The sequence below is a fragment of the Centroberyx gerrardi genome, chromosome 1 (genome assembly GCF_048128805.1).
Source record: "Centroberyx gerrardi isolate f3 chromosome 1, fCenGer3.hap1.cur.20231027, whole genome shotgun sequence".
Classification (NCBI taxonomy): Eukaryota; Metazoa; Chordata; class Actinopteri; order Beryciformes; family Berycidae; genus Centroberyx; species Centroberyx gerrardi.
In genome coordinates this window covers 33,915,681-34,059,859 of record NC_135997.1, presented here as the reverse complement: position 1 = coordinate 34,059,859, position 144,179 = coordinate 33,915,681, and the positions used below count along the sequence as shown (strand labels likewise).

The 144,179-nt window shown below is 43.4% G+C and overlaps 1 protein-coding gene across 2 annotated transcripts; it reads right to left on the bottom strand.

Moving 5' to 3' along the window:
* Positions 1 to 47,984: 47,984 nt before the first annotated feature.
* Positions 47,985 to 136,711, bottom strand: cdh8 (cadherin 8). Of its 2 annotated transcripts, XM_071896227.2 has the most exons (11): positions 136,454 to 136,711; positions 103,966 to 104,260; positions 76,341 to 76,460; positions 72,022 to 72,189; positions 71,218 to 71,405; positions 63,941 to 64,188; positions 55,947 to 56,083; positions 53,277 to 53,398; positions 52,413 to 52,530; positions 48,738 to 48,989; positions 47,985 to 48,536 (listed from the first exon to the last, which is right to left on the bottom strand). In XM_071896227.2, exons 1-11 carry the CDS (start codon positions 136,709 to 136,711, stop codon positions 48,043 to 48,045), a joined length of 2,400 nt encoding a protein of 799 aa, XP_071752328.1. In that variant the 3' UTR covers positions 47,985 to 48,042. The 2 variants fall into 2 exon arrangements, with proteins under 2 accessions (XP_071752328.1, XP_078145015.1); XM_078288889.1 differs by lacking the exons at positions 76,341 to 76,460; positions 136,454 to 136,711 and having other exon boundaries at positions 103,966 to 104,254.
* Positions 136,712 to 144,179: the final 7,468 nt, after the last annotated feature.

The window sequence follows — 144,179 nt, the reverse complement described above, 5'->3', positions numbered from 1 at the left end:
CGGCCTGTAATTGGCATAAATAATAAAGTTCCATTTTCACAATAGAGAGGAGTAAGCTAGCTAATTAGAGCAGAGATCCAACAGAAACGTCTTAGTGAAGAGGTAATATATCACCATGCTAAATATTAGAATAATAATACTGGTTTGTCATTTGCTTTTTTGGCTGGAAAATGAAGGTCGCTCACTCGTAGCACCATCCTCCACCGCTGAGCAGCTGAAAATGCGGTTTTGTTCCAAAAACAGAGTTGGATCGGAAAATGACTTTTGAAAGCCAGATATCTCAGCACCTGGCCAAGTGCAATTTACAATGTAGGCATTTAGCAGACGCTGTTATCCAGAGCGACTTGTAATTAGAAGTAATCGTTGAATCATTGGTATTGATCAACAACCCTATCAACCCCCTGCAGATATGCTATGGTCCTTTTGAGCTATGGGACAGTCAAAATCTTAATTATTGTTCCTTTAACATCAAACTTATCTGTGTAAAGAGAATTTCAGAAAACAGTTAACAAAACTACAGCAACATCTACAACAAAACATCAGTAAGGCACTGTAAAGCCTTAATTGCATGCATCTCATTTGCATGCATGATCAGCCACAGTTCAACATTTTATTTTTATTTTTCCAGCTGAGGAGACTCATGGTGAGAATCAAACACATAGAGAGAGAAGGCTGCGATTTAACATGTAGTAAGCTTTGGGCAATATCTCCCTGTTTTCATTTGATTTTAATCAGCCTGGGATTTTCTTCTGTTTGAGTCTTGGCAGGGAACAACAGAGTTAAATGTTCTGTTCCTCGTTGCATTTTAAATGGGTTAGCGTATTCATTTAGATCTGAAGTAGGCTACACCTAGAAGCATCCACCTCACTGATTAGTATGTCATCAACTAGCGGTACGTGCGCAACTCTCTTGACAATTTACATGCCGGAACTATGATATAGAGGAAAAAACGACAACATGCAGAGCCTTTCCTCTGGTGGTTTTGGCTAAAATAATCCGAGGAATTTTCACTTAATCTTTGGCAGTCCCTATCCCTTGCAAACATGAAAGGATTTTTTTCCCTTGTCCAAGATGTTAGAAAATAACAGAATTATGTTTGTGACTAATTAAAGGAAATTGAATTGAATGAAGTTATTTCTCCAAGGATGCAGCTTAAGTGTTTGTCTGATGACAAACACCAGAGAAATCCTCTGACACACTGGAGGATCACAGGAGGAGGAATTTATTCAGTGCTTTCGTCAAATCAAAGCGCTAAATAGCAGCGCGCTATTGTCATAAAAGCATTAAATGGAGTTTATTACATTCACATTTATTGTTCAGAATGTCCCGCTCTGTGAGAAATGCAAAAAAAGCAAATGGCAAAGCAAAAAAACACCAAAGTGCTTACAGGAGCGACACGAATAGAGTATATTGTTGCTGCTGAAAAACCTCTTATTTCCAAGATGTCGACTTTTCAGGAACTAAGAAAAACAGCCTTGCTTTTAACTAGATGTCAATACATTTTTGACATCATCAAATGGATTTTGAAAGGATTCCATAAACCCAAGAGGTCAAATAATTTTCTCAATCCATAGAGGAGCATGCAATCCAAATCCAAACATGAAAACGTTATTATGATCTTTTCACATGACACCAATGATTTGATGAATGCAATATATAGTCAATGTCAGCCATTTCATCTAGAATAAAATATTGTGCTCCCAAACAGAATTACACCTATAATTGAATATTCTGCCCCAGATTTTTATTCTTTTACTGTTTCAAAAGCCTTTAAATTAATGCTACTGAACCCAATAACCCCGTTTCCATTATTACCTAGTTTCTATAAAGTAGCCAAATGACACCGTTAGTCCCCAAAAGTCATATTTATGCCACCTTGACACTAGAGTCACTGTCCGGGGCCACAGAAGCCACGACAAGCTGGGTGTAAATTAAGATAAAGCGTCACGACCGGGCTTTGTGTTCCAGTTATAACTTCCCCGGAGGTCAGAGGTCACACCTGGACCATTCTTCCTCTGCTCTGGCCCCGTGTCGCTTCCCCCGCTGAAGTCAGTCCCACAAGGGCCCCCGTGTCAACACCGCGCCTCTCTCTGCCTCTAATAATCACCCTGACCGGGCAGTTGGGGTTTTTCTTCTCTCGCTTTTCTCAAAAATAGATCCAGTTCAGGTCTTATGCCGCGTCTGGAAAATCGTTCGGCTGGTGGAAATCACTGAAACATTTTGTAAAACATATCTGATCGACAGCGTTGACTAATATAAAAAAGTGGGATGTGACACTTTTTTGCGTTTGTTCATCAAATATAGTCCACCTGCTCAATATTCAGACGATGTTTCCTGGCTCTGCTTTTCCGACTGACACATACTAACTGACACACTTTTCAAGCTATCCAGGACTTGTCATTCTTCTCCCTATTCTTTTACAAAGGGGCCTTTGTGTCTGAAAGAAAATGGATGAAAGAATCAAAAAAACAAAAATGGTAGGCATAAAAATAGCTAAACAGAGTCTGAAGCGTGTGCGACAACAAGGCAGAGGCGCAGGGAAGAAGGTGGGGACATCCAGCCTGTGAGAATAGTTCTTTCTGCTGAGCCAAAATTGTGGAAAATGTATTTTTTTTTTTTTTTTTCATAATTAGCAACAAAACTATAATTTAGAGGAGGAAAAAACAAATTTTTATGTAAAACATCACTACTTTCATGACTCACAGAAGGGTGTGTGTGTGTGCATGCGTGCGTGTATGTGTGTGTGTGTGTGCAAAGTGAAAGTGAGGGAGGTGTGGGAGTTGAGGAAAGACAGAAGGGCCGATTACAGGAGACTCATATGGCATTGTGTGCCTTTGCACAGCAATAACCGCACCGGAGAGAAGCGGAGCGTCCCAAACAGATGATCAATCAAAAAAATAAAACGCTGTCCGGCGTTCCGGCGTGGGAATTGTCTCTGCATGTCGACACAATAAGGAATAAAGAGCTGTGAGGAGGAGGACCCGTCTGTGGCTGGAATTCCATAAAATATATTCAGGGGGTTTTTCACCGAAAAACCCCCCCGGACGGCGCGATCGGTCGGTGGGTGGCATTGTTGCTGCGAAGCCTATCCTCTCGTATTGTCATGCATATAGAGCATCGTTTCCTACAACGCGGGAAAAAAAAATCCATCTCTTTCTGTGTCTAGGTGTTATGTGTGCTCATAGCCGCATGGTGAGTCCACAAAGAAGCACGCGTTATCTCTAGAAGGGGATGAATGAGGTTTTCTCAAGTGAGTCACTGTTGAGGAGAAGAGCGAGCCGCGTTTGCTTCTCCGTCGATGGTCCTTACTGCAACCCCAAACACACACACACACACACACACACACACACGCGCTCTCTGCTCTGGCAAGCCCACCGAGAGGGGGCCATTGCATATGCATGGCAGTCAATATGTTCGAACCTGCCTCCGTGGTGGGTCATCCAGAGTCTAATCTGCAAAAGGATGTTACGGCAGGCAAGGGGAATCCAATTGTATATTACAAAGTCACAGACGATTGACCGGCTGCCAGCCAGACACTGAGGCCGGAGAAAAGAGGATCGCTCCTCTGAGTGGCTTCCATCATTCTGTCCACACTGGCCGCTGGAGCGTAAGATGTCTCCTCCGCTCGGCGCCCGTGTCGATGCCGTTCCACTTAAAGCAGGTGGGAGATATTCATTGCCTCTTCCTCAGACAAACACGGAGATTGCCATGCAGGGGCAGCGGAGGTCAACCGGTGAGAGACATTAAGCCAGTCTAGCAAAGTCAACTGTCGATAGTTTGCTTTCGGTCGCGGCTACCTCGGGTTAGAGATAGTCGCTGCGTCAAAATGCATCAGAGGCTGGGAGAGGAGGAAGAGACACAGAGACAAACAGAGCATGAAATAAATGCATCTTGCCCTATTGTGAAGGATTAACACTTATCCACTTGGTAATATTGTATCTGTCGCATTATAAAGTTATGAAATATGTCATTTACTAATGACTAAAATAATACATTCAGTGATATTGACTACAATTCTCTATAATGAGAATTTTGTCATACTGCAATCTAGATTTGTTACACCACTGATTCTCAACCTTTTTCATATCAAGGACCCCTAGTTTACTCCACATCAGAGCCACGGACCCCCATTTGATGAGATTTCTTCTCTAAGACCCAAATCTGAGAGTATTTTTATTGTTAGATATGATTTTGTCCAGAATTCCATGACTGTATTGTAGGTAGAGAGATAACAGTGAAATTATGATCAAAATAGTCATTCTTCTGACTATTTTGATGAAATAAAATAGTATAACAATTCATCAGTTTGCTGGGGACCCCCTGGAACCCCCTCAAGGACCCCTGGTGGTCCCCAGACTCCACGTTGAGAACCGCTGTGTTACACTATACAGTAAATAGTATCACCTCATGGAAAAACTTAATTGCAGTTAGTAAAACTCTAATCTGTACAAATTGTTGCATCAAAGTTCTCCTGTTTAATTAATGTTACATTATTTACTTTACCTGCACAATTAGAATCATATTTCAAAACATCTAGGGTTCTGCTTAACAGTCTGATAGTAATGCTAGAGGCCTATAAGCTTCAGGCTTGTACACACTTGCACCTTTATAGGGGTTTTGCAATGCTGACCAGGAGCAAAACCCATAGATCTCCAAGTTGCCGCAGGATGTAGTTATCATGTTTTATGCAATGTGCAGGAGGCAGGCATGAACTGAACGGAGAGTGATCAATATGTGTACGAAGAAACTGAACCGCTACTTAGAAAAGGAGCCTGGTCTCCTGAAATTTCGTGAAATAAGCATGATGTCTTAAAATGCAAACACACGCTCCATGCAGGAAAAGTGAGAGAAATAGGTTTACATAGAAATAGGATTACATGGAGGAGACACAACTAGGAACAGTTTGACATTGAACTGGAGCAGTGGACAGTAAGGGTGTGGAGGCTGGGGGACGGATGGACGGATACAGTTACCTTCAACTCTGATGACCCAGGTTCAATTCCCAACTCAAGATAAGACGTTTTCTACTGTGAGTGAAGTTTTCATTCTTAAAGCAAAAGTGTTTATTTAACCATGACCAAAACTTGCCCCAATCAAATTTGTTTGTAACCTCAACCATAACATATTGTCACATTCATATCCACAACACATAATCAGTGTTTCATTTCACTAAACCTCATGAGACTGTATCAGAAATCCACAACACTGCAGCCCCGCCTTTTCCCTTCAACCTCTCCGAATTCTCCTGTGTCAGCTCCCTCCACTGGCTAGCTATGGCCGCTCATATCAAATTTTGAAAGCTCGGTGCTGGCGTACAAGTCTGCCAAAACAGACCCCTCCCTCACACACACACACACACACACACACACACACTTACAGGCCACGGTCCAGCCCTCCACACCCCAGCCCATGCTTTGTTGCTCTGCCTCGCCTGTCCGCTGAGCTCCCCCCCCCACCCCCCCCCCCCCCCCACCCCCCCACCCCCCCCACCCCCACCCCCCCCACCCCACCCCTCTTCCCTGTGGCTACCTGGTCGTTGCTCCACTTTCAACTCTTCTCCCTCCCGGCTCCCCAGTGCTGCAGTGACCTTCCCGCTCCCGAGTCAGGACAGCTAGAGTTAACTCTTCGTCTTCTGGGGCCGTAGAGCTGAAAACTCCTCAAGAAAATACTTCACGTTCCATCCTCGTTCCCCCCCCCCCCCGCCTGAATCGCTTTGCCCTCCTCTCCCGTGTCTTTCCTCCTCTTCTTGCCTTCCTCCCTCCTCTTTATTTCTCTTGCGTATCTCTTTTCCTCGCACTTCTCTAATGTACATGATCGTTCTAGGGTGGGAGGAATAGTTTGTTATGTTTATCGTCAGGGTGCTATGACCCTGTGCTCTTTGCTATTTTTTGCTTTTAATGTTGTTGATGATATATTGACGATATCTCAGTACTGTCGCTCTAGATAGAATTTCAAGCCAAAAAGTAAAAAATGTAAATGAATCTTTCTACATTTATCGAGTTGAAGACTTTTCCGACATTTCCTAAAATGTAAAGCTGATTTAACAATATAGTTCAATAAGCAAAACTCGCTAGATTCTTCTCTCTAAAACCCTTTCACACCTTCAATGATGTTAAAACAGATCAAATCTTATCTGTTCAAAATAGTAAAAAAACACAATGTCTTAGGGACGGTTTTCAAAACATTTCAACACCAAAAACCTATGACCGGTTTCAAAATAAGATCGACTTTAGATCCTATTCGATTCTATTTCTATGCTATATGCACGGAATAGCAATATTCTCAGATGCGACAAACAATACGATGACCAGAAATATGAATGACAAGGTAATTTCCCCTCTAATATGACGTACAAATCCACGTTTTGACCTTTGGCACCTCTTAAGCCCCTTACCAAAGCTCACTTTTAATTGTTTCCCGATATCCCTTTGTTTTAGCATAAGGAATTTCCTAAGGAATTATTAGCCTCTTCTGCACAGAATATGGATAAACGTTTAGTCGCTGGAGTAAACTTTATACGGCTTAAATCCTGATATATTTGGTGTGATTTGATGTGTTTTGAAAGGTCCGCTTGCAATATTAAGAAGAATTTGTTGTGTCTGTCTGCTACGTTCAATAATTCCATATGATTTCATCTCGTCAGAGCAGACAATAATGCATCAGCGGCTTCTGACAAACCATTGATTCTCGACTCAGCATGCATTAAATTCACGGTAACCGTTTGACAGACGGCATAATTCAATTCTCTGTGCACGGAGAGCTCTTTAGTCATGACTATACAGCCTCAGAATGGCAGTGCACTGGGCTGCGTTATTATAGCTATCAAGCACACTAATGATCTACCTTAGGGGCACAGGTACACCTGAGTAATTTATCGGCACTGGCAGAAATACAGGTTAATGCCCTCCATCAAACGTCCACAGAGTAATATAGAATACAGCACTCTGGATCCAGATGTCATTCTGCTTTCTAAACAATCCCGTATTATGGTGTTTCTTTTGATCGCCCCTTCTGTTATTCTTTTTTAGTTTTTTTAATCGCACGCCACTTGAGGGCAAATGATATGTTGATGGTGGGGGGGGGGAGCGTTCCTGTCATGTCGTTGTGGGTTTCCGGGTGTGAAAGGGAAGATCCGCGTCGTCTGCGAGACGGCTTAGGTACGGCAGCTATCACAATAACCTTGTCTCTCTCTCTCTCTCTCTCTCTCTCCCTCCATCTCTCTTGTTAATTCTTCTCGCTGTAGTACGGTTGAATGGGCAAAATCCCTGGACAGATTGATACATCGCGCTCGGAGGAGTGACGTTGAAGAGCCCCCCCCCACCCTCTCCACCACCACGTCACCTCCTCGTCCCGAAACCCCCCCCCCCCCCCCCCCCCCCCTTCCCATCCCCACGAGCTGCCGAGGTGACAGGTCATAAATCCCTACAGACATGGGGGGTGGAAGGGGGTCTGTGGGATTGGGGGGTGGAGGGAAGGGGGAGGGGGGTGATGGGAGTGGGGGTGGTGGGGGGGGGGGCAGTGGTGGCGGTGGTTGTGGGCTGCAACACAAACCTGAAGGAGATTTCTCCTCATGCATAGAAAGCTGTTTCCCCCTCACCGACAATGTCTCCCTCGGGGATGCTACTGCCAACTCACTGCATGCAAAGTAGTCTCTCTCTTTCTCCCTCTCTCTCTCTCTCTCTCTCTCTCTCTCCCTCTCCCTCTCTGTGCAAATGGGGTGCGGGTCTGGGGGAACTTTGTGGCTCGGGATAAAAGGCGGGGAGCGACGTCTCGCGGAATTCGCCACCCTCCCTATCAACCAGATGATCCTGAATGCCAATTACCCTCCCCAGCTCTGCAGGGAGCGGCCTGTCACTCAGGATGCGGCTGGTGTGTGTCGGGCACAGAGTTTGCCAGTGGAGCACAGTGTGCACAGTCTAAAGCTACACTATAATACTGTACACTGCTGGCCAGCAGCGAGACGTTTCAGCCCATAATGCGCTACCTACACACACACACACACACAGGCATGCACATATGCAAACACACACACGCACACGTTTGCAGACTACATCAACAGGTCAGGGCAGAGTTTGGACTTAATGTGTTCTGAGTTGGTTGCATTAGTAATAAACAGAACTATTTTAGTACAGTGCATTACAATCAATAAGACTTGAGAAACAAGAAAACCTGAGGCATATTATGGTCGACTACACCAAAATTTTGGATTGGGATGAACATAAGTAAACAAATGTAAAGTAAAGCTGTCAAATAAACATTTATTCTGGAAAGAAAAAAGAAAATATCGTGATCACAAATATGTTCAGACCGGGCTCCCACAGGCTTGAAAGTTAAAAATTGGAGTAAAAGATTGGAGCTTTAGTTCTACAAACTTTTCTCAGAGACAGAGCTGCTCTGGCTTGAGTTAAAACTCACTGGGTGGGGCCAAAGAACCAAATGGCAAATTTGAATATCAAAAAAGGAACTCAAATATAAATGGCAATGATAAAAAAAAATTAATCGTTCATTACCATGGCATTCATGATGTTGGAAGGTCAGCAGGTTATTAGCTAACAGCTTAGCTAGCTAGCTAAAGGCTCGTATGGCTATTTGAACTTGGATGGTCAGCTAGCCTAACTAGCTAACCTAGACTGACTAGATAGTATTTTTTCAATTACTAGCAAGAGTGCTAGGCTTCATAATATTAGCTTACTTGCCTTTTTCACTGCTTCAGTCTAGCATTACTTAGCCAGAAAAAGTGGTTCTTTTCTGTGGTTCTGCCTTCACTGCAGCTCTGACTCCAAGAAATGTGTGTATAACTAACACTGGAGAGTGCTAAGACATTAAAAACACCTATATGTATCAGCCTATGCCTTCATCAGGCATCTAGAGTAGTATCTTTTCTCTTTCACATTTTAATCTGTTACAACAATTTAAAAACTAGATGAAGCCATATTGCAATGCTGTTTGTAACATCAAAAAGTAATAATGAGGGATGGCCATTAAAAAAGAATTCATTTGCAACCACTGTGTTGACATTTCCTCATCTGAGCCTATTTTTCGATGGCCTTTATTATCTCTCCCTCATCACTTTTCATCCCTTTTTTTGATGATTCAAACAGCATTGCGCTATCAGTCATTCTTGTGAGCAGATGCTGTCCAGATTTGTCTATGTATTGCCATCTTGTCTATATTGCCATCCAGCTTATCCGGCATTGATGGAATTGTTAAAAAGCAGATATGAGCAGAATCTAGGAGGACCTGCCTTTGTCAGAGCATGCATTCCCATCAGATGAGAGCACGGCGATAAGAATCAGAGCAACGCCTGCAGGTCGTGTCACTCTATGCATAACAATCTACGGCTCTGTGGCTGAGAGAAAAGCACTTTGAGACAGGAGAGAAGGGTGCTGAAAAGGGTTGTTTTGGTAATAAATATGTATAAGGTATGTCTTGACTCTCCCTTTTAGCAAACCTGAATGATCAATACTGCAGAGCACTCTATTTCAAACCATGAGACAAATCAAGGTCTTGTTTGTACTGTCTGGAGCTATTTACAGGTTGTTAAGGTATTCCTATGCGTGTGTATCCTGTTCTCTAGTTTAAAGGCGGTAAACATAGCTCATAACAGAATCTGTAAATGATGTGTAATGGCTTCTCATGAATTGTGATGACAGTACTCAGTGTCATTTAGAGAGAATGAAATGCATTTAAATGTATTTTTTATCATTTTAATTAATAGCATGAATGGATTTTGTTTTGAGGAGATGAGATGTAAACATGTTTGCACCATATATTAAGATGGTTCCATTAAAGCTTATAATTAATGCATGAATTGTTGCAGTCACAATATAGATTCATTAGGTTTCAGACAGCGCTGTCTACAATGGCTATAATTTGTCTGACAACTAACACCGAACTGAACAGGAAGAAACAATGTCTTTCTCATTGGTGTGGATTATAATTTAAACTGTCAGTTTGAACACATTGTCCATATGGGGAAAGCATTACATTCAGGAATGGAAGAAAGAAACTAATGTGAGCAAAACAAAGTCTCTATACCCAAATAGGGAAGCATCAAAAACAGGATAAGACAATATCAAACAGTATGCAATGCTGCAAGTTTTTACAGTTTTTTTTGGATCCCGCTCTACAAACCAATGCTCTCGAACATTTTGAAACGTCAGCAATGTGCCGCGACATTTTGACCTTTGGCTCGAGCCGCCTTGCCATCTTCCTGTACATGGCGGGCAGCGCTTCTTCTAGGAGGAGAATAAGAGCTGGCATGCCCAACACCCCTGACCGACACGGGGGTTTTTACGGTGCGACAGGACGCACACGCGTGATCAATAGAGACAGGCGCTTGTGAAGGTCAAGCAGGTAAACACAAGCGAAGGAAAACTTGCGATGAGTCTTGACTTCAGCTCTGGATCAGCCCCCTCCCCCCTAACTCAGACTGAGCTCAGACGGGTGCGTTGTGTCTGGGGGCGCTTTGGAGGTTTGGAGCATCGCCGGTTAGTCGTTGGCTCTTTGGTGCCGCTTGGTTGGAGCTTGACTGCCGGGCAAATGGAAGCAAAGCCAGGAAATAAAGAAAGGATTGATTAGTTTGACTTGGACACACCTCCAGGGGGAAGAGTGTGCTTCCCCCGTGGGGGGGGGGGAAGCACCAACACTGTCCGTCTGCTGCCAAATTAAATTGTGGAGTAGTTTGTGTTAGATGGGGCGGTGTGTGAACTTGCTCTTTTTGACTAACGACAGCTAAGTGTATACTGTAAATCTTGTATGTAGGTTTGCATATATACTAGGGATGGGACGGTACATCGAAATTCAATATATTGCAATTCAAAAATGTGACAATACGTATCCTGGGGCAGAAAAAAGAATCGTGATATTAGCTCAATTTTATTCTGCTGTAGTAATCACAAATGAGATGCTTGACCATCACAATTTCACAAGCTCTCCATCCAAATGATATTATTGTCACTTTGTAATGACATTTTTAAATTGTTGTTTACATTCTAGCGAGCCAATGGCATCGCTAGAAAGATTTGTGTCTCAGAAATAAACATAATTCTACACAGTCAGACTTTGTTGTCATTGAACTTTTATTTATTACATCGTATCATGGTTGTATCGAATCCTGAACCACATATCATATCGTCCCATCCCTATGCAATACATACATGCACATACACATACATGTACCATTAAACAACTTTTACAACTCCTCTTACTATTGGATATGGTTCTTCCTCCTAATATACACATATACACATAAATTCATGCAGAGTTGTTCTTACTATATGTCTAGAAATACCTGTTTAATAATGGCATTGTACTGCAGTGGAACATTGTTATCATAGCTTTGTATGATATTTTCAATAAAGCACTCAATGTACCACATTATAATGCAACAATTCAACTTGAACATTACTTTGTGATACTTCCAGAGTTTTACTTGCTAGTTTTAGAGCGCCGTTAAAGTTGCACTGAAAGAGGTTTTATTTTTGTTTTACGACGAGCTGCTTTCATCCCTATTTTTTTATTTGGGAGCCGATACAAAAAGGGGGCTCGTATTTTATTTGATTCTACATCCTCGGATTGGGTTTGCATCACAGATAGAGACTCCTAACCGCAAATGAGTCTGCATAACGAGAACAAGCATCATCAAGCTTATACATTGCAAAGACTGCAGCCCGACAAGCCTGCAGCAGCAGACAAGTGACTGGGACAGTAATAGCCAGCCTGTCCCTGTAAACACACGATGCATGTGGAAATGAGCATTTTGTCAAGCTGTTTATTCCTTCCCCTTCCTTGTCACAGCGCCGCGCGCCACGAGGTGGCTTGGCTGCAGGCGAGGTAGGCGTGCGGTAGCTGGTCCTGTGTGCTTTTCAACATGGCAGTGCCACACACAGGTTAATATGATAGTCCCCTGCCTTATCTAATGTGACTAGGGGCCTTTCTTGGCCGTGCCACAAAGCTGCTTTGAAGCATCTGTCAATGCCCTCCCCTGGATAAATGTCATGTGTGGAATATCTCAGGTGGCAGCTGCGCCATTGCAATGGCGACGGCAGGAAGCCAGAAAACAGCCCAAAGCCTCACACTCCTACACTCAGGACAAGGGAGGAGATTTATTTATTTTTCTTTTTGCTTTTTTTTTTTTTTTTTTACGATCTGCAAGGTCACACATCAGCAGAAAAAATCTAAAAGCGTCCGTGAGTCCTATTTCTCCTGGAAGCAGGAGCATGTAGGGGTTCTTCGCCTCCCTCGTCGCTTCCCATTTTTCCAGCCTTCTAGGTTTTATTATTGTCCGCGGAGGCTGTTTGTGTCTGCAAAACAAGGATCCTTCACCATGACCATCATTCTGTGAAAAAAAACAACCCAGCACCTGTGTTTCAAACATTCTCAGAGGCCATCCCATCCACTGGGCCGCTCTCGTAATATCTCTTTAGATGGAGAAAAAACGCTTTGTCCTCTCACGATGCCAGTGGCTGCCAAGCCTTTTCGTGGCATTGAAGCTCACTGAGCCCCCTTGCGCTGCTCATTGTTCTCTTTGTTACCTGCCAGTTGACTGAGGTGGAAAAAAGCGAAGAAAGCCTGTAGATTCTAATCTGATTGTCTTGCCGTTTCATCCCGAGGAAAGGTTCCTTCTGTAGCTTGGCAACATTCAATTAGAGAACTTTCAATTTTTGCTCCCTTCAGATGCTTAAATAGACGACATCATTCATATCCTCGGCACTGAATGATACAATTTTCCACCCCGAAGGAAAGGCAGTATTTCTTGTGTATAATGTTATTAATACAAATTCTAAAGCCCCGTGAATTTGGCCGTGGCTGAAATGAAGTCATCATGAATGGAATATTCAGCCTGCTATTGCAAGTAATGACTGTCCTCGTGTGAAAAGGTCCTCAGCTAGTCACTCTCAGCACTGCTCACTTCATTGTCCCCACAGTCAAAACCAACGGTCAGAATCAAGGCAGGGAATATGTCATTATTGTCCACAAATGTAAATATACATGTAGTTGAGAAGGTTACTTTTAAAATGTCTTCCATACAGCTACTTTATAGTATAGTATCTATATTTAGATTGTATATTGTATATGATGTATATTTTATATTGCCAGCATTGCTCAGGATATTCTGTTGACGTGTGTGTGTGTGTGTGTGTGTGTGTGTGTGTGTTTGTTAGTGCATGTACAGTGTACCTCTGTGTTTTAAACGAGGCGTGTATGACCGCATGAATTTCCCCTTGTGGGATAATAAAGTTTACCTTGACCTTGACCTTGACCTACTTACTACTTGCGTAAAGAGTAACTAAACCCCACCCAAATCTTCTATTGGCTGGTCTTTGTGCCAGGTGATGTCACCTTCTATAGAGTACAACAGGTGGTGACATCACCTGGCGCAAAGACCAGCCAATAGCAGATGGCCAGTGCAGTACGGTACTTTTCACCATTAGGTGTCAGGGTTCACCACAAATTTGGGTTTGGGGTTCAGTTACTCTTTAAAATTGTACCCAGTAATCCACAAGAATACTGAAAGTCAGTTGCTTTCGGGTTATATTGGGTCACTTTTGGTTTACAGTTTCCATAGAACATGAGCTAAATAGGTTTATTATCATCATGTACAGCCAGTTGTGTAAAAATACAGTATCTAGGTGTGTTTTCACTGTGTTTTTAATAATGACTGTAATGCATTTTAGTCGTTCGTAATCAGATCTCTGCAGTTCGCTGCTCTGCAGCCATGAGCAGGCTATACATGAGCGAGGAGAAGAAGCAGAATACACAGAAGTGCTTCCAGAGTCTAACAGTCCCACTGCCAAAACGAATCTGACAAGTGCCAACTGATCATTCCTGAGGCAAAGAGACACCATCTTCCACGGGTGAGGGAAGTAGATGGATTTGGACTTGCACTGTCCAAAACTATTTTTCGCACAGGAGAGCGTTTGAACCGGAGTTTTCCCGAGAAACAAACATTTCAGAAATCGGCGCTAACCAAGTGGGATTATAGACTGCAACGTTATGACAATAACGCATAATGTATCCAAATAATGCAGCCGTGTTGAGGCTGCCGCGATAGCAAAGCAGACAGTTTCAGTGGAGCAAGTAGAGAGCAGTCAAATGATTTCAGCTCAGTGTGTAAGTAGATTGGTGTTGTTCTACTTATCCAGCAGGGATGGAGAAGCCAATTCTTTCCACTCCAGTAAAGACTTGGATAATTGGAGTTTTGTATTAAGATTGACACCAGATGAAAGTTGGTTATTAACACGGGGTGAAGCGTGGCAGATTGTTTATTAGAATCCTGTCACTATTTACAACCCAAAACGGCAGTGCCTTGACATTGAGAGTTCAATTGAAAGTGAGGTATCAAATTGATATTCTACCAAAGGAGAATTTCAGCCGCGGACTTTGTTTCTCTGCTGCCTCTGAGTCGAGTTTTGAACCAAAAATATACAAGAAATAGATGTTTACACTGAGGAATTCCTCATTTTATATTCAAGGAGGTGGAACACTGCCACCGCCAACAACTGCCACTGCAAAAGAGAACAGTGATGATGTTAAGAATTAGAGCAGCGGTTCTCAACGTGGGGTTCGGGGACCACCACGGGTCCTTGAGGGGCTTCCAGACGGGCCCCAGCAAATTGATGATTTGTTAAACTTCAGCATTATTTCATTTACAAGAAGTTAACACAATTAGAGAATGTAGAAGAATGACTGTTTTGATCATAGTTTCTCTGTTATCTCTCTACCTACAATACAGATAGTCATGGAATTCTGGACAAAATCATATCTAACAATAAAAATACTCTCAGATTTTAGTTTGAGAGACAAAATCTTATCAAATAGGGGTCCGTGGCCCTAATGTGGACTAAATTAGGGGTCCTTGATATGAAGAACATTGAGAATCAATGAATTAGAGGATACAAAAACCTGCACTAGAACCAAACTAGGACCAATACAGTCAAACATGTATAAAAACATATATCACCTCTACCTTCATTCGCTAAAAGTGTAAGTGAAAAACCCTTTTGTTACCTGACAGCACCATAAATACGATGGAAGACCAAGGTGAGACCTTGATTGAATGTAGATTTGTAAGAAAAAAACAGTACTGTATGTTGTGTGGTTGAACCTGTCCATTTAAAGATTATCTTTAAGGTCAATGGAAACAGAAGGGAACATGATTTAACCCTTCTACCTTTTTTTCCCCTTCTTTCTCCATACCCTTTATTTATCTAATAGTTGCTGTGGTCTTGTGTAGTTTGCTGAATGTCAGACAGGCTGAGAAGGAGGGAGAGAAAGCTTTAAAGATGGGTGTGGAGATACACACTGATGGACTGCTGCTTGGTAGAGTACAGGTGTGAGTGTGTGTGTGTGTGTATCTCTGTACGTACAGTATATGTGCATGCATCCCTGGATTTGTGGATGCATGCATTGAATGTTCTATGTTTTTCATGATCTTAAAGTCATTTTGATCAAAAGGCTTAAGCTTAAATGCTTGAAATGTGTTTCTTAGACAAATATAAATAGTGAAGTTGATCCTATGTATGAATTTCTTTCCAAAGCCTTTGTCTTTCCATCAAGGCAGAGGGCGGCTACTTTAAAGAATCTAAAATATAAGATAGTTTTGATTTGGTTAACACTTTTTTGGTCACTGCATAATTCCATTTGTGTAATTTGTGTCCAGAGTTTTGATGTCTTTACTGTTATTCTAAAATGTGGAAAAAAGTAAAAATAAAGAAAAATGTGGTGTGTCCAAACTTTTGACTGCTAGTGTATACATGTGTGCATTTACGCAAAATGCATGTGTGCAGTGTGTGTGTGTGTGTGTGTGTGTGTGTGTCTGTATGTGCACATATGTGTGTGTATGGCTTCCTGTTGCAACCCTCTTTCCTCATCCATCTCTATCTCAGCCCTATCTCACCCAAGTCAGGATCCGGGGCACCAAACCCCCCCCCCCCCCCACCACCACCACCACCCCCCCCCCACCTCTCACCCCCCCCCCCCCCCCCCCCCCCCACACACACACACACACACACACACACACACACACACACACAAAGCTGTCCGGGGGGGTTGGCTGAGTCTGGCTGCTTTACCCTCCAGTAAGCCAATGTGCAGTGATCTGCTATAGGTAAGCCAAGTCTGACTCAATCTCTCTCACTCACATGGCCACTGACTCTCTTTCTCTCTTTCTCATTCTTAATCTCTTTCTCTCCCTCTCTGTCACACACACACGCACACACACAAAATTCTTCCACAACCTTATCTGAGGCACAGCAGCCTCCTAAAGACACCGCAACATGCCTAATGAATGCGTGTGGTTTTCAGCGATGCAAAATATGCTCCTATGAAAATCTCTTGACTCTTATTTTGTGTGTTTGCCCTGTTAAATCTCGCCGCTTCCGAACTTCAGTGCGGGAAGGCGTGGGTTTCCAGTAAGTGATGATGACATGAAGCTGGAGGCTTTGGCACAGTGAACGTACACCACCAAAATTGGCTTATCTATCCTGCTATACAATAAAGATGTACAGACAATGAATTATTCTGCAACCACACACACACACATACACACTCCCTCTGTCTCTCCTTCTCCCTGCTTTACATCGCACAGCCTGATTCCCTCCGACTGGCGGTGAATAGAAATGGGAGCAGCGCTAAATTATGCACAATGGGGATATCTACTTTCCTGTTTTCTCGCAAGATAACGGCTTGTTGTTCCATCCTTTGTTATGGACGGTGCGTGCCCATGGGATGATTAGTAGAACAAAGGATGGGAGAAAGCAAACCTGCTTGTAGTTCAAAACAAGTTCTCCAGCCCTTTGAAGATGCACATTCACTTCAGGCAAAAGTGGGCTTGGAAGGGGAGATATGCATGCACATTCGCATGCACACACACACACACACACACACACTGCACAGCAAGGTGATAATCAAGACCTATGACCGGTTTGATCCCCAGCCTGCATCCTGGCAACGCACACACACGCAATTAGGCGAGTGCTTGAAAGTGAACAGAAAGTGTGTGCCCTCGAGGTGAAGGTTATGAGAGCGCTGTTTAGCAAAGATATTTGATCCATTATACATTGTTTGTGTCTACAGCCGGTACGACGCGAACGATAAATATTGTATTAGCCCTGGGACCCGTGTCTCCGTCTCCCAGACAAGTTCATAACATTCTCGACAGGGGAGCGCGGGGGCCTCCCGCGGCTCCTCCGCGATCCTCTTCTGTTCCTTTTTCCCCTCCTCCCCTTACAGCCGAGATCAGTCGAAGGAAAAGACTTGTTCCACGTGCGCCTCGGCCGGGCAACCTTTGCATTTTTCATGCGGCCGAGGAGCAACAGGAACAGAGGCATCCACGCTTGTTAATAACGGTGATCACTTTGTCGCATATCAAGCGGCGGTTGCTCCTTCTGTCGCTCATATCCCCCGGAGGTTTCGTCGTTTGTTATTTATTCATGTCGGCGGCTGTGTTGCGGTGCGCCGAATGTATGTTGAGCGCGAGCCGTCGTTTACAAAACAACATAACAATTGGAAAGCAACAAAATTTGCTTGATGTGTTTTTTCTTTTTTATTGTGAGTTTGGAATTATACAGTGTTGTCTTAGTGCACCTTTGAGTTATTGAGCATCAAAGATTTTACATACCAGCTGGCACTAGCATAAAGTAACATTCAATGAATTCAATGAATATGTGGATAACTCAATTTTAATAAAAAAGTCAGATAGAACCTTATAATTCTGAGCTCACGATATTGATTTGCCATTTAAATGCTGAGTATGTCTATGTCAACAAACTATTGCAGGGCAATACAAGCTACTTAAGTTAATAGATGGAGAGCATAATCAATGTAAACACTTATTCTGTCCATTTCTTAACACTGTTTTTCCCATGCAATGTGTGACAGACCTAGATGCATTAAAAGTTTCAATAACTGCAAATGTGTGCCTTGTCATTTTCTTGTAATTTTATATGTCATAGGATCAATAAATGGTGATAGAAAATTATTGCATTTAACAGTAGGAACATGGATGTAACGGAAGGTAAACCAACCTAAACTCACCTTTTTATCTGTGGAAGAGAGTGTACTCACCTTTCTATAGGCTGACATACATTTTCATTACATAAATCCATGGTATACATCACAGTTAAGTAGTACCACACTGATGGAAGGTACATGAGGAAGGGCAAGGGGGAAAAAAGCATGCTTTCATGCAAATATAATTGATTTTTGTTTACATTGGTGGTTGTAATGCATTATGATGATCACTGTCTTTTTATTTACTGCATCAGAGAGTTAGAGCAATAATTACACACCATTAATGCAGTCGTTATTATGCATATGTTTTTTTCTGTAGACCTGCATCTGTTCTTTGACAGAATTCCTATTTTTATTCTATTTAGTTTATTCACTGTGCTTGTCAGCAGTGCAGTCTGGCTTGTTTATGTGGACTGCTATGCCATGGCAAAGGTGTTGACACTGCTATAGTGAGACCTCACCACTGTGTCCCTTCTCCTATAAATGCCTGACATCTTGGGGTAACATTGTCTTGGAACCAGCAGCCACACACTTTGGGCATTTTCTGGTCTGGTGGTATCAGGGTCAGGCCTCACAGACCTCCAAGTGGCTAGGCAGAGTGAAATTCTACTCCGGCCAATCAGCATCCCTTTAGAAACAACAGGCTGAGCAAACTCAGTGAAGCAGACCTTGTAATTGTTCAGCAGCTCGGGCTGGTTAAAGAAAGAACCCGTCACTTTTGAAATCAATTGTAAAATCCCCCGTTTTAGGCATCTTTGAGAGCTACTTCAAGGCTGGCAGTTTCAAACTTTAAAAAGAAGCACAGCAAGAACTAAAGCCATGATTGGTGGATTGCTAATGCTGAATTGATAATGGAAAAAAACCCAAAAAACAGCTTTCTGTTCAAGATGTTTTCTGAGACTCAATAGAAGCCAGTGAAGTTGCTCTGTGATGTTTGTTATGACTTGCTTACTCACTCTATCAAAATAATTATGACTATATGAACAAACAGTCAAAATGATGTGGTGTTTAATGTAGTCGCCAGCATGCTGTGTCTGTCTTTGTGAGCAGTGGACCTGCAAGAAGGGATAGGCGCCAGAGAATGTCTGGGGTCATGTTCATCTTTCAATATCCAAGGGAAAATCCGGGAATGTGGTATTTACCTGTGGTCCTCGACTACATAAGATAAGTAAAATGTAATTTCCCTGTGCAAATATGTGTGAAATTAAATACACAAAAAGGGACAGCTTTACAGGCCCCGGATTTATCCTGACCATATTTACTTAGTATTTTATTGCATGTTCAGTTTAAGAGAGAGAGAAATATCACAAATGAGTTTATGACATTTCATGTCTGGGTGGTTCCGCATTTCGGCGCGGAGGCAGCTAGGAAGGAGATACGGAGTAAGCGGCGCTCTATTGGCAGTGATATACCACTCTATCAACAGGCTGGAGGAGGGCTGTGATCGAAACAAGCCACAAATCCCCTTAAAGTGCATTTCTATATTGACGATAAGTTGTAGATGATAAACTGTTCGGATGCACTGCATTTTAATCTCATCAGAGGTCGTGCGCGGGGGGTTCCGGGGGAGTTTCCAGCCCCCCGAATGCATCACAAGTCAAGCCACTTACACGCCAACTTCTCCTCGTTTTCCAATCCGCTTTGAGAGAAAGTTCCATTTCTCAGACTGGAATTGGCCCGTTCTTGCCCTGAGACTTCGCCGACTATAATAAAAAACACCTTGAACTTTAACCAGCCCGTGTATTTTCTTAAGCTCCATCTTCCATACGAGGTGGTGAGCGTCACTTGAGCCTTTTGGGGGGGGGGAACGTTTGTGATTTTAACAATGCCTTTCAGCTTTCATGGGCCAATTCAACATGTCGAGTGTAGCTGGCGCCCAATTTTCAACCCTCGTCTTGTGTGTGGTTTTAACGTGAAGGGTTATGTAAATCATGGGCTCCAATAAATAGCGGTAGTTAAATGCTGTGTGAATGGCACATGGTGGCAGGCGAGCCTTCTGAGCCTCCAAAGTAAATCAAACAATTGCCCAGAGTGGTGGATAAAATCAATACGCTCTGAAGAATCTTCGACATTATGAGCCTCTCAGACCTTTTCCGCCTATAAAATGCTGTCCAAAGGTTGAGAGAGAGAGTCTTCTTGTTAGGACAAAACCTTAAAGGACAGGAATAGCCTCATAGAGAGAAAGAGAGACAGAGCCACACCTCTAACAGCAAGAGGGCTCAATAAGTATTTCATTGGCTGCTCTACTGAGAATATGTAAATATCGTCCTCCCCTCCGCAAAACTAAATACCAAAAATTGAAATAATACATCAGCACTTCCTAGATTAATGCAGTGCAATAAACAGTGATTATAGGCCCAATTTCTTCTGGGAGCATCATGTAGTGCAATGAATATACAATTCACTTGATTGATCAGTGTGAATACAAGGCAAAACTAATCAAACTGTGAATAATGCAGAGTAACTCCCCGATGCAACCATCCATTGAATCATTTTGTGTACTTTCAAACACGCTCGCTTTCATAGTGTATACTTCCTCAGACAGCTGCGAGCGAATGATATGATGCCCCAAACTTAATCAGCTACAATCCTGCTGTTACAAGACGTGATTGCTGTACAGCTTTTGAAAAATAAACATTTTTTTTAATGTGTGTGAGCGTGTTTGTGAGTGTGTGCACGGTCAAATATGTGTGTAAGAGTTAGGGTTCCACCCTTATGGAGTTTTGAAGGCCGATATGGATTCCAATATTTTTGGACCGAAGCTGCCGTTGCCGTTATTTGTGCTGATGTTCAACATCTTAGAATTTGAAAATGTGAGAAGTATTCAGTGCTTCTACCCAGAATTCTATTCTTATCAGGGTTTAAAAGCCTCTCAAACAGCATTTAGACCATCATGGGACACTAAAACTCTCCACTGAAAGTCATAGTAATGAAATTCTTTTAGGGTTAACAGCTCCTTAAAAGGCTAATCCTGACATTTTGAATGTTTATCCCATTGGTCACCTTACCCAATATCTGACTAGAGGATTGGTACCAAAATCATCTCTGTGTCTCTGGTAGATAGCTCTGTCTGGTGTGCATGCTAATGCTTTAGCATACAGTTTGATAAGTATTATGAAGATATATATAAGTTTAAAGATAGACCTTTTAGTAATCCAAAGTTGGTATTGGCTTTTATTCTATGGTCTGTAGATTCATGACTTCTGAAAAAAAAATCTCAACATGAGTGAAGTCCCTTCCATATCAACAGCGCAAAAAACTTAGACTAGCTGTCTGGCTAACTTCGCTCAATTCCTGTGTAACAAGTTAAGCTAGAAGTCTTGTGGGGAGATCTTCTACCACTGATAGTCATTGTTTTTGTCGAATGTTATGTCTATTTTACCAATTCCCTGAACAGAGACCCTAACCATCCAGCTTTAGAACTGCTACAAGTTCTCATTTTCTCACTTTTAGGATTATGCTAGTCACCAATGATTAGATATACCAAATTGTTAGCATATGTACAGGCTATCTACCGGAGACACAGAGATGATTTTGGTGTCAATCCTCTTGTCACATATTGGGTAAGGTGACCAATGTGCCAAACTCCCAAAAAGTAGTCCTTTAAGGCAGGGTGAGGCAGGTTTTACAGACTGTTGAGTAAAATCCTGCCACGCTAGAACGATTTCTCCAGTCAGCCATCTGACATCAAAATAATAACGATAAAAACACATTCACTACCTGTGATCATGGAGGATCCGCTATCATATCCATAAATAGCCAATACCAGATTTTTAATAAAGGGACAACCAATATATCGGTGCAACACTAGCATGAATTTAGACGTTTCGTGCGATTCAAGGTGATGTCGAACGGTGTATTTGTGTGTTTAAGGGAGAAAGAAAGGTAGAGAGACAGAGAGAGAGAATGAGAGAGGGGTAAGAGAGAGAGAGAGAGGGAGAGCAATTTGTACATCTCCGCCCACAGCGCTGCCAGGTCTGTGATGTGGGGGTCAGAGTGTGACTAACCTACTAGCTCTGGCTGGGCTGCCCTTTCTGTCTCGCTGCACCTGTTTCACCACATTAAACACTTCACATGTTCCTCGGGGTCCCAGCTCCACACTGTTCCATACACTCGTACCAGACAGTCTCGCAAAAACACACACACACACACACACATACATACCCCCGGATTATTATAAAATCGAGCGAGAACGAAGGTCGGGAATAATAAAGATGATGTATTGAGTAAAGGTTATCCTGTCTCTAAGATGCTAATTGTTCCGTCAACAGTATTCATTTGCCAAGACTCCCAAAGGGCATGCATCCATTTTGTTTGTTCCAAGCAGATGGGTTCTGTGTGTGTGTGTATGTGTGTGAGACTGTGTTTGTGCCATGTTGATATGTGCCTTTATTTAGGCGTATGCTTGTATGCTTGTGTGTGTTTGTCTGTATGGTGTGCACACATAAGCATGTGTCTCTGTGTACCAAAGAATGCAACTTTAAATAAAACGCCTCTACATCTACATGTACACTGCAAAAAATCTCCACCTTAACAAGTCATTTAGTCTATTTTTGAGTCCTAAAATTGTAATTTTGTTAAAATAAGTGAAGAAATCTGCCAGTGGGGTTCGATAATTTAACTCGTTTCCAGTGCAAATTAAAATTTTTCAAGAATTTTGTAGAATCAAGTGTCATTTTCTGGATAGTAGTGCAGTGATCTGCCTTACGGCCGAAATACATGGGACACGGACGCAACGCGTCACGTAGGCGGGGCGGAGCGGGGTTTTTTACCTGCTACACAGACTCCGTCTTTGTAGCGTGTGGTTGCGTGCCAGCTGTGGTTTGAGGAGATATCAAGTTGAGTTTTGCCAAGTGATAATGCAGTTGGTTATACAGGGTTTGGAAGTGTAGGCTATATTAACTGGTACTGAATTAATTAACTAGATCGTTTTAACTACAGGATCATGGATACACATTGATTTGATTGATTTATTTTAATGTGCAATGTAAAAGCACCCACAAGGTTGCTCTGCTGCGTCACATTGCCTCTGGTACAATGAGGTATTTATTTTAATCATTTTTAAACAGATTGTACTCGTTTTTTACACAGTTCTATGGAGTTTTTACCTGTTTGAGGGCTGCGTAGCCGCGTCGAGGGGAAAAAATAGACCAGACGCGCAAAACTAGAGATGAGCCGCACGATGCCCGCGCGGGTGCACGCGGCTTCCGTGGTCCGTGTAGCAGCTTCAGTTGATTATAATGGATGCGCTCTGCTGCGGGCATTCTGCGGCGGGACGTGTTGTGCCGCGTCCGTGTATTTCGGCCATTAGTCTGACTTGTTCCTCACTCATTTCTAGAAAATTCCTGAAACAAGTGGAGTTATCTCTCCTCACTGGCAGAATTTTTCTCCTGGTTTAACAAAAATAAGATTTGAATGCAAAATATGAGACTAAATGACTTGTTAAGATGGACATTTTTTGCAGTGTATTTGTATGTCTGGATGCATTTGCGCCATGCAAAAGAATGGGGATGCACTTGACTCTGAGGATCATTTTAACAGTGTTCATATTATGATGCACAAAATGTTTTCGGGAGCCCGGCCTTCATCAGTGTCAGCGGCTAAGACATCCACTTCTGCAGTAAATGTTTATGGGTCAAAGGTGAAGCCATTCAAGTGGTAATGCTTGAGTTTGTCTTTTTTCACTCCATCTTTGGTGTTAAGCGCTCATTGCTGTGGTGTTTCTGCACTGCTCTTCCCACAGATCACCTGTCAATCAAACAGTGTGGGCGGAGCTTGGATGTTCTGTTGATGCAGTTTGAGTTTCTCTTTTCTTTGTTCAGCCATGGTGGCTATCACTGCTCATGCTAACTACCCAGTTCTTCTTCTGTTTATTCAAAACAACCAGGAAATGTAAAACGCACCGGGTGTTTAGAACAGCACTATAAAAGCTTTCATGAACTGGATATAAGTTGAATCACTACTGTGTTATAGCAATTAGAGAGCAGCAAAATTGACATTTATTGAAATAAAAATGTCACAGATTATTACTTTAACGATAAAATTAGGAGATGAAATAATAGCAGACGATGTCGTCTGATCTCGAAACCTAATTGGAGGGAAGTGATGAGCCAAGCTGGGACACGACAACAAGCTCGCCGCGGCAATCCGCGACATCTGCCGCCATTTACAACCGTGAGCGCCGGTGATGCCGCTGTGGCAAAGGCTCAGCATCACAGTGAAGCAGCACAAGCCCACTGACAGTGATTCAACCTAACAGAGTACTGAATCGACCTCTCGCTCCATTCATATCAAGTGGGTCGCATCAATACATATTATTAATGTGCATAAGGGAAAGATTCTAGTCAAAATTCAAGTCAAGATCCCAAGGTTTCCAAAGATACCAAATATGTCATGCTGAATTACAGGGAAGTGTGTATAAAATGATGCACAAGACCTCTACATTTTTCCTGTTTGATATAATGGTGCAGCCATAAAAAAATGTCACCTTGGGTTTGAATATTTCACTCCGTATAAGCGTGATATAGCTTCAATAAAGCGTTGGAACAAGCAGATACAGAATATGTATGTGAAGTTGTCATACAGTATAGAAAAAAGTTCTGATTTTGAATTTAAGGGGAAAATTCTGAATTCAAGGGGTTAACGCAATTTTAGAGAATTGTAACTTTTAACTGTATTTTAAGGTTAGACAAACTCCCCTAATGGTCTAAAATATCCTCAGCATAACAGACAGATAACTAAAACACTTAAATTGTGATGGTAAATATTGCTGACAAGAGCGTTAGATTCATTTTAGAAGTGGAAGTGATTTTTTGCTCACTATGTGCAAATTCATGCATTTTGACATTATTTGGCATGGCTCATGGCACCTCTAGTATTGAAGATCTTTTTATGCATCCAAGTAATTTTACAGCCGGAACCCAATTCATCATTATTTATCCTCAAAAACAAATTAGGCCATATGTGAAATGCTCTGATAACTTGGCAGGTATTGTGATAATTTGACAGTTGACGTCTCCAAATAAAGCTTTTCACAGAAACACGACATATATCACTTTACTCTTAAACTTAAATTGATCAAATTAAATATCTTATAACATACCTCTGTATTATATTTGAATGCATTTTGGCAGTGTTGCATACAGTGTTGCTGCAGTCCAACATTAGGCTGCATCACCATATTAGTATATAATCCCATTTTTGCTCCAAGACTGATTGGATCATTCTATTACTGCTTTAATTTGTTATAATTTGTTGGAAGGTTTCAATAACACTGAACACTAACATCTGCATTCATGTGAATGAGGCCAAACTTACATGTAACAACATTCATGAACAGATTCAACAGCAGATCCTGCATTTCTATTCTTGGTTTACACAAAAATGTATTGTATTTAAAAATAAAAGTAGTTGGTGGTATTCCTCCGCTGGCGAGAAGAAAAATAGTCCGTCTATCGATAAAAATGCTATTCGGCGAAATTATGTTCTAAAACGTTGGACCCACAGTCAGTTGAAAATCACAGCAGCAGGATCTGCTCCTGAATCTGTTCACCAACGTGTTAAATGTCAGTTTTCAGTCTATTTTCGTGGCTTCATTCAAATGAATGGGAAGTAAAAATCTGAACGCTACAAACTCGTCCAGTTGCATCCGATCTTGGTGAGTAGTTTATATTCTGGTTTTCATGGTGGTCAAGTGCTGAATAACCCCCATGTTAAAACTAAGTGGAATATTGCTTTAAGAAAACACACACACACAGGTACATGCAGGATAATAAGACATATTGGCTTGAGTCTTCAATGTGCCAACCAAATTGTCAGAGGTCAGGTTGGAATAAATGGCTCTCAGTGGGATCAGTAGGCCAGTCCCTTTGCCACGGGCTTGCTTTCAGTTAAAGAGGCCGCTCTGTCAGAGTGTGGCCGGTAATGAGGGGCACACAGCGACACCGCTCACACTTCCACTCTACAGTCTTAAGGTTAAATTATATGACAGTCTCTAACTAAGTCTTTTTTGCCTTAAAGGTCAGCTGAATATTTTATTCCAGCCAGGCCTGGCAATGTATTGAAATGGTAATGTAAATACCACTACAGGACAGCTTCAGTGAGGGAGGTCCCCTGAAAGGTCAGCCAGTCTCCCCACTGCTCCCTCATATTCATACCCAGCATACATACACACACACACACACACACACACACACATACACACATACACACACTGGCACAGAAAAACACATACTCTCCCACACACGCACCCACACCCAAACTCATACACTCTTTCATGTGCATGCACATTATTACGCCCAAAAGCAAACACTCATTCAGATGCATATAAACACACACACACACACACACACTCGGAAGCCCCCATGCTTCTGTATCTGTGCACTCTCACATTAGAGTTCACCCCCCTTTTAGTTTCCATTACGATGTGTGTTGAACTTCAGTACACATTCATGATGCAGCGTCATTAGAGCGCAAGGCAATTTCCTGCTCATAGAGTCCAGTCATGGACATGAAATGGAAATTACTCTGATTGGCTGTTGTAAAACTGACTTGAGGGTTAGGGCAATATCTGAGGTTGTGACTGGCAAGACCATTTCCCCTTTAAACCAGAGGGAGGGGGTTTTAGCAGCAGCCAGACTGAACACACACCAATGCAAATATAAGTTCAAATTTGTGAATTAATCAACTTGGGTGTACATTTTAAAAGCAATCTATAATATATAGATTCGATTCTATTTGGACTGTTAAGGGCTTGTCCCTACTGTTGCATTACTTCTGATTGGTGGAGCTGACTACAGGCTTGTCCCTACTACTTCTGATTGGTGGAGCTGGCTACAGGCTTCTCCATACTGTTACATTACTTCTGATTGGTGGAGCTGACTACAGGCTTGTCCCTACTACTTCTGATTGGTGGAACTGACTACAGGCTTGTCCCTACTACTTCTGACTGGTGGAGCTGACTACAGGCTTGTCCCTACTACTTCTGATTGGTGGAGCTGACTACAGGCTTTTCCATACTGTTACATTACTTCTGATTGGTGGAACTGACTACAGGCGTGTCCATGCTGTTTCATCCTACTATAGAATGAGGAAGACTCTGTCTGTCCGTCCGTCCGTCCGTCTGTCCGCATCCATTTTGCTCCTCAACGGATTGGCCAATCAATCTCAAACTGCACATGGGCATTGAGCATTGTAATAGGCAGGGACTGACGGAGCTGATTTTTCCATTTTCCCAAATTTACGATGTTTATGCGCCTTTTGGGCAAGTCTGCGCAGAGCTGTGGCGCGCGCATCCCCGGGTATGGACTAGTTACTTCTGATTGGTGGAACTGTCTATAGGCTTGTCCCTGCTGTTACATTACTTCTGATTGGTGGAGCTGACTACAGGCTTGTCCATACTGATGGAGGAACGCTACAGTAAAATGGTTTTAAAAACACCGAACACCAAAGTACTGACAAAATTCACAAGGGTTAAAGAAAAATAAATTGCAGAAAATGAAAAAGTACAAGTTCTGCAAGGGTTAAAGAAAAAACAAAGAGCAGAAATACTTTATTGTAAACATGGCTAATGTTGCTATGGCATACTATTCAAGGCTGATGTTTTTCATGTTAGGTTTAATGGAGCAGCTTTTTGCCTGCACAGCTACTGCAAAAACACTAAGTGACTTGAAAAGATTCACAAGAATCATTATCTCCGTTCAGTTTACAGTAAAACTGGCTTATCATTTTTGAGTTAAATATCACAGCAGCGTTCTTCTGAACCTTGGTGTGAATTGCTTACTTTCTCTGTGTGTGTCATATTGGGTTACTTGTGTCTGAATGCAGAAGGTATAGTGGACTGGAGTACATGTGTCGTTATGAATTTATGAGTTATCATTATTCATGGTATCTCATAATAGGAAAAACAGCACTGCCCATTCTTCTGAGAAAACAAAGAGCTATTATAGAGAATGGAGACGTACACATCACTGATGAGTCAGCACTGTCGGTTTAACACAAAACCCTCAATATCCTGCATGATCCGTCATAATTCTATACTGTTCCTTCTGTGGATCAATTTTCCTTTCTCTCTTAAGGCTTGAATGACTAATATTCATTCATTCACTCATTCATTTGTGTCATATTTATAGACTGTTTTTGGATTTTGCAACCGACTGATTTTAAAGTGCCACATAGTGATATGGCTTAGGGTTAGGGTTATTTTCTCTTGAATTGTTCTCCTGCACAATATGCATCTCCGAGTGTGCATGTGTGTGTGTGTGTGCGTGTGTGTGTGTTTGTATGATATGCGGAAAGTGGATAGTAGTAGACAGTAACGTGGCCATTTTGTCAATAGACAGGGAGTCATTAAAGTTTTACGGCCGCGTTTTAATTCTCTGAAAATGCGAGCTCTGACCCCCCCTCCCCTCCCTCCCTCCCCAGTCTCCCCCCCTCTCCACCCCCCGCCTCTCTCTCTCTCTCGCTCTCCACTCTCCATCCCTCTCTTCATCCTTCACCTCCCTCCATTTGATTTTGTCTGGGGTCAGCAAAGCTTCCTTTGCTCTCTTCCTCATGGATGCATTCCAGGCTGAGTCTCCACATATGCTAGGTGGTGGGGAAAGTTGCTGACGCCGGTGTAAAAGCGTGGAGCCCTGTAGAGCACATCTGTGATTTCAGCTCTCACTGAGACCATGTAGCGCAGCAGAAATTAACCTACTCCCATATAGACACTGGAAGGCGAGAATAAGAAAGTTCATTTTTCACAAATACCACCACGGCTAAGTTGAAAATGGATGTTTTTGTTATTGATTCTTAAAGCTACACTCGGACTCATTGAGACGTCTTATTTGCCCAAATGAAATTCTGGGGTCGGATATGGCCGCTTCATCGCCCACAGGAATCAACAAATTGAAACTTAGGAGCAAAATACAAACAGCAAGCTGGACTCTCCAACATTAGACCTTTTTCCTCTCTTCTTCTTTGGTATAAAGCCTCACAGACCGGTAAACAAGAGCGTGCTGTGTGCAGTTTACTGGCGTTATCTTACAGGATTTCTAGGTATTGAAGTCAAAATTTTCAAAGTTACCTCTTACCGCCAATGTGAAAAGTAGCTTTAAATCCAGGATGTTATAACAGTATGGATGAATAAATGAAAAAAAAAGTATTTTTTTATCACTGGAATACACTATACCCAGCTTAGACACAATTACTTACGGCATAAATCAGCGTTGCTTTTGGACAAGAATATTCAAATTGAATTGAACTGCCTTACATCTGCCGCACCGCCAGATCCTCTTCTCGCCCGTTCCCTCCTAACAGCGGCTCTGTGGCCACACATATTCAGATCAATAAGACAAATAGGGATGGTCTGAAAACAAAGAGTGTGCCGCCCAAGAACTCCATGAGCCTATTTATAACCGAGGCTTTGTCCATCGGAATAATGATCCCGCAGCAAGGCTGAGACATCTCCCCAGGCCGGGATCCATATCCCTGTTAACGCTGCCACCGCTGCAGCCAAACACATGCCGGGAGCGGAGAAAATAACCCCTAGCAATGGCCTCTGTCATGGTTTACACATTAATCAGACATGCAGCGCGGGCTCCATCAATCTTCGGCGCGATGAAGAGGCTGTTTGTTTCTTTGAAACTCCCCAAACTCGACTTCATCAAAACCTGAATGATAATCCTTTTAACTTTGAGAAAGCGTTCAGGAGGGAGAGAATACGGCCCGGCAGAGACAGCTATTTGGTTATTGTGGAAATAAATTCCAAATATCTAATTCATGCGGGCTAAGTGAAGTAAAAAGGGAAAACATTTTAGAGGAATGGTTCAATGCAAATGTTTCATTTATGCGCAGAGTAATGTGGTTTTCAGAGAAGACCAAGCACTTAAATATTAGCAAATTCGATAGATGGCCTCATCCGCTGTGGTCTCGACGAGAAACCAAACGCAGAAAATTGAATTACATACTGTAGGTTTTTGTCTTTATTTCCATAATGTAGACCTTTAATGGAATTACTTCGCTAAGAGTACGATTTTCATTTATCATTTGAAATTCAGATGGGTGCATTGAGGGAAACTTGCTGACAAAATTGAAACACATAAAAGTGAAACACAAGGCTGTTTCACCCCATTTAATTAGAGCGAGCAGACAGACAGAGGAGGACAGAGAGGGAGAGAGAGAGAGAGAGAGAGAGAGAGAGAGAGAGCACAGAAGTCATTCAGAGTGTGCTTGGAGAGGAAAGAAAAATTATTAATCACTATAGTTTTTTTTCAATGCCGGAGAAAATTAAGACTAAATGCACCACTCTTATTCTCTTATGATGTTACTATTATCTATGTTGGAGCAAACCTGCCAGCTCGCACTCATGGACAAAGCTATTGGATTTATAATGCATCAAGCTAATACACTCGTATACACAGTCTAATCATTAAAGCCAAGGCTAAAGCTTTGACGTATTGATCATCCGAGTATAATCCGGGGTTAATGTGTCTCTTTATCCTCCAGCATCCTGAGCGTGATCTGTATCTGCATTCCTTCAAAGTACACTTTTATCAGATTCCGTTTCACTGAGAATGACACATTCTTTCTCGGTCCATCAAAATAATATCCTCATTCATTTTGGTGGAGGAAAAGAATCCGAATGTCTCTTAGACGCATTTATCTCCGGTCTCCGATTGGTCTTCGGTGTTAGGGAAAGTGGTAATGACTACAGCCGAGCCTAGCTAATCAGAACCATTTGCTCCGAATGATCCTTCTGCGGCAATTTTAATAACAACGCTTGACACAGAAATCTCACCTGACCTTTGAAAGCGCACATACACACCGAGGCCAAAAAAACAGGTACGCACATACGCGTCCGGCACAATGAAAAGTGATTCTGCTCCCAAAGTGGAGTGTTTAGAGCCCGGCGCATAGCAAGAGAGAGAGAAGCACTTTGCATACTTATCTAATCAGCGGACGCTCACTTCAGTTCTGCTCTGCCGCCTGACGCTCCAATTCACGGCACATTTTACAGTCATCTAAGTAATCAGTTAGTACTTGCACTCTCCGCACACTCCCAGAGCTGCGTTTTTTAAAAAAAGTGTGCCATTTAGGCCTCGAAGAATACAATTAAAATGAAAACGGTGAAGCTAAACTCTTTGTTTGTGGCTTTTTTTTTTTTTTCATGTCACTTACCCTTGTGCAGTGATCACCGTGATGAACACTTTAATTCAGGCTGATAATCTGTGGTTTTTTCCCCCTCTTTTCCAGTCCTTTGTCATGGGATTAGTCCGATTTCGTCTTCAAGCAATCAACCTGCAATTATCTCGGCTTCATATCATGTCATTGGTATCAGGAGAGCAAGTTACTAAATTGCTAAATCTGAACTGGGATCACTTCACTTTCATTTCAGCCAATTAAAGAGGTGGATTTTCTTTCAAAATCCAAAAACTCAAAAAAAACTTGTTTCCTAAAAGGTTCATACATCCTGTCTTGAATGAATTAATAATTTATCATTAGCCAGTCAATCACAGTTTCACTTTATATTTTAGACTAAATTGTATTGAAAAAAAATTATTGATCCCAACCATGTTTTAATATTAAGCTACCTTCATTAGTCATGAAAGGTTGTCAATATCACAAGCGTCTGTTGAAACTAGAAATCCATTTTCCAATTTTCCAATTCAATCCAATTTTGCTTTGCAATAATTGCTTGTTGTTTACCCAAAGTACAGGTAGCCTATATACATGTGCTGATGTCATTTTCTGACTGTAGTATTTTCATTAGGTCCTTGTTGAACTGCCATGTCATCACACGCTCTGTCTCTATTTCAACGACATTTCGCTGGTGTACACCCGCCCGAAGTGCTACAAACTTGAAAGTGCTAGCTACAAAAAGATCACTGAATGTATGCATTGATGAGTAAAGGTAGGCAATGCCTTGTGTATGCGGTTGCACTGACCCCAGGTCAGATAATTAGCTTAGATAATGTGACACTGAGCATTCAACAATGCTCAGGAGGAAAAAGGTGCAAAAATGTTTAACCCAAAAAACAAACAATGTGTAAAAACGGAACCAGTTTGGATAGTTAACTGTGTGATGTCATAGCCAATTGGCTCGCTTGTGGCGTGTCTGGAAGCGGTGTTATTGACCAGCTGATGGCCTCTAGTTTTCAGTGGCTAGTTTCATTGCTTGTGGAAAGGTTTAGCTAGCTAGTGGAAGCTTTATTTCAAGATCCCTGGCTTCCTGATAAGGTGAGTCCTGTCATTTTACAACAGAATGATTGATTTAGGTTTTGCATTTTGTTCGACTATGTCACTGTAAGAGGGCTTAACCCTTTGTGAGGATGTAATGTTAGCAGATCTGTGACCAAGTCGACTTTGCTCGAGTCCCAAGTCAGTCTCAAGTCTTGAGGCACAAGTCTCAAGTCAAGTCCCAAGTCTAAATGTAGATTACCAAGTCAAGTCCATGTCATTAATGTCAAGTCTCAAGTCTAAATGTAGAATAGCAAGTCAAATCAGAATAAATCAAGAGTCCAGTATCAATGTAATATCTTAAAGAAAACTAAATATCTAGGACTTTTCAATGCCGTATGGTTTTAATAGGATAAAAACTTGGTAAGAGCATCATGAGTTTGATTTCTATAATCAGTTTCAACTTCAATAAATTCAATCATTCCATACAAATTCAGAAAACAGAATTTAAATTCAGTCTGCTGGAACAAATCTCATCACTTTCAATCTAAGTCATTTACACAAACACAAGATTTCAAGTCAAGACTTTAGAAACCTTTTCAAGTCATCAAAGTACAAGTCAGAGTCAAGTCCCAAGTCACCAGAACCCAAGTCAAGTCAAGTCTCAAGCAATTAAAACTGTGACTTGAGTCTGACTCGAGTCCAAGTCACCTCTGAATGTTAGTGTAGCAGGCCTTGCTAAGTGTATGCTAGCAACGTTAGCTGTTAAGTTGCAGTGCTGAGACATTATTGGGGATGAATTTATTACATTATTTCCTAAGACGCTCACAGCTGGCAAGCTAGTGCTACACTATTTTTCCCTTGTGTAACCTACAGTAAAGAGCAATATCCACAATAAATGAGTGGGTCCAATATCAAAACAATATTTTGCTGACACTACACCATCTTTTTTCCAAATAAGTTGCGTCTTTGAAACTCCCAAAATTCGACTTCGTCAGACCCGAGACCCCGAGTCCTTTCAACTCTCAGAGACCATTCATGAGGTAGAAAATGTGTTGCGGATGGCCACTTAAACTGTAAAGGTGTGTCACCCCAAAGGCTTCATGTTCATCCTCAGTGATCGTCATCGCGCCGCTGTTACACATAAGAGTGCGCCAAATTGGCATCTGTTAAGCAGGACTGCCACTTCCAGAAGTGTAGAGGGCCTGCATTATCGCAGCCTTGAACTGTAAAGCAGAGACCATGTTTTATTCAGATTTCAGACTGAGGTGGAATCGGGTTCCCTTCACTTCCATCTGCAGCTGAGAGATAGCCAGGGATTGATGCACAATCAAGGGAGAAGGGTTTCAATGTAGTGGAAATCATTTCTCTCTCTCTCTCTCTCTCTCTTTTGTTCATGCAGCTTTTTCCTGCCTGTTGGCCATACTTCTTTCTCTCACATTCTTTCTTTCTCTCTCTCTTTCTCTATCTATCTCTCTATCTTTTTTTCTTTTTCTTCGTCTCCTTTGCTCCCAACAATCATCAATGTTCATGCAGCTTTTTCCTGCCTGGGCCTATCCATACTCTCTCTGTCTCTCTCTGTCCCCCCCCCCCCCCCCCCCCCCCCCCCCCCCCCCCCCCCCGCCCCCTCTTTCTCTCTCTCTCTCTCTCTCTCTCACACACACACACACACACACACACACTACTATAGGCGAGTCAAGCTTACTTGGGGGGGAAAAGGGTCGATGAGTGTCTGCTGCTCATGTTGAAAGGAAAGAGAATCCAGAGTGTCTATTACCTGAGAGAGAGGCAGAGAAAAAGAGGAGAAGGAAGTAGAGGAGGAGTAGAATGAACCAAAAAAAAAAAAAATGAGAGGACAGAGGAGGAGAAGAAAAAGCTGTGGGTTCTGAGCGAAGACGAGGAGAGAGAGTCCCAGCGTCCCCAGGGACATAATTAGGTCTGAGAAGGCTAATCATTGGACGTAAAATACAACCTTTCTTCCTGTATTAACACATAACCTCTTCCCTTCCCTGCCTGGGGGGGTGGGAGGGGTGGAGGGACCCAATAATCATTTATCCGGTGTCACGTCGCTTCCAAAGAGCCTGTGTGGCTGGCGTGCTGGAACAAGGCGCTCTGAGGCACACAAAAAAAATCGTCGGCATCAAACACTTTCCCAGAATCAAATACATTTCCATAGGAATGTGGCTCCTGAGTGAAGTGCACTTTCCATCCGAGCCGCTGCTATTAGAGATCATGGGATGGGAGAGGTACATAGAGAGGAGAAAGAGGAGGGGGGGGGAGGGAACTATACCTCCGGCTAATTAGCAAGCCTCACATGTTATGTCTTCCTGTGTTACGAACGAGATTGAGATCTGGCACGGTATTCCCTGCCCTCCCATCGAGTGCTAGGTATCCGCCATTTGCTGGCTCACCGGGGCGCCTTTAGATTCCTCTCCCAGTGGCCGTATGAGAAAATAAATGATCTGTGGTGCGAACATATTTCCTAATGATTAAAACATGCAGCGGTTATAAAAGATTCAACCCCACTTTTTGAACCTTAAATCCGTCCCATCAGTTCGCGTTGTTTGAGGGAGTTAATTGATTTTAATGATGCATGGATCGGAGATGAGTCAATAAAATGTTTGGGGGCGCCCTAAATATTGCGGGCGCGGTCCGGGTCGGCCTAGCCAGGAAAGTGTAAACTTGACTGAATTCAGTTCAACCGCCTCTGGATGGCAACATTTGACCTGCAGTAACCTTTACACCCTCCGACCGGCTTTCCCTCTCTCTCCCTCTCATTCTCTCCCTCTGACTGCTTCTGTTTCTCGCTATCCTGCCAAGCATCTCGCCCCACGCTGTCTCCGTGTCCCTTGGTCCCGTCGCGTCTTCTCTCTCTCTCTCCTCCTCGTAAAAATACAATATTTATCTCGGTCTGTTTGAGTTCGCTCACCCTTATCATTGGGTGCGCTCCCCCCGGCTCCGAGGTGGATTAGTCTAGGACTCATTGACATTACATTGGTCATGAAATATGCATACGGCGATCAAAGGTGATGGCGAGGGAGACGGCATCTCGACAAGACCCCGCAACCTGAAGTTGATGCACCTCATGAAATAGTAAAGCATGCACTCCAGTGGATCACATGGCAGAGAGCTGCAAGGGTATAAATGAATTGATTAAATACGACATCGTTTGAGTGAATGAATGCGTGCGTGACTGTGTGTGTGTGTGTGTGAGGATCAATTCATCCATTACCAATGCACAGATGACTATAGCTTAATGTATGGTAACTCACTCGACACCATGTGATTTGAATTTAATGGTATTGATTGCTTATCACTCAGTTGGAGGTCAGTCGGAGTCATCTTTTTACATGAGGATTTGGACAAAAACAAAAGGTTGCCAAGCATTTCATTTTCCTAGATCAAAAACATCCCACAGGGTTTGTTTGAAAATAATACATTTTGGAGAAAATAATAATAGGTGTGAACCCACAGAATTACAAGTCAGAGGAATACAATATTTTAAAAAAGCGTTCAAAATCCAAAGCCCTTGTGATTTGTCTTTGAAATTGAGTATACATGTTCAAAATAGAAAGACCTGACATGTGTACCAAGTTTTACTGTGATAGTCCATGCCCACTTTGAGATTATGAGCCATTAGTTCAGTGTGATAAGCCACATCCATGTAACCTGTCTGTAGATTTTGACAAAAGAAATTGTCTTTTAGCATGTATGCCAAATTTGCTAAAGGTTCATTCAATTTTTGTCATTTGTTGGAACCCCTGTTTGGTCAATTTTAAAATGTTTAGGCAAGCTATAAAAAGCAGAATAATAATAATAAATTGTTGCATGTCTCCATCTTGAACATTTGGGAAGACATGTTGGTGGATGGACACATGAAAAAACTGAGTCAATTAGGTGCAAATAGTAAGTTTTTGTTGTTGTTTTTTTGACTTACAAATACTGATTGACAATTACTGATTGACAATTACAAATTGTGATTGTCTAACCTTTCTGGCACTCAAAGTCTGATTTTTTGTCCCACACAGCAAACTTTGTCACCTAAGTAAGCTAAAACAAACCGTGAAAAGCATCTCCAAATACTATTCGGCCAAGATCAGTACACAAACAGACATTCCAAACACAATACATCTCTATGGAATCTAATAATATGGCCTTGACCAAACAAGATCCTGTCATCCCTGTTCTATAAGAGGCCAACCTCAGAAACACGCCCTGACAAAACACCTGAATGTTTGCTCATATGTTAGAAGAATAATGGTTGGAATATTGCATAGTTTCAACGATTACAAAGATACAAAATTGTTGAACTATTTGTTTCTATCATACAACTGTTGTAAAGCGCTGCAAAATAGCATCCAGTCGTTAGTATTCACCTTTTGACCTTTCGTGCATGTTCTTTTGCTCCAAGATTATATCAAAATTAACTTATTATGCAAAGTTATTGTGCAAATTCCACTTCTGAAGACAACAGTTTTGGTAATTGGACAAGAAAAGCTAATAGAAGTTTCACTCTTTGCATTTTTGCATACTAATTTCGATTTTCTTTGGAACCTTGGAGTCTAAACTCTGATGCCACCCATAAAGTGAGTCACTTACACAGCAAGAGTATTCTGATGGAAAGCCTACCCTGCATCTTAAAATCCCCATTAGGGCCCATTATGATTCATGATAAATATGATAAATGGATGACGGAAATAAAACAGTTTTGAAAGTAAAATATTGTTTGAGATTCTTGAAGGCAATCTGAAAATTAAGTCTGATTAACAGATGGGAAATATTAAACATTTGGTTGATAATTTATTCCAGTCAAAGGGGATGAACACACTAGACTTCTCTATCATATACACTGCGCTGTATACTCTTAAATTAGGTAAGATAAATCCCTGTATACTTTCAAATGTGCACTTTTAAATGAAGTAAGATAAAAGTCCATATTTATAAAGACCAAATAATGATAAAGTCTCAACTTCTCTAAGTGTTTTCTGTGATCAAAAACTGACAAGAAGCTTAAAGGTCCCATATTATGCTCTTTTTAGCTGTTTAAAACATTTCTCAGTGGTCTTTAAAACAAGGTTATGAATTCTGTTGCAAAAAAACACACAAATCCAGGCTCTGTGGCCTCTCCATCCTCTCTGTTTGTCCCCTCATTAACTATGCGCTGTTCTGAGTGGGCGGGGATGTTCTGATAATGAGGTGCTGCTCTGATTGGCCAACTGATCAGCTGGGTGAGGGGGGAGGGTGCAGACGCGGAAAAACCCCAAAACTAACATGGCAGCTCCTCGTAGAAGAAAACTCTGTGACACATGTAAAACCGTACATGTTTGAGGCGGAATCTGTCAACCGAACAAGAGGAGGCAACTGCCGAAGTTTTACAGACACGGTTACAGCAGGGTGTCTCTGAACGGTAGGTTGAAATTTCAGTGTGTTGTTCGTACTTTCTCACCGTGCGTGTGTATGTGGTTGCGTCGGCTATGTTGTCTTTCTGGATAGCCATAGCGGACAAATTTGTATCCCATAAAAACGATATCTAACGTTAGGGCTGGGTATCGTTTAAAAAATTACGATACCAGTACCAATACCAGTACCCTTAAAGTGATACCGATACCAATAGAGTACTTCATTCGATACCTTTTTTTTTTACGTTTTGGTGGCATCTCGGCACGCTGAACTGCCAACTCCGTCACATACACCGCGCTCGACTTCACTACAGACTGTATGGGTTGTAGCTGCTGCGGTAGTGGGCCAATCACACGTCACATTAAATCGAAGAACGCTTGTGGTGATTGGCTGCGAGCAAAACCATACAAATAGTCATTTTTTTCTAGATCTGTGTACAAAAAGTATCGAATGCAGGTATCGTTTGACTGGAGAAGTTTCGATACTACTTGGTACTGGGTTATTTCGGTCGATACCTTACAGGTATCGAGTACCGATACCCAGCCCTATCTAACGTTACCTGCCGGAGTGTCTCACACGGTAACTGTACCCTATGGTTTGTTTGATTCATTTTTAGCCTGACGTTCACCGGTTCCGGTGGTTTGAGGTTGTCTAGTAAACTCGTCAACACAGTAGGTGTCGGTAGCTTTTCGCTGGCTACTTGGATAGCTGCTGTAATGTTATTCCATGAAGTGTCTTACAATTGCCGTTTTACTGGCTAGCGATAGGAAACAAATCCACACCAGACATTATGTAGTTATTACGTTCAAATATATCAAATTGATGTGAAGACGCAAAAGAAGAACTCCTCTTCAGGGGATACAAATATAGTCACGACACCGGCAAACATATGGTTATGTCCCATGCTATCTACCATTTGGACATATGACTGTCGTAATTTATGCCAGTGTTATTCAGCTATAACGCTAGCTCAACAGTTTTAGAACTATAGCTGAAATATTCAAACATTGCATCTCATGGAGGCCTGCTGGTCATTCCCCCTGTACATAACATCTTACCTCTTTTAGAGTTGACACCTTTGTTTGTCCTGTACATTAGTTTGTACAGTACTCACATCTACTCTAAATTGTCTGTGCTAAATAATAAACATATAATATAGATAAACGTAATTGTCAGTGTAATGTTCCTATAAAGCTTGCAAAATTCAATAACAGTTACCCTTTCTCATTCCCTAGGTTATCAGAAGAATGAATCAGCTTCATGATCCACCTACATGCATGGTGGATCATCCTGGTCTGCAGCCTGTATGTTTGAATGTGTTCTCACTACAGAATGCAATAAACATTTATAAAGCAGACTATGGGCCCTTACAGCTTAGAGGTATAGAGCAGTAAGTTTCTTTTATGCATTCTGTGCATGAATTGATTTGAACTTTGGATAATACTTTACATGACGATACATTTGAGTAAAATAACTGTGTTGTTATACTTTAGTACACATCCATGTAGAAAAAACTTTAGCACACCTAAAAGTCTTTTAGTGACAGGGGCATAGGACAAAAGACTGAATAAGTAATATAATCCCACACACTGTCTACACTTCCATGGTGCTTTATTACATTTCAGTCATTGAAATGTAATAAAGCACCATATAAGTGTAGACACTGTGTGGGATTATATAAGTTTTTCCCTTTACACACCCATGTAAATTAAATGTGAAACCAATAAGTAACCACAACACTGACTGTTCATACAGAATACAATTATTTTATTTTAGAAAAGGCATAAAAAAGGCACATGTAAAAACATAACACTGCTTATGCAGGACCATAATGGGGTGCTGTTATGTTACAAAATCTACATCTGTGAGTGTACACAGGGGAGTGTTCCACTGTAGCAGTTACTGCAGTGTAGTAAAGTTGTGCAGTATCAATCACCAAAATGATTTATAATTTGATGTTTTTAGTTATCTGTTATGTATTCGTGGAAAACACCCAACTACAACCTGACCTCATGCCAGATAACCAAAACAACAAAAGAAGAGACTAAGTATTCAAATGAAATATATTGACAGTATGTGTACCTTCCTCTCAGTGTCTAGCCTACAGATCCTTTGTCAGCTAGTGCTGGGGCTTTCTAGGTCACAGGGTCAGAGTAGTGATACCAGTGTGTGTGATGCTGTGCATATGCTGTGAGCTCCCTGATGCTGCCAGCTGCGTCGGGTTCAGACTGCCTCTTGATTGAACCGAGACACGTGGCTGCAATGACGTCCTCCTTGGCTGGCCTGTCAGACTGGGCGCACAGGTCTTCTGGGATGGGGATCTTCAAAACCTGGCTCACATAAGGTGCAGGGTCCTGGAAGACGTGTTCAAAGATGAGGTCCATCAACTCATCGACGTAATCTGTGGAGTAACAGAAACACAGAAGTCATCAGTTGTTCCATTACAAAATAATATGCATTGGCAAGTAGCAAAATTTGCAATTCTGATTCATAAATTATTTTATACTATAGTTTATACTTTGTTATAACATTTGTATATTTATTTAATGACTGTCTGAGATGTGCTGGCCTCATAGCAATGTTTAATGCAACCAATTATCTCAAATATTTTTTAGGATATTGCATCATGAGTAATACCTATGCCTTACAATATACTGCAATCCAGTAACATTACCCCAAACTACAGCCTCAATAATTACGATGTAGTTGATTCTAAACACAGTCTCAAGAAAAATAGGACATTACAACCTTGAGAAAGGTAGCGTTTATTGTAGTCTCGTTGTTCAGGTTTTCTAGTTATTTTTTGCCACAACCCCAGCTGATTACAAGACTAGAGTTACCAGACTAGGTGCAAAGACAGAACATGAAATGTTACATCTCATCAGCCAGTAACTTCCTTCCATTCATTTGGCGTTAGAAGTGAAATGTTTGCGGTGACCAGAGTCCCCGATAAACAAAGTACTGTTCGAGTTTTGCCACGTTACAGGTGCGGCTGTCTAGTAAGGAGATGTGTCCGCAAAGTGAGCCAGAGGAGCTAACCTTAGCTAACGCTAACGCTAGATTAGCACGCCGCTAACGGCACTAGCCCCTAACCTCGATCATAGTAGGTTTGTCCTTTTGGGACCTGGTTAACTAGACGATTGCTAACTGTTGTCGTTGTGGCCAACAGGCTTCCTCGTATTCACAGGCCAGCATCAAACTCTGTCTCATCGGGACTGGAGCTAAATTGCTAACGTTACCCGATGCTAATCGGACTGAAATACCATAAACTACCGTATCCATTTCTCATTCTCAAGCTACATTAGCGGACACATCTCTCCAGACAAAGCAACTGATTTAGCAACAAAGCACCGTAGAGTGTATTAAAAAATAAACATGAAAACAATGTCGCAAATAAGCAAATGGAACATAACTTTACACACGTTAACAAAGCGGGACATATGTCAAGTCCAGCTGACTGTACCCAACTGTAAATATTATCACAAAGTGGCGACACTTACCGATTACACATTTGCTGTTGGGCCACATCCAGTTGGGATAAATTCATCTTTCAGGAGCAGTTTTGATGTAAATCCTGCTTTGTGTTGACACTGTTTTACGAAGCAGTCCGAGGTAAAGCAGTTAGCACAAACATGCAAAATTTACGTTATTGTAAAAACAATTTTTTTATCTTCCGATGCTGGGAGGCAATGCAGAGCTTTGTGTTCAGCCTTGAAGCCAATAACGGAACATTTAGCATGTTTTGCTCTTGCTTTTGATATCTTCTAAGCTGTAGTAGTGAAGTAAAACAATGGCGGCCGAAAGCGAAAGAGGAGCAGAGGGGAGTGGGAGTGTTATCCACCTTGGGACGTCACAAGGGGAGCCAAATCAAAACGGCTTGTAGAAGCACATGTTTTCCCAGGAAGGAGGCTGGGGTAACAATGCAGAGGCATTCACTTCTCACATTCTGTGGGTTGTTAGGTTGAAGGATGACTAAAGTGTGTGTGTATGGGCAAGGAAAAACGTGTTTTTCATACTATGGGACCTTTAAAATGAATGCTATGAATCCCAGCTGCGAAATAATTTTACAAACTATCATGACCTCCTTCGAAGTGTTAAAGGGAGAGAAACCCAAACCCAAACCTGTGCATCTGCTCCTGAGGCTCACCCTGCGGTCCAGCAGGGCCAGCCTCCCTCATCCCGCGGCTCCTCGCCGGGGCCGGGGCCAACGCCAGCCGCGAGGTGAAGCGGGGAGAGCCGGGAGCCCGTTTGGCTTCTGGCAGCACGTTGGCTGCGGCCGAGACAGCGGTGCAGTTAGAAACAGTGGGACGGTTATGGGGCAGTTGTGCTAGCTGTGCTATCCACCAGCAGAGGTGCTAATTAATGCTAATTGCGAGAGGGGGTCAATTATACACTCCGCAGTGCGTGATCAGCACCACTGTGTTAGGGACGAACCAATCAAAACAACAGCGGCCCGCTCCCCTCTCCTCCGCTCAAGTCCTGCAGTTAAAGCAGAGTGCGTAGAAACATGTTGCTGTTGAATTTAAGATGCAATATTTAAGATTTCTGCTGTCCCATAGCACATAATTCCCATAATACAGTATATCTGCAGGGGTTTGATCATTGGGTTCTTGATCAATACCAATGACTCAGTGATTACCTCTCCAGCTGCTGAGCTTTCTGGCTTTCAGAACTCACTTTCCAGTCCATACTTTGTTTTTGAACAAAGGAGATCAGCTCTATAAATGTTGCAGTTCCTTCTGGACACTGAGAAAGGTCATAGATTACTTAAGGAGGCTTCAGAAAACGCTCTGCTTTTATCATATAATGGGTTTTGCAGAATACTATTTTTATGTTTTTCTCATTTCTTGAGCAGCTCAGATAATTATTATATCTTATGGATTCACCCCACCCGCCGCCGCCACGTCCGCTGCAGATCCTTCGTGTGAACGCGATAACTTGAACTTCAAAGTTTTTATAAGAATCTTTTCAAATTCGGTATGGACATTGATGACCCCTAGTGGAAGAACTCTATTGATTTTGATGTGTTTATGATTATAATAACTATTATTAATTAACTGATTAAATTAATCTCCATGCTATTTGGACCCATATCTCACCAATGGTGCATTATATTGTATTGAAATTTGTCAAGAGAATTGTACTTCATTTCATGTCTGCATTTCATTAGAGATGGTTGGATTCGTATCACAAAGGCAACAATTTCCCAGTATATGTTGTGAATGCTGCGTCTGTATCATCTCCACAGCAACTTAATTTGCTCTGTTCTCATTCTCATGCGTTTAGTTCATGAAAAGTTATTGTCAAAGCACTGACTGGGTGTCAGAGTGTGCTGAATTAGTTTTGGCCTCGTAGTCATTCATGTCAACAAAACTTTGAAAACTGCCAGCAGAATGAATTAGACCAGCAGCAGTGACCATATGGTGTTTGTGTGGTTTTGCTGGTTCAGTGACCAATGGTGAAAACACAAGATTGGTTGGATCATTAGCGTGATTCTTTTCCAGCACCGAGCAGTTTAATGGGGCCCGGATTGTGTTTCGTCCACTGCGGCAACAAACTCCTGAGACGCTCTACCTTTAATCTTTGATGATGTGTTTTCATTATTCTTCCCTCAGACAAGTGCATTTATTCCCGTACATATGGCTGCACCTGTTTATTTTCTGTTTCTTTCATAGTGATATTGTGAAGCGTTTCTCTCAGAAGATCAAAGTGGGCTAAATTAGGCATGTAAACACTGTTTGATGGAACTTAATTAAAAAGTTACAGTTAAGGTTATCTTGCTTGAATAAGTTCAGTCATAATTGATGAATAATTATATATAACAAAGAGAAATGTGTTTATTTGTCAATGCTCGTGGGACTTTGTTATTGAGATAAAAGTTAAGGAACCTATTTGTCTGGGAGAAATTGCACTTAGCTTAAATTTTTCTGATGTAGTGAGATGCATGGGTTTGTAGAGGATAATGAACTAGATACAAAGCCTTTAATAATTGTGTTCTGAGTGGGATTGGGATGTACATATCTCAATATAGTCATATCATAATAGCAGAATGGCCCATGTTCTAATAGCTTGAGAAGGAAAAAACAACAGTACAGTTGTATATTTGGAATAAACGACATGAGGAGTAACATAGAAACCCATGATAGCCGTATCTCAAAAGCCAGACTGGAATTTCTACTTTACCATTCCAAGACATCTGGAAAAAAAACTGTATTTTTTAATTTGTATGCACCAAAGTTTGTTTGTAATTGAGGGCATATCCGCCGGGCAACAGTAATTACAGTTTCCACACCACGCGGTCCAGAGCCACAGGCCTGCCTTATGAAATCTGGCACATATCAGCGGGGAACAACAAGTGCAAGGTTGTCACCCGAGGGACACTTCCATTACGTGACAAAAGTGAGAAGATAATTTGATTTACTGTTTAGTTAGGCAACCTCTGTCAGACCTGGAGCCATACACAGCAGTGGGGGTGCATGAAGATTGACTACAAATGAGTCTGCTGACCTGGCGGGGTCGCGCATTCCGGAAAAACAATTTATGCTATCATTTAGCGGGAGATATCAGCCTGTAAAATGTATTCTGCGGCTGATTTTTGACTAATGGATCAGGTGCATAAAGATAGCAGCCTCCAGGTTTTTACATCAACCCTAACCCAGAGGGCAAAAGCATCAAAGCGCCTATCACTTGTGCAAGTCTGGAAAAGGTAGATGTATGTTGCAATGTGGGATCTGTGCATTTCTGATATTTGGTTAACTGTCTGTAGATCTTCTGCTAAACGCAATCAATGCGATCTGACACCAAATGTGACTTGTATCCATATTGTTTTCATTACAAGAACATTATGGAATAGATCAGTTTTCTTTGTCCTCAGTGTGTGTGCGTGTGTGTGTGTGTGTGTGCAAGCTCCGCACACAGGCGCGCATGCAAGTGAATTTGTGCGACTGTGCGCCTTTGAGTTCAGTTCGGCACAGTCAGTAATTGATAAGATCAAGAGCTTTTGTTATTTATGAGAAGCCTTAATATCAGATAAAACCGAACAAAAAGTCTAATCTTTCAACAAGATTAACAACGAGTAGCTGACGTTCAAAAAGAAATAAACAAAAAAGGGAAAATAAGATCTAAAAAAAAAGAAAGGAAAAAAAAGGAAATTGCATTACATCTAATCTCCTTTGTTTGGAAGAAAAACAATGAGGGGCAGATGAGTATTACAGTAATACAACACCATACCATATATCCCAGTTTAATTAATATAATCAAGGCCTTTCTCATGCAAAACTTTTATCTCCCTTGGTACATACTCTCTGAGCTGGGAATAACAAACTGGGATTAATCCACAGTGGGATTCAAGTGTTATTTTTTTTTTTCCCTTTGATGAGACACAGATATTGATAGGATGCAAATTATGTTGCATTAACTGAATAAAAATGCTATATGGTAAATTATAATAATGTTTAGAAGGATATACTGTCCAAACAGCTTATGTGGTTGAACACTGAACACACTGGCAACTCATTTATATACATTTCTGACCTGTTTTTTTCTGGTTGAACTCAATCCTGATCCTTTGGAATTCATATTTTGATGGATGGACATTCATCGTCTTAAAAAAACGCCAAGTTCCCTTCAGTTTGCTAGAGCTAGAGCATGTTCAATCATACAAGTTATTTGGACCGAACTGTATATCCCTCTAAAAGTTGAATTGTCCCAACTTCATAATGTCAAACTGATAAAACATGTCCTTAAGACAGTATATTTTCTGAAAAAGAAAACCGGCAACTTTTAGGGATAAAGTGTTGCCTTCAACCTCAGAGACATTTTCAAGTGAAGGCAAAGCTGCTGGAAGGGAAAGTGATAAGCGGTTGACATTTTTTCCTGTTGCTGCATTTCTCCTCTCTTTCAGACATTTATGGGGGTTTGGGTTCACAGTTTAATATCAAAATAATACAGTAAGTCAAGTAATTACGATTTGAGTCACAAGTCCGTTTTTGCTGTCTAGAGCATCAGAAAACAGAAGGAAACTATTATCAAGAAAATTTACAGCCATACAAAGAATGCATGTCAAGAACGTGCCAGGTGATTCGGTGATGAGCAGTCAAGGAAATATTTGAATACTATTTATCTACTACTTGTCATGCAGAAACCTGCCAGAAGCAGTTAGAGATTCAACACAGCTATGCTATTGTTTTGTGTATTTGTCCAGTTGTGCTTCCTTATAAAGGAAAATTCCCCCCTCAGATAATCTTCCTCTTATTTTGTGTTGAAATTTATTCTTTTGTTGTATCCACCTTTCCTCAACTCGCCTCATCTACTTCTACTTCAGTTGGTGATTTCCTAGATTTCCCAGAATTCTCTTTGACAAACCCCAGAGAACGGGCGTGAACTTGTTCCATTCAGCTGTTGGTTATTCATGTAGTTGGAGAGAATAGCGACAGTGATAGCAATAGCAATAGCGATAGTAAGAATGAAAGAGCGAGTGACAGTCGCGCCCTTTATGTAAAACACAACATGTCTTGTGGTTGCATTGCATTCTGGTCTATTGAGGCTGCTGTCAGTGGAGAATTGGCATCTCTTCCTCTTCTACGATGGATTTCTTCCTGTATGATTGTTGAACATCAGTGCAAAATGGCGGCTCTAGAAAGTCACGTTATCCTCAGGAATAATAAAAAATACATCACCAAACAGCAAACAAGTACCTAAAAATGTAAGATACAATTGCCAGTAGCTGTTTTTTTTTAACAATCTCTCATCTGCATAAGAAAACCACGCCCATTCAGCAATATTTATAAAAATATATTTCACAAAGTAGGAAACAATACAGGGTATCTTAGATTACAGTACAGGGAGTAAATAATTGAACATACACATTTATAAGCATTAAAGCACAGTAGAAAATATGATCTGCATGTAGGACTATTTCATATATATTGTTTAGTCTACCGAGAACTGCCATAATACTGTATCAGTACAAATTGAGTATGCACGCAGCTGTAGTGCCATTAAAGATTCTCATTATGTGCAAGAGCTAACGTGCAGAGACAAAACCTACCACCTCATTGAAAGCTAATGACGTTAGCAGTAACTCTATGTACAGTACATGTCTTTTTTGTCTATATCATACAGTGTAAGCACAATACGCACATGGTCTGTATTGGTATCTTCATTTTCTTGGGCTAATGCAATCTGCTTTTCCTAAATGAAATTTGATGTTTGGAAGGGGTCAGATATTCACATACTCAGGTATCATTTCCAGCAATTGTGCTCAGACGGTCACTGGCTGTAACTCAGAATATATAATGATACACATTTTACACACAATTAGCATGTGTCAAAAAATGTCCCATTCTTGCACTTCCATGTAATTAGATCATCTGTATTGTTACAGTAACTTAGAGCTCTTGTTTTCCTGCTTACATCTAGTCTATATCATCAACTGCAATAAATGCATCATATGGTTTGGCTGTTATGAAATAGTGTTCCAGTGGTTGAAAAACAGCTGAATGTGAAATAATCTAAACACACTCACTTCATAGCTTCAGCACAGAAAAAAAATGATATAAGAACAGATATACAAAAACTCATAGAACAATAATGAAGAATCAACACGTTTGTTGTCAAAAAACATTTGATTACAATTGTATTTAATGTTGCTTCTGTAAAAAGAAGGCCTCAGAGTTTCTACATTTCTCTTTTTTGTCTTCACTTCAGTCTTTTATAGGCTAGTAACACTTGCGACCCACACCTGTAGCGTGTAAATACAAAGAGTTGTATAAAGCAAGCCTTCTGGGCTTAGATAGTTTATAAATGTGGCCACCCGAGAACATATCAAACAATAACAAATTCACCTTAAAGCCAATACTTGTAGTGGTTTGTCTTTTTGCTTTTTTTTTTTTTTCAAATCATACATACATTCATCATTGTAATGTAGACCATATATTGCTTTTACATTTTCGTTTTGTTTCAGATCACCGATTAGCTGGGCGGCTTGTGGAGATGTGAAACAAGAGTCCCTCTGCTGCTTCCAGCTTGGTCCAGCTTGGAGTCCATGAAGCATGGAGTATGGTGTCCCATCAAGCTTCAGAGAACCCAACAACGTCCCTCTTTCCTTTCGTCAGGCAACTACCAGCAATCCCAGGATTTTTCTGCTTCTGGCAGTCACAGCAAATGACAAATACCCAAAATACTGCTAGACACTCCACGACGGAATCTAAGTTACACTCCACAAGAATCATAGATCTCCTAATAAAGACATTGTTTGGCTCAACAATTACAATGCGCTTGACGTAGTGGATGACGACTGCTATACCTCACTCTAAGAAGAATACAAAAAGGTGGCCCCCCTTGTTATTAACTTTTTTTTTCTTTTTAAACAGCTGTTTCTAAAAGCCAGCAAACCCCCTAGCGTTTTTAATACACAAGTATGTGGACAGAAAAAAATCAGAAAGGTCTTTTTTTCTACCGAACCGTAGGTCAAGTCTCTCGGTCGCTCTCGCCCACTGAGTAGAGCTCCCCAAGTCTTCTGAAGCGCGGACCCCACTCTCTGAGGTAGTCATAGTTCTGGTCCGAGTCCGACGACGCCGTCTCCAGTGAGCTGAGGGAGCCGGCGATGGATCCCCGGCCCTCGTATCCGTAGATCTGGATGGAGTCGTAGGGCGGCGCCGTGGGGTCGTTGTCCGCCTCGTGAAGCCGCACGTTGATGAACTCGTCCACGTCCACGCCGTTGGGGCCCGAGTGCTGGCCCGCCCGGGGCATGAACTGCAGGTCGGGCTTGATGTCCTTGCGCGGCAGGTAGCCGTTGATGCCGTCCGGGTTCTGCAGCGTGGCAATGTCGAAGGCCTCCGTGTCCTCCTCGCCGCCTCCCTCGTCGTCGTACCGGATGATGTTCTCCCTGACGTCCTCGTCATCCTTGATGATCAGAGGCTCATTCTTGTGTCTCCTCAGGGTCACAAACAGCACGACAATTACTGTCAAAAGGAAAGAAAGAAACAAAGAAAGAAAGAAAGAAAGACAGAGAATTCTAGGTCATGCTTTGACAAGCAGTGTGACAGATGAACTTTTGGACACTGTAAGAAGATTAGGTCCATTGTGATCAGATTGCGAAATTCTTCATCTAGGTTTGTAAACCTGTTTCATAGTAATAGTGATATGAAGTAGAAATACACTACCTAACAGTAGTATAATGCAGGCCAGAATGGCGATGAGAGCTCCCATACTAAGGCCGATAGGCAGGACATAGGCCTCCACGTTGCAGGACTGGACGATGCCCTCCTTGCTGCATCCACAGACTCGGATGGTCAAGGTGTTGGTGCTGCTCATTGGCGGATTCCCGTTGTCTGTCACAATGATTGGCAGGAAGTACATCTCCTGTTTCTGTCTTCGGAAGGTGTCATGCTTGGCTAGAACACTGATTGAATTGTCTGTTGGGGGAGAGGTAAAGCCAGAGATGAACTTTTGCGAGGATGAATGAAAAATCCATTACTATTCATGATAGCGACAGACTGAAGTTCTATTATTAAACTGTGTGAAGATCAGTGCAGCATGAGGGTAAACTAATTTCACATCAAGCGTCGCAAAGCTTTTTAGCGTTCTCACATTCCAATACTGTTGATGGATTTCAGCCACCTTCCTTTTCCACGACAGCCCAATTTGGGAATCCTGAAGGAAAGCGAGCCGAGTTTGTCATCCCCTTTGAAAGCCGAGGAAATGAAGGGGCCGCGGCAGGCGACACTGACTTAGAAGATGGCACATGTCGACCCAGAGAGGTGCCAGCTGCTCTTTGATGACACTTCTGTGAAGCTGCCTGCTCATTAGCTGGCTCTCCTTACCCCGCTCACATTATCAAACACTCGCATTCCCATAAGAATCTACTCCTGCTGATCTTATGGAAAACGTACAAGATTTCTGATAGTCTAACCTTTGCCTCTCTGCTTGAGGGTGCATTGAAGTGAGAGGGAAAATAGATCTGGTGATGTACACTATGGCGAGACAGGCCGTGTTGAGACATCCGTGTTGACAGACCAAACTTATCAAAAGGCAGAGTGCTTCACGATAGGATTGTTTGCTTTGCTCTATCTGTAACTGATGTGAACACAGGCTCAAAATCTTTCGTGCTAGTGCTGCCACAACACGGTACGCTCTGCTTTGTGAACATTGGCATGTCCTATTTCATTTGGATCATTCATTAGAAGAACCTACTATACTGTAGGAAAGCATCTGGGCTTGTCCTTATATAAACGGGTCATTTACATTTTCTCTGCAACTATTGAAGGTAAAAATAGAATTAAACAGACATTTCGCACCCCTGAGCCCATCCACATAAGGAGACCGCTGCTCAAAGAGTAGGACAGTCTTGTACTGTAGATCACCTTTAAATAGATTTAACTAGCACAAAAATACTGTTTTTTTTATTCAGATAAATTACCCGTGTTTCATTACGCACTGACTGATGGATTCTGATGGAGACATTCTATACATTGAAACATTAGTCAGTTTCATCTTACCAAAAGCAAAATATAATTTGAATTAAAGCTACACTACGTAACTTTGCATGCTGGTGGCATCAAATGGCAGTGAGAGGAAACTGTGTGAAAACATTTTGAACTTCAATACCCAGAAATCCTGTAAGGTGATGTCAGTACACAAACAGCACGTTCAATGTTGCCAATCCGGCTGGTCTGTGATGCTTTATACCAAAGGAAACCAAAGGGACAAGAGACGCAAAAGATCTAATGTTGGTCTGGACAGAGCCTCACTCACTGCTGTTTGGGAGACAGTTTGCATTTCACCCTTAAGTTTCCCAACAGTGTTCATACCTGACACCAGAATTTCATTTGGGCAAATAGGATGAATCTACTGCATCTGAGGGACCTGCAACAGAGAAGAGCGTCCCGCCGATGGGACACTCTTCTCTGTCCTACTTTGTCATTTAGGCTGATAACGCTTTGTATCTTTACACAACAATCTCGCCTAGTGTCGCTTTAAGTCTTTATGAAGCTATACCCAGAGACCACAAGCTATGTAAAATAATAGAGTTGTCAGAGTCCTCAGCATCTTGTGCACAGCTGGTCAGAACCTTAGCCCTTCTCCCTGGTGTGGGCAACCCCTAACCTCTTCACAGCACAATCCCTACAATTAGACTCATCATCGCAAACAAAAGCAGCACACAGAGGCTCACAGGGGCCTGACACTCTTCAGTGAAGTGTCTCCCACAGCTGCCGATTCAGATAGAAATAGTCACTGAAGTGCTGGGGGGATATTGTGCGGGGGGCCTCCTTCACTCGTGTTAAGCATTAGCAGTACCATACACAAGTGGTTGGCATGGGTATGTTATGGTATGGAGTAGAAACACACATAACGCAATTAATTCCGTTGCAGGCAGTGCACATTGTAAGGGAAAATACACCCTTATGTTGCTTGGTCTACCGGAAAGATGTGCTTATACTGGTGAAACATTTCTGGTGGGAGTTTTATCTGTAATATCATCTTAAGAAACTTATTAAATCTGCTCTTAACAAAAGGGCAGGGTTCATGTACCTGTATGCCCCTTATACTCTTACAGTTTGATCCATGGTAAGACGGCCTGGGTATTTTGGGCCGAGCTCATGTTCCACATTCTTTGTGGTGCTTAACTCGAGTCTGGAAATCTTAAACAGCACTTCACTATTGAATCAAATTCCATCCAAAAGTGGAGGGATTTTTTCTTTCAAGTTCCACAGTGCATTCAGCTATCCAGGCACCACCATTCTTCTTTTTTATGACTTATGAAAAGAGGGCCAAAAAAGGGATTTATTGGTTGCTAAGACACGCATCCCAGGGATCGTCCTACAGAGTTAATATTTGACCAAAGTCTAAAAAAGATCAAATACTCTGTGATTTTATTGTTAACCACAGACTCTTTGATCTTAGTATTTGATGTCTAATTGTTTAGATTTTGTTTTGAGATGCAAAGGGATATATTTTTTCAAAGGGGAATCTTTAAACATTTTGAAGAATGTATATACTATTTTTTTTCATATCTAAATAACTCTCTTCTAAGATAGACAAGAAGACAAGAAGAAATTTAGTCTGTTCTTTGGACAGGTTTTTGCTGGATGTGACGCATGAGATGTGAATAGTATTGGCTATTTCTTTACAAATCCCTTTCTTTCTTCCTCCCTAATGTGTTGTCCGTGGTTCTTACAATGATATCTTATTATGTTTGCTACCTAATGTACCTGTTTCCACAGTGTAAGGTTTTCATTCCTGATAAAAAGAGAGCCAGTCCATTTTGATGTCCTGATTTTTTACGGACTCCTTTCTCTGCCAAATGAGAGGTTGCAGCTCCTATGCTAGCTAGCCTGCAGCTTCTGCATCAAAACAGAAGGATAGTACCATATGAAGATTTTTTTGCCCCGAGCCGAAAGCATTACACAACATCAGGACGAACGCAGCCTCTTCAGAGCGAGTGACGGAGGGGAGGCGCGAGAAGAAGAATGAAATAAAGAAAGAGAGAAACGGCAAATAAACCAATCAGAGTATTTAGCAAATAAATTTAGTGCCATCTGCCACGCTGCAGCAGCTCCCAGGAAGTCACCCTACATTGAGCTGCGAGACTACCAGGAAAAGCCATTTGGATCCCATTCATTTAGTTTCCCTCAAAACGCACTGGGGAGTAAAGAGAAAACTGGTGTCCAGACAATTTCACATCTGCTAATTGTGAGCTACACTGATCCACCAGATTTCATCTCCAGTGTGGCTAATATGCCTCGGGATAGGGATTAGAATGAAAAGCCATCGGAGGAATTTGCAGAAACTTCAGTCACACAAGAGCTACTTTTCGGTGTCTTCTTTTCTTCTCTCACCTTGGTTGTTTTTAATGGTGAAATTGGGGTTGTTGAGCATCTCCGGGACGAGGCGGTAGTCAAAATAGTGGCCCTGGATTGGGTCGTCTTTATCCACGGCGCTGACAGTCTGGATCACCTGCGTTGAGACAAAAAGACACATGGAGGGAGGGCCCAAAGCCATTAGAGGAGTCAGGCTATTCATTACTTTGTTTTTGCCATCACAAATTGTCTCAGTGTAACATTGGCTGGCTCACACCAGATGAAATATATGCCCTATTCATTCCTGGAGTTTGAGATTATTATCAATGAGGTCCTGTCTAGTCTGGCACACTTTCAGGCTCCTGGCTCTATCTGTTAATCTGTCATCATAGGTCTTATCGTGCTGTATGTCTTTATGATTGATTGGAAATTAGAATTCAGGCCCCGCAGTCCCGTTTCCCTTTTTTTTTTCCCCGTTCCTTTTTTTCACCCCTTTCAGTAAAGCTCCCTATTGTACGCAGGTCCTCTGAATGAGGGCGATTGATGGGAAGGAGAATGCTAAGTACTTGTCCAGGATTTTTGGCTGGGGGAAGCATTGTGCCATCTGGAGGAGGACATGAAAGACAGTCTTGAATTATGATCCACTCTGATCAATCCTGACTGCTCTCATTTCCCCTTTGCTCCGCACACACTGTGTCAAGGGAGGACTGTTGCGGGGAAAAAACGGACGCCGCTCCCACCTCCGTAGTTTCCCAGTGAAATAAATAGGCTATAATTCACCATGGTCAATCATTACAGGGGAGGGGAGAGAGAGAGAGAGAGAGAGAGAGAGAAAGAGAGGGATAGAGAGAGAGAAAGAGAGATAGATTGCAGGTTTGATAGATGGGCCCCTTCTTTCCTTACCTGTCCAGGTTTTCCATTTTCACACAAGAAGGCCTCGTATTCGGTGGCAAACTCAGGGGCATTGTCATTAATGTCCATTACTCTGATGGCCACAATTGCCCTCGATATCTGACTGTGGTTTCCTAATATACAAATAGATAGATAGATAGATAGATAGATAGATAGATGGATAAAGGAGAGGGAGAGACAGGAAGAGGTAGAAAAATAAAAGACATTGAGCAAAGTATAACCGGATAAAACAAGGTTGCACAGGTAAATTCTCTGACCCAGTTTTAAATTTTTTTTTTTTTCATCTTTATTTCTCCCTTCATTTCCGGGGCTGATGGGAGGACAGATGATAAGCCACATCAATCTAAATTTTTAGCTGGTATCAGCGATGCAAAACAGGAATCTAGGCACGAGAAGAAAAAAAAGAAAAATATATATATATATATATATATATCCCATTCAAAGTGCTTTTGAAATCCCCTGTACACTGTAATGTTTAAAACATGAGGGTTAAAACATGCATATTAATGAGCCAATGGCAGCTGAAGTCTAAAAAGACAATAAAAGGCAGTTTAATTAGATTAGATTTTGATTGGAATTATTCATTAGCGGTAATTGACAGTCCCTTTCGAGAGTCCCTGTAAACGATTGTATTTATTAATCAGTGGTGCAAATGCCAACTTTAAAAGCAATTATCTATTAATTTGGACCCCAGAGGGCTGTGTCACTGTGGCCGACGACACCGGTGTTGTTTAGCCGGGGCCACACGGCTCGTCCCGGAAAGAAAACTGCTCTAGTTTAAAATGTGAATGACAGTCTCTTGATGTTTTGGCACAGGCGTAAGTTATGCTGAGCAGTGAGGCTGTCTGTTAGAGTGACAGTGGCCAGTTTGGAGGCAGACGCAGCCGATGTCATGAGGACTCCTGAGAAAATCAGGTCACATCTGAGTTTTTGAGAACGCATGAATCTTGACACAAAAAGTAAGTAAATTCTTTTAACTGGCCTGAAACTGAATATCATCTTAAAGTGGTAATTCACAAGATCCTTGTTTTTTTTTAATTTAGTCTCCATCTTTGGTGCTCAGCGCTCATTGCTGTGGTGTTTCTGCACTGCACTTCCCAGAGATCACCTGTCAATCAAACAGTGTGTCCAGCACTGTGATGTCTTTCTCCTTGAATTTTCTTTTTTTGATGCAGTTTGAGTTTCTGTAGGTGGCGCTCTTTTCTTTGTCTGTCATGTTATATTAAATTGCCCTATAGAGAGTATCTAAATGCCAATATGAAAATATTTCATAGTCATATATATATATATCTATATATCTATATTCCCTTTAACAACTAGCCATGGAGTGGTGGACATGTGCCCCAGAAATAAATGCCCACCGGTGGGCCCAGGAGACGAGTCGCATAAGAGAGGTAAGCAGAGAGGAGAGTGGAAATTGACAGTCTGATAGACAGTGATAGATGGATAGAGTAGGGCAGAGAGAGAGCTAGAGTAAAGAGCCCCCCCTACAAAAGTGACTTTGCCTCAGCGGCAGACGGGGAATAGAATCTGATTAGTCAGATGTCAACTGGTGCGAGGCGGCAGAACGCGGCTCCGTTTGGGTGGCAAATGGCACCGGGATAGAACTGGGAACACATCTATTCCTTTTCACGCCAGAGAAGACACCGGCCTCCCCTCCCCCCCGTGAAGAATAGCAAACTGCCATATTTATTTTGGTAAATTCCTATTAGGTGTGCACAGAGACGCCGCTATCTCGAGCCACAGTTACTTTGCCAGCGGGCATGAAAACGCAGTTTAAATGTATGGCGTGCAAGAAGTGACAAGACAAACACCTTATCGAACGAGACACATTCAATTTATCCAACGGGCTGCTATGATGCCGGGGTTTTTTCTGCTGCGTTGCGTGGCCAGAACACTGTGTTCTGGCTTTCATTTAGCCTGACAATTAATGTGTGTTTCCTTTGATTAAGAAAAGACAGAGACAGATAGAGAGAGAGAGGGAGGCAGAGAGAGAAAGAGAGAGAGATAGAGCAGGGGAGGAGAGAAAGAAAGTTACAAGCTGTGTAAATTTCTATTCCAATAGCTTTAAGGGGTACATTAAGTTTTATCACAACATACAGCCCCCCTGAAACAATCTGTATGCAAATAAAGCCTTACATATGGTTTGAGCTGTTTGTAGCTCTGCCTGCAAGATTTTCGACGTAGTCAGTGAGTTTTGCGCTTCGCAGATGTTCTTTAATCTGTAATGGATGCTGGCGTTGGAGCAATCCACTGTGGAGCATGTCTTTAAAACTGTTTATTTGATACGTCTTAATGTTCTTGCACTTCCACAAATTGACTACTGAGCTGTTTAATTCAATCAAAACTCAGCAAATTAACGTATTTACTGCCTCTGTGGATTCAAACGCTAATTGTTTGTGCCGTACTCGCCGAGCGATTAAAAGCGATGGTTTACAAAGCGGCATACTGTCGCGCGGAGGATTGTGTGCAGCCAGCAGGCCGGTGGCTCCTTTGACTGAGGCAGCCCGTGAAGTCGTTCAGAAGACTCGGGTCTCCCTTGCAGCTCTCGGCTTTAATCTGCCGGTTGATTTTGAAAACAGGAGATTACCGTTCATTAACAAAGAAGCGGGGGGGGGGGGGGGGGGGGGGGTGGGCACGGAGCGAGGAGAGGTTACTTACGGACTTCTGTGGCCGTCACGGTGATGTTGTGCCACATGTCGGTCTCTCGGTCCAGCGGCTTGGCGAGCGTGATCTTCCCGTCGTCCACGTTGATATTGAACTGCCTCTCGAGGTCCGTGTGCCGATCGATGAAGTACCTGCCGAGACAAGCGATCAGAAATTTCACACGAAACCGTCTAGAGTCCACATCACACTGAAGACCGCACCGCCGAAGCGCCCTACACAGTCCCTCGGGCGCTGTGGCTAATGGGGCCTTATCCATCAAGAGGGACCTGTAGATTAATGCACATTAAAAGCAGTAGGAAGTCAATAATTATCATCTGAGGAGTAATTACAGCCTTCACATTAGCAGCGGGGGGCGTTAAAGCCCAATAAGGTCCGAGAGGCGCTCCTCTCGCCGCGGTGACGCCTTCCCCCTACAAATAGACCATTAGTACATGTTATGTCAGGGTAAGAGATGGGGTGGTGTTAACCCTGTTTGGGATCTGTCAGCACGCAATGGCTCCCAAAGGCTTTGCATTAATGAGTTAGGACAGCGCAGAAGCTGTAGGGTGGGGTGAGGGGGTATAATGAATGTAATGGAGATGAACCTTTGACCAATGTGTAATGTGTAACCTTGACTGATGCTATATGTCTTGTTTTGCAGGCCAAACCATAAACTATGTGGTCGGACCCAAGTTCAAGTCCTTGTCAGTCAGGCGGTGCATCTTTAGAATTCATCAACCATCGTTCCAAGGGCTGCATTTGTAAAACCTTCCATTTGCCTCATTGTATCGACTCTGACTGTGGCACAGTGACCTGAGACACGGTGACTCAAACTCAAAATCGGAGTTTCGGGAGGAAAGAGAGGGAAGTTGCTCTCAGAGGAGACGGACGCAGACAGAAGCACTTCCAGATGGCCACTCTGGCGTCACTTCACCGTGACTCGAAGCTTCGTACAGTCTTTCTAAATACAGCGGCGAGTCACCAAAGACTCCAGCAGCGGGGTGCGAAATCGGAGCGGACATAAGAGTGCATTTTCCGATGCCGCTCAAAACTGTGAAATCTCTCTTTTCATGTCGCAGCGCGCGCGGCGCCAATTCTTAGGACGAGCCCACACAAAACGGACCAAAAAAAGAAATCTGTCATTACGGGTCATCGTTCGTTTCACACGTCCCGTTTGCCATTATGTGTGCCTGTCATAAACATCCTACTCACCCAAAGCACAAGGCCCCCGTGATTCACGTGAGCTAATTACACCATGTGCCACGCAGGCGCTTAGATAACTTCGGGACAAACTGTCCCTCGTTCTCGTTTCTCGCTTGTCTCACTCTCGCTCCCTCCCTCTACAATCTCCCACTCTCCCTAAAACCGTTATTCGGTACGAGTCAGAGAGGTTTTTTTTTTCCTCCTTCCTTCCCCTGTCTAGCTGGTGCTCTAGCCATTTCTAATCCAATCCCCCTATCCAATTCCCAGAGGTTCTCTTTCCCCCGACCCCCTTTCCCCCGCGCAGACATCCCTCCACCACCAGGAGCCCCGCTCACCCCAGTCTCCCTTCCTTCCTAACCCTGGGTCTCATCCCATCTCACAGTGGAACTGCTCATCCCTATCAGTGGAGACCTGTTGACAGGAACCCTGCAGTTTTTATACGAGAGAGAGGGAGGGAGAGAGAGAAGAGATACAGACAGACAGACAGAGAGAGAGGTGAAGATGGAGAGAGAGAAATAGAGAGAAAGCACCATAAAACACAAAGACAAAATCACAACAACAATTTAGACGAGAGGGTGGGGGGGGTGGGGGGTATGTGTGTGTGTGTGTGTGTGGGGGGGGGGGTGTTGGCTGCTGCTTATACAAGAATGGAGGCGAAATGAAATAAATAAACCGCTGGCCCAGATTCCAATTGTTGGGGAGATGTACCGAGCCGTGACATTTCCATTTTTGAGATGAAATGGTGTAAAATCCTCTAGACGCCGGGCTAGGAGAGGTCCGCGAGGACTCTCCTCCCTCTCCTCTCCTCCCCTCCCTCCCTCCCTCTCTCTCTCCCTCTCCCTCTCGCCCCGCAGACGCAGAGCACTTTCAAGACAGGCAGACAGCAACAAACCACCTGGGAGCGAGCCTCTCTTCTGCAGACTGAGTGGATCCCAGTCAAACTCTGACAGCCTCACGTGGAGGCGAGGAGACAGACCCTGAAATGTTCTGCCACCTGTCAGTCAAGCTGACAGCGTGATGTGAAAAGAATTAAAAGCAAATAAAAAATGATCTCCAGTGTTGGACGTGCGCGGCTTGCCTGAGTGTGATGTGAGCATGTGTGTGTGTGTGGATATCGTCTCTTTTCAGCTTTTCCCCCGTACTTCCCCGCGCCTTTAAATGCCATTGGACTGACCTCAATCCGGTCGTTAAGTAACGTCACGTAGACGCTGTTTTGCGCCAAATGGTTTACAGCGGCGTGGCGTTCTTAAGGCAAGAGCGAGCGATATCCAGAAGTGCTCAGCGTCTATATCAAAAATAGATTGATAGCCAGCATGTGGGCTAATTAAATCATCAACACCCGTCATTCACACATCAGTGTGATGGTTGTTGTGCTGTGCGTCTTAAAACTCCGAAATAAAAGCGGGAACACTGAGATAACTAAGAGTCAATCCTGTCAATCAAAGTACTGTGACGTCTTTTTCCTTGGATTTATTGTTTTTTCCCAGTGAAGAGCTACCAGTTTAGAACAACAAATGTAAAAGCTTTCACGAACCGGCTATAGATTTATGCCTACGGTATGAAAACGGCACAGATCATTACGTTAACGATAAAATGAAGAGATGAAATAATAGCGGACGATGTCGTCTGATCTCGAAAACCTAATTGGAGGGAAGTGATGAGCCAAGCTGGGACACGACAACAAGCTCGCCGCGGCAATCCGCGACATCTGCCGCCATTTACAACCGTGAGCGCCGGTGATGCCGCTGTGGCAAAGGCTCAGCATCACAGTGAAGCAGCACAAGCCCACTGACAGTGATTCAACCTAACAGAGTACTGAATCGACCTCTCGCTCCAGGAGGACAGAGCCGGTGGTTTCGAAGATGGCGAGAATTTCTCTATGACCTCTAGTTATGTGGCATAATGTCAATAAGAGGCACTAAAGGTCAAGCAGCCGTGGAAGGGCGTGTGTGTGTGTGTGTGTGTGTGTGTGTGTGTGTGTCCATGTTTTTGTGTCCATGTGTGCGAATGTGTGACACTGAGTGAATGTGTGCCTGCGTGTGTTTGCGGAAAAAGGGGGGAGAAGGGGTGAAAAGATTGAGAACAAATGCTTTTTTTTTTTTTTGTTTCCGCAGAGAACAAAATGCCTCCATGACATTCCTGCTTGTTATTAGGTCAGTAATTCCACCGGGAGGATCACAGATGTAGAACTAATTTCGCCGTCCCCTGCATGCTGACCAGTTTTGTTATTTTTTTATTCAGGTTGGATCTCAGACCCTGTGCGATTTTTTTTTCCCCCTCAAAAAAAAAAACCCCCAGCAAATAAACACAACCGAAAATATTAAAAGTGAAAACTGGCTTCCGCCAGAAAGAAAGGTCTGCCTGACATTAAATTTCCATTCATTCTGAAACCATCTCTTTTACACGACTCCTTGTATTACCATATGCAACATGTCAGCTGTCAGCTGTGGTAAAACAGCGTAGGAAAAACCTGAGGAAAAAAAACAGACAAGCTTTGCAGAATTACTCAGCAAGACCTGCAACTCACTCCCCCTCACTGCTATGATCATTTCTAATACGCCTTACTGGCAGAAAAAAAAAAAACCCTTTACGTTCGTGCTGCTTCCTTCAACGGAAACAGAAAATGAAAATGAAGAAGATGAAGGGAAAAATGTAAATTGAGCTTGTTTAAAACCTTTCGAGGATTTTGGCAACGCCTGTCACGCCGCAGATAGTTTGGAATAAAATACAGTCATTTAGTTTCTCTCATCAGACAATGTGGGCACTGCTGCCAGATCTGCCCTTACAAAAAAGTCACATGTGAATTCAAAGCACATGTGCTTTGTGGAATTTCCCATCGACATTTTCACCTGTGAATTGTCTCTTTGCATGTGAAATGAAGTTTTCACATGTGAAACAAATATTGACATATCCAATGGCAGGTGAAAATGTGAAAAAATTTTCATATGTGGCAAAAAAAAACCTCTTTATCTAGAAATGGAATATGTTTTACATCTGAAGTAAAAAACTGACGTCAGAATACAACGTGAGAAAAACTGTTCACATGTGAAAACCATCATGTGTCCAGAAAGCACATGTGCTTCGAATTCACATGTGTGTTTTCACATGTGAAACAAATACTGACATATCTAATGGCAGGTGAAAATGTGAAAAAATGTTCATACTGTATGTGGCAAAAAAAACAAACAAAACCCCCCCCCCACTTCATCTAGAATGTGAATTCAAAGCACATGTGCTTTGAATTTGAGGTTTGAGGTTTTCACATGTGACTTTTATGTGAGTGTGAGTCAAATAGTATTTCCAAATGATTCTTAGCATTTGTCGTAAACCTACTTGGATTATTAGACAGGTGAGCTATGTGTACCATGAAAAAATGACAGACATTTTTGACAATTTTAGTCAATTAAATACAATTTTGATTGACGAATCATCGGACACTATCTGAATCACCCTGATACACTCAGACCAACCCATCTGCTGTGCCATGTAGATTGAGGTTTATTATAAATACATTTGAATCCAGGACCTACATGTGATGCAGTTTTTGCCTCATAATCTAAGTCACACTTGCACAGAGTAATAAAAGTATCTCCAACCAGAGTAGTATAAAAAAACATCCAGGAACATTTTCAGACAAATCCAGCAGGAGAAGTCAGACAACTCCCAACCACCCGAGTGACCGTCCAAGCAATGCCAAATGTCACATTCGTGTTTGTTTGTGATCAGTCAGGTGGAAAACAACAGCGCACAGGTTCCAGAGAGAAGCGATGCCCGGACCGTATTTGGAATGGAAGTGCACCTGAAATCTTGTTTGGTTGGATGCATTAAGTACAGCTAAGGGGTTGTTTGTCTCCCGAGTGCAGAGGACACCGGAGCTCGCCGCGCCACTCGCCCCCGAGTGGATTTAGACTTTCCACCGGCTCGGCCCCGGTCCGGTCAGGGGCTTCGGGTGGAGAGCGTGTTCCAATCGCAGCGGTTTGCTCGAGAGCTCGTTCAGATGGCGGAGGTCAGAACCTAATGCCGCTGTAAATGCTTCCGCTACTCCACCAAGGCTCCACGTTTAACAACAGCTTTTTTTTTTTAACCATTTACTCAATTTTGAAACCGAAAACGTAAGAGAGAGAAATAGTGAGGGAGGCAGAAACAGTGGAGGCTGATCAACTGGTAAAAAAAACGTATGACCTGCCACACATGATATGGTAAGATAGAAAAAGATGATTATGGAAATGACCAATACGTGGCATATATTAAGTCTTTGTTTCACAGCATACAACATCACATTTTTATAGAATAATAGCTATGTCTCTGCTCTGTTTCTAACAATTTCGAGCCTCTATAAACAACCTGCTGTCAATCTCAAAGTCTAAATGTTTGCCCAATTGAGTAGCCTTGACTTTGTCCAGATTTCCCATCATTCAGAGCATACTTCTGCTCTCGTAAGAGGCATTACTTAGGCTACAGCCTTCTGTCAGCCAGTATGTCCGCGAGGATTAAAATCTTCCACACTGTAATCATTCCAGCGGGCCAGAACCCCGTGGTTACCGGCTAGCACAAACCCTGGCTGGAAGTAAAAATCAAAATGGACTTCAGTGAGAGCCATGCATCATATTAAGCCCTCCGTGGCACTCGTTTGTTTCATCTCACCCCCCCCCCCAACCACAAAGAAAACACTTGACATCTGTGATAGATCGCGCACATCTTGAGGATCTGCAAGGGAAAAAAATGTACGTTTGGACTTAAAAAGAAAATCACATGTTGTGGCGAAGCAATTTGTCGTGACAAAATGCAAACTGGCAAGAAAATGTCTAGTTGTGTGTCAGGGCAATTGCAGCCTTATCTTGGAGGGGACTGCTTTTGTCTCAGTGATCAATGGCTTCACTGGAGTTGGCAGTCTGTTAATGCAGCATTCCATTAAGCACTTACATGTACAAAGTCAGCGGTTCTTTCTCCGGGAGAATAAAATTACATGTTTGAGAAAAGGGCGCTTTTGAACAATCTTAACAGCTCAAAGTAAAGGCTTCAGCCTGTGTCAGATTGCGAGGGACTTTTTGGCCACGCGGTCACACCATGCCCTTGGAGCTCCTGATCCATTCTGAGAATAACTCAACTTCTCCGTAGATGTGTGCGATTTATGATTAAAAAGCATAATGAACACTGTAAGTGTTTGCAGCAGGGCGCAGCGGGTGACCTCGGCGGAAAGAAAAAAAAAACTGACAATAGGAAGGAAGCCAAAGATCTGGCGCGGAAAGATGGCGGCCTCCTGCATTCGTTTGAGTCGACCCGCACTGTTTCTGTTCTCAGAGCTTTAGCAACTGCCAAAAGACGATGTTGACGTCTGGACCTGGGAAATGTGCGAGAAGATGTCATCAAAGCAGGGCGCTGCCATCTTTATGCGCGTTGGCACATTATTGAATCGTTATTTCTTTGAGTAGTGTGAGCCCAGACGGAGGTGAATAAAACAAGAGGAATTCAGCAAATAAGAAGTAACCTTAATCCATAGTTCAGAAAAAGCAGGCTTTAAGCTGCTTTGATTATTTGAATTTGTAATTTATATTTTTCAGAGAGCAATTTACTCTCATATGAATGTGGAATATAAAGTAATACATTGGGCTTAGATGTACTGTAGAGAAAATAATGATTGATTGATCGAATCCCTTAAACAATCATTTACAAAACTGTATCGCAAAATACAAAAATACAAAAAAACTTGACAAACACAGTGGTACCATGACAAGAAATGAGGTCGGAGAAGAGCAAAAGATGTCATTATACGTGAAATTTCCTTCTCTTTTTACCAAGGGAGGGACACCGTGCAACTTTAGGGCTCAATTCCTCTCGGCAATCTCATCGCTAAACATGAGGATGCGGCCAGAAAAAAAAAAAAAAAAAACAGCAGAATGAACTGGGCCCTGCTCTCGCCGCAGCCAATCTACGAAACCCAGCCTGCTCTCTGCTCGCCATGCAATTACACACAACCTGTTGAGTGTTGTCCCGGGAATGCGGCCGGCGAGTCGCTGGAGAATTAATGAAATGCCAAGATGGAGGGAGAGAAATTGCCTGTATAACCTATCCTCAAGGTGCCCTTGTGGTATTTCCGAGAATAAGTCACACACAAGTGGAGAATATAGCGGGGGCCGGCCGGCCAGCCGGTCGGTCACGCGCTGAAAGAGAAAAGTTGTGCTGCCTCCACCTCGATGTCCACTTTTATTACACCTGGCTCCGGCGGAAACGGGAGCAATCAGCGGCTCGCCACCTCACCGCCAGTGTTTTCAAAGGTTACAGGTAGGAAGCCGTATAATTGCATGCCTCAGTGTCAACCCCTCTTATTAAACAGAACTCATTATATCCTGGGAAAGAGTGAAATGTTAACCTGTCCCGGACATCGCGCCTTGAAGTTACACTAAAGATCCTTTTTTCCGGTTCAAATACACTACCAGGAATTCTAAAAAGGCCCGGATTGCTCCCGTCACTCAACAGCACACTGCAAAAAATCTGCATCTTAACAAGTCATTAAGTCTATTATTGAGTCGTAAAATCATAATTTTCTTAAAACAAGTGAAGAAATCTGCCAGTGGGGTTAGATCATTTCACTTGTTTCCAATTCATATCAACTTGTTTCAAGAATTTTGTAGAATCAAGTGTCATTTTCTAGATAGTAGTGCAGTGATCTGCCTTATTCTGCCTTCCTTGTTTCTCACTCATTTCTAGAATATTCCTGAAACAAGTGAAACTGCATTGGAAACAAGTGGAGTGGCAGAATTTGTCTCTTGGTTTACAACATTGAAAACTGCATCCGGTCTCCTTACCTGACAAGACTCCCGGTGGAGTCCGGGTCCCGGGCGGTGACCGTCCCTATGACGGTGTTGATGGGGGCGTTCTCGTTCACCTCCAGCACGTACATGGGCTTGGAGAACACGGGGGGCTCGTCGGAGTCCTCCACCGCCACCTTCACCGTGGCCGTGTCTTTGAAGGGCCCGCCGCTGTTGGGCTCAAAGCGGATGTTGGTGGCTTCCACCTTCAGCGTGTAGGCTCGCTTGGTCTCAAAGTCTAAAGGCTGTAGAGGGGGACAAAGACAGAGACAGTCAACAGTGAATGTGTGTCCAAGAATAACTGCTTCATTACTGTGTGAGGTGTTAGGGGAGACCGGGGATAGTTGTAACACGGGATAGTTGTAACACTTTAAATTTCTCCAATCATAAGCAAGACTCCATTTAGTCCCAGGCCCACATTTGGAAAGAAAAGAGGTTCTGAAGAAAACTGCCAATTTTAGAGACAAATTTCTGATTTTGAGGCAGTGTGTTTTACTGATAGAATTAACTTTTTTTCTGTGTACCATGGAGATGTTGAAGCTGCTAGTTTTGTATTAGGCAGATGTAAAAAGCTTACACCAGATTTTGAAAAATCTATTCCAAATGAGAAAGGAGATATGGACAGAAATGCGAAAAGTGTTACAACCATCCCCGGTCTCCCCTGCGCCGCAAAAAATGACAAGCTGTCAAGTGATTTTTACTTGTTTCCAGACCTATCCAGCTTAATTTGTGATATTTTTAGTCAAATTATCTCACTGCACTGGCAGATGATCTCGCTGGTTTCAATAGATTTCACTTGATATGTGCCAATATGACTTATTTCAAGAAACTTTCTCCAAGGCAATTTCACTTTTACCAAGTAAATGTCCTGAAACAAGTTACATTCTCCTGAAAAAAGTAAAATTTGTTGAAACCGGTAAAATTATCTGCCAGTGCAGTAAGATGATTTCACTAAAAACTTACTAAAATCTTAAAATAAGCTTGGTAAGTCTGGATACAAGATACAATAACTGAACAAGTTTGTCAGTTTTTGCAGTGGGTGTCTGTCAGAATCAAGTAAAAAACACATTTTCTCCCCTTGGTCTGAAACCAGACTTGATGACCCTCATGTTCTTTTGTAAGCGATGCATGTGCATCTTCGCAAAGAGCCAGGCTGAGAATCCAACGCATGAACAGCATTGTGAATTATTAGCAATAACCCCAACTTCACCTCTGGGATATGTGTGTGCTTGCAATAATACCTAGCTTTACTAGCATGGCATCTGCTCCGGAAACCTCACATAAACAGAATTTATTAAACAGTTTCCGGAGCACAGTTTGATTTAAATTTGTTAATCAGTCATAATGAATGTAATTTTCATGTTTGTGCAACCTGAAAAATATAATTTTTCAGCCTTTTGCCACCATAAAAGAACACAATTCCTCCTGCTAATGCTCCCAGTGACAGCAGATTATTAGAGCTTTCATATTGCTATCACAATCAGCCCACATAAAACGAATGACAACAAGTGCTTATTCAAGACCATCAACAAAAGGTGTAATTTTCCAGAGAGAAATAACATTTTGTTGCTGGAGATTTCATTGTGTAAATGACACATCCCTTTAATTGCTTGCCTTTAATTGCCACGCCGTATTTCTTTTACCAATGGCTCATCATTAATATTTGCAAAATGTAAAAAATGTCACAATTTTATTCTCTTGGCATCTCCGTGGACACCCCAGACTGTCACAATTTCATTCTGAATCACCTCTGGTCGCTCTCATACTACTAGAATAATGGGATCAAGTCACTTCCACGCTCCATAACCAGGATTTATAGGGAAATCAAAACTGGGCCTTGCCGCTTGAGGGGATAGGAGCTGGCTTGGGGAGAGAGAGAGGGGCCGACGAGGAGAGAGATGAACAAAAAAGTAAAAAGAAATGTATTCAGTGAGACAGAGAGAGAGAGAGAGAGAGAGAGAGAGAGAGAGAGAGGAGCGGTTCCTAAGGTCAAGCTGGGCCGGCACTGGGGGGCTCTGGGGGGGAAGGGGAGGAGGGCGGGGGTGTTTGGGGGTCCAGCTGTGAGATGGCAGCAGCAGCTGGGGGGGGGGTGGGGGGGAGGCGACTCGGGGCTTTGACTTCCACACTCCTGCACCAGCAGAGAGACCCGAAAAGCCCCTGCAGCCTCTCCAAACCCCCACTCCTCCACAGTCGGAGGAGAAGCTATTTGGAACACTTTCATTATTAAACCCCCCCACCCCCCCTCCCCATCTCTCTCTTTCTCTCTCTCTCCCTCCTTCTGCAGAGAGAGTGGCCGGACCCTGAGCCAAAGGATTCCACTTTAATACCGAGGGAAGCGGAGAGTGGGAGCCTATGCGAGGCTGTGGCTGAATAGTCAAAATGATTACACGGAAATGGAGAAAATGGAGGAATCCCTTCGTTTTTAATATTAACTTATTATTTGAAAGTCATTTAAATGGACCAAAATGGACCGGAATAACTGATTGCTAACCAGCAGAGGTGAAAGTCACTATAGTTACGACTCCTACTTAGATTTTTACAGTGACATAACTTTTCTAAGCACTTTTAAAAGGCTGTATCTTTTATGTAAAAGCGTATACTTTTATTATTAATTATTATTAACTATTTTTAATGCATTTACAATTTTATTTTTAGGCAATGAGATCTGGCATTTACAGTAAAACAGTCATTCATCCCCAATGATCTTTGCTTGATATTAATTAAGTACTTGAGTATCTTTTGTAAGCTATTTTTTTTTTACCTTTGCTTCAATCATTTTATAGCCAAGTACTCCAATGTAAAAAATTAATAACAAGTAAAACTGGATGAAATAGCAGTGCTTCCAACTTATCAAAATATTTCTGTATTATTTCCACCTCTGACAGCATGTACACACAACTCATTATTAGCATAATTAATTGCACAAAACCCTCTTAAATGGGTTTTAAGTAAAATGTGATGGTAAACAACTACTTTGATCACCCTTGTTAAATTGGAACAACTTTATTTTCCCAGTAAACATTATCAATTACAAAGTCCAAAACTATCTATGCAGGCTGGTCAGCATGCCATAATGCTATTCAAAAAGAACATCTGGCCTAATACTCGAGCCATGGAATGAGAATATAAGGCATATTTTGACCCGCTCAAATTATTAATTCAATAAACGCACGCAGCACTTGACTAAGTAATCCAGAGAGAGCCACTTTGGTTTTTATTAGTATGCACGCTGGTACTGTTGTAGAGCTACTGTTGGAGAGTTTCATGTGTGCAAAAGGAAAACGGTGGACTTTGGAGTCGTGGTTGCACAGCCGGTTTATGTTTTCATGTATTCCCACTAGACAACATGGTTTAAAGCCCACCTTACACCGATTTTTTTTTTTTTTTTTTAAATCGGACAATGGAATTACACTCAACCAGCGAGAGATTTTTTTTTTTTGTTTCTCCTGTGTTAACACTCCCTGCCGTCATCCCCCGCCTCCCAAAGCCCTACTGTGTCATTCTTCAATCTCCCACAAGCCTTAGCATCGAATCAGTATGTATACACGGGCCATTTAGAGACATCAAAGTTCAGCGTTGGCTGCCGGGGTGAAAGCTCAGCATCCCACTAACATCCCTCGACAGGCCTGGGGGCTGGCAGATAAAAAGCTTAAAACCCAAACAGCAAAGAATCTCTCCCCTGGTTTGTGCCTCTCCAGCCTCAGTCGGATCAATATGTTTTAACCTTGCCGCAAAGGATCTTTCATAATTTGAATTCCATGTTAGATGGCGGTTTATAGATCCGTACAGCTGTTGACAGAGACGGGGCGTGTTGGCGGAGTAGTTGCACTTAGTGCTTTGTTCTCTAGTTGGGCGATATACAAAATTTAATATCGCGATACTGTCCCGCCAAAATATTGCGATATCCGTACGTTATTATCGCGCAGGTATTTTTTTTTTTTCCAGGTTTTTTTAGGGGGGTATTTTATTTTATTTCTTCCAAATTACATCAAATTTCCAGGCTATAATAATAATTATTATTAGCAGCCTAAAAATTTGATCTTACTATTCAAGCGTTGGAGGAAACAATTAATAATAAGTAATTTGCTCATTCCTGCTATTTCTAGACAAACAGACTGATTGTGGAAAAGGGAAATTAAAAAGACACATTTTTCACTTCAAGTATGATTATTTTATTTTTTTTACTATCCTACCAGTACTGGATTATAGGTTTGTTGATTTTATTCGTGGGTAATATCGCGATATTCACAAAATATCACGATATTTGATAATATCGAATATCGGCCCAAGCCTACTTCAGACACTGGATGGGTGCAGCGAGAGCAGTTGTGCAGAGTGTAGGCAGATGCCTTCAGGACCACAGAGAGCAAAGTGAGTAGAGTGAGTAGACATGGGAAGAGCGTGACTCTCCCCGGGGCGCAGAAGTGGAGGTTGCCTAAAAGACTAACACATTTGACATTTGCTTTGTCAACAGCTCGAGATTTTATGACTTTGTGTCAAGTTTGTTCTCCAGCGCTGATGTTTTCTTTAGTGGCGGTGAATTCTAGTCCCGGCAGATTGCCTTAGCTCTTATACATTCCACCTCCCACGCAGTTCATTGTTCACAGTTTGACAAAGTCGCACGAGTTGTCCTTGGGGTAATGTCATTTTACATCAGAACACAATGGCACTCCACATTTGAGTGATGTATAGCTTTCCTCTCCAGACACTGAACCAACCATGACTCAAGATTTAAGAATTCCCATCCATCAATCATGTGTATGATTCAATATATGCAAACATCTTCCAGCAAGCTGAGAATGTATAGACTTAGCACGTAGAATACATGCATATATAAATAGCGTGTGCTTTGCTATCTTTGATACCCTACTGTGAAATCTCAATTTGATTTTGCAGAGATGTCCTTGAGATACAGCTGTGTCTAAACTTGCTTGCAGGTCACAGCATTATTAAAACGCAATGGGGTTTTCAAATGTAAATTTCACACGCGCTTCAGTATCGAGCAAAATATAGGATTGAGAGCTCCGAATGTCTAGAGGCAAGGAATGATATCCAAGGCCCGAACCTCTTCGGCTTCTATCGCGGGGAGAATATTGGTATACTGCACATCTAGAAACATATTACATTGTGTGAAATTGTAGTTGTCATTGAGATCCTGGGATAATTATCCTGTCTGCAGCCAAGTGTACAATATGAGTCATCGCCGCTGTCATACTTTTACAATTATCTGATGAAAACAATGCTATTGATTTGAACACTTGCTTCGCCAACATCACATCGCACCGCGCCATTATGAGGTGATGTTCGCCTCAAGGTTGGAGGACCAGGTTTGTGACAGGAATGTTGGCAGTTTGTTTCCTCGGACCACCCGGGAATATCTTGATGAACGGATTTAATGAGTATTTTTCTCCCCTCCCCGAACAACTACTGTCAATGCACCCTTGAGCAAGGCAATTAACCAGCAACTGCTCCAGTGGAGATGCTCAGGGGCCAGCAGTGGAGGGCTTTGATTGCATTGGGCAACTCTCAGATGTGGGTGTGGAAGTGTGGAGCGGCGTGCGCAACGATATACTGCGCAGCTTTCCGTTCCCTCTGTCTATGAAGGTGGAGTGGGTATCAGCAAAATCTACATCATCCTAAGCTAAAATGAGGGTTGAAGCATTTACAGCATGTAAGATACCCGTCTTATTTACCTAAATTACAAAGTAAGGCTGTAATAGCAAAGAGTGTCCCATCTCTCTGATTGAGACGCCGTACATTCGCCCCTATTTTCCCCCAAATAAAATTCTGGTGTCGGCCGGGTTAAATTGGGATTTGGAAGGTGGGGGAACTCCTTGACCGTGACCAGGGGAAGATGGGAGGTGGAGGGGGGGGGGGGGGGGTTATTCAGGTATGGCTCACCTCAGAAAAGCTGCCAGAGCGGCGCGCGCAATGAGCTTTGGGCAGAAGTGCAGAGGTTCGACTTCAAAAACCAATGTTATCAAGTCAGAAGTTACAGCTAGGAAATATGATTCCGACTCAAAATGCATTCCACAGAAATACACAGTGGAAATAAAGTGTAGATTGTCATATTTGCACCACAGAAGCATATAGCCTATATTTGATGATCAACCTACCAATGTATTTACTGTTGTTGTTGATTAATATATGTGCGCTGATGATTAGATGCCTAGTAAAGACAGACAGACAGACACATATAGAGACAGAGAGACAGACAGATATAGAGACAGAGAGAGAGACAGAGACAGACAGATATAGAGACAGAGAGAGAGACAGGCAGAGACCGACAGATAGATAGAGAGACAGACAGACAGACAGATATAGAGACAGAGAGACAGACAGATATAGAGACAGAGAGAGAGAGACAGACAGACAGACTAAGACAGAAAGATAGAGAGAGAGACAGAGAGAGACAGACAGACAGGTTTATTTTGGTTTTTAGGTTTATTTATACACACACTACTTATACTTGTATATTACCTCTTTATGTACAACCTCAAAAAGAGAAAAAAAGACCTATTCTCTAATTTCTACTTGTAATTTTTTATATTTCTTTCGGAATTTTGTGTTCAGAGAGAGAGAGGGGGCGAGAGACAGAGAGCTCTACGCGAGAGAATCTGCGAAGAAAGTGAAGAAGATAACAACATAAAGTTAATCAGCGCAGTGGAAAAAGCACGGGGAGCTGTATGACCGTCAGCATTGTTTCTACGCAGGCAAAATTATAAGAGATAAGGCTCGGGATGCTGTTGCTACCCGGTCGGAGAGAGGGATGAGGGAAGGCAGAGGCGCGCCTGTCACACAGAAAATAATTATTTAAAAAATATTCTTGCCATGGCGGGTCATGATCTTAGCGTGACGGGGCGCCAGGGTGGAATATATATGGGATGGAATGACTGGCAGACCACAGAGGAAAATGGATGGAAATCACATTATATTATATTTACATGGCTCAAGCTGGACTCTCCAACATTAGATCTTTTCCTCTCTCATCCCTTTGGTTTCCTTTGGTATAAAGCATCACAGACCGGCAGGGTTGGTAAACAGGAGTGCGTTGTGTGCAGTTTACTGATGTCACCTTACAGGATTTCTGTGTGTTGCAGTTCAAATTTTTCCAACAGTTGCCTCTCGTTGCCATTTAGAGGCGCGAATGTGCGAAGGTGTCAAGTGTAGCTTTAATTAAGGAGGTGTCGGGGAAATGTCAATGGCAGAGAGAGAGAGAGAGAGAGAGAGAGAGAGGGATGAAGAGAGACTTCCAGCCGGTTCCCAGGTCTTACCTTCTTCAGTCGGAGAATCCCTTCTTGCGTTTGCGTGTCCGTGGCGATCTCGAACATGCCCCGCTCGTCCCCCTCGATGATGTTGTACGTCGACTTGGCGTTCTCGCCGATGTCTCTGTCGTTCGCCTTCACCTTGCCGCCCGCTTTCCCGATCGGTAGATCCTCAGGGATCACAAACTCGTACAAACCTGGGGAGATGCAAACATCTCTTTGATATCAAGAAATGACCATGAACTACCGTAAATGACTGGAGCCTATTAAAGCACTGCATCATTGTTAGATAGGGATGGGACGATATATCAAAATTCAATATATAGCAATACAAAAATGTGACAATACGTGGGCCAGAAAAATGAATTGTGATATTAGTTACGTTTTATCCTGCTGTAGTAATCACAAATGAGACGCTTGACCATCACAGTTTCACAAGCTCTCCATCCAAATTATATTATTTACACTTTGTAATGACATTTTTAATTTGTTGTTTACATTCTAACCAGCCAATACCATCGCTAGAAAGATTTGTGGCTCAGAAATAAACATAATTCTGCACAGTTAGACTTTGTTGTCATTGTCTTTTATTTATTAGCGTATTGTATTGTGAGATAAGTATATCATCCCATCCCTATTATTATATATTCATAAACATGTGGAAACACAGAAGAACTACTTTCTGAAGAGCCTTATTGACAAAAGTTGTGAAATCAATTCTGCTTTTCCACATTACCACAAATCAGACAGTCAATTATTTAGGACTGTGCTCTCTTTGCTGGACTAGGGATGTTCAAGGGTAAGAAATCTTACTTTTGGAGAACTTTGGTGGGTTATCGTTGATGTCGGTTAGCGTGACGGTGACAGTTGTGGTTCCAGACAAGCCGCCCATGTGACCTCCCATGTCCTTAGCCTGGATGACCACCAGGTACTCCTCCCTCATCTCTCGATCCATCCCATGTAGAGCGATCTTTATGGTCGCTGGAGGAGGAGGAGGACAGTTCACAGCACATTAATCCAAAGGAATGCCAAAGTGTAAGACATAGCTCATGTACTCAGCATATCATGGCAGTGGCACGCATGTCGGTGTGTGAGAGCAAGCACAACAAAAAAAAAAGCAAGGACAAATGATAAACCTCATGCGTTTATGTCAGACCGTGACTCGACAAAACGAGGACTCTATACCAAAATGTGAGCGAAGGCAAATAATTCCCCAACATGTTTATTTTCTGAGAAAGCGGGACACGTGTTACCGCCGGGGTGGCGGGGCGGTCGCGACCGAGCTCGGCTCCGGCGCCGAGAATCAGCTGTTTGTTTTCGAATGTGTTGTACCGCCGTCTGCAGTCATTTGTATTCTGATTGAGTGTGAATTATGCTGTCTGTCTTGTATAATCTTGAATATTGTATGCAGAATGGACCTTATTGACTGTGCCACGGCGCTGAATATAAAAAGGGCTCAGCACTGGCATATACGGATAATCCACTCAGGAAACAGAGGCCCGCAGGATCATCAAATGAATATAAAACCCCTCATAAAAGCCAGGCTTTGGCATGACACCCTGCCTCGGTCCTGAGCCGCCTCAGACAATGAGAATCTGCTCGGATACGATGAAAAAACACGGGAGGGGTTCGGATGTTTACTGTGCTTGCATTTTCTTTTCGTGGGATAGATGTTCCTTGAAGGGGGGTAGTGCAATTTTTGGGTCAGCTTGGTTTTTGGAGGTCACATGCAGCAATGCTCAATCAAAAGGAGTGGGGAACGTGAAAGGGAAGAGTTGCTTTTAACGCAATAGTCACCAAACCTCACCGGGACCCATGGCTCGTATTTGATCAAGGGGCAAATAACCTTGACAGTGTAATTTAATGAATAGCTGTTCCACGACATGCAGTGCTGCCATTGTATGGTTAAGCTGGTAATGATTCATTTTTGCCTCCTTTTCAGCCATTAGTTTTTACTATTACTACCTTTCCCTAAGGTCTATCAATTATTCAGGTCTGCGCAATAATGCTTGAGCAACCAAGTTTCCTTGACAAAAATGCTGAATTTGGTGACCATGGGATCAGTGCCACAATTCGATTTGGACCAGCTGGGCGCACTGGTGCCGTTGACCACCGGTCCCACGGCAGACCATGAGTAGCAAATTATGTCTCAACCTTGGAATTTATAGACTTTGCTGTCCACCCAGTATGAATTCTTGATGTGCGTGATAGGTTTCTGCCCTACACTGTGATTGTCTATGCACATACAGTAGTTCTCTGTTTCAAAATGAGAGAATCATGAATTGTGGTGCAAAGGGTTTTTGTCTTCAGCATAAATAAAAGTACATGATTTTATGTTTTTTTCAAATCACATTCAGTCAACTAGAAGTGGAGAATTGGCCTTTGAATGTTGTCTGCCTGGCATGCTGAAAACAAGTGTCTCTACAAATAAGGGTAGATCTATTAAAAAAATGTATAATAATACATTTAGAAAATATGAATTGTGTGTATTCATCAAATATTACAATATTTAGGAGGTGCAACGTGGTAATGTATGGGAACACTATTTGAAAAGTAACATCCTAACCTGTTTTATGTCTGAATGACATCTATCAAAACAAATATAGATGTGCACATGAAGCATTAGCCAGGCAACATTATGGTAAATTGTAGGCATCATGGTAACATATGGCCACGATGGTGATGGTTGGTGGAAAGATGAATAATTTTGACAGCTTCAGATAGCTTGTGACATTTTCCTCCCTGACTGTTGCTGTTTCTCTGAGTGTTTGAGGACCGGTGTGAATAGAAAACCTCTCAAACATGTCAATACAGTTTATAATGACGTGAATAAAACCTCCATAACAAAATACAGCAGTTAGTAGGTACTGCCTGGCTAGTAGGTTGACGAACTGTTGTTTCATTTGATTGCTTTGATATTTAAATCATTCTAATTTGACCGGTGGAATGGTCATCAGTCATCATCATTACTTACTTCTATGGTCATTCTCATTCAGGGCTCATGTTGTAGCATAGTAACTGAATATAGTAGTAAGTAGTAGTAAGTCATTCTGTCTATAATAGAGTTAAAGCTTAGTGGTTTCAATGCCAAACATTGTGAAAATAATCAGATAGGAAATTATAAATGCATTTCTGACAATATTGTTATTACTGTATTCACAATATAATCTCATGATATTCATTAAATATTTAAGTACCAAGGGCATCATGTATCAAACCTGTCATAGACTTACCACTAAAAACCTGTGCACACAAAAAGGTGGACACACAGTGTATAAAACACTGTGTACACCACCTATTGTATATGCATAGTTCTTGCTATTAATAACATTCAGTGGGGGATTTGTGCTTATGTGAATAAGCCTAATACTGTATCCACACTGTGTAGGCATGCATGATTGTTGAAAGGTGAAGATGACAGCATTGAAGTAATTGCGCACATCTTCTCCAAGGCCAGAAATTGACATTACCACTATGTGTACGTCTGGCAATTTCTTTACAAATGCCGAGACATACATATGAACATAACACGCCATAATGACAGCAGTTTATAGTTGTTACAGAGGGCTTGAGTTATGAGAGTTATAAACCAAGATGCAGGTTGTGTGTATTGTGGATATAGAATGTCTGTATTTAATAACTTCTAAAAAATATGCATACGTGACAGCCAGGGTTAATAAAGGAACAGGCTAGGTAACAGTTGCCCAATCATAAGATATAGGTCAGCCTATGGTATGCTGAATCATCATGAGTATTTCCAGCCATATATATCTAAAATCTTAAAACATATTAATAAAGAGCATTCTAAAGGCCTGCAGTGGAGTGCAAAGACAGGTATATACTGTATGTATGGCCTATATTTTGTTTTTGCATTAACCAGTTTCATTTGGCACATTCATACCACACACCCAGATCCCCTGGAAACAATGCATATGCATGATGTAGCGCTTGCGCAGCGATATATATATTCTCATGTCAACTTTGCTTTGTACATTTTAAATGTACCAATAGTCTATGAATTTAGAGTGTGAGCTGTGACTGGCAGCAGCAAGGTAAGCCCACCTCTCCTCGTGTAAAATAAATAAATGAACACAACTAAAAACAGTTACACAAACACAAAAACGCAGTCACTCGCTCTTACACACACACACACACACACACACACACACACACACACTTCAGTCACCCTGCTAGAAGCGACACTCTCATCTCTGTTGATCATCGTTAATTATTCAAATTAATTCCTAATCACTGAAAACGGAGGATAGACAAACACTCATTTCCATAGATATTTGCCTCAACTTTTTTTTCATCGACCATTAACCAAGTGATGAATTGGGGCATGGTGTTTATTTATTTATTGAATGCTTTTCATTTCCGACGTGGCGTTGTAAGTGTCAAATGCATTCTAATGGTTGTTTTCCCCTTACCTTTTATTTTTCATTAACATTCATTAAAACATCTGGCTCACTTGAATGAGCCATCTGCATGTGCTCCGTAATCACACAAAGCATGAATGCTAATCCTTAAATTGTCCGTTCAGTGCATTTTCTATGGCCACGTTCCTGTCGCAGATGGCTAGCGATTGTAATGCCTAGCGCCGAGGACGAGACCAATTTCTATGTGTTGAACTAAGTGTTCATTCTAATTATGTACATAAATTTTGAGACTCACTTTCCCGAAGCTTGTTTATTGTGTGCTGTTTTCCAAATTGTGAGCAGTTGATTTCCATCTCATTTCTTATTAATGTAATTTCACCATTATTTAATCATATTGCTTACAGACACACTGTTAAAAAGTCGGCTGAAAAAGCAATTAAAGGCCCAATCTGGAATCTGTTTCACGATACTTTGGGCAGGATGACATTCTTGAAGAGTTTGGTTTGTGGAAGGAAGAACTGATTTTTTGCAATTTTTTTATGCAGTGATAGCTATATTACACAGCAACATAGGAATAATATATGCGAATTGTGATGCCTAGTGCAATTTGACATACATGTGTAATAGTGGTTTCTTGCATAACTTAAACACCTAAATTTAAAATTCAAACATAAATTTACAGAAATGATTGAGGAATACTTCATGTATTTGTATCCCCAGCCAAAGTTCACAGTTTCACAATACTGCACTTACCAGAGTTGGGGTCTATGGAGAAGTACGGCTGTCCTTCCAATATGCTGTAGACCAGTTTGGCACTGTTCCCATACACTGGGTCATCGGCATCTGTAGCTGTTACCCGCGTAACTGGGGTACCTGTGGGGCAGAAAGAACAGGAGGCCTTCAATATATGGAGGAAAAAAACTTGATTAAAGCATTTGGTAACAATTTAATCCAAGGAATACCTTCAATTTTGCATATAAGCACCAACTTGCTGTTGTGTGATAAGAAGATTAGCATCCATTAAAGGTGTACTATGATTCTCCAGTGCATTTGGGTTGATGTTAAGCTACTGTAGCAAGTGCTGTCCACCATGTATATATGTACGACTTAAAGAGGAACTAAACCCCAAACCCAAATCTATGTAAAGCCTGACACCTAATGGTGAAAAGTAGGGTACTGAACTGGTCATCTGCTATTGGCTGGTCTTTGGTGCCAGGTGATGTCACCAAGTGTTGTGCTCTACAGAAGGTGACATCACGTGGCACCATAGATCAGCCAATAGCAGATGACCAGTTCAGTACCCTACTTTTCGTCATTAGACATCAGGCTTCACCACAGATTTGGGTTTGGTGTTTAGTTGCTCTTTAACTAGGGTGTTACCTTAAGTCAAGTGTTCGTTTAAAGTGTGGCAATAACACCTGGCTCATGTATGCTTCACATGCTAACCGGCTATCACTATTCCTTTAAGGCAAGTGCAATTAGCCATCACCTTTAGACCCGCGACACTCAATGCAGCAGGAAAGAGGTTCTTTATTAAACCAGTTCTTCTATTTGGTTCGCAGAAAATGTACCCAAGGACCTTCATGAATATCACCATCTCTGCCAAACGCTCAAGGCGAATCAGAAAATAGATAAGAGACAATTCAATCCACCATTCACAAGGTCTCGGAGAAAGAAAAAAAAGCCTTGAAAAAGCGGAATATAAAGAGATTGTTAACGCAATTAAACTCATCCATTGTAATTCACGGTGACCTAGCTCCTCGCCGGTGTCAGGTGGGAGGGAGAGAGAGAGAGTAAGAGAGAGAGAGAGAGAGAGAGAGAGAGAGAGAGAGAGAGAGAGAGAGATGCCGACATGCTGACACTGAACAACAAGCTGGCAGGAAGCTACAGATGGTATGGTAATTGTTTCTGTGAAAGATGTTCCGAGGTGTTCCGACAACACAGGGAAATGTCCCTCGTCGCGCGAGGCATCGGGTCCTGCCATGGACACCTAAGTCTGTCCACTGCAGACAAAAAGGCTGGTAGAAAAGGCCTCGCGCCAATTACCAGGCTCCGGGTCCACCATTGTGATTCACCGGGTTCCAGTCATGAATTTCACAAAACATGCCGCTGTGCCAGATGTTGTGGAAACACAGCGCCTGTAATGTTTACAGTATATAACCCACAAATCACACACCTGTACTCTGCTGGCGTATTCTCTGCTGGTGGCTCTGCAAGCAGCGGAACTAGGACGGCTGCTGAGTACAATGGAGCCTCCAGCAGAACAATTTTGAATGTCTTCAATATGATGTTTTTCTTTTTCACTTAAAGGCGCATTAAGTACGATTTCTACTGTCCCGTAGCACAAATGACCATAATGCATCTGCAGGGGGGGTTGATAGGGTTGCGGATCAATACCGATGACTTGACGATTACTTTGCCAGGCACTGAGATTTTTCTGGCTTTCAAAACTCACTTTCCAGCCGGCGCTCGCCAGTAGTTTGATAAAAGTCATGAATTACTTAAAGTGATCTTGAACTTTGGAAGTACCTTGGGTTGTGTGGCTTCCTGGCCATGATATAACTCCAAAATCGGTGATTCTCTGTTATCTGTTGCTCCGGTAGAGAAGATTGGAGCATTGCATTTTTTTTTCTCTCTCCATTCACTGCCATTGTATGGAGGAACAGGTCTGAAAATCACACTTCTATAACACATAAACGAATGTGAACAAAGCAGGTTCTGACAATGTCTAAAAAAGACTAGCCCTGTCACTGAATTGTTTTTAAGTGAACCTCTTTCTTTATGTTTATTAAACCTTTCAGTTTGAACAAGTGCAACAGCCAAATCCGGTCAGACGGAACAAAGGAAATAAGAAGAAAGAAGAAAAGGTACCAGCAAAGTTCAACATCACTTTAATGATCCTTTAACCTTTTTTTCTATCCTTTTGCGGAATAAGCAAAGACTAGGGCTGCAGATGGCTGAAAAAACAACCGAACCTGCCAGACATTCAAACAAATTTAGACCCTGGGTTTCAAAACAAAGTCTGGTGATATTTCAAACCTACAGTAAACCCAGCAACCCAGCAGACTGTAAGCTCTGCAAAATAGAAATAGCCTTCCACAGTAGCGCCGCACCAACACCCAAGACGCTTCCAGGACCCACGTGGTACACTTTTTGAACCTATCTTCCTCTTTATGCCGTCAGCTACACGTGTCAGCGATTGATTAATAGTCGCCACCATGTCTGTGGTCTTGTAACAGCAAAACAAAGCAGAAAGCCACCATTGCACTCTTGACTGGAGTAGCAGTTTCACTGTTGCAACCCAATTATTTCACAGTGAGAGAGCCTCAAGTGGTCCTCGGAGACGGAGGTGTGCTAGTAATTCATAGTCGTATGATGACCCTTGCTGTTGTGTTGCCAAAGCTTACCTTGTAAATTTCATGCCGTTTGTTAAACCTCGAGCCTTTCGCAGTGTTCAGATCGCAGAGGATCAATGATATCTCTCTCAGTCTCTCTCTCTTTCTACGTTTCCACTTGCTGTGACAGCGCCGGCAAAAAGCGCAGCGTGCTGGTTTGACGACGGCTGCCAACAGACTTGGAATTTTCTCTACTTGAATGAGCCGAACTGCCATTCAGATGCTTTCAATTTACATTAAATATATAATGAGCATGATATCCCAGTTAACACATTTCAAAAAGCCATTCACGCTCCATGTCACTGGATTGATGGTGCCGAGTGTAAAATCTGCAAGTCCAGTGCTGAAAACCCCACATTATACTTCAACTCCCCCAAACTGCATAGGATAATACCTCAGCATGACGTTATCCGCATTATTCACACCTGTGCCTCAAAACCGCCATTGTGTGGAAATTTCACAAACATGTTTGATAAGTAAATAAAATATCAAACAAATTAGTCGACAAAACGTAAGGAAACATAATTATATGAATTATATCCCACAGATGTGTGCAATAATCCAAATTGGTGTGCTCATGCAGTACTGCCGGGGAAGCAAATTATATCCTGTGTGCCATAGGTGTTTGCCAATTGTCAAATGAATAAAATGAGAGACAGCTAAGGAAATTGCGCCACTTTTTTCCGGAGATACAGAGCCTTATCTTCCCCAAAGTTAAATTACTACCACTACAGAGGGAGAAGGCGGCCATCTACACATCCCTAATTATGAAAAGTACCTTCGTACTTCTAAAAGGTGTCTGACTACTGCAAACAGGCTTTAAAAATTCAGTTACACTACGGATTGAAGTGGGGGAAGTCGAGGGTGGGAAAAAATCTTCATAAAAACAGTGGAACTGCCGAGGCGTGAAATAGCTCCCTCTTTCTTTCCCTCCCACAGGGGTAAAATGCTCCTCACCAACCCCTGATAAAAAAATGAGGGATTAGGAAAGCCTGTGTTTTGGTCCTGTTTCAAATCAGTGCAGATTAGCTTGTCCTTCCCCTTGATATTGCACAGGAAAAATTCGGGGACGCTGCAGAAATGGATGCAGCTGTGGGCCAGGCGACGGGCAGAGGAACTCAATCGCAGGGGGAATATTGTCTCTGGCTTTTATTAGACGCCTGTAGCATTGTGGCGATCACAATGGCAACACAACACCTATAAACTTCGGGGAAGACGAAAGAGCTGAATGGTTTCTAAAAATGAAAGCCACGCAGGGAGGAATTAGGTACGTAACAAGCCCACAACGGAACGGGTTCACCTAGGATGCGTACTACCGCCTTGGCAACTTTAATGCCTAAATAAGTGTTACTTACACGCGCCGGTCTTGGTCCCGCCTGTTCGAGATGCAGCAGTAGATTCATGCTATTCCCTGTCTGAACGGATTTGTCTCACTTTCCTCCTGCTGTCTCGCACATGCCCAAACATTGAGACATTACATATTTCCTCTTGGGAAAGGAAAAAATCATTCTCCACTGTTTTGGGTAGTAGCCTACGGGGGTGACACGCATTAAGGATGGATGAAAATACAGCCAGCATTTACGGTTGTTTTCCCCTGCTAAGTATAATCTCATTAATCATATCAGGAAGTTCACAGGATTTAATGCTACACCAATAATTTAAACACACATCATTTTCAAAGGATGCCATTACATTAGGCGTTTAGATCAAATTTACGGTCCTTGTCTTGACGGCGTAAGGGCCTGCGGTTTCTCAAGAGCCAGGGGGCCCCGGAATAAAGACATTGGGGTATGGCCTTCTGTTTTATCAACCAACAGACATAATAGGGCAGCACACTTCCCATTTACTGTGTACTGTGTACTGTGATAGGAAATCAATAGGAATCTTCCTTGAAAACGAGAGAGGGGATAAATTGAGGGGGGGGGGGGGGCGGTCTGACACACAATGGCTGCGGAAGGGCATCGGAGCTTATTTTAGTAACACATTATTCTGCAACACAGCTTCATGTACAGCCTGCCTTATTTCCTTTAGAAGTACTGGAGGATGATCAAAGGTTGGAAGGTCAAAAAGAGGCAGCTTTGAGCCGTCACTGGATGCTCATTTGCAGCCGCGGCGGCCGGGAGGGAAGACATTTACACTGCGGGGTGGCAGGGAAACAAAAGGAATTTGAAAAATGAAATACTACACTTGTTTACAGCTTCATTTACAAGCGAGGGTTCTCCATGGCCTGATGCGGCTAATTTGCCGGGAGAAGCTCCGCCCCTAGCCGGTTGGTAGCTCCGCTCTCAGGAGGAATCCAAACACCAGTGGACTCGCCAGAAATACATAAACATGATTTACGTAAACATGGAACATTTGTTTTTTTCAATGAAAAATAGTTCTCTTTTTTTCGCTTATTTTACCCAAGCTGCCGGGATAAAAAATGATGCCTCTGCTGATGATGAAATAAAAATGATGAATACTGTATTCTGTTGTCTGACAAATGGAGAACGCCAACGCTTCTCACTCATTTTGACACATTTTGAGGGTGTGGGGGGGCTAGACTCCTCCTTAAACACAATCAAGCATCATGGAAAACTGGGCAAAATTAGTCAGAACACTTTCCATCAACACTTATCAATAACCTACAGACATACAGCGCACTCTGAGTGGCCCACTACAAAGTCCTCATTATCAATACTACATGTCTATATACGTGCACAACATTTTCCAGTTGATCTAACAGGAGCATGAGCAGCTTTTTCCCCTCCACTGTCCATAATTACACCCTCAGCATGCTTAGTACAACCCAGGAAACCGCGCCGCAGGGAGGCCCTCTCCACGCAAGTAGCTTGTATCACCATCATACCTATAATCACTCCAAAGAATGTATCATTATAGTTCATTTACTCTTGCCACAACGCTGGGCTTCTCCTGCGGCATCCCTCCATCCGGCGCGCGCGGTAGCTGTGCAACAACACCCCGGCTCTAGCTCAAGCTTGGCCCGACTCAGAAGCGTGAAGGGTAGAAGACAGGGGGCATTCATATGTATGCAGGCACCGAGCCGTGGAGAGGGATATCACTGAGGCATGGGGAGAGCTGTGGGCTGCGTGAGGCGTGGGGGCTAACAGTACCCCGCTGCGCGCCCTACCAGGGTAAAACAATACTGTTTATGTCTGACTGGCTTTACACTGTGGGGGTCGGCAGGGAGAGAGAGGGAGAGAGACAGGGATAAAGAGAGAGAGGGGCAGAGGGGCAGGAGTCTGCACCGCAGCATAGCATGGTAGATGGTTGACTACTATAATAAGGTGCGCACGAAGCAGATATTAGATGTTAGAATGTTTCAGAAACTCTATAGAGGGGTTTCAGGTGGCATAGCAGTCCCGCTGGCGGCCATATTGGAGGTCCTGAGCTCTTGGGCAACAGTGGCTATGAAGAGCTAATTGCGTTTCTAAATGTACAACTCGGCACTCTCAACAAAAATGAATAGGCATGGTTCATTTCTGTGCTGTTTTTGATAAGGAACTAATCATTTCCCCACTGATACTACTTGATTTTGTGTTTAGATAATGTCAGCTTGTTAGCTAGCAAAAACAGAAGAAAAAGTCGCACACTCCAGCTCCATAGAAAATACTCTTTAATTGATAACGTTTCGGCCTTGCGGCCTTCTTCTAGATCAAGAGTCTTGTCAAGTTGTCAAGCCCACATCTGACTCAATGCGTTACATTAACACACATCCTTTTGGACATCTTTTTGATACAGTGAACATGTTCTCTATACTCCATACTGTTAACCCTTGCACATTCTCTGGTCAATATTTTGCACATTCCTGCACAAACTGTACAGCTTTTTCATTTCACTTTAAAAAACAGATATATTGCACATATTTTTTATTATATTTTTATTATATTTTTTTCATATTCTGTATTATTTATGTTTCTTGACTCTCTTGACTCTCCTCCCCCATACTAAAAACAGGAGTGAAAGGCCCAGGTCAGGGATTTCCTCCTCAGGTTAAGTGAGCTGACTCTTCAAGCTACAACTCATAGTACTTTGGATACTAGGGCTAAAGACAAGACAGTTTACCGTGTCACAGTAACTTACATTTATTAACAAACATAGCTTACCAGACTATTCACTTATACTTATGTAGCCTATATATGTATCTAGCATCCATGGCCTGCAATGTAGCAGAACTGCAAACATACAGTAGACATGTCTGTAGCTAGCAGGACTGCAACCTACTAAAGCAACTAAAGCAAATCCAGAAAGATTACTGTTCAGCCTCTAACCAGCAATCAAAACCTTTGTGCTCTCTGATTAAATTTGAAGTAGAAAATTTTAAAAAATATATCTATGCATCTAACCTCGGTTAGCCGATTGTCTGTCTGCAGTAAGCAGTAGGCTAATGTCTTTTTGCCACAAGGTGTCGGCAGTTAATTTGATTAGACGTCAAAAATACGACCAGACTTCTTGATTATTCCACATATCTCAAAATGTTTTCTTCGGCCAATCAGAATTGAGTATTCAACAAAGTCATGCAATAAATCCTATTAATTGTCCACCTGGCTGTTAGCCCTTCATTCAGTCTCTGTCAATCTGTCTGTTAGTCAGTGTTTGTCTGTGAAAGTAATTCTGAATCATATTTTCCCCCTCACAAATATATATATACATATACATATATATACAGTATATTACCTAATACACACCAAGCACAGTGAAAATGTAATAATGTATCCCATGGCAATGACTGTTTGAATGAGTCCAGGCTTTGCTCAGCCGTTGCTCCCCCCTCTCTCTGCTTTTCTAGGTCAGAAAGATGGCGTGCCAACCCCTTTTTTTAAAATGGCTGGTCTGTGGGCCTCGACCGTCCCCTGATAGCGCCATTGCGGTGACAGGAAAGTGATTATGTATTGATCATGATCACATAGACACTGGTGTAGCTCTCTCCCCTGTCTGTGGGCAGAGAGGATAATAGCTCATGATCAGACAGGGAGACTGACAGCCCATCTCTCCAGGCATTGCCAACAGCACTATTTTTGGACAGTACCACCTATTTGATTGAAATGCACGCGCACGGATGGGGAATAACGCAAGAATTAAGAGGCGATTAGCACTGCGAGGCAGGCTATTGTCAAATACAAAGTGTAGCGCGGCACTGTAGTGTGGCAGGCCAAAGCTCTTGATAACAGAGAAACGGTTGTAACGAGGTGGAGAAAACAAGCGTGTCGAGGCATCCTTTCATCCATCCATCCCCGTCCGTCTATTCTCTCGGAGGAGAAGATGACATACTTGGAGCGCCGCCAGTTGATTTTCCTACAGTAGTCAAAGCCAGTTTTATATTCGCGGGCCGCAGATGGGCATTTATGGCAACAGTACAGATGGGCATTACAGGGAAACCCTTAAACAAATAAGCATGCGCATAAACAACTGGGATGCGTGAACTTTTTGTCATTTCTCAATGCAGCCGCAAACACCCCCCTGTTTTCCATCTGACCGCCAAACATTGACATGATCTACAGTCTGTGGCTGCGACGGAAAACGATGGCTCTCCTCTAACCGTGGAGTTTTATATTTCTATCAGGAAGGTATTTCATATCGCAGGGAGGCACAGTAAATAATTACGAGGCAGGAGAAAACATCATCTCCCTCGGCCCATCGGTCTTCATAACGGGACTAATGCACACACTCATGCTAAACCGTGGCTTTCAGCAGGACCGGCGGAAGCGGACGAGGGCCGGGGCGGACGAGTGAGGAGCGCACTCTCGAGACCGACGAGATCGGGATGTATCTGTTTACATCGGGCCGTAACACACTTTTCAAAATTAAGAGTCGGCCTATCAGAAATACAGCATGGAGGGCTTGCAAGAGGGGGAGAAAAAAATATCTTGAAGATAAGATATGGTTGTCAGCATCCCAGAAATTGTTCCCCAGAGCCAATGATGGATAAGGGACGCTGCGCTTGTGAAGAGTAAGGGGACCGTCACACTTAAGCACTTACATTGTCATTGTTGTAGTACAATTAATGGTCTTTTATAAGACAGAGAGGGAGCCGTTACAGAGAAGCTAGGGACAGTGTATTCGTGTGTGTGTGTGTGCGCGTGTGTGTGTGTGTGTGTATATGACAGCCCTTATAGAAGGAGCCGGCTGCTGAGTGTGGTGCCTTGACAAGCCGTTTACAGGAACGGCAGGAACAAAACAATTAAGAGGGTCCTTTGTTCCCCACTGATGGCCGTGACATATGCCGCCATTTTAAAGGGTTGTGTCATTGATTCACTTTAATTAGTTTTTAGGAAATGTGTGCAACATGCAGATAGAGTTCAGGACTGGAAGTCGAGGACGGAAAATTGGGCACTTCACATGTTTAATTGCTCCCAAGGCATTTACAATGGCAAGGTAATAACAAAGAATAAGGCAAAGTATATTGTCTAATGAACAACTTTATCATGGGTAAATGAACAAAATGTTGCTTAATTTCAGAACTCAGCCACAGGGGCAAGGGTGTTTAATGTGAATTATGCTTCCTCAAAAAAACATGTTTCAGCATAATGCAAAACTGTGCTGGGAAATGGAATTGCGGTTAATATTTCGCCGTACTACATCAACGCTAGCTCTTGAGAGAGGAAACCAGAGATCAAAGTTATTACTTAATAACAGAAATGAATTACTTATGTATATACTGTTGCCAAAGTGTCCTTAACGAGGCATGTAGCCCAATACTGTTCCAGTTGAGCTGCTCAGTAGCCAACAGTAGACCGCCAGTGTGTGTGTGTGTGTGTGTGTGTGTGTGTGTGGGTCTGTGTGTGTGTGTGTGTGTGTGTGTGTGTGAAGGCAGTGGGACATGATATACCAGGCAACATTTTGGACAGGATTGAAGTGAGACATAGGGCAAAATATACAGTATACTAATCATTATTGTTATGTTATCATTATTATATGGATTTTCAATAATAAAAAAAACATTATTCCTCCAAAAAATGTAGATTTTATTCAAGGCCCGTTTTCCAGGTATCTGTAACAGAAACATTCAGCTTGCTTTGGGTGCCAGGCTGAACATTCGCATTCTGTCAGAGTGTATTGTTCTCATATTCTGGGGGCGGCAGGAGTGCTGAGGATGACGGTGCACTAAAAACAACGGACAGAGTTGTGAGGGAAGCGTTGCCCTCCCACCCCCAGCATCTACTTCCCCAGGCTGCTGCAGCACAAGAATATGTTCTCTGTCCAATATATATTTTCTTCTTTTTTTATATATATAGGCCTAGTTTGTAATCACTGAATCTGGTGACCAACAACAGTTGGTCACCAGATTCAGTGATTACACATTAAGATTATAAAATGGGTCCTGAGCACACATACAAGATCCACTTTCCCGAATATTCTACAAATTTGTCATTGCATAGTCTTAAGGAAAAGGTCAGTCTTATATTATTTACAAGTTCTATCCATTCAGTCTTTGTTGGAGGTTCTTTCTGTAGCCCAAACACGTGTTATAGCTTTCTTATTAGCTGCTAAAAAAATCTTAACAAGGTATTTGTCTTGAACCAAAGGTGATCCAGAATGTACCAAGAATGCATACAAAAGGTCCTTCATCCCAAATGCAATCACCTTACTGAACTCCTAACTCCATTCTCCATCACTGCTCTTATGTTTTGGCATTGTTGGCTATGTATACTGTTTTTGTGTGTTGTATTGTGTCACATTTTAACCAACCTGTGAAGCCAAAGGCAAATTTCCACTGTAGACAATATAGTTCTATTCTATTCTATTCTATCTGGAATACAAATATATACAGTACTGTGCAAAGGTCTTAGGCACCCTAGATTTTTTAGATAAATTTTGTCTTAGATGTTTATTCATTTGTTTTCTGCATTAGTGTGTCAGTAGACTGGTCTTTACAGTAGAGGACAGCGGGGTAAGTTGTCACATGGGTAAGTTGTCTCAGTGGCTTTATTTCTGAACCGAAATACTTTAGAGCCAAAAGTCCCATCCAAAAATGTTTACTTTCTTACTAAGAGGTTACCTATGTTGATTACAACAGTCTAAGTTTTTCAACTTTCATACCTGAAAGTAAATAATGGAAATCTTAGTGTTCTTCTTCTCATTTTTTTCTTATAAAGGAATCAACATGATGATATACTGTGACACATAAAAGCAAGGGTCAGCTATAACCTGATAATACATTTGCATGGTTTAGTGAAGCTATGTGCTCAGGGAAGGGACCTTTGTCAGGAATGCCTGGGTGGGGCATGTTGTCACATTTATTTCAGGATATGTTGTCATAACTATCCAAATGCTTTTTTTGATCACTCACAAACCTTTGGCTGGTGTAGCGAGTGGCCTTTCTGCTGGACCGGACACATAAAGTCACAGAGGCAGATTACTATTATTACAGTTTTCTTTAAGTGACTAAGAAGCCATTTTACATAACAAAACATCAAATTAAATGTGTATATATTACATGTACATTAATATATCACACTGTTAGAAATTGTATCAGAGTTTATGTTTGTCTGAGCATCCCAGGATAAGTGATACATAGAACATGCCCTGACATGGGGTAAGTTGTCACAAGTTGTCTCAAGTGGTATTTCATCAGTAATAACTTTTTCTTCCAGTAAATTATTAAAAATGTAAAAAGACCTTAATGTGGCTGAGTAAAAAATGTGACAGCATGTCCTGCTCTCCCCTACATTTTTTGATATTTAGAAGCTTTTCATTTCATTATTTTTGAAAGCATCTTCGCTTTACAGAGTTGTTTACATGTGCTTAAGACTTTTGCACATTTTCTATTCATATAACCTGCACAGATAAAATGAAAAAAAGTGTCAAATGAAATAATGATCAAACCCCTCAGCGGTCTCAACTACACCTCAAACTGCTGTAAAATGAAAAAACAATTGGCCCGACTGGAAGTGGCGTGTGGCAAAAGGTCCTCCGCCCCCCCAGACAACTGCATTAAGACACTGAGCTAGCCTGAACCCGGCAGTAGTGTGTGGGGTTTAGCAGTGAGCACCTTCTAAGTGATCTACTCTGTCATCTGACAGCCGTCCCGGCGCGGGAAGGGTTAAAGCGTTTCCCGGAGGAATGTTGAAAAGCACCGCGTCTACGTGACTGGTGACTTAATGTCTCCGTCAGCCGTCGAGAGCGGTGCCGCGCCGCCGCCTGACAAGCAATCCATCACCGAGAACACACAGACAGAAAACCTGCATGCCTGCACATAAACCGCCCGCGCGACACCGACGCTTAAACACACACCTACGGTACGCGCCTACGTACGCACACTGACAGAGAGACAGACACACACGCACGTGCACGCTTGTTAACACACTGTCATAAAGACACACGGGGAGGCAGACGGATGCACGCGCATGCACGCACGCACCCACTCCAAAGACTATGTGTAAACACATACAGTAAGCTCACCCCCCTAAACTCTCCAAGTAGACGGGTTACAGAAAAAAGGGAGGAAAAAAATGACAGGAGACGGGAGCAAAGTAGAAATGGCGGAATGCGAATTTACACCCCGAGTAATCCCAAGGTTTGTTTACAGTCCCAGAAGTGGAGTGAAATTTTAAAGGGCTATCTCTGCAGCGTGCGAGAGAGGAGATTCACCCAATTACACAGCAGCCCCCAGTGTGACATAGTAAACCTGCTGTAGGATTGACTGCTTTGTGTGTGTGTGTGCGTGCGAGTCTGTGTCTGTGTTTGCGGGGTGGACACCAGCCTGTGACTGTGGAGAAACCACAAACTGACCCGATCCATACTACAGTGTTGAGAGCAATGCAGCTGCCAATACTCTAATACACAAACAGCCGGACCAGAGGAAGGCTGTGTGACGCCACGCAACAGCAGCCTGCATGACAGCAGGAGAGGAGGAAAACACACACAGGAACGCCCCATGGAACCAGCTCCACAATTCAATACAGGTCCATAATAAAATATGTTCAAAAATAAAAAAAAATCATTCAAAATGCTGTTTTTCCTGATTTTGGCAACAGGATTGGTGGTAAGCGGTCATTGCTTTGATGTTTTGCACTCAATATAGAGACTGGCCCAACATACTGTAATAATAAAGACACTCAGACTGCAGCTTCTTACATTTCTTCTACCTTCTTATATTTATTTCAAACTGCTGCTGCTCCTGTAAGCATAAAACGCGTAAAAAAATGCATTCATGAACTGGCAGTAGGTTGAACCACTATTGTATGGTATCAAAAAAAAGCCCAAAAAAACGATTATTTTAAAAAGAATGAAGAAAAAAATAAAAAACTGGGAATAATTGAAATGAAAGACAATTTTCCAAGTTCAGCTATCAAACCCCACATCAGACCTCGCTCAAAAAACATGACAATTCATGCTCCTGTATCGAGATTGGTGGCAGAGCGGCGCCTCTTCAAGTGTGCAACATGCTAGAATATGCACGGGTACGGGATTACAAGTCATCAGTGCGCAAGTGGGGCCGTAAATTTTGACGACAAAATAATAAAAGCAGTAAAAAAGCATCTATCCTCCAGTGCAGTGTTTAGTTTTTTTCCCCCCACCCTCTTTCCCTTCATTGTGTCATCGTGACGGCCCGCTGCACGAGCCGGGGCGAGGGCTTTAGTTAATGGGGACAGACATCAAGAGGAGGGCCTCGGCATACTTGAGATTTGATCCCTTTCGTCTTATCGGCTTCTTTTTTCCAATGACCTTGCTGCGTGGACTTTTATGTCTTTCCCCTTTCTTCCCCCGCTGCTGATTGGATGGGCCCTCGCTCTCTCTCTCGTCTCAAATCTCTGCCACCTTGATGAATGTCCCCCCCCCCCTCCCCTCCCCCATTTATGTTGCACTGACCAATCCCCTCCGCCGCATGAATCTCCTGTAACAAAATGTGCCAGTGTACATGTGTATGTGTGTGTGTGTTTACCCAGGAGATATTTGGTAAGCGCTTACTCCATTGCAGTCGAATTGTTTACCCTGTACAGTCTATTGTGAGAATAAAGACTTTTTAATGTGACTTTAAAGACTGTTATTATGCCTTTCAATGGAATGCAATCACTGCTTTTAATTTTAGGGAGTGAGCGCGATGTGGGCGCCCGCGGGGGCCGAGCAGCTATGGTCGGCACCTCAGACAATTAATAATGCAGACGTGGAGGGATGAGAGTGCAGGGGATCCTGTTCTCGCTGCTCAACACTGTAAAAACCACCTGGAGCAAGACAAGGGCGCGCGGCCTCACACACTCGCACACACACACACACACACACACACACACACGCACGGACTTATTCGCTGTATTTTTGGGTTGCACAGCCATAGAGCAAAAGTTCTGGTTTTTGTGCGGGGAAAAAAAAAAAAGAGGGGAGTAAGTGGGAATGACACGCCACACAATAAAAGATACAAAGCAGAGGAGCAAACAGAGAGGAATGCAGAGCAGGAAAGTGCAGAGAAAAAGGCCCTACAACACCACATTAAATATCCACAACTCGCCTCGTGAATAATTAATAGGTGAGCCGTGGCTCTGAACTGAAAAATGCGTGTGAGAAAGCATTCTGGCATCCCGAGCAGATATGAGTAAGCGTTTGCCAAGTCTGAGGTGCGAATTGGAGCCCTCCTCGCCTTGTTCTGTTATAGCGATGATGCGGAGAGGACCTCCCACTCACCAGCATGACTTCAAAAATTCCCTTGTCACTTCTGGCTGATACGCAGCTGATGAGCACACACACACACACACATACACACACAGAGACACACACAGGAAATTTCGATTCTTTTCTCCTCTTTTAGAAATGCAACTTTTCATAATGTGTCATATTGGGGGATTCACTTATTTCTAACACATGACACCTCACGAAGTCTATAAAAACATATACAAAGCTCTCGCTCTTAATCACCAGAAAGTGTAGCTTGGAGTGAGATTTAATAATAGTCTTATTTCTCCAAAAGTCAATACTCAAACTACTGTCCTACACTAATACACAGACGGTGAGTGTGTTTGAATTTAGCAAGTGGGATAGTGGGAAGAGAAAATATTATAATATTGGTTTATTTGGCCATCTAAATTTTGGGCATATTCACAAATGTTCTTGTGGATCACTTTCACTTTCACTTTATTGCCATTTGTAAGCACTCAAGGTACAAAAGCGTGTACAATGTTGCTATAAAATTAGTAGTAAATTTCAAAAATGTGCAAAAAATGTCTTCATTCCAATATTGTGAAAAAGTAAATAAAAGTACATAGCAGTGGGACGACAGTGTTTTAAACATTTCTACTGCAATACACAGGATTTGATCATCCAAGGTGCACATTCATAAAGAAGCCCAGTTCAGATGTCAAAGGAATGATGTACTAACCCACAAATGGTGGCTATAGAGGACATCAGGCTACGCTGTTATGAATCAGGGACCATCAAGGACCATCAGACAGGCAGCACCATTCACCAGCCACCTAATCTAAATGTTACAGGGTTGAGTGTGTGAGTGCAGGTATGTCACCTCCCATCACAGATTTTAGGTTGAATTAGACCCACGACACCTCCAGAATGCTCCACAGTGACCCCACGCACATCCACTCTCAACACCACATACAGCTAAAGCGCCTACACCTCTTTCTTAGGCTCATCCCTAGTTCTGAATTCCTAAACTCGCTATTGATTTCGACAACAACAGGCTAAAGGGATGAGATGTAACAGCAAGCCAACATCTCAACATTCTGAAGAATAAACACACCAGCGGCCATCCTCTTATTGGAACACCGTTGCCCCGGTCCCGCTACTGGCTTTGTTTTAGGGCTCGACCCGTATATTCGACTATTCGGATATTCGTCCGTTGGGTAGGTATTCGGTTTTCAATTTTGGGATTCGGATATTCGTTTTTTTAATGTAATTTTATATGTAATGATCGCTGCTTGGGTGTCTATATAGTGACATCACACTTCCGCTCTTGCGGAGTCAGAGCTTGACCTATATCACAACAACGTCTACCCTTAATAAAACTACAGCTGAAGTATGAAGTTTTTCATCTGGTGTTCATCTCTTCTTCTCTAACGACTCCCCGGAGATCATTCCACATCTCTACAAATGGCGCCCGAACCATGTCGTGATCACCTCGGATTTAAGCTGTGGCCGCATCTCTGAGTGAGGTCGGACAGTTATTTGAGTTCAAGTGGATCCAGCGTGGTTGCCGTGGACTGCTATCTCCGCGCTATGGCGGTGTCTCAGTGGATATAAACGGTGCTAAGCTACATTTTCCTTGGCTGCTAACTGAAGGAGCTACAAGACCGCTAGCTGGCCGGTTGCCAAGAGGTTGCCGCTGAGTTTGCTCTCCCGTTTTGGAGCGTGTAGGAGCGACGGACCTGTGGACTCCACCGAGTATGTTTTCAGCGCTGTGTTTTTGTGAGGAGGAACTGTGACTATGTGTGAACTTTGTTGGGTGAACTGTTGCCCGTGTATGGAAAGCCAAGCAGTTTGAAGGTGCGTGACTCTTAACACGCCTGTTACGTACCTTTTGAGGCTGCAAAAGGTTCCATCCCAAACATTCAATTACAAGCTGTAGCCTGAGATATGATGGGTTCTGAAATTTTGACAAAAATTCTATCATACTGTCCATACGCATGAAATCCGTCCAATCACGTCTTGTCAATGTGACGTCTTGTCTTGTGACGATGCACAGGATGCCATTAGTGACAGCCTTGGCTATTCACACTCTTCTCTTTCTCATCAGCATTACAAAAACAGGCACGCACAAACTCGCATAGTATACACACACACACACACAGATACACACACTTCCTCTCATTTACCTTCCCTTTCATCAACTTTGTTTGTTATTTGCCTCCCTCCTTTTCATTTTTCTTCCCTTTCTACTTCATGGCCGCCGCAAAAAAAAAAAAAGGGGGTGACTTTGTTTGAGAAACGGCAGTGTGGCTAAGGAGGGGGCCGCTTTTTTGTCCTTGGTCTCACTGAGAGTCTTTTGCTATTCATCGGGGCTCGGCAGCCAGGCCGGCGAGGGAGGCAATCTTATGCAGATCACATTGAAGGGCTTCATTACCTAGAAGCCAGCTACTTTTTGTTCTCCCTCAAGGGAAGAGCGGGTGAGAGCATTAGCTCAGCAAAAGAGAGGGATGGCGATGGAAAGAGAGAGAGAGAGAGAGAGAGAGAGAGAGAGAGAGAGAGAGAAAGAGAGGGAGGGAGAAGTACAGAGAGCGGCAGAGAGGAAGATAGAGAGGGAGAGAGGCAGAGAAAATGTGTTTATGAGGAAGAGAAAGATGCAGAGAGAGGGAGGGAGTTAGAGAGAGAGAGGCTCTACACAGGGGAGCAGGGACAAATTACATCTGAACAATAGCATCTTTACAACTGCATGGTGGATTTATGTTAACATAGAGCGGGCCAGAGCAGGTATGTACTATGGCACATGGTGTTTATGTGTGTGTGAGCTTGTGTATGTTCATATCTAGATATGTGTGTGCATGAAATGAGCATGCATGCATGTACATATGTGTTGGCGAGAAAGAGTAAATGCCCCAGGAGGCTCTAAAGGGCTTACATTACAGTCTCTGAACCAAAGACTGATGATGTTACATACATAATTCAGAGGCGCATTGGATAATAAATAACATTTGATGAATTAGTAATGTGTGTTGCGTGTCTGATTTTGAGCAACCGTGACCATGCATGTGTGTTTGTTTTTTCATTACTTCTGAAACGAGATATGTGCTAGCTAGGTGACAATCTGACTCGCCCATTTTGCTTATATAGGCTGTACTGGATCACTGTGAGACAGCAAAGAAAATTATGAATTAGAAATTACTCTCCATCCATTTTGCACCTAAGGGTGTGAAAGGCAGGCAAGAATGGATGCAGTTGTACATAGAGGAAAATTTTCCCAGGGTTATTGACAGGTGACAAGCATCACAGACCCTCGCAGAGGTGAATAACAATAAGCCTGCACATACGCCCCCACACACAGATGCACACACACACAAGTGCAGATGACAGTGCCAAATGAGGTGAGATAGATAGGAGTAGCAGGTTATTTACAGAGAAACTCCAGCATGTCAGTTAAATCCTTTCTGCCTTGGAGGCCTGTCCTATCCCCATTTAGCACGGCCACAGAAAAGGGCAGGCTGGCAGGCAGGCCGCCTGGCAGTTAGACAGGCCTGAGAGAGTCAGAGCCTTGGCCAGGTTCACTGCTCTGACCCCCCTCACCCCAGCTCAGACTGTGAGCCGCCCACCACCATCACCACAGCCCCGCTTTGCCCTGTCCCTGCCCGGCTCAGGAGCCCGCTCGTCAGATGTGCCCCGGCCCAGCACTGGCCCAGCTCTGGCCCAGCTGCCCACCATGTTAAAGGGCCAGGGGCCCCCTGCCACTCAGCCCATCTGCCAAGCTGCAGACCAGAGTCTAGGATCAGAGAGGAGAGAGACACAAACACCAGACACCCTCGCTCTCAGCTCTCTGCTCAAGGCTCAACAGAGATATGCCAGATAAAAGATGCACTATAAATGTGCCTCTTTTACTTATGTGGGTTGCTGTGACCCTGAAATACTGCTAGGATTTATTCAAGTTAAACTGCAGTTAATGCATTCAGACTTAGACTTTCCAAGACCAAGATATGTTCAAGATTTACTGCAAGATCAGCGTAGTACAATAATATTTTTAGGTATATCAAGGAAGAGGATTTTTATAGCACATCTGGCCCAAGTGGAGCATGAAATGCTCTCAAAATAGCGCAGCTTTCCTTGTATTGATCTGAAAGATGGCAATGGGGAGAAAAATAAATGAAGAGCAATAGGAATGCTGGAGGTATAATACTTGATTAATTAGGCACACAGGTCTCTTATATATTACAACTGTTTGGTACAGTGACAACTGGGCTATAATTATATATGTAACTGGCAATGCAATCTTGCTAATGGAACTAATTGCATTCCAGATTTTGCATTGAATAATATTCTAATGCTGCTTCCAGTGTTAGCAATTAGAAGAAATATAAAACATTAGATAAACAGGGCCAACTGCAGTAGTAGCAGTATACCATATTATTGACTTTTCAAGTTGCATTTGAGCTTTTACTTAACACACATACACACACGCTTTGATGTAACATATAACAATGTTTAACTGTGTTATCCTTCATGCAGGATTATGTATCACTTATAAAACTGTGTGGGTATTAAATCATCTGTGATCACAGTGAGGTGTCGGCTGTATGTTAGAAGCGTGAGTCGTTCAGCTCTGATAAAGGTCTGCATGTTGCTCATTTCCATACGTCTCCCCTTGATCAAGTCTGTTCATTTATCGTCCAAATCTGTGATGACAAGCCTTTACTTATTTTCCCAGCTGCCGGTGGTGATGAGAGCGTAATCAGAAACATCATTAAGGCCCTACATAGACGGCTGTGCCTGTTAGTCCTGTTACCCACGCCCATAATAACTCTGAAAATGCAAATCAAGTCCAGGTAATCTATTAATGTCACTTCAATTTTATGTCTGTGCTCCAATTTAGCAGATCTTGACACATTTGGCGGGGCCCCGTGCTTCCATACACGGATTCATTTTGCCGGGGTTTCAGAGTGCGCGGCCCGTGAGAAGGGGAGACGGGCCATCTGTCTATGCGCCCGTTTATTAATCGCCCTGATAATGAAGCGCAGGCACCGACAAACACTCCTGGGGCCTCCCTCGCATGAGCTCCATCCGGCAAAACAACTTTCAGCAAGTTTGTTTCACAGTGTAGCAATTATTGTCATTCACACCCCCCTTAGTGCAGGGAGGAGGGTCTAGCGACCTCCTCCTAATTACCTGAATCGTCACTTCAAGCAGACTTTGTAATTTTCAACTACATCACAACCCGCTTGTTAGCTGCAGAAGGGTAGCAGAGCCTCATAATTCCAGCATATGGCGGAAAGACAGAGGGGGAATTTGTCAGCTTGTACTGGCCTTAAAGTCAAAGACCCCATTAACGGAAAAACAGGATCTGCTAATCCTGTGAGATTTGTGCAGTCCGTGCAAATGAATTATAATTCCAATCATGGACAGACTTGCACAAATAAGCAACAAACTCACTTTTAATTGAAGTGAAATTGAAATATAATCATCTCATGAATATAGTTAAAGAACTGACACTCAGTATAGGACAGATATGGAGAGGAGTGCATCAAACATTAATTTGATTAAAAAATTGATGATGTGAAATCCTGGGTAGGCGACTGGGCTCTTCATGCTCCCTCTATTGTTAGTGTGTAGGTGCTCATGCCTGATGGGGTTTTATCCTGTTGACAGTTCTTTGAACACTCTGTTAGATGTTAGATGAAACCCACTCTTTGTTGCTATGGTGGTGATACACTATGCAATTTTTTCTCAATTACGTAGGGCAACACAACAAAGTGAGACACAAGGTCAAATATCTATTTGTATGTTTCCTAAAAACAAGATGTTCCTATGAGATTAAAGCAACAATGATGAGGCAATTTCTTGGCCACTATCACTGATCAGAGTTGCACAAAAAGCTAATTTTCTCTTCCTGACTGAAGTAGCCTGGCAGTTTGCTGTTAAATGTGTTATAGGACATTGCGGCAAATGTTCCGAATTTCAGGATCTGACACGTGAGGTTCAGGGTTAAAGAAACTACAGTTTATTCAACAAGTGTAAGGTAAGAGCTGATCCCAATTTTGTGTCTATTTCCACTAATTTACGCAACATGTACTTGGTTGGTTTGCGGTTTGTTGCTTGCACATCTCCCCCATTACCCGGGACATGAACTGGTGTCCACAGCCCAACCTAGACAGTGGTCCTACAAAGTCCATGGCCAGCCGGCTGAAGGGCGTCTCAATGACAGGCAGGGGGATCAGGGGACTCTGGTAGTAAGGCTTGGGGGCAGTCTTCTGGCAGTCAGCGCACTGCTGGCAGTAATCCTGGACCCCGGGCCAGTAGAACGAGGCTATGATCCTCTCGTAGGTTTTCTCCACTCCTAGGTGCGCCCCCAGGAGGTGGGTATGGGCTAGATACTGGGCCTTGGATACATAGGGCTTGAGCACAAGCAGTTGTTCAACGCACTTCAATCACTTTTATGTCCCTCTCAGTGGAAAAGTGGCCGGGCGAAGGTGGCTCCCTCTCCTTGAACTGTGGGAACTCTGAAAAGATATCTCCGGTGGACACCTCCTCCATTACCCCTGGCTCTCAGCCTGGACCTTCTTCAGCTGTGTCCGTATCGCTATGGTTTGGCATTTCTCTCTCTCTCCTTCCTCATCTGGGGTTCCTGGCTGTGTGTCCACTGTTGCTGGGCAAAGAGCTATGAACGCCTGTTCCTCCCTCCCATGCTCTTTGTGGGTCGTCTGGGCCCTCAGCTCCAGTACCTGGCGAATACGTGGCCGTCTCTCCCCACCAGCACTGCTACTGGCAAATTCTCGATGACGCCAGACCCTAACCTCTAACCCCGATCGGTAATTGCCGGCAGCAGCGCTACCTCCAGGATGCAGCAATTGAGTGGGATAGTATTGGTTGTGCACTGCCTTGCCTAGAGACCACCTGCCTGCAAATGTGCGCTGTCCTGTGGCCTTTGTGGAGTACCTCAGCATCCTTGGAGCCCCACAACATAAAAAGAGAAGCTAGAGAGCACTACTCAGGGATGCAAACAACTCGCTTTTCGGCGAATATCGCTTTTTTCACGTAAATTTGGGTGACTTGTGTGAATCGTCCAGATCCGAAGAGTTTTTTTTTTTTTGGGGGGGGGGGGATGTTACGGACAAATCTCCTTAACGATTCCTACAGTGTATTTCTGTCACGCTCATATGAGTGAACTGCATTGAGCAAAAAATTCTACTCAACTGTCAGGACCTGTTGCGAGGACCTCACATTACATCACTGGTTACATGGTTGTTGCTGGACCGTGGCTGACAGCGAGGGGGTCCGCTGTCAGGCCAGCTCCACGCTCAGGTCTCTTCTTCATCAGTTATTTTGAACTCCCAGTAGAGAGCCTAAGTCCCTCCCCTTCCGGTGGACCACCATGGGACCTTATTTCGTAAAACATATGTACAGTAGTCAACGGCGAGAGACAAATAATTGTTTGATCCCGTTTGAATTGTGCCATGAATTACACATATGATGTTTTGTCAATTTAAAAGATAATTTTGCAAGTCAAGAAAGTCGCAGTTTGTCGTAAAACTGTTGAAGTATAAGACTGTGAAAATACGTAATTAGAAAAACTACACACCCAAAAGTCATAACTTTCTCTCTCCACAAGCTACCCAGAGCCGCTGAAGCTAAGTCCCTCTCAGATAGCAGGAGTATTATACACAACCTGCAAGGTAGACAGTAAGAACGGATTTAAACTGGTTTAGGATAGTTTTAGTACAGTGGGGGCTAACGTTAACACGATGCCTGTGTGTTTCGTATGTTTCGTTCCATGTTGGTGTTGGTAGTTCACTGAGCGGTTTCACACAAAACTAAACGTTACTTTACTGTTTTACAACAAACTGCGACTTTCTTGACTTGCAAAATTATCTTTTAAATTGACAAAACATCATATGTGTAATTCATGGCACAATTCAAACGGGATCAAACAATTATTTGTCCCCCGCCATTGACTACCGTACATATTTTTTCCGAAATAAGGTCCCATGGGGGACAGCGGAAGGGGAGGGACTTAGGCTCTCTATACCCTCTCAAGCTGAAGTTCTGTGAAACTCGCCACATTTCCAGGCTTGTCGCCGAAACGCATTTTCTTTTCAAAATAAAAGCCCCGCGAGGCTGCCACAAAAAACACGGTTGTGAGTGGTGAAATCTCCCTAACTAATGATTTAGCAAAATGTTTAAGGGAACAACGTAAGCTATTTCATGACTGTCTTATGATTTGGGGATAGTGCTAACCGGGAGAGATGAAATATCAAAACAATAGAAGTTGCAGGAAATATCTCATCCTTCCCCTCCGTTTCTAGCTGATGTTTTCATTATTTTTTTTTTTTACTGCTTGTTTTCATTCATTCATGCATACACTTAATTATTCACACGTACAAAAAAAAATGCAAAAACAGCCCATTAAACACATAATTTTACCCAGGGCCACCAAAAAAAAACTATCTGTGCAGCGTAAAAGGTTTAAAGTTTTATCCATATTATTCATAATTAATTATCATCATCATTATTGCGTTTGATTATGGTTGGTATAATTTGTCATCATCGTTAGCATAATGGAAGCACCTGACTGGAAAGACAAGAAAAAGTAAGCTGCTTTTTTTTTTTTTTTTTTTTATTCGTCTGGCTGTTGGTGATCTGATCTCACAGGGAGGGGAGTAATGGCTCAGAAAGAGACAAAGATGGCAGTCATGTTTGTACTGGTTGGGAAATGACTTACAGTGCTGAAATAAAATTTATTCTTTTAGTAAAAAAAGGAAAAAAAAAAAAAAAAGCAGCAAACGCTAGGAAGTTTGTCTGTGATATAGCCTAATTGAACTACATGTAGTTAACTACTCCCCAACACTGCAGTTATGTTACTTTTCTAATTCTGAAAATAAAAAACTTAATTTACTACTTAACATCTGTCTGTCTCTTATTGATCTGAGTATATTAAATAGAATTTCCTATTTATTTAAGCATATAGCACAGGCCTTCGTCACATGGTTATATATTAGCCTACGCTATCGCATTTGTTTTTTCTTTTTTCACCATACATGTGTTTGCATCCCTGACTACTGCTGGGAACCCTTGTGGTGGGGCATTGTTGAAGGTGCTCTTTGGCTTAGAATTATTGAATAAAAAGAAGAAAAGATGAGGAACAACAAGCTCCAAATTAGACAGCCTCAATGAGTGATGACTAATTCAGTGAAGTGTAGCCTTCAAAAAGCAGCAGCCTGACTAAGTCACAGGCTTGCCTTCGACTGCTTTACTTGTTTACATTCCAATTTCTAAATAATGTAGTAACAACCAGTTATTAACAAATCAGTCACTCCATTTCTAATGCCTTATCACCAACAGTGTTACCCTGGCTCTATATATTATGTTACAAATTAGATCAAACTGTGTGCTGACGGGGCATCACTCTTCAAGTGCAGCCATTACCTTTGCTACCCACTTCCTGGCATTGTTGCACTGTACTTTGAGAGGCAATCCACTAAACAATTAAAACGGTAGACGGTCCCTATCTCGGCCATTCAGTAAAATGAAAGTCACAGAGAAGTCAGAGGAAGCCACACGTCTTATCCGGCTGGCTCTTTTAAAGGAAGAACAAAGGGTCTTTCTCCTTCATTTCCCATTAACCTCTATGCTCCTCCGCACACAGGAAACATGGTGACCTCAGCGGCCCATGTCACATATCTCATCCGGCTGCGGGGACTGCTTCCTAAGGGGGATGGTGACATTCAATGAGGGGGGATTCTATCTGGCCGTGGTCCTTGACAGATAAAAGGTGGGTGTTGATATTTGTCCCTGGTCGTACTGATACCGCATGGATACACATTTGACAAACGAGGAGCTGGGTGAGACATTGATGAAGTCTGGAGTAGAACTGGCAAGCTCTGTAAGTGGATGACGCTGTCTGGAAAACTGGCCTGTGGTAGTCTGAATTAGATTTTTTGATCATTCCACGCAGGTGGGTTAGCGCCGAGCGGAAACGCATCGGCACACTCAGCATTGTTTGAAGCGACGACCAGACGTAACTTAGCATCTTTTAGCATACGCCGTATTACTTTTTAATACTTCTCAGTGTCCGTGTTGCTGTGGAGATTGGCTCATATTCAGCAGACTTCACATCAATATCCGTTTATCTTCTCCTGCCTTTCCTGTGGACTTTATTAGTTATCCACTGCTCAACGTGCAGAACTCAAACCACCGAGTTCTGCACAAATACTCATTCCACTGCGATAAAGATGAAACTCCATTGTAGAGGAGCCTATGATTTATGAATATGAGGCGAGAGATGAATGACTTCTTGTTTGTTTGTCCGGGGCTTCTGATTCTTTCCATTATGCCGCAGCACATGAAAACTTAACAAGACGAAAACTAGTCATTTGAAAGAAAAGCCTTTCAAGCAAACAACTGAGCATTCGTGAATGTTTAATTAATCAGTAGTGACAAAAAGGGAACAACAATCAACAAAGAGACGCCGACTTCCATTTCTTATGCCGCATTCCCACTGGCAAATCACAGAGTGCTGTCAACTACCACTTTGCTCCCTATCCCATCAGTATAGCTTTTCCCGCACTACACTGACAAAGCCCTTGGAGAGCTGCATTTCAGCTGAGATCCAAACAATGAGCAGCAGGGATCAAGTAACAGAGTTCAGACAACAGAGTTCACTGTTATTCAGTGTTTACATGGATACTTTTGCGTTGGGTTTTGTTCCTTTTACTTCCGCCGCAGTGGCAGCTAATAAGAAGCAGCTTAAACGATCGTGAGACACTGCAGGACCTGCAGCGAAATCACCGTTAACGCAAGGAACCGATGCAACGTCTGCAACCTGCAGATGGGATTACCAAACAGATTCCATTACATACCTAACACCATCTGCCCTAGCATGTTATGTCAGCTTCATGACAGGTAACAAGAGGAAACCCGATGAGGAATCACAATAACAAGCGCATACCGCCCAACAACAGACCTCAACACCCTCGCTGAACTCCTCCAATGTCAAAACGGCGAGAAGACAAACTCTGATCTCCTGCCGGCTACTGATGAAAATATTGTCTACAAGACTCCTGCTGCTGTAGGGTCAGTAGCGAGGCTCGCTCGAAAAAATGCAGCGTACTGATCCACTCGCGGGCTTCTGCCAATCCTGGGCGAGTTATATGTTTGAATTATGTGATCAGACAGTGGTCATTTAAATGCATGGATGGAATACGAATGTGAATATATGAATATATTAGCATACTGTTAAATGTAAAGTGTTTCCAGTGGTTTGTGTACTAGTTTAGGGGGGCTGGAGTGTTGTGAGGATGGATGCTATACCACCGCAATTAGCACCACTCAGATAGATTGAATGACAGCGTGGTGCTAACAAAGGTTGCGCTAATACATGCAAAATGTATGATTTTTTTTATTTTGTTGCCTGTTCTGCCTCTATGAATGTATAGAAACACTCAATCTTGAACTATGTTAGGTAACGATAAAATTATGCATATAAATGAACCATCAAAGGACTTTTAGCAGGACATAGCAAGCCTGTCTATATTCTACATAGCCTAACCCAATGGTTCTCAACGTGGGGTCCGGGGACCACCAGGGGTCCTTGAGGGGGTTCCAGGGGGTCCGCAGCAAATTCATGAATTGTTAAACTTCAGCATTATTTCACTTACAAGTGAACACAATTAGAGAATGTAGAAGAATGACTGTTTTGATCATAGTTTCACTGTTATCTCTCTACCTACAATACAGATAGTCATGGAATTCTGGACAAAATCATATCTAACAATAAAAATAATAATAAAAAATAATAATTCATAAATATGAAAAAGCTTGAGAACCACTGGCCTAACCTACCCGGTAGCACCAACCTTAGACCCTCAAAGCATACAAGGAAAAACCTCCAAGCAAACCTTAATAGGGAAAACAATAGAAGAAACCTTGGGTGGGCTGAGTCAAAGAGAGATCTCCCGCCGGGACGGCTGACAAACAGTGGAATGGACATTAACATGGACAATGACAATGACATAAGAAAACAGATGAGGCAGAGAGAGGCAGACAGAGGCAAAGCAGCATGGAGACGGGCCACATTCAGCGCTAATATCCACAGAAGCAAGGGCAACACTCGCATTCACAGGCAGGTAGAAACAGCATCAGAGATGGGATTTTGGCCATGAGGTATGTTATGCCTCTCTGTTGTGTTGCTATTTCTCTGAGGATGAAAAAAAAACCTCAAGCTGAAGTGGTAAAGACCTATTTTATCAGTTTCTAAAGGCTTCTGATACAAAATAAGATATTCCACAAGGTATTTCAACGGTTCCTGCTCCTAATCCCTTTCCCACAGTTTTGTGCGTCCTTCACAAAATGTTCTATTCAAAGCTTTCTAATTACACTGCTCTGATCACAGGGGCCATCAGCTCATATCACATATTTGACTGCACACATGAAAAAGGTTAGGATGTGATAAAAAATCCACATATTCCCAAATGGTGAGATGAAATTGGGGAATAGTCATTTTATGGGCCATGTGTGCTGATGTTGCTATAGTTGCTGCACTGTGGTACTTTCATTAGCTCTTTGTTGATCTGCACATATTCACTTTAAAGTTTGTCTCCGATGCAGCAACAGCAATATCCATCCATCCATCTTCACTCTCTACACAGACTCACTCGCGCATCAAAGCGGTCGTGGATTTGCTCGGGATTATTTTTGACTTGTGATTAGTCAGACCCGAAGTTCATTTGACATGTGATATTTCAAAAGCAGATAAAATGTTCATCGTCCCAGAGTGACTCTCACATGTATTAATCAACAACAACAGTACAAGACATTAGTCGGTTGATCGTTAAATATATATGTGCGTCTGTGGTGAAATGGTGTAAATATATATATATATATATATCTACAGTGGATTCCCTCTGTGTATTTCTGTGAAATCTGAAAAAGTAGACTTGAGGCTGAAAGATCCATGAGCCGCGAGCGTAGCATAGTGCATGTGCCGCTGTGGCAACTTCTTTTGAGGTGAGCTGCCAATTCCTTCACTCCCCACTCTCTTCCACTAGTCATGGTCAAGAGTTCCCCCAACTTCCAAAATCCCAATTCAACCTCTGGGTCTAATCCTTTGTTGAAGATGCAGTGTTAGTGTAGCGCGCCTTGCTAAGTGTGTGCTAGCAGTAAATGTGCCGGTTGTTAAGTCGCAGTAATGAGCTATTTGTTTTCATTTTTCATCCTTTTATTTTCATTTGCAAGACGCTCACAGCTGGCAAGCATGTAACTAGCACACAGCTAGTTTTCACTTGTTCTTATTTACTCATTATTTTCAAGCAACAGCCCCATCAGAGATTGCCCGTCTCTGGCATCAAGCGTACTGTTTACTGCCCGGCAGAGACCAGAAATGAAGTCTGCCCGCTCTGACTCACCGACTGTCGACATCTCCGGAACAGAGGCTCGGTACGGGCCTTCGATGAACTGCGGCGGATTGTCGTTGATGTCCTGCACTTTGATGATGAACTCGGACGGGGGCTCCAAGGGCTCGTCCGTGTCGGCATTAATGACCTGGGCCGTTAGCGTGTACTCGGCCTTCTCCTCGCGGTCCAGCCTCTTCATGGCGTGGATGTCGCCCGTCATCTCGTTGATGGCGAAGATGGTGCCCGCGCCCTCGCCCGCCAGGACGTACTTGATGTGCCTGGATCCCATATCCAAATCCGTGTGGAGCTGGAATAGAAGGGGGAAGAGAAATAACAGTTGAAGTTCAAATGCGCAGCAAAGTCATCAGTTTGAACCCATCCTATAGGGGTTTTAATGAACGCAAGGTGAGGTGCTCAGCAGATTTTGCAGCTTCACACACTGTAAATGCACATAAGTGTACAGTATGACTCTACTGTGAAGACACTGCAGTTTTGACAATGGGGATCTATGTGTTTTGCTGCTGTGCTTTGAGGCGGCTGTAGTAGCATGGATACTAAACGTGGCTCAACATACACTTTGCTAAATGAGGCCCGCTGGGGACAATAACTTTATAAGTAGCACAGGAAATGGACCTTAGCCTACATAGTGCCTCGTTATAGATCACAAATACATCATACAAATCCTCAATGTGGTAGATATTGCTCCCTGCAGTATGAAGTTCACAAAACTAAAAGGCGAGAGGTGCTTTGAACGTGGCATTACATGCCGTGGTTACAATACAAATGCATCAGAATCCATGAAAAATTAAAGAGAAAAAACGCTGCACGCTATGATTCATGCTCACAAATAACCAAGGCCCCAAAAGTTACTGGACGATACTGCATGTTCCTCATTATTTTTGTAATTACAGTTTCATTAGTTCACTAAAGCGGCATTACGTGCTAGGCTGAGCGCTTGGCTCCCGCTCGCCGCATAGGCTGAATATAACTAACGAGTCTGACAATGCTACATGAGGCCGTTGCGAACATCAGTGGACTCAAGAACAGGCGAAACCTTATGTTGTTTCAAGTGGATTCCCAGATGAAGGCGAGAACGCGGCGGTGATAGATAGGAGCGGAAGAAGATAGGACGGCAGGGGAAAGAAAGAGGGAGAGCAAGAGGTCCGAGAGAGGGAAACGCCGAGTCTCTGAAATGAGAGAAGTTGGGAACTTTGTTGTTATTCCAATGAAAACAGGAAGAGCCTCTTTTACTGCAAGTCACCTTTCAAAGAAGCTCCTTGATCCCCAAGGTAAGTTACTTGCCAACGGGAGGAGAGAGGCATGAAGTAGAACATTTGCAAATTCAACAATGCTCAGCCTAGTTGTGACATGGCTGGCAGCTCTTCTTTCCGTTTGTGTTTGTGTTAATATCTCTCTCTCTAAAATACACACACACACACACACACACACAAGGGCATGCATCAAAACATCTGTATTCAGCAGCTTTAATTTCATTTCCTGCCATAGAGATTCCACTGGGAGCGTGGCTGGGGTGCAGAGTAGCAAGGTAAAAATGTGTCTGTGAAAATCCCGACCTCTAAACCCCCCGCAATGTTTTTATAAGCCCCGGCTTTTATGCATATACTGTCTCGGAGGTGTTGTTTGCAGACACTGACAAAGCACATTCACTTAAATTGTCACACCTTGCACTTTTGTTTTCCTAATTGTGCCATCATTTCACATGAAAGATGTAGCTCATTAACACAAATGCCTCGCAACATCCTGCACACTGAGAAACCCTTTAAATGAGCCCAAATTAATGACGGTCTGTCACTTTTTCTTTTCTTTTTTTCATCCTATGTGTGAGTTTCTGTGCGCATGCAAGTGGGCATATATGATTGTGTGTGTGTGTGTGTGTGTACATGTGTTTCCTTCACAGGAGGTAAATTGAAAATTTTAGCTTGCACATTGATTTTGGTTATACCATACATCAAATATAAAACTTCACTGAATCTTTTTGCATTCCAAATAGGTTGGTGGCTGCATAATCTGTGGTTTAGTTTTACCTTTGTATAGCCCTTTTAAGTCAATGGGTATCAATGTACATGGCACTAATAGTGTCAGGATTAGGCTGAGAGAGTGCTGGAAATGTCAATGTAAACCTCTTAAAATATCCTTTACAAAAAAGGATATAGTCACATGTGAAAACCCATGTCAATTCAAAACACATGTGCTTTTTGGACACATGTTGGTTTTCATATGTGAACAATTTTTTTCTTGTTGTATTCTGGCATCACATGTGACCGTTTTTACTTGTCAAAATTTCAGTTCATAAGTAAAAAGTGGTGTTTCAATGATTTTTAAATAATGAAATAGCGGCATTTATTGTTATGGTTATGCAAGTTCACCTTTTAAATCATAGATTGGCAAAGAAAATCTGTTGAATTGTGTTGAAAAGTGGCATACAATGGCTGAAAATATGATCGTGCGTTAAGATAAAAAAACCCTCATGAATTATTTATACTGAGCGTAACATAAATCAGCACTTGCTGGACGCTGCCACCTACTAAGCTATGCCTGAAACTTTGGCAGAGCTGCATGTAACCAGCCGCAGCGCTTGATACTGATATTGTCTCCTCTAAATGCCCTACTCGCCCACTTGTTAGACAGTCTCGACACCGGAGTGCATAAATGATCATCAAAGAGTACGAATAAGGAGGGGGGAAAAAAATGTCTGCCACAGGTCCCTGTCATTATCAGAGTTGCCTGGGCAACTAAAACAGCACCAGCAATCAGTGACATTGACTGTGGCATTCAGGAAACAAGCAGATAACAGACACAGCGACATGGCCTTGATGATAATGGGCTACAATGCAGACTGTGGTAACGTTCACAGAAACACTCAAACAGTATAGTAGCATAGGATATGTATTAGTCATTGTATTAGTTAGTGGAGGGTTGTTTAGACATATATAGATCATTACTCAACTAAAGTGTAATTTATACTTTATTCTGAACGGTAACTGGGGGTTGCAGATACGTTCACTGGCCTGTCAGAGAGGTGAGGCGGGATTTCTGGTGAAAACACTACCTCACTTCTGTTCTGAAATTAAGTCCACTACAAGCATCTCTATGACCCATCTTCTACCGATTATTTCCATGAGTTCTTGGAGAGAAATCGCCAAAATTTTGCAATCCGACAATCAAGAATACACAAGAAAGTGGATTAGTAGGTTGATCATTAAATATATACATTATGTGCGTCTGTGGTAAAATTATGTAAATATACATAGTATAAGATACTAAAAACAGTGGACAAATCACCAAAATTTTGCAATCCAACAATGAAGAGTGCACAAGAAAGTGAATTAGTAGGAATTAATTATTGGAAATAAGTCACCAAAATTCTGCAATCCAACATTGAATTCTTAGATAATAAATCATCAAATTTCAATGAAGAATGCACAAGAAAGTGGAAAAACATTTGGGACAGATTTGTTACAAGAAGTAAAAGTGAGCTCAAACAAAAGCAGCACATGCTCTGCGCATGCAGGTGCTATCATAGAGTGCAATAGTAATGACTGGTGTGCAAATTAGTCTGCTAATGATATGTGAAAGTGTCGTTTGGTGAACACCCAGCTCCATCAGGGACACCAACAGATAAGTTACTGAACTGAAAGATGATGTAGTCCTTATATTTTTACCATCTTAAGATACTAAAGGATCTATGAAACCCATAAACCTTGTATAATTTAAGAAATGCATAACAGCAACGTGTGCAGCTTCATTCTTCTCGTAACCAAATTACATGAATAATAATTACATTACTGTATGGGTGTAAACAGAGTCTATCATATAGAGTGTGTTTTCATAGGCAGAGCAAGTCATTAGGACTTTTGTCTTCTCCACTGTATCCTCAGCATTGAAGAGACAGCCATCCATATATTTTGAAGCTGCAGTTCAGGACGATGAAGAAAACCTTGGCTGATTGGAGAAATTATCCTGTGGCAGTACTTTGCATCGCTCTCCGCTTCATGCCAGTTTTTGTTGTGCACGCCCGCACACACACATACTCACACACACACACAAACACACACGCACACATGCACACCTCCATTTTCCAACCGCAACCCCCCAATCACGGCTGCATGGGACTGCTTATCCTGTCAGCGGAGGAGGAAATATGTCAGTCCCCGCTGAAGATGGGCTTTTACGGCAATCACTGGAACAATCACTGTGTCCTAATGAGGAAGATTGTACCGATTCTAACCCCCCAACCCCCCTCCCCCTCTCCCCCCACCTCGGCCCTAGGCTCCACATACTTAAAGTGTAGCGGTAAGTCCTACATGGGGGAATTAATGATTCTGCTCCTTGTCAGGGCAAGTGGAAGATAGGGCATGTGCTCCTCCTATGTATGTACCAGGAGGGATGGAGAGAGAGAGGGAGAGAGAGAGAGAGAGAGAGAGAGAGCGAGAAGCAGGGAGGAGATCCTGTCACTGTGATGCAGCTTGTCAGCCGCTGTCTGCTGTAACAGACTGCCTACAGTACGTCAGAGTACTTTCTCATCTGTCTCTAAATCTTATCTCGGTTAGTCTTACCGCAGTTAGTCCTTGGCTCGGGTCAGAGATTTTCCTCTCTGCTGAAATTCCGTAATAATATATGTAACCGCTCGGACCTTGTAGTCTGATCTTTCGTATTGTATTGTATTGTATTCAGATTTCTGATGCTGAAAGGTAGAGGTAAAGGTAACGGATGATGCAAACGGGGAAAGGCTTAGAGCTCGCCTTGAAGAGAAAAGCTATGTGATGTATAATGCATTACCGCATTGACTGCAAACACCGGGTTGTGGTGCGGTTTGGTTGCGATGGGATTGTTTTTACCGAGGTTGCATGATCAGACCAGGCGATCGTACTGGGGGAAAATGTCATGTAAAATATCAAATATGCAGTAGATTGCGTGTTCTTATGCAAAATGTATGGGACCCCAAGGCTATGTGCTGTACGCACTGGTTTACATAGCGCCTCTTGTAGCAGCCAGATGTTGACCTTTTTCTTTAACTCGCCATGCAGTTCATGGTCTGTGATTATGGCCCAGTTCTCCTCATTTGGTCGACGTGACCCAGTCTCACAGAACGAACACAAAGAACTCATTCAAGAGGGCAAAGAGGGAGCGGCGGGAGGTAATTCATTGGCAAAAACTGGTAAAATTAGAGCTGCCATCTTTTTTCCAACTGTACACCCCGAGGCCACAGCAGCCTAAATAGTTACTCCGGATAGATTCCGCTCAAACGCGTCTGGAAATGAATTCTGTGCTTCCTCCCATTTGTTGGATTTCAACTCTGTTAATTACACCTACATGAATAATCTGTAATTCTAAATATTGCAATAACATTTTGAATGTACGGAACAGATGGCGCGATGCATGATATATGATACACTTAGCTATTCTTGGGGAACATTTTCCCTCCAGTCTGTCTCGTGGCACGTAGCGTTTTATCAAATTGGACAGAAAAGTTCCCCTTCTGGTGCAAACCACAACAGACTTCACTGGGAAGGGGAACGGTAATAAGAGTGAGCATCGATCGTCCTTAGAGAGCCACTTTGGAAATGAAAAGTTTCATTCAAAAAAAAAAAAAGAGCTATTTTAAAATGTAATTGTAACCTGAAATAGTTTCCTTAATATTTCAAAACACAGATGAGTCCATCCTCAAAAATGTTAAGTAGTTGTCTTAATCTATCAGTTTCAGTTACATTCCGTATTGAGTTTACTTTTGTGTTGAAAATCACATTGTAAGAAAGGGTGTCAATTTTTTTTTTCTCAAATGGCTTATATCTCAACACTTCAAATCCTATCTATTGTTGCTTTCTTTTTGCACTGCCCACAAAGGAAATAGGACCGTTGGGATGTGAGGACGTCTATTGGGACAGCACAGTAGTCAATATTACATCTTTGAGAGGTTAAATGCGCAGCCCACTCGTACATCAGCATCTATTCACGGGGGCCAAGAGAGGGGAAGAGTGCCTGGCGTGTTTCCCCTTTCGTTCATTATCATTTCAGACACTCTTGCTTTATTGAGACAATGGGAGAGAGATGATGCCGTGACCCACATACAAGCAAAGGTGACGCTTTGTAATTGAAGCCAGCCAAGTTCAGAAAGGGACAGTAATTACAATCAAGCGCGGCGGCTCTGAGTGCCGCACCTTCTCAACAACTCTCTTTTTTTTTGATAATAGCCGGAGAAATGGGGTGAGCCTTCTCCTTCCTCTTTCTTTCTCTTGGACAATCATGTAGTAATGAGACAAAGGAGGGGGAAAAAAGAGACTATTTGTGCTGGATTTGTGTGCAATTTGAACCCGGGGTCAATCGGGGCTAATGTGTTCTGCGCCCGTCCCCGCGCTCTGAGCTGTGGCACGCGCGTTGCGCTCGCCGTTGTTGCGGCATTGCTTTCTCGAGATTAATTCAAAGTCAAAGCAGTTACCTTTGGTACGAGAGGGCAACGCAATTAGATTTAGCCATCCATGAAAAGCTTTTGTTTGTGAGTGTGGGTGTAGGGGAGGATGCATTTCAATCATAGTGCGGTACAGTATCGAGGATGGGGAAACGGGCGGATGAAACAATTCGGCGTGATGTGTCGAGACTGTCGGACGCATCAGCTCGCTCTTCGGGAATGACCTATTGTATGCGGCCAATCTGCGGTATCGATTTTTACCCCCCTGCTCATTACGCGCCATTGTTACAATAACAGAACATTAGACAATCAATCTGTTGGTGTTGCTCAGTGTGCGCTGGGCCTACACACAAACAGATGTAAAACAAAAACAAAACACAAGACTTGAGCAGTGGTTCTCAACGTGGGGTCCAGGGACCACCGGGGGTCCTTGAGGGGCTTCCAGGGGGTCCCCAGCAAATTGTATTAAACTTCAGCATTCATTTACAAGAAGTTAACATAATTAGAGAATGTAGAAGAAAGACTGTTTTGATCATAGTTTCTCTGTTATCTCTCTACCTACAATACAGATAGTCATGGAATTCTGGACAAAATCATATCTAACAATAAAGATATTCTCAGATTTGGGACTGAGAGACAAAATGTCATCAAATGGGGGTCCATGGCTCTAATGTGTACTAAATTAGGGGTCCTTGATATGAAAAAGGTTGAGAATCACTGCTATAGAGTATCTAGAGCTCTGCCATACAACTTGAGTAAAAACAAACAAGAAAGAATCTCGCTAAAACCCATAAAGAGACAGAGGCGTGGAAAAGTGTAAATGAGCTGGGGGCGCGGGGGCCGCGGCGCGCACGCTGCGCGTTAAACAGAGGGGGATTTCTTCTTTTTTTTAGCATTAACCTAACCGACTACTGTCATTACCCTACCTGGGAGCCCCGAAAAAACTCATCGGTATACACAGCATGCCGGGGGAGGGGAGGAGGGGGAGTGTGGGGAGGATGGGGAGGGTTGGGGGGGGGGGGGGGGGGGGGGGTGGAGGCAAAACAAAACAAGCATAATCAAGGAGCACAACAGTTTTCTCTTTCTTCTGTGCGGCTGACCTAATCAAATCAAGGAATGAGATTGATTTCACGAGGTGCAGATGGATCCCGTAGCAAGTCTAATTCAATGCGCCGGCTCTCCACTATGATGTGTGTTTTCTCGGTCCAGATGGTGCCGCTCGGGTTTGTAATTCATATTTCAACATTTTACTCCAGCCTCCCCCTCCTCCTCCTCCTCCTCCTTCTCTCTCTACTCCCTCCCTCTTTCTTTCTCTATCTTAGGCTTCTTCTTTCTTTTTTTTCTGCTAATCGTTCAACCGCTGAGTAAATGAGCGGTGATGGAAGATGGAGTCTCGCAAAACTCATCTGTCAAACATGTTGTGATCCTGTGATCTTGTTAAATGTCGCGAGCAACACATGCCGACTTGTGAGTTTGTTAGCGGGGAGTTGCTGTGGCTCGTGTTTTCACTGCACAGGAGAGAATCCCAGTTGGTCTGGTCTGGAAAATACACTCCGTTCCGCGCTCCAGTGATAAATACTCATCGGCTATGCAAAAGGTATTCCGCAGTTAATTACAACATACATAAAACCGGCCTCGCCAAAGTGTAAGAGCAAGATTTATTCCTCTGTATGCATCTCTAGTGATTGCATATCGCTTTTTATTGTGAATCTAGGACAATTTTTTACTTTAAATGATTCCCAATAAAGAAAAAACAGCCAAAAATTAGAGAATAAACCTCCGGGGGACAAGAGTCATGGTTTAGGTTTTCTTTGCATTCCCGACGTTTCCAGAGGTGTTTGGTATAGTTTGTTTTATATATATATATATATATATATATATATATATATATGAGCACAAATTTCCATAATTGGAAGACACGCGGTGCCAGAGCCATTCTTTGGGGCTTATTCCTGCAGGAAAATGCAGATGTGCTCCACAGTGCCTGTTCGAGCTGTCAAAGTCATTGTTCTCAACCTGAGAAGCCTTGCAAATTAGCCAGTTTCAATGCCAACTGCCACAGCCGGAAAAACATGCATTGCTGGTGCTGAAATTCACCCAGGCATAAGGTTTCTGTACGGGGGCTGGAATAATGGGCTCTGACACGTTTGGCTAAGCACTTTTTGTTTGTCTGATAGCGATAGTACTTCTGCGCTTATTCATGAAGTTTGGTAATTTGGTAGAATATTCATACGTATGTATGTACATTGCCTGTCAAAAGTTTGGTGACACCTCATTGAATGTACTATGATTTCCATTCTCTTAAAGCCATTTTGATCTAAAGGCTTCTGCTTAAATGCTTGAAATGTGTTTCTTAGACAAATATAAATAGTGAAGTTGATCCTATGTATGAATTTCTTTCCAAAGCCTTTGCCTTTCCATCAAGGCAAAGGGCGGCTACTTTAAAGAATCTAAAATATAAGATAGTTTTGATTTGTTTAACACTTTTCTGGTCACTGCATAATTACATTTGTGTTATTTCATAGTTTTGATGTCTTTACTGTTATTCTAAAATGTGGAAAATAGTAGTAGTTTTTACAGTATTGCTGGTTATAGAGTTGTATACATGCGTAAATCAATAATGGTACGACGAATGCAGCTGTTTATTGGTGATCCATCAAATTCTCGCCATTTTTTATGCCAAAATCGGCTTCCAAATCCACACAAACAAGTGCATCACCATGCATTTTTTTTCCTCACAAAGACAGAGTCATAATATCAGATTTATCAGTTAAGTTACTATGGAGCGAGACCAATGGCTGCCAAAAAGTAGCACGACCTGCATGTGTAAAACATCTAAGAATAGGATCTCAAGTAGCTTTTCCGTACATCAGTAGCTCATGCCAGCGTTCCCACTGACAGTGAGAGCTACACAAAAGCCCCGCACATATCTGCTGCGGTTCCTCCAACATTCAAAGCCGGCAATATCTCTCCATGGGATGCTGCTTTTAATACGCAGGTATTGGAAAGCGGGCGTTTGCTCGGGCCTAAGAACAAAAGGCAGTATAAATGAGGCTTTCATTGGCTATATTAATAATCATCTTCTGCCTTCTCCTTTGAGGGGCCTGTGATATCGAGTATCATTAGACATGCAAATAACAGCTCCATTTTCCCGTCCCTGGGATTAGGAGGGAAAAGGAGAAAAATGAAGAAGAGGCATGGCTGTGGCAGAAACAATTAAGCCTTCCTCTTCGCGGAAGCACTTGGCAGCCGGCTTCAGACCGGTAGGGGGGTGGAGGGGGGGTCTTTCAGAGGCGGCGGCGGCGGCGGCGTCAACACGCTTGTCTGAGCGAGTGTGCGACGGCACAAAGCATCGCTTTAAGATGTCAAATCACCTTGGAGTGGACAGCGGCTACAAGCACAAGCACTCCTTCCGCGTGTCACGATGCCACTATGTGTGTTTCACACTCTGTTGGGAACAGAGGCCCGGCGACAGAGAGAGAGAGAGAGGGAGGGAAGGAGGAGAGGGAGAACAAAGGAACACAGAACAGAGAGAGAGAAGCAAAGGGAGAGAGGAGACAGAGTCATCTCCGTTCGCCGCGCGCCACAGACAGCGATGTGATGTTGCTTTTATCCCGTCCCTCACCCCGCACGCGGGCGACCATCAAGTGCATTATCGCCGTCGCTCCGAGACACAATCCCCCCAACCTCCCTCTGCCGCATTAGACAAATATGCAAGGCCCCTCTCTCTCTCTCTCTGTCTCTCTCTCTCTCCCTTTCTCCCTTTCTCTCCCGCTTACATAATCTCATCCGCTGGCTAAATGGGTGAACTTTTACATTTCGCTGCACCGCACTCGAGATTGTCGCGCGAAAAAAACGGGCAAGAGAAGCAATACACACCCCCACCCCCCCCCCACCCCCCCGCGATGCTGCACTTGAGATGAAGTTCGGCTAAATATTTTCATACACTAAAGTCAAAGTCATTTACTCTTCCCTACGGTGCTCGGAAAAAAGGGGGGAGTGGGCATGGAAATTGCCTCTCATAACCCATTTCTCTGATTCCCTTGTTACCTTACACTTCATTTCCAAGTTATCTTCATCGTTCCACTACCATCACAAAGGTAGAACAGGCTGGGAAAAAAATCGATCTTAGTCTGGTAAAAGGTTACCTTAAGAGAAGTAAGAAAACAGGTTAGGCCTAGGGGGTATTAGAGCTGTAAGATCCAGCAGGTGAATTAAGGGGTGCTTTTTTTAAAACCGTGAAAAACAGGCACTTTCTCTGTGTCAACTCCCCCCCAAAAAAAGAAATCACTCAACATGGCAAATGAGAATGAGAGAGCGGAGATGAAAGCCTCGCAAAACCCGCCGAGTTCAGTCCATCGTCCCGGAGACGGAGACGGAGACGGAGACGGAGACGGCGAGTCGGGAAATAAAAAGTCAAAAGTCAAAAGTGACTCCCTCGAAATGCGCACGTCTCCTCTCATCTCGCTCTCTTTCGCTCTCTTTCCCTCTTTATCACTCTCTCTCTCTCTCTCTCTCCACCGCTCTCGGTCTGTGTCTTTTTCTGGAATCGCCCGTCGGTAATGTCAACAGAGATTTCACGGCACAGTGCCGGTGCATCAGCCGGGCTCACATTTCCCCCTACCTGTGATTTACATCAGAGGAGAGGCTCATGGGGGATTTTCCATGCCAGCCAAGGGTAGAGGGAGGGAGGAGGGGGGGGATGTGTGTGGAGGGGGGGATGGAGCCAGCACCCTTGGGCTTGACGCAGTGAGGCACTCTAACAATGGTGGCGCAGGCCACCCGGCTGAGAGATGCTTTTACTACAAAGAAGAACTCCTGCTTCACCGCATTCAGGCCCGTCTCCTTAAATGCCATCGTACTCCAGTAGATACTTCTGAATTAAAGTTAGCATTTCAACATCAATAAGTCATCATCATTCATCTACTCTACATTTTTCCATTGTTACTCCACCTGGTGGATTTGGAGGGAAATCTGCTGGATCGCTTTATGGCACAAAACAGGAAGAGGTTCTGTTCTTCCAGAGCAAACGGAGCTAAAGCTTTCAGAGTTTCTGGCAGCAGATGGTGGAAGGAGAGAAAGGAAGATGGAAAAATCACTTCCAACATGTTGATCCTCTTCAGGGAGGGGATGGGGGGTCAGAAAGCAACGGGGCTTATGGGAAATGTAGTCTTAATGTGGAGAAACACTAGCACTAACAATACTGCTGGTGTGAGATAGAGGAGAACAATTGTCTCCATCATGCTGTCATTTGTTGTTGTGTTATGCCAAGGTATCACTATTAAAGACGAGATGAAATGAAAAATGCCTTTTTAACCCTTTTAGATCACATCCCCGGTCATACTGTGCACCTATTTAACAATATATGCCAAAAAAAATACCAAAAATCAATTTCATTGTATTCTTATATCAAAATTCAATCATGTTTTCTTCCTGTAAAACAAAATATGCCGTGTGCTTACGTAAGCATGCCCGTAACTAATTTCAACCAATAATATCATGACATCCACCCATCAATCAATCTTCAACTTTTAGCGCACAGAGCTAAGAGGCTAAGATTCATTAGTTAGCTAGCTAGCAACAGCACGGTACTTCGGTGTGTCTTCGGGTGTTATGACACACCCACTTTTCAATGTTCAAATCAAATTCCTCCCAACGTTACGTCCTGCCTGTCTTTCCTGTTTCACTCGGAAATACGTCACGATACGGAAGTTAGATACTCTCAAAATGCCGTTTTATCTCGACTTTAATGTGACTATGATAGATCGATGGTTAAAAATGCTACACATAGCACCTTTAATAATAACTTTACTGAATTAGTTTGACACGGCATGAGAGACAGCGCGTGGATGAAGTTAATCCCGCCATATTTGGGGTATGAATATATGCATATGTGCATTTGAGCCTGCATTTGTGTATGTAAAGTATGTATTAGTTTAGTCTAGTGTAGTCTAGTCTAGTCTAGTCTTGTTTATTTCTATAGCCATTTATCACAGTCAAGTCAAAGGGCTTTACATACCATCATATACTTGTCATATACTGTCACCATACTGCATCATCCATATACACACTGTATCATATACATCCTATACTAGGTCACATACATACTTCATATATATCATTTTACTACATCATATACAGATTATACATGTAGTATATGATGTATAATATGATGTATAATCTGTATATGACTATATGAAGTATCATATACATCATATGCCATACTACACACACTCATGCCTATGGGTAATGCAGAATCTTCAATAAGGCTGATAATACTAATAACAAAGAATTATGATAATAATAATAAACCGATAATACCAATTCAATGGTAGGGGAAACCTCTGGCTTTAAATGAATAATTGATTTACATAAACCATTACTGAAAGATTAAATGAATAAATAAAATGAGCAAAGATGCCAAAAAATCCCAGTATCTGCAAACAAATACATGAGTCTAACCCTAACACGCATGCCTGTCTAAGTGTTTCTGTGTGTGTTCCCCCGTGTTCAAACAACAGAGCAGGACGGTTAACTGGACCGCCTCGCTTGTCATGTCCCCCGCTAACGAGAGTCTGGAACATGGTAAGACACGCCATTTGTCTTCCATAATAAGACATGAGAGCAGACAGACATTTGAAGGAAGTCAGCGTCGCAAGATGACTCCTTCCTGGAAAGACACACACTGACGCTTGCCAGGAAGGCTCTTTTGTGTGTGTGTGTGTGTGTGTGTGTGCCTGGATGAAAATGTGTGCATATGTGCATTGGCTTGGCTCGTGTGCGGCGGGTATATGTGTGTATCCGTGTCTGCTAACGTGTGGAAAACACAAGCAGGGGTGTGTGTGTGTATATTTCTGTGTGTGTGTGTGTGTGTGTGTGCGTATCCCTGCACAAATGCCCCCCTCCCTATTACGGCTGACTAGTAGATGGATGCTGGCTGTCACACCTGCCTGACTTTGTTCCTGCCAGATGCGGTGGGGTCACAGGGAAAGCGCCCAAACACTCATCAATCTCAACCATTGTCCAACCTTCCTTCGGCTCCGGCAACAGCTTCCAATATCCATTTAGTCACTCCAGATGCTGGGCGAAAAAATGCTTACACACGCAGAAAAACAGGGGTGGCCGAGCCTGCTGACCTGAAGTGGCCGTATGGGGGTAGATAAAAATACACAACAGATATAACAGGATCAAGAATAATCGCTAAGTGTAACTTTGCATTTGCTCAGTCTGTTTCATCATTGCTGTAGAGACGCCTGAAAAAGTCATTTACCTCATTCTGGCCCCTCCTGCACAATAAACCTACAGGGTTTTTGTGGGTCCCTTGATGGGGAAACGGCACTCAAGTAGCCAATCTGCTAATGTGAAAGGGGAGGAAGACAGAAAGTGTAAACCTGACACATAAATTTGATCCGGGTGGTTTTCTTTTGCTCCCTATGCCCTAAATTTGTTTTAGATGTGCGTGTACACACAGAAAAATAATAAAAAATAAAGGTGAGAACTGGAACCGGAAATGGTTCTTCAGAGTGATGACGTAGAAGAACCATTTCTGGTTCCACAAAGAACCATTTCTGCACTCCTTTGCTTAGACTCCTGCATTGCGTTTTTGTTTATCTGCCCTTGTATAGCCTCATTTGAAATTGCACAATATATTGAGGGCTCTGCGCAAAAGGGGCTTAAGTGACATCTTGGGCGAAAATTAGTCTGAAAATTAGGCTGAAAACATAAAGGCGTAAGTGAAAACCTTCAATTGAGTTTGGTGCAAAAAAGGCCTAAGTGCACTGAGCTTGGTGCACTAAAGGCATAAGTACAGGTCAAGTGCATTTACACCCTTAATGCACTGAACAATTCATACAAGATTGCTCAAAAATGTTGTTTTTAATTAAATAATTACAATCAATGAAAAGTTTGTTTTTACTCTCCTGCAAAATTGTGAAAATGTCACTTGCGCCCCTTATGCGGTTATTTTCCACATTTATGTCATCACCCACCATCCAATAACTAAGAATTAAGAACCTTTTAATGATTCTTTGGGATACATAACCACATACAACCATATATAGTTATTTGGGCCTGTTAATATCCCCAAAAATTGGTTCTTTGGGATATTAAAAGGTTCTTGAAAGGTTCTTTGGGGAACCAGAAATGGTTCCTCTATGGCATCACCATTTTCAGCTCCAGTTTATTTTTCTGTGTGTGCACTGTATGAAATATTTATGACAAAATATGTGAAAACAGAGGAAGATGAAAACTTAGTCGCTTTATGCCGGCGACCAAAGAAAAAAAAAAAAAGTTTCCCTGTGTAATGTCTCTAAGCAAGGAGAATCAATCCAGTCCTGTTTATAGTTTGTTGGTCAGCTGCTGTTGCTTTGGGTCACACCGTCGTATTCCAGAAAGATGTTTCCCCGCAACGGCGCATCATTTTTTCTGACACGGCGTAGTTACTCCGGGTGCTAAAACGCTCTACAAACAGTAATGGTGTGAAAATACATCTCTCTCTCTCTCTCTCTCTCTCTCTCTCGCACTCTCCCATCCCTCCCTCCGTCTCCCTCTCTCTGCCTTTCAACAGTATTCCGCTCTCGGTGTCTTTTTCTCCATTTTCACCCTTCAGCTCTTTCTCTCTCCCTTTTTAATTCTCTCTCCTCCTCTGGGCCTCCTGAGGGTTGGGGAAATAATGTACACAAACATAACAGGCGAACGGGGGGGGGGGGGGGGGGGGGGGGGGGGGGGGAGAAGTGCTTGTGTTGTTTACGTGCGGCGGCGGAGGAAAGAAAGCAACAAAAAAAAACACAAAAAAAACAAAAAAACAGAAATCATCACAGCGTGCGTTTCCAATCCCCGCACACACACTTTAATTGCGAAGAATCACAGAGTTGGGAGAATTCCCCCCAGTATGCAGATGCACTTTGATGCTGTCACTCACACGGTGTGAGGCTTTTGATTAGGCCTTGTCTGCGCACACTGGCAGCTCATGACCACACTTGGCAAGAAGGAGCCATTAAAAATCCCAGCGACTCTGGCTCCTCCACCCCGCCCCCTGCCCCCCACCCCCCTTCGACTCTATGTCTCTCTTCCTCTTTCTCCCTCTCCCAACTGGGTCACCCGCTGCGAGAGACTTGTTACTGAAGGTAGCACCACTAACAGCTAGTGTGCTTCTGAGAGGGGTGGGTGGGGGCGGAAATGCGCGCGCGTTGTTTTTTTCGCGATAGAGGAGAAGCAAGAGGAGAAAGCGACCGGCGTCCATGTGTGTTGAGATAGACAGACAGGCAACCAGAGACAGAGTGACACGTACAGAGAGGGTGACACTTCCACTCTGCCGCCCACTCCCTCTGCACTGCCGCGCTTTCTCCCCTCTTCTTTTGCTTTTGCCGAGTCCCGGGGACATCTTCCATACACGCTGGGTGTCACAGCAGACGGATGACTAGTTTTAGCAGCGCCGTGCCATTTCCCCTTCTCACACAAGACTGTCACACCCCCCCCCCACACACCCCACCCTCCCTCCTCCATGCCTTCTTCTTCTTCTTCTTCTTCTCCTCCTCGGCCTGCCGGGCCTCTCTGCTTCTTGGCCCGTTCCGCGACACACACACACACAAAGACGAGCGTACACACTTATGCACACCAACGGACACACATCTCTCTCTCTCGCTCTCGCTCTGTCTGTGATTTACACTCAGTGGGAAGCGGCGTGGCCAGTCACAATCATCCCACTAACTGGCTCCAAGAGCCTCTTCTCCCAGGCTAAGTGACTAACTCCGCCAGATTGGATTCACGCTGGAATGCTAAAGGTCGCGGCACTACATCTTACCACACAGCCCATATGGCACGAAAACAACCGCAGACTCGCTTCCATCTCCGGCGCTGCTGTCTGCGAGGGGAAGAGGGTAAACTCGACTGGAAACTTTTGCTAAACGCTAACGCCGAGAAGCGGAGTTCAAATGTGCAAAAGTGAGTGATTCATGGCAGATTTAATGAATGCACGATTCAAGGCGGATTTTTGCTTTTTCGCAAAGCCGTAGAACAAATAGCAGCGCTGTGTAAATTTTGAAATAGTTTGCAAACTAGTTGATATATGTGCAGCTGACCTCACAGCATTGAAACAGTGGTATTCTGAAGTAAAAGATGACTGAGTGAGTGAAACATAGCGGGCCATAAAAAAAAAGGCATTCGGGCCCCGTACACACACACCCCTAAGCTGTGTGTGCCTCGCTCCCACTACCAGTAATTATTAGGACAGTTGTAACCACTGCCAGGAAATTATCATAAGCAGCATACTGCTGTTTCTCTGCCTTGCAATGATTGGAGAGTAAACTGGAAAAACAAAAAACAACAAAAAAAAAAACAACACAAAAAACTGGGCATAAAACAAATGCTGCCCCCAAGACAGCGCACAACAAACAGAATATTCAGGAGGAGAAAACTATGGAAAGGGATAAAAATGTCTAGCCTGGAGAATTCAAGATTTGCCAATATGAAAGCGGCGCACTCTTACAAATCAAAATTTGCCACCAATTTGCTCTTGTTCGGATTTCTGGAGGGACTGTGGCTTGTTTGTTCCCCCCCCCCCCCCCGCCCTGTCAGAGTCTGCCTGGTTAACCACTCTGAAATTAAGCCTATGACAAAAAACGCACAGAGCAACTGTATTGGAAAAGGAGGCAGCGGCCAGCCTCTGCAGAGCACCATTTATTCTTATCAATACTCATACATTAGATTCCATTTGCAAAACCGCATTAACGCCTCTGGCAAAATACCCCCCCCCCCCCACACACACACACACACACACTAACCCCTCTCCACACACACACACACACACCACCACTCCCCTCCTCTGTCTCTCCCTTAAATCTCTCATAAATCTCAGAGCGTCCCCCCTTTTCTTCCGCCAACGCCGTCTCACAGAAGCCACAGTTTTCAATTTCTGGAGTGAGAAAAGGACAGGGGGTAAAAAGCCTCTTCCAGTATTACATCTTTTCTACTTTATTACCAGTCTTCTGGGAAAACGGGGGCAGCTTTGCAGCCCGGCTATCTGTTTACATTTTCTTTACAAGACTATATTGGAATTATAATTGTGTTCTATGGGCGCCTTCTTTTGGTGCCTTGCTCTGTTTAAAGGTCCCGTGGACCTGGGGAGATGAAGAAAAATGGACCCCTTTTGAGGGATTCGATTACTGGGGAAGAAAATGCAGCTGCACACTGGCCCTTTTTCTTTTCTCTCTCTCTCTCTCTCTCTCTCTCTCTCTCTTCCCTTTTTCTGTTTTTCCTCCAGGTGCCAATCTCTCGGGATACACGATATTAGAGCTGGAATGGCGCTGACGCAAAAACACACGGGGAAATAATTTCTTTCTGCAATTAAGGTGGATGCAGACAAAAAGGAAATGTAACGTTGAGATGGAGCATTATGAATGAGATAATTACAAAGAAGCCTAATGTTGCTCAGACGGAGCATGGGGCCCGGTGGAGTGATATTAATTGCTTATTGACTCGGGTGACTCATGTGTTTTTTTCAAGGTTACCGGGGTCGCAGACGGAGTCTTGAAGCGCCGGGTGTATTTAGTTGCTTTGATGTTGCCTTGGAGTTGAGCTATACTGTGCTGAAAACTGGCCTCAGACACAGAAAATGGAATGTATTTACACAGGTTTTGAATCCAACCTTTGATTTATAATTCAATAGAGGGGGGGTCTTGTGTTTAAAGACACCGAGCAGGGGTGCAACTTTAAAGACCATCCGAATGAGAATAAAATCCATTGAAATTGGCTAAAACGTCGCATTTTCGAACAATTTTTCATCTAAATGAGTTATGTGTAGTCACTCATTGTTTTGCAGTGACTCATCGTCTGCAGCAAATGAGATGCAAAAGTTTCCAACAATATTTTGACATGTCTCCAGGTTGAAATTCTCCCCGTGTGTGTGTGTGTGTGTGTGTGTGTGTGTGTGTGTGTGTTATCGCTCGTCACGACACTACGCGCCACGCAGGTTACACAAACACAAACATGAGAATTCCATCACAATATGGATCCTTGCTGATATTCCTCCCCGCTCAGCGACATTGTGTCGCGCAGCGGAGTGAGACAGGGAATTTGTATTCGTAATAATGTTTGGTATTAATTAAAATGCAAAAGTCACCGACCCGCTGCAACCACAGGTGGCGGTGGAGGGAGCGGAGCGACAGCCGCCATGATGAGAACCCGCACATGTTCGAGACGGAGCAGACGATTTTCTAATTCTTCCGTTATTATTTTTTATTATTTTCGCCCGCCGTTTGAATGAGATGAGTTTGCCATTTCATACAACAATTTCCTGTGTAATATCATTCTGTCAATAAGTAATTACTTGCTTGGCAAATTGCTGTGCAAAATGTTCATCGGAGAGAGGGGAAGATCCATATCAATTGTTCATTTGCATAATGCAAATGAATCCACCGAGAGGGAAAACCAACTTTGCTGCCATCATTGACAGTTGGATGCCAGCACTGCTGCTGGAAAAACACAAGTGCCTTCACTACAGAGCAACACAAAGGTCTACAGCAGTTTTTTTTTTTTGGTTTTGTTTTTTTTGTGTGCTTCAGATGCAATTTCATCAGGAGGGAGAGGGGAAAAAAATGATACCCGGATTCGACGAGCGGGCGGGCGAGACGCGGGGAGCGGCCGTCCATTTGTTGCGGTTCGGGGCATTAGCAGAGGATGGGCTCTCCGCCACTCCATTAGGCTTTCCCCTGATAGCGCAACACCGTTTTAGCCCCCTGTTTACTTAATATGCAGGATCCGGCCCCGTCTATTTGCTTCTAATCAACTGATAAGACGAAAGGCCTTTTCTACGGCCCCCGGAGGATGAAAACCAAACTCCTAATGGTCATTAGTAGCAATTATGCTCCGTAACTGGCACCCACCCGCCCCACCCCCCCCCACCCCCCCCCCCCGCTCCTTTATGATGCGTCGGCTGGTGGGGCGCGCGCGGATCCGATGCGGACACGGGGGACCCGGGAGAGCTGCTCCGGAGCACTTCGGGATACACTTACATTGGCCCGCGACTCGCATTTGATAATAGATAAGTTTAGTTTCCTGTCTGACGGCCTGCTGCGATGGGGATGATTGATAAGTTGCTATTTGAGATTCACATGCACATACACCAAACTGTGTGTGTGTGTGTGTGTGTGTGTGTGTACATGTGTGTGACAGTCCAGTCCATCGCCACGTGACTCGAGCAATCCTCCGCTCCCTTCTCCTTGGAAACAAAGCATCATTATCACGCCGCCGCCGCCGTACAGTAATTGCGGCGTTGTCAAAGGCATCTCGAGGACACTTACGCGAAGCAACAGTGGAAGTCCGTCCCGCCGCGCGCCTCGCACCTCCCAATTAGCTTACTCAGCTCCTTTTTCCCCTCGCAGGATTCGAGAAGACTTGTGATTTTTATGCAAAAAACCCGGCCGAGATCAAACGCCCTTCTGCCCTAATCCCCGGAGTCGAACCTGGGGAGTGTGATCCTTATCGACAGACGCGGAGCCGGCGCCGTAGCGGGATCCAATTACGTATGCGCCGAGACCTTTTTGACATGCGTTTTTTTCTCCCCCCCCCCTCCTCCTCCTCCTCCTCGCCTAGTGATGCAACAAAGGCCGAGATCCCGCTCGGCTCTTTGCATTGTAAATGTTATAACACATATGCGGGCGTTTGCAAAGAACTCTCGCGCTCAAGAGACCTGATCCCGAATTCTGCCCCCCCACCCCACCCCCCCCCACCCCGATCCGGTTGCGGTATTTTGTTGAAATAGTACAGAGAGCGGAGAACCTGCTCAGCCGAATCCCTCCATCCTATTTCCATCCACGTGTCGGACTGGATGTGATCCGTTTATGAATCCCTTGAGATCATTTCCAAGAAGCCCCTGTAGATGAACAACCTGATAAGAAATGGGATATTAGGGATATTATGACTACTGGCGAGCTCTGAACTGACATATAAATAGGCCTTGGAAGCTGTGTTACACGGGCAATCCATTGTCTTTATCAGATGTGTGTGCGCGCATGTGTGTTGTCTGTGTGTAAAAGAGCTGTGGATTTGCGTGTGTGTGTGTGTGAGGACCGCTAGTGTACTCTAGGATTCAGCTGTGTAAACAGAGGACAACAGAACACCCACCCCTACCTCCACACACACACACACACACACACACACACCCTACACCGGCGGTGACGAGGCAAGCCATTGTCAGAAAACTAATAAAGAGGCAGCGCGTTGCTGCGGTGCGGTAATTACGCATCCCAGGATATCAGGACGGTATTTATGAAAACACCGGGCATCAACAAAAAGGAAAAGGTCATCAAGACAGATATGACATTAGCATTTTGACTGCAGACACAATGCGTGGACACACACACATACACACACACACACACCACCCACACACACACACACACACGCCACCCACACGTGCATACACACACTGACACTGACTCTCTAAGTGCGCGCGCACAAAGATAATGTCATGTTTTCTTATCTGGCCACTCAATGAGAGGCGCAGACTGTGTGCGCGCTCGTTGTTTGTCTATGTTTACGTGTTTATGTGTGAGTGTGTGGAGAGAGAGAGAGAGAGAGAGAGAGAGAGAGAGAGAGAGAGAGACGCTGATAAACACGCCACCTCTTGGCTTCTGCAAGCATGAGGAGTGCGCTGCGCAGATTGAGACGGAGGGGGGAAAACGAGGACCTGTGTGCGACTGCTCCGATCCAGATGGAGGCAGCAACAATGGTTCTGGGGTTGGCCCGGGTCACACACACACCCCCCGATGACACGCCGTTCAAAGATCTGCAGAGCCATAAAAATATTGCTCTCTCACACACACACACACACACACACACACACACACACACACACAGCTGCCACTATAGGCTTCATCAGCGAACTGCAGCACACAGCCTCACGATGCAGATAAAGCGCACAAGGTAACATAAAAGGGCACCGTGCCATTTGGCAGCGCCCCGCTCCTCTTCCTCGCAGCGGGCGGAGTCATCTCTTGAGACTGGAGGGGTTTTCCCTCCAAGACACCACATGCTGGTTTTGTGAAATTCAAAACTATTCTCATTTTCCTTGTTCTGTGTGTGCAAAAAAACTGATAATATCCTGAAATGATGCTTTTCTGGAAAGAAAGAATGCCTTCACTTGATTTAACTTCACTTCAGAGCAAAACTCAAATAGCATCTTCCATGGCAAATGACTCAGTAGGAAAGTGGGTTTTGTTTTGATGTTACCAGTCACTTTGGAGGAGCAGGTGTCAGATTTTTTGTGGATATCTCCTTTTAACCCCTTGTACCCTGACTTTTCCTGACTTTCCCCTTAGCTTCAAAGTCAGAAAAGGAAAAAAATCCTAACTGTACAACAACGCCACATCCATATTCTGTATCTGCTCGTTCCAACACTTTCTTGAAGCTCTAGCTGCTTATACTGAATGAAATATTCAAATACAAGATGCCATGTTTTTATGGCTGCACCATTACATCAAATGGAAAAAATCGAGATGTTTGTGCATCATTATATACACATTCCCCTGTAATTCAGCATGACACATTTGGCATCTTTGGAAAACTTATCTTGACTAGAATTTTAAATAAAGTTCTGTGGGTTTGAACAAAGCTTGGCCGTGCAACCTGCGTTTGTAATGATGGACCCAGTGGCGGGGCCGGTATAGGGGGGAAGAGGTTAAAAGGTGGATATCTTGAAAAATCCCAAATTATGTTGATGGGTTATGGTAACACCAGACTATAGGTAGATGCTTAATTATCATGCATTTATATATAATTACCGAAATGGTGTATAATATTGAGGCAACCCCTCTGTAATTCGCAATAGAAGTACTCCATGTGATCTCTCATCACATCATCACCAGCGCATAAACAGTCAGCCCACAAGAGCAAAGCTACAAAGCAGTACATGCAACCGCTTGGATAACCTCAGTCAATGCTCACACTTCTCCAATATTACACCGGTCCAGTCTTTCATCAAACTCATCTGCAACACTGTTACACTAATTGGATGTTCTATTATTCATAATAGCAGAAGTTTTTCTTGGAACTCTGCATTTCATTAAAGCACAATAGAGACGACCGGGTGTTGGCAAAGACGTGTTAATATTTCATCAGATAGACCATCAGTGCATGTCCAATCCACAAGCAGAACAACAAGCAGTTACGCCGAGGATAAATGCAATTAGCCAGACCTCGACAACAGACGGCCTCTACCCCCTAAAAGCTTTTCACATATTTCTGGCATCCTCTTCTCGGTGTCCCTCCGCACCTCCGATGCCACTGCCATCCGGAGAGGAGGGGGAAAGCCGAGAGAGAGAGAGAGAGAAAGAGAAAGAGAGAGAGAGGTATGGTAAAAAAAAAAAACACGCGGCGGCGGCGGCGTCTCTCGTATTTGGCGAGATCACGCCGCGGAATTCTTTGAGAGACAATTTCAACATCGAGGCAACGCTCGGCCCTGATTCCCATTAAGCATTCATGATTCATCTGGATTTTATATTATAACGTTCTGAATTTTTCATGCGCCCACCCCCCACCACCCCCTTTTTTCTGATCCGACGGAAAAAAAAGAGTAGAATTAATCAAACATCGGAGGAGAGGAGGGGGGAGGAAAAAAAAAGAAGGTATCCATCGGTTTCACACACACACACACACACACACACACACACACACACACACACAAAGAGGTGCATGTTTTCCATCACCGCCTGCTTGTTACATCCAGAGAGTCTCTTGAAGTGAGTCTTCTTCTTCTGAGGCTTTATATCGGCGGCTGGATGTATCACAAGCACCTCGGAGACGCCAAATACAGGAGGAGGCATTATTAGAGGCGTACAGGTGTCTTCGCAGGTAGTGTATAACTAAGGTTGAAGAATAAAGTGTGTGTGTGTGTGTGTGTGTGTGTGTGGGTTAGGGGCGGGGGGTTTGGGTGCTGCCCTTTTACTCCCCCCCCATCCCCCCCCCCCCCACCACCACCACCACCTCTCCTCTCCTGGCTATTATTTCAGCTATCTTTTTGTTCTTTCTGCAGAAGGGATCATTAAACCGAAATAATTCATTTGTGAGAAAGGTCAAAGCCACAGTCTGTTGGCACCCAGATACCAATGTTAGGAGTTGGTTGCATGGGAAAGAGAAGAGAGAGAGAGATGGAGAGAGGGAGAGAGAGAGAGAGAGAGAGAGAGAGAGAGAGAGGACCATTGGAGCCATTGATCCTTCCTTCATGGACAGTTTCGCCTTGTTTTTTCCGTCTCGGCTCGCCCTGTGCCGCGATAGTGGGGCGCGAGGGAGATTGAGGTGAGCTTCCCTTTTCCCCTCTCGGCGATCATCATCTTTAATGGCGGTTATAGGTGAAGACGGCGATCTGCAGGTAAATGTCACCGGCGCCATTGATTGTTGTTGTTTTGGCGCGTGAGGGGAGGAGAGGAGAGGAGGGAAGGAGCTAGGGAAGGAGAGAGGAAGAGGGTTGAGGACTGTCATCTTTTAAGTGCCAGAAATAGGCAAACCCCCCCTCCCTCTTCCCTCGTTCCCTCCTTCCCCCATTGTCTTCCTGCTTCCAGCCCACGTGCGCTCCCAGCGAACGGCAGAGCCAAAAAAAAAAAAAAAAAACGCATATCCCAGTCTCGCACAATAACAACATCCATTCTTAACAAGATTACTCCGGCAGTCCCCAGTTTGGCTGATGGGACGTGTATGGGAGCAGAGGCGCCGGGGATAAGCCGCCTGCCTTGCCTGCCTGCCTGCCTGCAACCGCCTGCAGCGCTTCACTATACGCTGGGCCCCATCCGTAGGAGAGAGCTGCCTGGGGGAGCCGAGCCAAAACATCTAGCCCACAAGAGCACGCTGGCACCGGGAGCAGGCATCTTCCTGCTGCTGCTGCCTCTGCTGCTGCTGCTGATGCCCACAACTACTGTGTCGCAGGCAGGGGCCAATTAGCAGGTTTCAGATAATTATAATCTTTTGATTTGAATAATCAGATTTGAATAATCGTAACCTCATTTGTGGTTAAGTGCTGCCGTTGCTGGCCCGGTATTTTTTGTTGACTGGTGGAACGCGGGTCCAGATGCGTTACTACACATTCCATAAAGCGCGCTAGCCAGCGCCGGGCTCCTTAACGCTCCCCTAATTGACTCGTCGGCTGTTTAAAAATGCGCTCGGACGCCGGGCCGATATTTCCGCGCAAGAAATCGGCGATCATTTAAAAAATGTCAGAGGCTGCGAGGCTTAAGCCTGTTAAATTGCCGGTCGGTGTGTGTGTCTGTCTCTTGTTGCTTTGAAAGAGATATAATCCACAACAACACAAATCCACATCCCACACCCCCTCCCCACTTCGAAGAAAAGAGACTCATTTAGCCCGAGCCGAGCGTTCCGGGGCGAAAGCGCTTTAATTTCCAATAAATTAGTTAGAGCAAAGTTCAAGGCAGAGCGCCAGACGATTTAGCCCTGCTAAGCGCTCTCCACCTCCGCACAGCCGGGGCCCGGGCCAAGAGGCGGGGGGAGAGGGTGGAGTGAAGGGTGGAGGGAGGGAGGGATGGGTCTAAAGAGCGGGGCTGGGGGTCCATCTCCATCTCCATCTCCACCTTGGACCATCACAAATGAAGAATGAGTTAGCACTGATGTGGAAACCCGGGGAACGTGGCCCCCTCGCTGTACACAACGCGGATCTAATCACGCCGAGCCGCAGATGTGTTGAGCGGCGGCGGCGAGCTCGTTATTCTGCTCGGGGACTCCGACGCCGTGTGAATGCCATGTGCTTCTCCGTTAAATTATTATTGCAGCTGATGCACGTACACAAGAGAGCGTGCGCGGATTCCTGGACGAGACGTATCATGCGCCTCCTTTTTACGATATAATAAACTGAAATGCTGTTTCCCTCGTGAAAACACACACAGGGAAAATAAGGCGCGTAATGCGATGCATGTCCTTGCCGGGTACGCTAGGTACATGTGAGGGGCAAGACTGGATTATGTGTGCTGCTTGTGTGTGTGTGTGTGTGTGTGTGTGTGTGTGTGTGTGAGATCCAGAGAGACAAGAGTGAAAGAGGCTGATACAGAGAAGGTTGAACGCACAGAGCAGAAATATAGAGAGAAAAATTCATTCAAAAACGAGATATCCACAATTTGTAAAAAAATAAATAAATGCAAGGCCTACTTTTATGAAACGGCTTCTGAAATGCTGGGGGAAAAAAATCACTAGGGAATCGCATTCATAAAGCTACTAGCTATCTCAAGACTTTATGCTCAAAAAGTAGTAATGTCATTGAGGATGAGGTCACCTATATTTTTTTGAAATATGATATTCCAGGCTGTAAAAATAGAGCATTTTGGGGAGAGAAGCTCTTCATATGTGTGACTGTGCTAACATCCCGCTGCATGTTTGCGAGGATACACCTGCTGTATTTGTTGTTGTGCCCATAACCCTCATGTCTAAATATACTCCATCCAAGCCTGTGTCCCCTCATCTCATTTTAGTATATCACCCTCCTGCAACACAACACAACACACACACACACACACGCAGCTTGTTAATGGGAAACAGGACAACAACACAGAGCCATAGACAACCTGTCAAGCTCTTGGAGGGCAGCACTAATGTGATCCCACAGCTCTATCAGAGCCACCGCTGGCCCTAGTGTTTTATTACAGACCGGGAGGGACAGACAGAGAGAGAGAGAGATTGGAAAGGAAGAGAGAGACTGTGACCATGGTCCATTGATATAACGGCCCTGCCGGCATTAGTGATATACTGTACGCCCACAGTGGAAGGTAAGCCTGGAGGGGGGGAGGGAGAGAGAGAAGAGAGAGACAGAGGAGTAGAGAGGTGGAGGACAGAAGGATGCTGTTCTAAATTACACAAGAGAGAGAGGGAAACAATGGAGATCTAAAGAGCGAAAGACAGAGGGGCCGCAGCTCAATACGGATCTTTGTGGCAGCTAGTGCCTAAAGAGAGATAAGAGAGCGATAGGCCGGGAGGCGTTGTGGGTGTGAGAAAGCAGAAGTGGGGGATGAGATGAAAAAGTCTAACAAACTTCCATCGACGGGCTTCCTTCCCCCCCCCCCCTCCCCCTCCTCCTGGAAATGAACGAAAGCTTCCGATTCCGGGGCCCCTCTCGCAAAAACCCGAATCGTATGCAATTCGGGGCTATATATTTCGAGACTTATTACACCCCGGCTGATGCTTATAATTTACGTCTCATCGCGGCTATCAATCACCGCTGATAATTCGGCTAATACCCTCGTTAACTCCCACTCCTTATCCATCAATCACCGGCAGAGGCCCGATATCCACTTGGAAAAATCGTTGGACGGGGGGTTGGGTCAAAGCGAGAAAACCGGAGCAAAATGCAGATGAAGGCGGGGGGGGAGATCCTCACCGATCGGAGGCCTCACATCGGCACGACTCAGTTAGAAGAGGAGGGGGGTGGGGGTGGGGGGGGGCGGATCAGCGGATGAACCTTTGATCTGTTTTAAAACAAGCAGCAACAGGAAAGGCCCGTGGCGAGAGGAGAGGGAGGCGAGCTGCATCCGAGACGGCTCAATCGGCGTCTTAGCTTCTTCGCCTCGCCGGAGTCGAACGCGCGGAGAAAGAGATTTTTTTTTAACAATGTCATCGCGCCACACCCTGTCGGCCCCCCCCCCGGGGGCGAGCTTACGCCGAGGGGGGCTCAAGAGTCGCTCTCTCCAATAATCACCCCCCATCACACACACACACACACAGAGAGAGAGAGAGAGAGAGAGAGAGAGAGAGAGAGAGAGAGAGGCAATCCACCTGAGCAGAAGTGGCTTGCATCAGTATTTATAGACCGATGTCTCCCATCTTGTGCAGAAACCAAAGCAACAAACAGGTCTGAACTGAATTCCTAAGCCGTGCCAGGTAAAGACTTCGGTAATAGATTAGAGAACAACACATTAACTATTAATAAGATGCTTATTAACATGCATAATAGTAGTGTATTGGTTCATTCTTAGTCATTACAAACCACTTATTAGCATTATTGTATTCAGATTAACTGTGGGTCTTCCCTCCTAATTAGTGTTTATATCAGTCAGTAAGGAAGGCTCTTAGTCTGCTTTGCTCAGTTTGGGCTTATAAGGTGCGAGTATAACATACTATTGAGAGAAATTATGAAACTATTGAGGGAAAACCCATAGTTAATAGTTAATATGTGTTCCCTAATCTAAAGTGTTACCAAGATTTCATTCCCAGGTCAAGGCATACAGTTTGAAAGAAGAAAATGGATCTTATGTATCACGTGGAGCCATGCAAGTATGCAAATTCCCCTTTATTATAAAAGGAGTTCAATAGGAACACCTGCTTTTTTTCCCATGAAACAGACTGGCCCAATGAATCCAGGTAACAGCTGCGATCTCTTATCGATTTCACTTGAATCCACCTCTGATTTCTTTTGGTCAGACTCATGAAACAGACTCTTCTTCTTCTATTTCAGAATATCACCTCTGCATCTGGCAGAGCACCCTGTGGACTCACACTACCAGCCTCACACTACTCTGGCCCTTGCTGGGAATCCTGTTTAACAGCTTGTTTGGAAGAAATGACGCTTGTATTTTCTTCCCCCAGCACACACACACACACGCACACATAAAGATATTTTTATGGACACATCCATTTTTCTTCGCTGAAAAAATAATCAAAGCCTTCCTTCCCCCTCTGTATTACTGTCAGTCCCTGCAATCTTGTAGTTCCGTCTGAATTGATGAATATTAATGGATGATTATCAATTCTCTTTGTGCGGGAAACACACACAATGCTGTGGCAGATAAAAGTATTGGGCAATGAGACGAGGGATCAGTCAATTTAGCACATCTGCACTACAATGCAGTTGACTGGGCTCCGTCGTCATCAATCCTTGCGCATGGTGTGCTAAGTGATGGCGGGGAAGTAAAGCAACCTAGAAAAGTTGTGTGTGAGGCTGCGAGATGCTACTGTACACTGTAACACACACACACCGCCATCAATCTGCCTCATACTACAAAGTAAACACACTCTGATTTCCTTTTGCTGCAAACGAAGCAATTTGTTCGCTGTTTATCTTCTTCTTTTCCAAGGCGATGTGTTTTTTCTCCTTTAATGGCCTGATGCAAATGGGTCTTTGTAACTTTGAATTATTGAAACGGCTTGGAGTGAATGGTGGGAGAACATGGATAACGCTATGGAAGGTGTCTCTGCAAAAACAGACAGATTTGTTCAGTTATTATATCTTGTATCCAGACTTATCAAGCTTATTTTAGGATTTTTTTTCTGAAATCATCAACAAATTTCACTTTTTTTCAGGAGAATGTAACTTTTTTCAGGACATTTGCTTGGTAAAAGTGAAATTGTCTTGGAGAAGATTTCTTGTTTAATGATTTTCTTCATTGTTTTATGATAATTTCTTGAAAGAAGCCATATTGGCATTATTGAAACCAGCAAGATTATCTAGTCAGTGCAGTGAGATAATTTGACTAAAAACATCACAAAATAAGCTGGATAGGTCTGGAAACAAGATTAAAGGTCCCATATTCTCCACTTTCCAGAGTTTTATTTTCTGTCTTGAGGTCCATTCAAAGCTGTGTGTGTGGTGTCATGAACCAAAAACACTCTCAATCTATTTTTCCACGTTCATTTTCCAGCATCTCTCTGAGCCTTACCAAGAACAGGCCGTTTCTGTCGCTGTGTCTTTAAGGCTCATTAATATTAACGACCCCTCTGTTCTGATTGGCTAACCGTTTCAAGAGTGAAACGTGAGACGCCGCGGCCCGGCAGCTACAGGTAGGGAAAACTCTCCGCTCAACCGCTTTGAAAAAAACACTTTTTTAGTCTATTATTTCTTACAAAAATGATAATGAGCGAACCTTTGTGACGCCACAAAGTTACGCAAGTCCAAACGGCTCGTTTAGAGGCTCGCTTTTCTAATATGGATTGTGTGGATTTAGTTGGCGACCGTGCGTTTTGATACTTTCACCATGTTTAGATAGACCATCCAACTCCTTTATCATCACAGAGGCAAGGGGAATCCTGTTTTACACCATATGGGACCTTTAAATACACTTGACAGCTTGCCATTTTTTGCAGTGCACCTTTAAAAGAAGGCCTCACACAAAGCGACTCTATCCAGACGGACGGCGGAACCGTCTCCAACGCAATTACTCCCATCTCAAGCACTCCAGTCCTTTCCTTCTTTTTGAAAACCTTCTGTTTTCACTATTGAGCTGGTGTGCTGGAGTTAAATCAAGAGCTGCTTTGCCTAAAATTATCCTCTGCTTGCCATCCCCGGGTCGGAGAGAGAGTCTTTACTCGGTGAAGTGGTATCTCCCACTCAATGTCAACAATGAGCGCCAAAAAAAAAAAAAAAAGAAAAAAAAGCGAGTCCTCCGCGCGAGCAATATGTTCAAGCCTATCTACCTTCGCAGTCCGCTCGCCTATTACTGTTCTTAATGATGGGTTATTTCTGAACCCTTTCCCCGGCTCATGATGAGTAATCCGAAAATCCCTTCCCAACACCGTGTACGTTTTTAAGCTACAGCCGCGCAACAAGCTTTCACAGCTGTCTCCCTTGCTTCACTTTAACAGGTACTGCGTGTCTGCCTCCCCCACCCCCCCCCCACCCCCCCCGAACCGCCGACGGGACTGATGGGGGCTGACGAACTGCGGCGCTCGGTGAATCACAATGTCAAGACGACGGCGCGCGGCGAAGGAATAGCGGAAGGAAGGGTGCTGTCACGCCTTGTGGCCGTCCTTCTCGCTCTTCCGCCCCACACACACGTGCACGCACGCACACACACGTGCACGCATACACACACACCCTCCCGCTTTCCTGCGTTTATGCTAATAGTCTCTGCTGAGAGAGAACACAGGGAATGACACACCGTTAGAGATCGATGGCGCTCTCTCTCTCTCTCTCTCTCTCTCTCCCCTTTTCAATGTCGGTGTGGTGAGAGAGAAGCTCAGTCACAGACAAGACAGGGGGATGCACGTATAATTAAACCTCAGAGTACCGAGCAATAAAAACCATGGGATGGAAGGAGTCCAATCTTGGCCTGGGGTTCCTTGATAATCGGCCCACAACCACAGACACAGGCGCTCTCTCACACACACACACACACACACACACACACAGAGGAGACCGGGAGAAAAAAAAAAATGCACAGAGAGAGCTGCATGACCCATTTGAATCACACCTCCCACTCCCATTTGATTCATTTTTTAATTAAGCGTGAGAAATAGAGAGAAAGGGTAAGAGAAGGAGACAGAGAGGGACAGAGAGAGAGAGAGAGAGAGATTGATAGTCTTAAACCAATGCTGTGCCATCTTGGTTTAACTTAGGACTTATCTTAGCTCTGCCAGGCATACTCATGAGCACTTAACCTTGTAGCGAATGCAACCCATCATCATCGCCTCTCTCCAAGGCACGCCACATTCCTCTTCACCCCCCTCCATCCCCCCATCCCCTCCCCAATCCTTGCACTGTCCTTCAACCAAGAAGATGCTTACTCCTTTGACTAACCTATGCGACAATCAAGTGGCGTTCGCTAAGGCCTTCAGAGAACGACTGAGCATAGAAACTAGAAACAATGCCACCTATCCCAACCGCTCCATAGGCAATCCGCAGCACATTTCACACTCGCGGCAAAAGCACACAGCGAGGCATTCCCAGCCTTCGTGTGTATGTGTGTGTGTGTGTGTGTGTGTGTGTGTTTGTGTTTGTTTCAGCATGCCGACGAGCGCCGTCGTCGGATCCAGCAGAGGCTAATTGACTCGCCTGAAATATTAATGCCTCACTTAACAGCATTTTTGTGTTCGTACGGTATTTAGAAAACACAGGTGCAAATCCCGCAAGGTGGCGGGATGTTTAATTGATGCGGCCATATGACAAGGAGGCGGGGGGGGGGGGGGGGGGGGGGGGGGGACAAGAGGAAAGGGAAGCTGAGAGAGAGCGTTGAGTCCGGTCGCAACAAAAAGTGTTTTTACTTCCTTGTTCACGTACATCGATGCTCAGAAATGCTACTATGTCATATGACCACCGCTCTCAAACAGGAAAGGTAGCAAGCATGTGAACGCGCCATAAACAAGAAAAGGCATTCCCGGCAATTATCAAATAATAGGTGGCGATACAATGTTTGCGAAAGCGATTACCGAGCGAGATCAAATATTATGCTCGGTGGCCTGCGTCCCGCGGCCGTGCCAGAGCGGCTGGGTTGGTAGTCAGTGGAAGGGAGGGGGGGAGAGGGGGGTTGGGGAGGCGGGGGGGGGGGGGGGTGCAACGTGGCTGCCAGGCTGACTCTCCCCAGGTGAGTCCCAGCAATGAGCTGTGAACAAGCTGCTTTGGCCAGGGCCCGGCCAGCCAGGCAGCCAGGCAGCAGCAGCCTTCCCTCCCTCCCCCTCTCCCTCTCTCCCTCTCTCCCTCCCTCCTCCACCGAAACCTGCTTCCACTCCCACCCAGGCCAGGGCCAGGGAGCAGGTGGCCCTCAGCCGCGGGATTAGCCCGCAGGTCTGTTCATGATACACCCGGCCATGGACAAAAAAAACACACAAAGAACCTAAAAATAAAATAAGAGGAAAAAACAAAAAAACAACTCTCTAAATCCAAAATACTTGGGAAGCAAATAGATCCTTATGCCTTTACTGGAAGCGATGGGTGTAAGTGAGCAGCTCCAACAAATGGGAATTAGAGGAAAATAAACAGACAGCGACTCCCATGCAACTGTGTTTTGAATCTGTTGGTAATTGCAGTGAGAAGTAACACAACATTCTGTATTTTTTCTTCTGGATTGGCTTGCTACACAGTATTTCAGATGTCAAGGGCATCTACCACAGCAAAAAAATACTGCCACCATTATTTGGTGCAAGTTTAATTATTTCCAAAAGCATTTCATGATCCCCCCCTCTCTCTCTCTCTTTCTCACTCTCTCTCCCCCGTATCTCTCCTTCCCCTTGACAAACCCGAAAAACCCTCCCACTGCCCATTTGGGAAAGCAGAAAAAAAAAAAAAAAAAAAATGGAGGGAGCATTCAAATGGCCGAATTAATGTTTCCACACGATAAGCGAGCTTAATATAAAGCTGACAATCACAGCACTCACCCTGCCAACCAGAATTGGATCGGGTCCAGAGAATTCTTCCAGCACAAACATTTGATTCCAAACCCATCCTCTCTTGGCTCGGCTCAGCAATCTTTGTCCTTCGCCAAGACCGCTCGCCACCGCCGCCGACCCGCCGGTTTGTACGCTTTTGGCCTGGCTTATGATGGGAGTCATAGATGTGTAGGGAACGCAAGTAATCCACACCAGCAGCAAGGAAGTCCACAGATCCACGAGCATCTCCTCAGACCGTTTTGGCATCCTGTCGTATTGCGTTTTGTTTGTTTGTTTGCTTTTTTTTTATTTTTTTTATTTTACCCGACTCTTCTCTCTTCTCTCCTTCTCTCTCTTGTCTCCCTCTCTTCAGATCAACAGCTCCTTCTTAGATAACAAGAAAAGGTTACTTGTGTCCTCTTTGAGCGGCGGAGCTCGCGTTCATGGTGCGATAAAGGTCACTCGCATGGCTTGGCATGCCTCCATAGCGGATGGTGAGGGAGGTGAGGAGCTCGGCGCGGCATCCATTTGGCGTTATTCCGAGGGGGAGACCTGGGGGGGAGGGAGCAATCACAGTTTGTTAGTTGCGTTTCGGGCTTGGTGAGGAGTTGTCAGGAGGTGGAGGGGGGGGGGGAGGGAGGTGGAGGTAAGAAAGTAGTCAACGTTGGGGCAAAATCAGACGAGACAAATGAACAATAGAGGGGAGATCAGTGTGTTATTAAGCCAAACCATAAGATAAGATAAAAAAAAAAAGAGAAATTCTCATTTTAGGTTAATAAAGCAAGATGTCACTTCCCCATGATCCATCTGCAGCAGCCATGACCCTTTATTCCCAATCTTGTTTTCATATTACACTGCTACAACTGCAAAACAAATGGGGATGCCTGCACTCTGAGGCTGTGCAGCCTACAACAATCAGATTGCCTTGCTTTAATCTGTTGTTCTAGGGATTATCCTGGAAAGATTTTGAGCAATTACATGTTGCTTATGATGCATGTTTTCATATTACGGTTTGAGTCAAATGTAGCGACAATATAAAAGCAATGTTTTCCAGCAAAATTCCCTAGCCATTGACCTCAGTGTATGTATGCCTCAATAATGTGAGCTTTAGATAGAGTGGTTGCAGGTAGGCTCTACAATGTCAGCAGCTGCAACTCATTGATATAATAGAAATTCAAGAATTTAGTGTCACATTTTAACATTGAATCCATTCTAATATCACATTTGAACTACTGTTTTTTGTATTTTTTCTCTGATAAATACATTCATAAAGTGTTTCTACATAGACAGGTATGTAATTAAACCCAAAAAATCCTCATCAAATGCAAATTTAAATGCTAAATAAGAGGTAGGAGGTAAAAAAAATGTGCCCTTCAATGGACAACAGTTGCAGCTTACCATCCATTTCACCAGCTCAGTCATTTCACCGTAAAACACACTGATGCGCACAAACAAAAAAAAGGCAAAGTTACAGGGGGAAAGCACCAACACAAAGGTTTGGCTTTGAGTTGTCGTCGGCTAAAACGCATGTAGGTGGACATACCACAGCACTGACAGGCTTTACTTCCAGCACAGTGTCTGCGGTAGTTTTGGTAACTTTTCCCCTCGCCTACACACTGTATATCACTGTGATCACACGCTATATGGTCTAATACACGGGTCCTGCAATGCAAGCCCAAGGACAATAAGCTATCATCGGTTCCACCTCAAGCCAATGGCAATATCACAAAATACAGAATAAAACGTGACATTCTCCAACTAGACTACCGACTGGAATGGAAACCGAAAGATGCGTGACCGGTTTTATTACCAAGAGAGAGAGAAAAAAAAATCATCATCTAGAAAGATGCGGTTTTAGCCGGTATCAAAATCAAATGATAAGTCGCCGAAATGAAATGAGGTTTCTGTGTCTATTTAGTGTTTAGCGCCGCTATCAAGTCATTAGGGTGCGTGACTAAGCAGGCGGTTTCAGCACCACGGGGGGAAGGACAGCTCCCCGCCAGAAAGCAGCCGGTCCAGACAGGCGCAGCCGAGAGCAGAGCACCGGGCGCTGGAAGAGGAGCTGTCCAGGGTGCAGAACGCGTCCAAATACATCACCACCCATTCATTTTTCATTTTTTTTCATAACGTGGTTAGAAAAAATAAAAAAGGGGAATGCACCCATAAAGTTGAAGCTGCTACTTGCCTGTTTTGCCTTTGTAATAGATTCGATAGTCTGCAGCAGATACCGCGATTGCCCAATTTCGCCCTCTCTCTCTCTCTGAAGTTTTACCTTCGGGGGAGACGTCGCTTCCCCTCGGTCCGTCTCAATCCATCGAGCGTGCCGCCAGAACGCGTAAACACACTAATTTATGGGGGGAAATAAGCCACACACACACAGGCTGCCTATGCGCGACTTGAGCCGCAGCAGAGGCCGGTGAAATGTGAATAAAGCAGGTAGCCTAAGTTGCAGACCTTTCTGTAGTACTTGCCGTGTCGCTCAGTGTCATCTCGCTCCTATCGGCGGTGCCGTGAAAAATACAGCCGGGGCGACGGAGGAAAAAAAGCCCTATTCAACCCCCCCCTACCCCCCCCCTACTAAACAACCATGTAGTACCTGTTAGGTTCATACATCACGGTGGCGAGCTATACTTACTCCTGAGTCTTGCATCCTTCCCCGCTGCTGCACCATTTCACCTTTTTTTTTTTTTTTTTCAAAAATACGCACAAAGTCCACCGCGTTTCATTCGAGGCAAACGGCAAAAAAAGAAAGAACGCGGAGGTGCGAGCGAGTAGCAATCCCTTTCTGCAGTTTGTCAAGCCGAGGGAAGTGACAGTGTTGCGGGGGGGGGGAGGGGGGGTTATAGTTGGAGCTCCGACAGGCTTGCTGGCCGACTGGAAAAGTGAGGAGGAGATGGAGGAGAGATGCGCGGCGGCGAAGAGAGCCTCCCCTCCGCGGCGCTCATTGGGTTGATGAGGAGCCGGGTCAACAGGCGCACAAATGAATGCATGCCGCTTTGCCGGGGGAAGAACGGACGCGCAAAGGTTATCGCTTCCAAATTGTCGGCTAGACTTGTAGATATTGCATAGGTGTGCGAAAGGAGATTATATTCTGCTTCTTTTTTTTTTATTTTTATTTTTTACTCTAGATGCCAACTCCCCCTCTCTGTTAAGGCAACGTACGGCGCGTGAGTTGGCCCTCACCTCTCCGCGTTATTAGTGAAATGAAGTAGGCCAGGCTATCAATGAAACCGAGCCGAGCCTGCTCGTTTACACTGTCATCTGATAGCGTTGAGGCGAGGCATGAATAGATGGACGTGCCGCGGCCCCTGTTTGCACAGTGGAAAGAGCTGAACTATTCTATTCCATCCAGCTGCTCGGGTTTTAGTGGATTTTCTTACTTCTATTCGCTATTCCGTGATTTTTGGTTTTATTTGTATTTTGTTTTATTTGATCTTACATGAGGTTAAATTATGAGTCATAACAGCTAAAATCACTTTGGAGCCCACACGTGAGTTTATTTATAGGCAATGTATGAAAAGAAAGGGAACAGGCAAAGTGTTTCGCAGGTCTTCTAATTATTGCGGACAGTTACTGAGAGAAAGGTCAAGCTCATCATCGCGGGCAATGCATTGTTGAATGTGGGTGCGCGTGTGTGACAGAGAGAGGGGGAGAGAGAGAGAGCGAGAGAGAGAGAGAGAGAGAGGGATTGAGCTATATATATAGAAAGAGAATGAGTGTGTGTGCACGTGTGAGGGAGTGAATGTGTGTGCATTCAAGTGCTTGTGTGTGTGTGTGTGTGTGTGCTCATGTGCATCTGTGTAAAAAGAGTACCCAGTATATATATACATACATATATATATATATATATATATATATATTCAGGAAAAAGAGAATTATTTTATATTAAAAAGAAATAAAATACAAAAAAAAGAAAGAGAATGAGTTTGTAAGCATGTGTGTATGTGTCTGTGTGTATGTGTATGTGTCTGTGTATGTGTATGTGTATGTGCATGTGTATATGTCTGTGTGTATGTGTATGTGTATGTGTAAGAGAGGGGGGATAGTGAGCTACACCTAGAGATAGAATGTGTTTGCATGCATGTATGAGAGAGCGAGTGAACGCATGTGTGTGTGTGTGTGTGTCCTTGCAGTGTGCAGCAGTGTGTGTGGGGGGCCCATGCCGTCCATGGAGAGAGCCCTCTAGTGTTTGCGCGGCTCCTCGGCAGCACCACAACACAGCCAGGCAGCCAGGCAGCCAGGCAGCCAGTCAGTCAGCAGGCAGCCGGGGCCGGGGCCAGCCTGGAGGGACCGGCCTTTATTAGTGCAGCAGGAGAGGATGGTCAAGTTCAATATATGCTCCAGCGCACACACACACACACACGGCTGTTTTTTCAATTGTGAGAACCTCCTTATGAAAAATCAATGCGGCCCACCGAGTATTAAACACTGCCTTGGCTTCCTCTGCTCTTATGATAATGCCACGGTCCGGTATGAGCCGCACCTCCCTGCGCTTATCTTCAGAATTTGTCTATACATTCTATACTTTGTCTGCTTAATTTTGCTTTAATAGTACATACAAATGAGTTAGTTTGCCTCTACCTTACCGCTGAGGAGCACAGTGTTGTTTCTCCTAAGCTTTGCTAGCGGAGGCCTTTGACCCGAGTGCCACAGATCCCAATTAGCAAAGACATCAAGTCTACCATTATTTATTTCTGTACCATTTAATTTTCCTCCCACTCGCGCTTTGATGTTGCAGCTGCATTTCAGAGGGGAATTCTCCAATCATCTTTTTTAAAAGCTTCTGCTGCATAATACATTAGGCTGTAAATGTTGAGCCATGCGACTTTACTCAGTTGTGAGTGAAGATTTCATTGATGAATGCTGTGATTTTAAGTGGAGGGGTATTCAATGCGCAGACTGGGTTAAGTGTGTGAAAATGAACTGTTGGGGGCCTGTGTGGATGTGGGTTTCACATGCTTGAATGTAGTCGGTTACAGTGAATCATAAAGTAAATAATCTGGCAAATGTAAAGAATTTCTCAGTTTCTTAATTTCGCAATCTGCTATTTCAAGTACAAGTCTAGTCTAAATCTCTCTCTCTCTCTCTCTCTCACACACACACACACACACACACACACACACAACCTAATCCAACACACTAAAAGTGACAAACTCCAAAGCATACGCCTTGAATCACGTTTAATATAATAGAATATGAATATAACAAGACTACATCCCATTATAAAGCGTGTTGGCATGGATACTATTCATGGCACTCAAAGGTACGGCGAAACTCCACTGACATCAGGTGAATCCGAAACCAACTAATCAGTCAACAGCTCCTTCCTTGAGTGGAGTTTTGTGCAAATGAGCGGGTTCCAGCTCGAAATCAGTGATTAATTCCACTGACATGGCCCTTGCCGGTGATCAAAATATCAGATGGCTTTGAAAAAGGCAAAGTAAGTGAAGGGGAAATGGTCTTTAGAGCCCAGGCATCCTCAATCGATCATTAGTTACTGCTTTGTCAGTGGTATTAATCACGGAGCTGTTGCAGTGCGTGCCACAGTCTTTCCCCGCCCGAAATGCCGTACAACACCGTGTCACCACCGCTAGACCGCTATTATACAAAGATGTTTTGTTGGGTTTGATTTTTTCTTTTATTTTTTTTTTCAGTGTTTATTTGTCCAAGGTAAGCTCACTGATCGCTCTGTTTTATACCATACGCCCACACTCGCTTACTTGGATATTCACACATACTGTAGGTTTTTCCCAGTACAACCGCTGTCTTGTTGGCAGTAACTAACTCTATGAACCAGTAATCCCTTAAAATACCCTACATTTGCATGAATTCAGCCCTTAATTCATGCAAAATCCCCTTAAAATTAGTTCAGGGAGTTATTAATGGAGGAGACCCCATCAAAGCCACGTTAAACACCCCCTTAATGTTTGACAGCTTACTTTCTCATTTAATGCAAAATTCAGGGAGATAGGAACTTTCCATTAATAACTCATTAATTGTCTAGTTTCTCCATGAACCAACCCATGAATAAATCCCTTATAAACCCATGATACAAACCTTACTTTTTAAAAGCTATGTTCTTTTTAATGGATAATTAATGTTTATGTAATGAGAAATTAAGGACATTTCAGGGCTAAAATTAAGGGGCTTTGGTTTCGTTGCAACCCGGTCTGAAGTGTCAAGCTCAAAGGCACATTTGCAGTAATTCACAGAGTTAAAGCTACAACTTTTCTCCTTGAGGTGTGTAGTGTATCATTAGTCCCGCCTCCTCCCCCTCAGTTGGTCAAGTTCCCGCCCCAGCACCTGTCAGTCATCTTGATGAACTGTCTACCTTGAAACGGCATACAGCCTGAGGCTGAGGGAACCGGCATCTGCAAAGCCTCCACAGGAAGCAGACGGCGAGCGGGTCCTGTCTGCCGCACGTCTCTGTGCTTTTGTTTCTTCCCGCTTTGTCCTCCATTGTTGTTGTTGCTATGACTTGACTGCTCTGTAGCCGCTGGCCTCACCTTGATAGCCACAACCAGCTCACTGCTGGCCACACCCATATGGAAAACGCCCCAAAACATCCCAACATCAACACACAGCTTCGCAGACACACACAGACTGATAATGTGCAATATATCCTATTTATTTACTGTTTTATTGTTAAAAAAATCTTTATATACCCATTCACTTCCCCCACCCAGGTTTTCCCAGGCGGGCCAGTTGCATAAAGATAGACCTAGTCTTAGACTTAAATGTGGCCTTAAGTCAAACTTGCTATAGACACTTATCTGTTCCTACTAATTCTTGATTGTTGTAAGATCTCTAATGGGTTGTTTCTGTCTCTAAAGACTGTCTCTCTTCTTCAGGTTCTTTCTTTTTGGCGCCGTTAGGTTCGTGTGTGAGATGGAAGCGTGTGTGTGTGTGTGTGTGTGTGTGTCAGGGGGGAGAGATCTTTGTCGGTGGAGAGGAAGCTGTTTTCATGTCTAAACCGAACAATGTTTCTTCTCCTTCCTCTTCTTCTTCTTCTGCTTCTTCCTCCTCTTCACCTTGTCTCCATGTCTTGGTCAATAAAACATTCAATAGCATAGCAGTTAAAGTGCTCTCCTCAATAGGCATGTGCCTGGTGAACATGAAACGCTTGGAAATAGTCATTGTTCTTCATTGTCAAGAGCTGCCCTCTCAATTTGACAGTATAATATTAACAGCACAATTGAGCACCCGGGCTGGTTCCTTCAATTCTGCTCCTTCAAAAAACTGCGGCGGCTGATTTCCAGGCAGCTTTTTAAAAAATCCTTATTGAGCTACTCGGAATCGTTTAAAATGTCACAATATGCAAATCACTCTTGACCTTGTGCGAATCGTAAAAAACGCAGGATGGAATCAAACTTAAAATCCAGTTGAGTAAAACTGTGAGACAAAAACACTCACTGCTCCTGTTCAGATGATATGCAATGTACATTTCCCACATTTTAAAAAATTTTGGGTGACATCTGTGTTGGAGCGAGCCGAGCTATAAGTACAACTTGCGGCGCATTAGCATTCCTAAAAGTCACACTGTAATTGCTTGCAGATTAAAGTTAATTGATTTAGCTGATAGTTTTAAAGCTCCTGCAGATAATTAAGTGCAGTGTTGAGAATTCTGATATGTTGACATTTTGAGAATGAACAACCTGTAACGTGCGGGTACAACGTAACGTTAACTAACATCTTAATCATGCAAATTGAAAAACACGGCAGATTTAATTATCAC

Excerpts from the sequence above, each read along its gene's own strand:
- cdh8 (XM_071896227.2), bottom strand. The coding sequence starts at position 136,711 with ATGCCAAAACGGTCTGAGGAGATGCTCGTGGATCTGTGGACTTCCTTG. Across the intron at positions 76,461-103,965 it reads TCCGGAGATGTCGACAGTCG|GTACCCCAGTTACGCGGGTA; the intron begins GTGAGTCAGAGC and ends TCTGCCCCACAG. Across the intron at positions 71,406-72,021 it reads CCCACCAAAGTTCTCCAAAA|GTTTGTACGAGTTTGTGATC; the intron begins GTAAGATTTCTT and ends GCATCTCCCCAG.